The sequence below is a fragment of the Oncorhynchus clarkii genome, chromosome 16 (assembly GCF_045791955.1).
Source record: "Oncorhynchus clarkii lewisi isolate Uvic-CL-2024 chromosome 16, UVic_Ocla_1.0, whole genome shotgun sequence".
Lineage (NCBI taxonomy): Eukaryota > Metazoa > Chordata > Actinopteri > Salmoniformes > Salmonidae > Oncorhynchus > Oncorhynchus clarkii.
Genome location: NC_092162.1, coordinates 24,394,955 through 24,539,133, shown reverse-complemented (window position 1 = coordinate 24,539,133; position 144,179 = coordinate 24,394,955). Strand labels below are relative to the sequence as shown.

The following is a 144,179-nucleotide window of genomic DNA, read 5'->3' as shown; positions in this document are numbered from 1 at the left end:
GGGGGAGTAATTTGCTGATGTCAACGTTGTGAACAGAGTGCCCCATGGTGGCACTGGGGTTATGGTATGGGCATGCATAAGCTACGGTCTACGACCACAATTGCATTTTATCTATGGCAATTTGAATGCAGAGATACCTTGACGAGATCCTGAGGCCCATCGTCGTGCCATTCCTCTGCCATCATCTCATGTTTCAGCATGGTAATACACGGCCCCATGTCCCAAGGATCTGTACACAATTCCTGGAAGCTGAAAATGTCCCAGTTCTTCCATGGCCTGCATACTCACCAGAAAAGTCACTAATTGAGCATGTTTGGGATGCTCTGGATCTACGTGTACACCAGTGTTCCATTTCCCGCCAATATCCAGCAACTTCGCACAGCCATTGAAGAGGAGTTGGGAAACATTCCATAATCAAGCCTGATCAACTCCATGTGAAGGAGAGGTGTCATGCTGCAAGAGTCAAATGGTGGTCATACCAGATATTGGCTGGTTTACTGATCCACGCCCTTACCTTTACCTGTGACCAACGGATACATATCTGTATTCCCAGCACAAGAGGTTGGTGGCACCTAAATTGGGAAGGATAGGCTCGTGGTAATGGCTGGAGCTGAATGGTATCAAATACAGCAAACACACGGTTTCCATGTTTGATGCCATTCCATTCACTCAGTTCCAGACATTTATGAACTGTCCTCCCCTCAGCAGCCTGGAATCCATTGTTTAGGGTCTAATGAAATTCCAATTGATTGATTTCCTTATATGAACTGTAACTCAGTAAAGTTGTTAATTGTTGTATGTTGCATTTATTTTGGTTCAGTATACATGTTCCAAATGACATTTTATATATTCATACGATTTAAGGGGGCACTTTTGTCACGACAACAAGGTGAAGGTGCTCTCTACTCAAATGGCACAACAGAATCATTCAGATTGACCAAAACACAGCATATGGCAACCACATTGTATAACTGAGGGATGTCTCCTTTCTTATCTGGAAAAGGACAAAGTAGTTAAAGGAGAAATCGATGTTGCTGCAGATTTTACTTTTCGTAGCAGGTTAGGAGACTTAGGTTAAGAGTTAGGGTTAGCTAAAATAAAACGAAATCCCTTCTAGCCATCACCCCTTATCATACAGTAGGCCTAGATTACATGGTTGCATTCAAGACCAGGTTGTTTTTATTGCTCTGTTGTCAGTGTCAGCAAAGTAGGTCTAGTTTATTGTCGTATTCAAAAAAGATTGTCATTTAAAGTGTAGAAAAATTTCATGAAATATTTATCAAAGGGCACAATTTTCCAGTGCAACGGAAAGAAACATCTGATATAGGCTTATGCCACTATACGCTCATTTAATAGCCTAAATTATGACTATCCAATCTACTCATCACAGTAGGAATAGTAGGCTTACCTTAATCTGCAAATGCGAGGATACATGCATGCAATCCTTTGTTATAAAAGGTGCATTTTTATGGTGAACAAAAATAGCTTCCCCAAAACGATAAACTCGCACAGCGCACCGCCTATGTAAGAGATACAGGCTAATAGCTAGACTACAAGCTATGTCACTCCTATCTCCTTGGTTGGTCGTATAAACGCTATTAAAATGGTTGTCCTACCCAGGTTTCTCTACCTCTTCCAATGTCTACCCAATTTCATACCACAAAGCTATTTTAAGAAACTGGATTCAATAGTAACTCCATTTTTATGGGATAACAAGGCAGCCAGAATTTCAAAGAAGCATTTATGCAAGTACAAAATAGAGGGGGGCTTTGGCCTTCCTCACTTTAAACTGTATTATTGGGCTGCTAATCTGAACATTGTGTCTTTCTGGAGGGAAAGTTTACCTGCGATGAGACAGAAGGATATGCCTTCATGGCTTTTGATTGAGCAGGCCTCCTTTCAACGTTCCTCACTCCCTGCACTTGTTAATAGCCCATCATATGTGAAAAAATCCACTTATGACTCTAACCCAGTCATTTGTCATACGCTTAGGATCTGGAAACAGATTAGGTATTTTCTTAACATACCCACTGTATACATTGACAGCCCGATTTGCCTGAATCATGCTTTCTACCCCGCATTGGATGATGTGGTGTTTTCACAGTGGAGGGAGAAGGGGCTCACAACAATTGGTAATCTATACATAGATGGTCAGTTAGCTTCATTTCAACAATTACAGGGAAAGTTCAACATGCCAACAACACATTTTTTCAGATACCTCCAAATCAGGAATTTCGTAAGGACACATCCCACAGTATGGCATGAAGCCAAATAGTCCTACATTAGATAGCTTGATCCTTGTCAAACCCCATTCAAAAGGGTCGGTCTCTAGACTGTATGATGTGCTACAAGCCCACATAGAGGTATCCACAGACACCATTAAAAGGGCTTGGGAACAAGAACTAGGGTCAGAAATATCAGATGAGGACTGGGTAGAAGCTCTCAGGAATATAAACCACAGTTCAGTGAATGCCAGACACAACCTTGTACAGTTTAAGGTGATACACAGGTTACATTACTCAAAAGTAAAACTGCATCAAATATTCCCGGACACCTCACCACTGTGTGAGAGGTGGCAGGATGAGGGGACGGACACCTCACCACTGTGTGAGAGGTGGCAGGATGAGGGGACGGACACCTCACCACTGTGTGAGAGGTGCAAGCAGGATGAGGGGACGGACACCTCACCACTGTGTGAGAGGTGCAAGCAGGATGAGGGGACGGACACCTCACCACTGTGTGAGAGGTGCAAGCAGGATGAGGGGACGGACACCTCACCACTGTGTGAGAGGTGCAAGCAGGATGAGGGGACGGACACCTCACCACTGTGTGAGAGGTGCAAGCAGGATGAGGGGACGGACACCTCACCACTGTGTGAGAGGTGCAAGCAGGATGAGGGGACGGACACCTCACCACTGTGTGAGAGGTGCAAGCAGGATGAGGGGACGGACACCTCACCACTGTGTGAGAGGTGCAAGCAGGATGAGGGGACGGACACCTCACCACTGTGTGAGAGGTGCAAGCAGGATGAGGGGACGTTGACCCACTTATTCTGGACATGTCCTAAGTTACATGTTTACTGGGCTCTCATTTTTGATTACTTATCTAGAGCCTTTGATAGAGTTCTAGCCCCAGACCCATTGACCGCTCTGTTTGGTACAGTTGATGGGAATAACCACGAAGGGAAAGCTGTCTCTCTTTGTACTCTATTAGCCAAAAGGCTCATATTGTAATTTTGGAAACTGGAGACTGGAAACTACCTACCTTTGAAATGTGGTTACGGGATTTAGGGAATGTAATACATATGGAAAAGGATTTAGGGAATGTAATACATATGGAAAAGGATTTAGGGAATGTAATACATATGGAAAAGATTCGATACAATACCTCCAATAGAAGTCCAATGTTTTACAAAATATGGCAGCCGATACTGGATAAATGGTCTAGTCCCACTTCATAACTGGGTTGACGATCTGCTGCTACTCTGTGCTGTACTCCACTCAATATTTATTTTTGGCTTAACTACACTGCTTGTAATGACTATATGCTGTCCTGTTATACATGTACCACCTAATAGGATTTTGTTTTATTTTGTGTATGTGTGAGTTAAGTTTTGTTTTGTCCTCTAAATTGGCCATCCCATTCAACAGTACAATGAATGTCATTGTTAGTATTGCTGTCTTTTTTATTCATTTTTTTATTGTAAAATAATAAACATATTATAAAAAATAAATAAAATCTATGTCACACCCTGATCTGTTTCACCTGTCCTTGTGCTTGTCTCCACCCCCCTCCAGGTGTTGCCCATTGTCCCCATTATCCCCAGTGTAATAATACCTGTGTTTTCTGTCTGTCTGTGCCAGTTCGTTTTGTTTGCCAGCGGTTTTCTCCTAGCTCCTGATTTTTTTATTTTTTTTGCCCAGTCTCTGTTTTTCCTCATCCTCCAGGTTCTGACACTTGCCTGTCTTGACTCTGAGCCCATCTGCCTGACCATTCTGTCTGCCCTTGACCTCGAGCCTGCCTGCTGCCCTGTACAGTTTTGGACTCTGACCTGGTTGTGAACTCTTGCCTGTCCCTGACCAACCTTTGCCTACCCCTTGGAAAATAATAAATATCAGAGCTCAAACCATCTGCCTCCTGTATCTGGGTCTTGCCTTGTGTCATTTTAAGCCATCTAGCTATCTAATGTTGGCCAACTTAGTCTTGTTAACACCTGGTTTGCATAACAGATGAAAGAAACAAAAAATCTATCATATTTACCAGTGGATTCAGGTCTTGACGGGCAAACTCTTTTTTTTTCACAGTTCTTGAGTCTTATCTCCTTGGTGTTTCATAATTGTGGGTAATCTGTAAATCCGTTATCTTTCCTGCCTTGTTAGAGCAGCCAAACACTGCACAGAAATTGACCGTCGTGATGAATTAACTAGTTTGAAATCACTGTTATCATGCAGCTTGGGGAAGCCACACAGCAGTTGTACAAAGAATTGATGCAGTGGTATTCCAACATAGCTGCCAGGAGGAGTCATACGCAGTGGCGATTTTAGCATGTACGTTTTGGTGGGGCAAACACCCCCTCCAATTATTTTTGTTTAGATGCATGCCAGCAAAGCCACTACACAACACTAAACAATATATTAATTGCACTATAACGGTGAAAAGCGGTGCCCACAAACTGTTAGGGCCGACATAAATCTGTCCCAAGAGCAGAGCTTTCTTTCCAGCACAATGTAGTGAATCCTTACCACTGCTACACCTGGCTATCAGCGGAGCCTTGTCTGGCAGTGAAACAATTCATTCAGCCTCGTTGAATTACTTTTTAAAAACATAGCTGATATGGCTGACCATATCTCCCTGGCATGTTACATAATTTATGCAGCAGCAGATAAGACATTTTTGGACTCCCCTTAATGTGTGCGGTGGTCCTTTGTTGGCAAATGTTGTCATTAAAGAAAAACATGTACAATTCCGAGTTGGATGATTGATGGTTCAAAACTAATTTTCCCAGTCTGACTTCCCAGTTGCAATGTTTGCGGTTAGCCACTGCCACCGATTCCTTACAATCAACTCATTGTTGAATTTGCGATTTTCAACGTGTTGTGGAATGTTTATGTCCAACGGCCAATGAGCACCGATACGTTTTATCTATAATTTATCTTTATATGACAAGGATTTAAAATGATTTGCCAGTAGACTTGATTCATGATGATGACTGCTAGCTAAGATTGTGAAATGATGATGTTGACATGATCAGTCCAGTCAAAGCTATTGTAGATATAACGTGATTTGACGTCATTTTATCTGTGGCCAATGACTTTGAGCCTTCTTGGATGGGCACTTCTAATGTAACTAATGTAACTATGGCCCCAAAAGGCTCACATTCTTGATGCCTACCTTTACTAAAGGCGGGTGACATAGGGTCCCGATGAGTGACAGAACACTGAGCCAATCACGATGCAATGCTCCTATTTTCTGCTGGCCTGCCCCACCACAGAAAGTACTGAGCTAGGCTGAAAAACCTGAGCTAGGCTGAAACACCTGCGTTTTGGAAGTGCCTGTTTGTATGCGGCTTTATTAACTAAATTAAAAAATTGTTTTTACATTGTTTGCAGACTGCTATATGATACGTATTAATGCCAAAATATATAGATACTGTATATATACATACACAGTTGAAGTCAGAAGTTTACATACACCTTAGCCAAATACATTTAAACTCAGTTTTTCACAATTCCTGACATTTAATCCTAGTAAAATGTCCCTGTTTTAGGTCAGTTAGGATCGCCACTTCATTTTAAGAATGTGAAATGTCAGAATAATAGTAGAGAGAATGATTTATTTCATATTTTATTTCTTTCATCACATTCCCAGTGGTCAGAAGTTTACCTACACTCAATTAGTATTTGGTAGCATTGCCTTTAAATTGTTTAACTTGGGTCAAACGTTTTGGGGAGCCTTCCACAAGTTTCCCATAATAGGTTGGGTGAATTTTGGCCCATTCCTCCTGACAGAGCATGTGTAACTGAGTCAGGTTTGTAGGCCTCCTTGCTCGCACACACTTTTTCAGTTCTGCCCACAAATGTTCTATATTCTGTGTTCTATATTCTGATGGCTTTGCGATGGCCACTCCAATACCTTGACTTTGTTGTCTTTAAGCCATTTTGCCACAACTTTGGAAATATGCTTGGGGTCATTGTCCATTTGGAAGACCCATTTGCGACCAAGCTTTAACTTCCTGACTGATGTCTTGAGATGTTGCTTCAATATATCCGCGTAATTTTTCTTCCTCGTGTAACCAATGTGAAATGGCTAGCTAGTTAGCGGTAGTGCGCGCTAATAGCGTTTCAATCGGTGACGTCACTCGGTCTGAGACCTTGAAGTAGTGGTTCTCCTTGCTCTGTTTTTGTGGAGCGATGTGTAACGATGCTTTGTGGGAGACTGTTGTCGGTGTGTGCAGAGGGTCCCTGGTTCGAGCCCAGGTATGGATCGAGGGGACGGACTAAAGTTAAACTGTTACACTCATCTATTTTGTGAAGTGCACCAGACCCTCCTGCAGACCCTCCCCACAACATGATGCTGCCACCCCTGTGCTTCATGGTTGGGATGGTGTTTTTCAGCTTGCAAGCCTCCCCCTTTTCCTCCAAACATAACAATGGTCATTATGGCCAAATAGTTCTATTTTTGTTTCATCAGACAAGAGGACATTTCTCCAAAAAGTATGATCTTTGTCCCCGTGTGCAGTTGCAAACCGTAGTCTGGCTTTTTTTTATGCCGGTTTTGGAGCAGTGCCTTGTTCCTTGCTGAGTGGCCTTTCAGGTTATGTCCATATAGGACTCGTTTTACTGTGGATATAGATACTTTTGTACCTGTTTCCTCCAGCATCTTCACAAGGTCCTTTGCTGTTGTTCTGGGATTGATTTGCATTTTACGCACCAAAGTACGTTAAGTTCTAGGAGACAGAACGTGGCTCCTGCCTGAGCGGTATGACGGCTGAGGGGTCCCATGGTGTTTATACTTGCGTACTATTGTTTGTGCAGATGAACGTGGTACCTTCAGGCATTTTGAAATTGCTCTCAAGAATGAACCAGACTTGTGGAGGTCTACAATTGTTTTTCTGAGGTCTTGGCTGATTTCGTTTGATTTTCCCATGATTTCAAGCAAAGAGGCACTGAGTTTGAAGGTAGGCCTTGAAATACATCCACAGGTATACCTCCAATTGACTCAAATCAATTTGCCTATCATAAGCTTCTAAAGCCATGACATAGTTTTCTGGAATTTTCCAAGCTGTTTAAAGGCACAGTCAACTTAGTGTACGTAAACTTCTGACCCACTGGAATTGTGAATAAGTGAAATAATTTGTCTGTAAACTTTTGTTGGAAAAAATGACTTTTGTCATGCACGAAGTAGATTTCCTAACCAACTTGCCCAAAACTATAGTTTGTTAACAAGAAATGTGTGGAGTGTTTGAAAAACAAGTTTTAATGACTCCAACCTAAGTGTATGTAAACTTCCCACTTCAACTGTATATACATTATTTGTTGTATTTTTTTATTTTGCAAAAAATTGGGGTCTCTGCCCCACCTGCCCTGAATGACAGGTTGCCACTGGTCATACGTCAATTGGCAAATCTCTATAATGTTCCATGTCGCTCCTGGTCTCTTTTCCGTATCGAGACAGTGGACATTATTAGCATCTGAAAAGCTTTGAATGTTGTTTTGTATGACATGTAACATAATGAGTAACAAACGTTCCTGTCCATGACACAGCTAATTGTTTTTTGCATAACTATTAAAAGGCAGGTTGCCTATTTTGAATGCACTGGGTGAGGTAGAGGCTGATACGGGGGCAGGTGTCCCGGTTAGAGCACAAGGATAGGGAGATAGACTTGAGGTTCTGTTTTAGAGAGTTGCAGCTCCCAATTATTTTATTCTTTCAATTATCCATTTCCAGAAGTGTGTCTGCTTAAAATAAACATGTAAACAAAACGTTTGCATTAAGATATTTTAGATCAAACATTATTCTTCGTCATACATATTTCATCATATAATCTAAATGATTTCCTACACATTTACTAAATATATTCATCTCAATCTCATCCAATATTACTGTCCATACGCAGCAACATCAAAACATTCTACCGGTAATAAACCAGTTTGTCTAAATATGCATCTTCACAAATGAAAAAGCGAGTAAAATTCACTTTTGGGTAATGTGATGCACAGTGGGAACACTATGAGGACCTGACCCCCCTTTCACTGGTGGATAAGGTGGAGTTGGCTTGCATGCCACAGGAAGCAACCTTCTCCAGGAGCCAGGTTGAACTCAGGTGAGAGTGTGAGATGACTGTTTGGAGACAGCGATGTGGCCTTGGGAGTCCTGGGTAAGGAGATAAGCTACTGCCCCATAGTCTCTCTCTGATGAGTCACAGAAAGTGTGCAGTTCACATTCTACCATCTGATTGTTTGCCCTTGGGGGCACATAGGATTGGGGCATGGTTATGTTGGAGAGGTCTGAGAGCTCACGTTCCCATGTCTTCCATCTGGCAGGGTCATCCCAGCCCCTCTTGCTGCACCAGAGGTCCTGTACAAAAACGTTGCCCGGGTTGTGAAAGGGAGGATGTAGCCTAAGGGATCATATCGGCTGGCCAACACTCTAAATTACCTTCAGGGTAGGTTTCTCTTCTCTATGGACAGGTCAATGTTTATAACCGAGGGTGTCTGACTGACACCCTCGATGGAAGACTGGGAGAGCCATAACTCACTGCTCTCTGACCTCACTTTTGGAGGAAGGTGTTCCACAACAGAGGTTATGTTACTGCCCCATTGACTGACCTCAACCCCCCCTTCATGGGTAGTGTGATGCATATACTCTAAACATTAGCGGTTCAACAAGGGTTCTTCTAAGATCCTCAAAGTTCTTTGAAGAACTTTAAGGTTCTCAGCACTGAAAATTGCACACAAAAGGTCTCTGCTGGGAGTTTACCTCATATTTAGATTTTTTTATTCTGATTTGCCGCTAAAATCATAATAAACATTGACAACTAAAATATTGTGTTATTGTTATTGTTCATGTGTATTATTATTATTATTAATAATAAGAATAATAGGAGGGGGGGGGAGGGGGTAGTTAAAAATGTACCCCAAAAGGTTCTCCAAAATGTCCTTTGAGGATCCATTTAAAGGGGTCTTCGAAGAACTTATAGGGGTTCTCCCACAGTGTCAATTTGAAGCACCCCTAAAAGATACTTCAGGAACCTTTTTTTGTATTAATATTTTTTTAGAGCGAAGACACATTTTTACTGGCTGTTAAAATGCAAGGTCCTTTTTCTTTCTTCCTTTTTGTCGGAATATAACAGGATATGATACGTTTCTCTGCCGACAGGCAGTGTGCATGTAATGGACATAAAGAACTGGTCTGCGATATTTATAGAAGGTATTTTTTTCTCTTAAAATTGTATAATTTAAAAAAAAAACTATTTGATCCAATGAACTGAGCAGGCTGGGCTGACATGCTTATGGCCTTTACTAGGACTTTCCTAATATGAGCATACATCTATAATATTATGCCTTTATTATTTTTTTATAATATGATGTATTATTATTATTTTATTTTTAAGACTGTTTTCCATGTTATTTGTTTAGTTCTCTCTTAAAAAGAACCCTCATAGACATGCAATAGACCTATGGGGCTTTGAATGTGTGCGTGAAGGGTGGCAGTATTGAATGATGTTATCTGCCTATATTTCTCTCTGGCCTACACCAATTGGCGGCCAAAGGTTTGCCTTAGGACGCAAAAGTGTGTCATGAGTCAGGGAGATGGTCATAGTGATAACAGACCTAGATATGGGGGGAGGTTTTGGTGGGTGGAATATTAGGACAATTGGAGGTCTACCTAGTTGCAGCTACAGCATGCTTAACAGTGCAAATATAGTGGTACAGCCATATGGACACAATCATCATGGTGCTTTTTGATGTTAAGGTTACAAAACATTGGTTGTGGTAAGTATAATTGAAACTTGGGTATCATTATGGTAAGTGGGGAAATAAGTGTAGCAAGTTATAATTGTAATGGCTTAGCAGATCATAAAAAAATAAAATCATTTTTTGCCTGGCTAAAAGAGAAAGAGTACAAATCTATTGTTTACAGGAAACTCACTCTACAACTATAAATTAGGTTCTATGGAAAAAGGACTGGGAAGGAGAAATATATTTTTGTCATGGTCAATGAAACTCAAAAGGGGGGATTATATTAATTAACAACAATTTTGATCCGATTGTGCAAACTGTGCAAACAGATCCTCAAGGAAGATGGATCATTTTAAATATGCTACTGGACCAAAAACAGATCTGGCTAATTCATCTATATGGGCCAAATAATGATGATCCACACTTTTCGGAAATATATATATAGGAAATTGAATCAAAGCCTACTGGATGACAATTTGTTAACTAATACAAAATAATTCATAATTTCCTTTTTTATGCACAACATAGGCACATCAGATCCCCTTGTATGGGTCACTTTGAAATGTACTTTTAGAGGCCATTCAATACAATACTCATCATTAAAACAAAAGCATTATAGGTCAAAAGAGATTGGACTAATAAAGGAAATAGAGGAAATAACAGCGCAGGTAGATGGTAATGGAAACAGTACTAGAGAGGCACAAAATAAGTCAGAGGAAAAACTAAAATAATTTGAGGAACTTATTCAAGAACAATCACGTTATTTTATTTATATCAAGCGAATTGGATGGAAAATTGTGAAAAATGCACATTTATCTTGAATCTTCATCATAGAAGTGCTATCGGCCTCCCGAGTGGCACAGAAGTCTTAGGCACTGAATCACTACAGCCTGGTGTTCGATACCAAATTATATTTTGAAAGAGGAAGCAAAATGTTTTAAGCAGTATTCAGACCCCTTCATCTTTTCCATATTTTGTTAAGTTACAGCCATTTTTGCTCATCAATCTACTCACAATAGCCCTATAAGGACAAAGGAAAAATGGTTATTGGACATTTTTGCAAATGTATAAAAATAAGTAAAAAAATATCACATTTACATAAGTATTCAGACCCTTTACTCAGTGTTTTGTTTAAGCATCTTTGGCAGCAATTACTGCCTCGAGTCTTCTTGGGTATTATGCTACAAGCTTGGCACACCTATATTTGGGGAGTTTCTCCCATTCTTCTCTGCAAATCCTCTTAAGCTCTTTCAGGTTGGATGGGGAGGGTCGCTGCAAAGCTATTTTCAGGTCTCTCCATAGATGTTCAATGGGGTTCAATTCCGGGCTCTGGCTGGGCCATTCAAGGATTTTCAGAGACTTGTCCTGAAGCTTCTCCTGCTTTGTCTTGGCTGTGTGCTTTGGATCGTTTTCCTGTTGGAAGGTGAACCTTCGGCCCAGTCGGAGGTCCTGAGCGCTCTGGAGCAGGTTATCATCAAAGATTTCTCTGTACTTTGCTCCATTCATCTTTCCCTCGATCCTGACTACTCTCCCAGTCTCTGCCGCTGAAAAACATCTCCACAGCATGATGCTGCCACCCCCATGCTTCACCGTATGGATGGTGCCAGGTTTCCTCCAAACGTGACGCTTGGCATTCAAGCAAAAGTGTTAATCTTGGTTTCATCAGACCAGAGAATCTTGTTTTTATCATGGTCGGAGAGTCATTTAGGTGCCTTTTGGCAAACCCCAAGTGGGCTGTCATGTGACTGATCATGAACCTGTTACTCACCAACTGACTACTCACTGGCAGAGGACAATGACACAATGAAAGGTTGTGGTACCCTGGCTGCTCCTGTAAGCCCCTCCTCCAACTGTTGAAGAGAGCCATGAGCTCTATTGTTGTTGGGGGGGGGGGGGGGGGGGGGGGGCCAGGCTCAACCCTTTGTTGTTGCTCTGGGTCAGGTTCACCACTTTTCTGTTGGTTCCTCCAAATCCCCTCCAGATCCCTTTCAGCTTGCCGTAGCAGTCTTTCTTGCCGTTTGGCTATGGTTTTGCGTGCTTCAAAGACTTCGTGTTTGAGCATCCATGAGCCTACAGTTCTCGTCAGCTTGAGTGCCCGCTATGATTTGGCATTTGACCTACTTTAAGGAGCTTCATACATTTCTTGAGAGAAGCAGCTTGTGAGTCACTCAGGGCCTCTGACGGGACTCCACTCCATCCACTCCCACAGCTCAGAGATGAATGATATGACGAGTGGCCCTCATTGAATGAGATGATTTAGTGGACCTGAGAGATTCAACAGAACGTCGCTCTGATCCCCCAGTTTGCCTCCTCTGTGAGGTGTCTTCCAGAGGCGGATGAAATGGCGGGCCTTCATGTGTTGGGGACTCCATAGGCTCCGAGGAAGAGGGATGGATTGTTTACAAATAGCTGCTGTGGTTGTGTGGATAATCTCTTCTGAGATTGGGTTATGTGGGGGAAAAGCTAATTGTCTCTCAAATGGACTGGGGGCTGTTTCCCCCCCTGTGGCTCTTTCCACCCAAAACAGGCTCCTCTGGATGTGCACTTGCTGCACCCACATGTGCCGGGCCCGACTATGGCAGAGTCAGGCTGAGGTTCCCCACTGAGGTTGGAGTAATTGAGGTTCGTATCCATGCGAACACCTGTATCCCACGCCACGTTCGGCCAAAGGACCATTTGTTATGGCAGGTTGCCTATTTTGTACTGTGTGAAGGTAGGAGCTGGTACAGGAGTCCCAGTTAGAGTACAAGGACAGGGAGAGAGACTCGAGGATGCATTCTAGAGAGTTGCAGCTCCCGTTTGTTTTATCATTTTAATGATCCATTTCCATAAGTGTGTGTGTGCAAAGAAAAACAGTAAACAAAACATTTGCATTCACACATATTATTCCTCGTCATGCATATTTCATCATATAACCTAAATTATTTCCTAAACATTTACAAAATATATTAATTAATTAATTAATATTAATTAATTAATTAATTTAATTCTACAACTAATAAACAACAGTGCATCTAAATGAGCATCTATACACATGAAAAAGCAAATAAAACGTAAACAAAATTTGGGTTTCGGTACTGTGATGCACAGACAACAGAAATAAAAGGCTAAATGCAGGAGAGTTCTTCACAACTGCATGGGTTGTTCGGCACTGAACTAAAAGACTAAAGGAACTTCGGTATTTAACAAGGGAAAGTGGTTGCAGGTACACTCAGAGCACAGAGATGTGTAGAGATCTTTAGTGCCCAAAAGCCTGAATAACACGGGGTACCGCCATTTGTGGACTGATATGTAGTGATCTCTAAACATATCTATGGCTCAGAGGTGCCTGAAATTAAAGGGACCATTAACTAAAAAGTGCAATTAAAGGAACAGTTAACCATAAAGTGTCTGAATCATGAGAGCCTTTTCAACAATAACACGGGACATGCAGTAATGGGCAGGCATAAGCCCACTTCAAGACACTTCACTACACTGCACTTGTCTAAGCCCAATCATAACGTTAGCTAGATGAAGTAAAACATTTGTAACAGGTGAAATACAGTATATTGTTTGAATTCTAAGTTTAGCTACTAAGATAAGATGCACATTTCTTAACGGAAGATGACTTATCTGGTTACAGTGATGCTGAGAAAAGCCGATAGCGGGAGCCGTGAATAGCAAAGCTTAACTTTCCTTAACTTTCGTTTATTCTTATCGTGACGGATGCAATAAATATTTTCTCCGGGGGGTTATACTAAGTTAAATATAATTGTTTTAAGAATTAAAGGATGATTTTGCTATTTGATTTTGAATTTTAAGACCACTTGAAGTATAAAAAAAATATATAAAAAAAAATTTGATGGACATTTTTGTTTCGCCTTGCTATTGGCACATACAAACGCATAGAGCAACAGATAGTCCCCTCAAACATTATCCAAAGGAAGTTTGTCCTGAAGTGTATATCCTATACAGTTGAAGTTGGAAATTTACATAAACTTAGGTTGGAGTCATTAAAATTCATTTTTCAACCACTCCACAAATGTCTTGTTAACAAACTATAGTTTTTTTTCCAACAATTGTTTACAGACAGATTATTTCACTGTATCACAATTCCAGTGGGTCAGAAGTTGCCATACACTAAGTTGACTGTGCCTTTAAACATTTTAGAAAATTCCAGAAAATAATGTCATGGCTTTAAAAGCTTCTGATAGGCTAATTGACATCATTTGAGTCAATTGGAGGTGTACCTGTGGATGTATTTCAAGGCCTACCTTCAAACTCAGTGACCCTTTGCTTGACATCACTGGAAAATCAAAAGAAATCAGCCAAGACCTGAGAAAAAAAATTGTAGACCTCCACAAGTCTGGTTGATCCTTGGGAGCAATTTCCAAATGTGTCATGAACGTTATAATAACTGGACCAAAGCGCAGCGTGATCTGGGTTCCACATCCTTTTATTTCTAAGTGAAACTCACAGCAAAACCAAAACAATACATCTCAAAACGAACCGTGAAGCTAATAATAGTGCTTACAGGCAACTATCCATAGTCAAGATCCCACAAAGCACAAGGGGAAATCGCTACCTAAATATGATCCCCAATCAGAGACAACGATAAACGGCTGCCTTTGATTGGGAACCATACCAGGCCAACATAGATATATAATTCACCTAGATAAACCACCCTAGTCACTGTCACTATAATAAACAGTGACTAGGGTGAATAAACAGCTCTCTATGGTCAGGGCGTGACAAAATTCCTGAAGGTACCACGTTCATCTGTACAAACAATAGTGCGCAAGTATAAACACCATGGGACCACGCAGCCATCATACCGCTCGGGAAGGAGACACGTTCTGTCTCCTAGAGATGAATGTACTTTGGTGCGAAAAGTGCAAATCAATCCCAGAACAACAGCAGAGGACCTTGTGAAGATGCTGGAGGAAACAGATACAAAAGTATCTATCTATATCCACAGTAAAATTAGTCCTATATAGACATAACCTGAAAGGCCTCCCAGCAAGGAGGAAGCCACTGCTCCAAAACCGCCATAAAAAAATTCAGACTACGTTTTGCAACTGCACATGTGGACAAAGATCGTACTTTTTGGAGAAATGTCCTCTGGTCTGATGAAACAAACATAGAACTGTTTGGCCATAATGACCATCGTTATGTTTGGAAGAAAAAGGGGGAAGTTTGCAAGCCAAAGAACACCATCCCACCGTGAAGCACGGGGTGGCAGCATCATGTTGTGGGGGTGCATTGCTGCAGGAGGGACTGGTGCACTTCACAAAATAGATGGCGTCATGAGGATGGGAAATGATGTGGATATATTGAATAAACATTTCAAGACATCAGTTAAATCTTGGTTGTAAATGGTTCTTCCCAAATGGACAATCTCCCCAAGCATATTTCCAAAGTTGTGGCAAATTGCTTAAGGACAACACAGTCAAGGTATTGGAGTGGCCATCACAAAGCCCTGACCTCAATCCTATAGAACATTTGTGGGCAGAACTGAAAAAGCGTGTGGGAGCAAGGAGGCCTACAAACCTGACTCAGTTACACATGCTCTGTCAGGAGGAATGGGCCAAAATTCACCCAACTTATTGTGGGAACCTTGTGGAAGGCTACCCAAAACGTTTGACCCAAGTTAAACAATTTAAAGGCAATGCTACCAAATACTAATTGAGTATATATAAACTTCTGACCCGCTGGGAATGGGATGTAAGAAGTAAAAGCTGAAATAAATAATTTTCCTTGCTATTATTCTGACATTTCACATTTTTTAAATGAAGTGGTGATCCTAACTGACCTAAGACAGGGAATTTTTACTCGGATTAAATGTCAGGAATCGTGAAAAACTGAGTTTAAATGTATTTGGCTAAGGTTTATGTAAACTTCCGACTTCAACTGTATCTGAGAGATATACGAAAGATCAGGAAACATTTGTTATAATTTTCTACATGTATTTAACACCTTATTTTTGGCACTTAAACAGTCTCCATATATACAGTGTTCAGACATGGACTTTTTCCACATTTTGTTACGTTACAGCCTTATTCTGAAATTGATTAAAAACAATAAATAAATTGCGTCGATCTACACACAATACCCCATAATGACAAAGCGTAAACAGGTTTTTAGAAATGTTTACAAATTTATTGTGACACACCCCATGTATAAAAACCCTATCTCTTGCTTAAACTGACAGGGATTGTTTTGTATTGTTATTCGATTTCCTTGGGGGGCGCGGACATCAACTCTAGAAACTAAACAATATAGACCTAACCCATCTTTTCTAAGTACAGTGCCTTGCGAAAGTATTCGGCCCCCTTGAACTTTGCGACCTTTTGCCACATTTCAGGCTTCAAACATAAAGATATAAAACTGTATTTTTTTGTGAAGAATCAACAACAAGTGGGACACAATCATGAAGTGGAACGACATTTATTGGATATTTCAAACTTTTTTAACAAATCAAAAACTGAAAAATTGGGCGTGCAAAATTATTCAGCCCCTTTACTTTCAGTGCAGCAAACTCTCTCCAGAAGTTCAGCGAGGATCTCTGAATGATCCAATGTTGACCTAAATTACTAATGATGATAAATACAATCCACCTGTGTGTAATCAAGTCTCTATATAAATGCACCTGCACTGTGATAGTCTCAGGGGTCCGTTAAAAGCGCAGAGAGCATCATGAAGAACAAGGAACACACCAGGCAGGTCCGAGATACTGTTGTGAAGAAGTTTAAAGCCGGATTTGGATACAAAAAGATTTCCCAAGCTTTAAACATCCCAAGGAGCACTGTGCAAGCGATAATATTGAAATGGAAGGAGTATCAGACCACTGCAAATCTACCAAGACCTGGCCGTCCCTCTAAACTTTCAGCTCATACAAGGAGAAGACTGATCAGAGATGCAGCCAAGAGGCCCATGATCACTCTGGATGAACTGCAGAGATCTACAGCTGAGGTGGGAGACTCTGTCCATAGGACAACAATCAGTCGTATATTGCACAAATCTGGCCTTTATGGAAGAGTGGCAAGAAGAAAGCCATTTCTTAAAGATATCCATAAAAAGTGTTGTTTAAAGTTTGCCACAAGCCACCTGGGAGACACACCAAACATGTGGAAGAAGGTGCTCTGGTCAGATGAAACCAAAAGTGAACTTTTTGGCAACAATGCAAAACGTTATGTTTGGCGTAAAAGCAACACAGCTGAACACACCATCCCCACTGTCAAACATGGTGGTGGCAGCATCATGGTTTGGGCCTGCTTTTCTTCAGCAGGGACAGGGAAGATGGTTAGAATTGATGGGAAGATGGATGGAGCCAAATACAGGACCATTCTGGAAGAAAACCTGATGGAGTCTGCAAAAGACCTGAGACTGGGACGGAGATTTGTCTTCCAACAAGACAATGATCCAAAACATAAAGCAAAATCTACAATGGAATGGTTCAAAAATAAACATATCCAGGTGTTAGAATGGCCAAGTCAAAGTCCAGACCTGAATCCAATCGAGAATCTGTGGAAAGAACTGAAAACTGCTGTTCACAAATGCTCTCCATCCAACCTCACTGAGCTCGAGCTGTTTTGCAAGGAGGAATGGGAAAAAATGTCAGTCTCTCGATGTGCAAAACTGATAGAGACATACCCCAAGCGATTTACAGCTGTAATCGCAGCAAAAGGTGGCGCTACAAAGTATTAACTTAAGGGGGCTGAATAATTTTGCACTGCCAATTTTTCAGTTTTTGATTTGTTAAAAAAGTTTGAAATATCTAATAAATGTCGTTCCACTTCATGATTGTGTCCCACTTGTTGTTGATTCTTCACAGAAAAATACAGTTTTATATCTTTATGTTTGAAGCCTGAAATGTGGCAAAAGGTCGCAAAGTTCAAGGGGGCCGAATACTTTCGCAAGGCACTGTATGTTAACTTGAACCTGTTCGCAGTCCACATCTGTTCAAAGTAATTGCATGGCTTCTATATTGAAATAATACATAGCATTCGCACTGATATAGGGGCTAGGCCTACTGAGTTTTAGACACATCTAATCTTTCCAAAGTAACTGGACAAAGATCCAATATAAAGAAAAGGGGAGAATGTCCACTCACCCTTATACTGCTCCCAGATATAATGCTTTATATACACACTGAACAAAAATATAAATGCAACATGCAACAATTTCAAAGATTTTACTGAGTTACAGTTCATATAAAGAAATCAGTGAATTGAATTAAATTCCTTCGGCCCTAATCTATGGATTTCACATGACTGGGAATACAGATATGCATCTGTTGGTCACAGATACCTTTAAAAATGTTTTAGGGGCGTGGATCAGAAAATCAGTCAGTATCTGGTGTGACCACCATTTGCCTCATGCAGCGCGACACATCTCCTTCGCATAGAGTGTTATCCCACTCCTCTTCAATGATTGTGCGGAGTTGCTGGATATTGGCGGGCACTGAAACACGCTGTTGTACACGTCGATCCAGAGCATCCCAAACATGCTCAATGGGTGACATGTCTGGTGAGTATGCAGGTCATGGAAGAACTGGGCCATTTTCAGCGTCCAGGAATTGTGTACAGATCCTTGCGACATGGGACCCTGCATTATCATGCTGAAACATGAGGTGATGGCGGAGGATGAATGGCACGACAATGGGCCTCAGGATCTCGTCATGGTATCTCTGTGCATTCAAATTGCCATAGATAAAATGCAATTGTGGTCGTTGTCTGTAGCTTATGCCTGACCATGCCATATCCCCACCGGCATCATGGGGCACTCTGTTCAATGTTGACAACTTCAAATCACTCGCCCACACGACGCCATACACACTGTCTGCCATCTGCACGGTACAGTTGAAACCGGGATTCATCTGTGAAGAGCACACTACTCCAGTGTGCCCAACGAATTTGGTTACGAGGACGACGAGCCAAAATGTTTCATTTGTGCAAACCCACAGTTTCATCAGCTGTCCGGGTGGCTGGTCTCAGACGATCCTGCAGGTGAAGAAGCCGGATGTGGGGGTCCTGGGCTGGCGTGGTTACATGTGGTCTGCGGTTGCCAAAAAAAAAAAAAAAAAAAACATTGGATGCAAATTATGGTAGAGAAATTAACATTCAATTCTCTGGTGAACATTCCTGCAGTCAGCATGCCAATTGCACGCTCCCTCAAAGATCTGTGGCGTTACGTTGTGTGACAAAAGTGCACATTTTAGATTGAGCTTTTATTGTCCCCAGCACAAGGTTCACCTTGTGTAATGATCATGGTGATCATGGTGTTTAATCAGCTTCTTGATATTCCAGACCTATCAGGTGGATGGATTATCTTGTCAAATGAGATAATTGTGAACAAAATTTGAGAGAAATAAGCTTTTTTTGCATATGGAAGATTTCTGGGAACTTTTATTTCAGCTCATGAAACATGGGACCAAAACATGACATGTTGAGTTTATATTTCTGTTTGTATACAGTACATATTGGAACCATCTTGCAGATCACATTCACACTTCTTACCATAAGACTAGGACAGTGAATCGTTCTAATAAGTTTGTTTTTAATAAAATTAAACAAAAAAAACAAGCAATCTGTTAGTTTTTTGTCAACAACAATAAATACATGTCAAATGTAATAATATCATAAAATCGCCAGGGTAAAAAAAAGACACGAGGCATTGCTGTTGAACCAGCTTTTGTTATAGTAGGCCGAAGGTAAGTAAGGGTAACCTACGTGGGCTTGGGTTGATTTTCTTTTAACAGAAAAACAAACTACTGTTACAGGAAATAACTTCTAAATATGAGGTTTGCCGGTATTCACCGAGGTTCTTATCTCTTGTTTCATGATAGGTATGGACACGTAGTCTACATCACGGAAGGGGGTTTTACGCATGTCCAAAGCATGGCTAAAAACAATGTAGGCCTGCCTACAATACATAGATAAAAAAGGGAACGTCAGCTCACTGTTTTGCTCCTCTCAAACTTTAGATTTGAACAAAGCTTAAGATTAAAGATGAAGATTTCTTTCCAAGCGGCCTCACAAGCCAAACACTTTGTCAACGGTCTTGACTAGCCTACTTGATTACATTGAGCAGGGTGAAAGGAAAACAGCCTTCATAAAGAGGAGGGAAGTGATGCTTGGTTTTTAATATGTTTATAAATATGAAGTATACAGGCACCAAAAGCATACCTTGTTCCATGTGCATCTGAGCAAAATCGTACGGATGTTAAACTGGTAAATTGCCGAGCTTGGCATTAGGGTTGTAAAATGCCATGTGCGCCAGTTTTTATGTGCGTTTGACACTATCACCACCTTAAAATAGAGCCCTCAGTGTCAGAAATATGCAAAAATAGAGAAAATTAGGAAGTGAGCAAATACTCTTTCACGGCACTGTTTATCAGTGCATTGGAACAACCTAACCATTACGAAACGTATATATTAGATCAAATAAGTCTCACGTAGCAAATTAGCAATAAAACATTTTGTAGCCCAAATTCAACATGTTGTCATTCACCTCCATTAAAAAAAATCCTCATTTTGCAGGGCTTATTATCGTGGACCTATTTTTTTGTAAAACCTCTCGCTTTGCCTATTTCTCTCTGGCCTCGGCTTATAACTGTGTACTAAAACCTTGAATGACTGTATAGGCCATGCCATGACTGACCATGTGCTTGAAAAATGCTAATTTATTTGAGCGACTCAAGGATTTTATCAAAACCAACCACAAGTTTTATTGAAACATTTTCAAACAGTACTGATGTCAAACAAAACATGTTTTTTTTCATATGCTAAACTTAATGAAAGTAAATTTCTCCAAAACAATGTAACCAGGTTTTTCCAAAGTGGTTCATGGCAATAATGATCATTAGAATCACTAAAATATATCTGTTATATTGAAGTCCATGTGGCTATAGTATTGTACATATACTGAAACTCAACGGTTGTTCACCAACCAAGACATTTTAGAAAACACAAGATATCTTCTCAAAACAGAACAAAATTAAAACACAGCCATTATAAAGTTGAACTGTACATTGGTTTGCAGTAATGAAGGCTAGTGTGTCTGTACCATTCCCTGACTTTACACGCAATGTGTATTCAGCTCTTTTCTCTCAGATGGAGTTTTTCCAACATCCATCCTCTCTGATTATACATACAGTGCCTTCGGAAAGTATTCAGACCCCTTGACTTTTTCCACATTTTGCTACGATACAGCCTTATTCTAAAATATATATATATTTTAAAGATTCCTCAGCAATCTACACACAATACCCCATAATAACAAAAAGAAAAAACGTATTTAGAAATGTTTGCAAATGTAACAAAAACAAAAACAGAAATACCTTATTTACTTAAGAATTCAGACCCTTTGCTATGAGACTCGAAATTGAGCTCAGCTGCATCCTGATTCCATTGATCATCCTTGAGATGTTTCTACAATTTGATTGGGGGCTTTGAGACAGGATTGTATTGAGGCAACGATCTGGGGAAGGGTACCAACAACATTTCTGCTGCATTGAAGATCGCCTAGAACACAGTGGCCTCTATCATTCATAAATGGAAGAAGTTTGGAACCACCAAGACTCTTCCAAGAGCTGGCCGCCCGGCCAAACTGAGCAATTGGGGGAGAAGGGCCTTGGTCAGGGAGGTGACCAAGAACCCGTTGGTCACTGACAAAGCTCAAGAGTTCCTCTGTGGAGATTCTTTCAGAAGGACAACCATCTTTGCAGCACTCCAACAATCAGACCTTTATGGTAGAGTGGCCAGACAGAAGCCACTCCTGAGTAAAAAAACACATGACAGCCCGCATGGAGTTTGCCAAAAGGCACCTAAAGACTCTCAGACCATGAGAAACAAGATTCTCTGGCCTGATGAAACCAAGACTGAACTCTTTGGCCTGAATGCCAAGCGTCAAGTTTGGAGGAAACCTGGCACCATCCCTACGGGGTAGAATGTTGGTGGCAGCATCATTCTGTGGAGATGTTTTTCAGTGGCAGGGACTCGGAGACTAGTCAGGATCGAGGGGAAGATGGACGGAGAAAAGTACTGAGAGATCTTTGATGAAAACCTGCTTCAGAGAGCTCAGGACCTCCAACTGGGACGATGGACCACCTTCCAACAGGACAATGACCCTAAGCACACAGCCAAGGCAACCCAGGAGTCTCTGAATGTCCTTGAGTGAACCAGTCTGAGCCCGGAGTTGAACTCGATTGAAAATCTCTGGAAAGACCTGAAAATAGCTGTGCAGCAATGTTTCCCATCCAACCTGACAGAGCTTGAGAGGATCTCAATAAACACTACCGGTCAAAAGTTTAAGAACACCTACTCATTCAAGGGTTTTTCTTTATTTTTTAAATATTGTACATTGTAGAATAATAGTGAAGACATCAAAACTATGAAATAACACATATAGAATCATGTAGTAACCAAAAAGTGTTAACAAATCAAAATATATTTTATATTTGAAATTCTTCAAAGTAACCACCCTTGATGACAGCTTTGCACACTCTTGGCATTCTCTCAACCAGCTTCACCTGGAATGCTTTTCCAACAGTCCTGAAGGAGTTCCCACATATGCTGAGCACTTGTTGGCTGCTTTTCCTTCACTCTGTGGTCCGATTCATCCCAAACCATCTCAATTTGGTTGAGGTAGGGGGATTGTGCAGGCCAGGCCATCGAATGCAGCACTCCATCACTCTCACATGCGGAGATCATCCGTTCACCTACAAAACCATGGCTGTTGGAACCAAAAATTCCAATTTGGACTCCAGACCAAAGGACAATTTGCCACCGGTTGCTCGTGTTTTTTGGCCCAAGCAAGTCTCTTCGGTGTCCTTTAGTAGTGGTTTCTTTGCAGTAATTTGACCATGAAGGCCTGATTCACACAGTCTTCTCTGAACAGTTGATGTTGAGATGTGTCTGTTACTTGAACTCTGAAATATTTATTTGGGCTGTGATTTCTGAGGCTGGTAACTCAGATGAATTTTTCCTCTGCAGCAGAGTTAATTCTGGGTCTTCCATTCCTGTGTCGGTTCTTATGAGATCCAGTTTCATCATAGCGCTTGATGGTTTATGCGACTGCACTTGAAGAAACTTTCCAATTTTGTGAAATTTTCCAGATTGACTGACCTTCATGTCTTAAAGTAATGATGGACTGTCGTTTCTCATCGCTGATTTGAGCTGTTCTTGTCATAATATGGACTTGGTCTTTTATCAAATAGGGCCATCTTCTGTATACCCCCCCCCTACCTTGTCACAGCACAACTGATTGTCTCAAACACATTAAGAAGGAAAAAATTCCACATGTACTTCATGATTCCATATGTGCTATTTCATAGTTTTGATGTCTTCACTATTATTTTTGACCGGTAGTGTAGGTGTGCCAGGATGGTAGAATAACACCCAAGAAGACTCACGGCTGTAATCGCTGCCAAAGGTGCCTCAACCAAGTACTGAGTAAAGGGTCTGAATACTTATGTCAATGTGATTTTTCAGTTTATTATTTTTGATAAATTAGATTTTTTTTATTTTTTTTATGTTTATGCTTTGTGTAGATTGATGAGGGAAAAAACAATTAAATCAATTTTTAGAGTCAGGCTGTAACGTAACAAAATGTGGAAAAAGCCAAAGTGTCTGAATACTTTCCGAAGGCACTGTAGGCCCTCCTTCCTTGAAGTTATCGCTGATCTGATATGATATGATTGGTGAAATCAATGTAGTGGACTTCTTGCTCACCTATCAAATAATGTTAGATTTGTGCTTACCTCAAGGAAGGGAAGGAGGAAGAATGTATTATTAGAGTATTCGAACAGGGCCATAGACAGCTGCTGCATGTTGGACAGGCGAAGAGCGAGAGACACAGACAAAACAGACAAAGTACTGTTCTCTACAAGCAGTTACACATTGTCCACCATAGTACGAATAAGGGACATTTTGCATTTCTGTCCCCTCTAGTTCCTTTTTTAATCCCCAAAATGGCGCTCACTCTCTTGTCCAACGTTGCCCCGGAAGTCCAGCCTAGTTAGCAGCACTGTTCGGCCTCAATGAAGCCCTCCTTATCGTGACCCCCAAGCTCCACCTCAGCATAGGTGGAGTGACAGCTCTGGTTGTGGAACTTCATAGATGGCCAGTAGTTATTGGTGTGTCGCTGTGAACGACAGACATTTGACCCAACCAGGATTAGTCAAGTCCATGAGTACAGTACAGCCCTAGACCAAGGTTGTGTTCAGTAGGGAACAACCATTTTGAAACGGGGAGGTTCTACCTGAACGTGTCCAATAAAAACAGCAGATTTTTGTTTCCGGCCCCAGTGTGCCGTACTGAACACCACCCAGCACATCTGGCCCTCAAGGGCCGAAATCCTGCTACCTATCATTTCTTTGTGGCATTTAATGAATCTTTTCATGCAGTTGATCATAGCTTAAATTGAGTCATGCATCCCTGCTCTAGACATTTATATATAATAACAGAGCATTCAAGTGGAATTTATCTAATTCTGTAAGGGCCTGCTCTCAGTCTCACCTGCATGAGGTAGAATGGAGGAGCAACAGTGGGGTGTGTGTTGATATAGTAGACAGCCAAAAGGGTCAAGGCTACCAGCAGAATGAGGGCTGCCACCACACCTGCAATAATCGCAGTGTGCTCTGTCCGTTCCTGGTGCGGAGGACCCGTTTGCAAGTCTGAGAGAAAAGGAAAGTGAGGTAATGCCAATGATTCTAAATCATTGGAATGACTGTGAATAAGAATTGCTAATGTCAAATGAAATTAGCACTAGTCTACCCTGCTAAGCTTGATAAAATGGCTAATGGAGAAGGCAAGGTGCCCACGACAGGATACATACAGTACAGACAAACAGTTAGCCAGCTTCACTTGCACATTAGCGACAGTTATAGGACAGAAACACATCACAAAGACAGAAAAACAAAAGACTTACAGTACAACACTATGAACTCCAGCAGCATTCCAGTTTGCCTGGAATTTTGGTGATAATAAGGGCTTGGAAGTGCCAGGATATTGTCTTTCAGGAGGTAGCACACTGTCTGTATGTTTTATTCATAGTTGCATCAGGATCTTTTTTTTCTACACTTTTTTACTCAGTTCATCCTCTCAGTGATTCAGTCTAGTCTATGGTCAGTGCTTCCGGGTAAGGATAACATTACTCACAACCAGGCAGCCTCACTGACCTATGCAAAACACCCACGTAGCCAACCAACTACAAGCCAACTCACCACCACCATTGTAGCGAATGAAAAGTTTGGTGTCATCTGTGGACAAAAAGAGAGTATTGTTGTACAGACACATGAGATGGGAAGAGACAGACGGACATAGAGAAACAAAGAGACAGACTGACAGACAGAACCTAGACAACAGAATGCAAGCGCAGAAAGCATGGATTGGCATCTCACTATATTTATCAATCTTTCGAGGTTGGATTTGGGTTGCAGCTACATAGCAAAACTTGAAATGTCTCCTTATAATTATACTATGGTGTCTTTAAAAACATAGGGAGAAAAACTTTTAAATCTGGAAATTGTTAAATGTCTCGAACCTGGCAACATTGATTTCCTATGTCGACATTGGACTGGACCATTTATTTGGGTTGGACCATACTATCTTTAATAAGCTAATCGGGGTGTGCTGATTTGGTATGTGAATGGCCAGCAACCCTGGGCACCACTATAACTCAGACCCAGCAGACGGGTGGTTCTTCCGGCCCCCAACTCACCCTCGGTGACGGGGATATCTGAGAGCACTGCGGGGGAGGGCGTGGGCTCTGGGGCTGAGTGGTTGAAGGACCCCATGGAACCCTCAGGGCCACCCTGAGTGTAGTCCTCACAAGTGCCCTCTTTTGCCTGAAAGAAAGTTACAAAATAATATTGCCGGGAGAGGGGGAGTAACGGTTGTTCGATGTAATTTGTCGATGTAATTTCTGATTTTTCGGCCCAACGATCTAATACCATCTCACCTCTTCAGGACAGTTGTAGTCGAGCCACTCCTGTCTGTGACGATCAATTCCATCGGAGCATCTGAAATACAAGTGGAGAGGACCGTGAGAGAGGACAATTATGCAGTATAATTCACAAATACTACACGAATAAACAATTTTTACGTCTCATGTTAGTCCTTCTTACATGACATTAAGTCTAACACTCACATGTATCCATACACATGCAAGATTATGCAAACTCGCGCGCGCACACACACACACACACACACACACACACACACACACACACACACACACACACACACACACACACACACACACACACCTCACCTTTGCAGTGTGTTGCACCAACCACAGCCATTTGTCAGGTTGGATATGAGACAGAGTTCACAAGTGGTGTGTTGGAGACATGCTGGAAAAATAAGTCAAATGATCCACTACAACTTTTACAGGCTTGTATTCAGTGGGGGGAAAGCGTGAAACTGCCATCATGATGTCACAAGTTTGGCTGAGTAGGGGTCTGTGAGCACAATGCATACTTACTGGGCAATGGTGTGAATTCAAAGGCAGAGTGATTGTTGATCTTAGTGGTGTCAATCTCTACTCTATGGTACTCATAGATGGTCCGCCGTCTTGCATCTATAGAGAGGAAATCAAGTAGAAGTCGGGCCAGTATTCTTGACCTTGTGACATTCACACACACAAATAATATGACGGTACATCTAAAACTGGTCTGGGTACAGTAGGGAGGGAAAGATATTGGATGGCAGGTGTGAGTGTAGTCTTGTTGTGACTGACCTGAGGACTGTGGAGAGGGGAGGAGGGCCATGAATGCGTCAGACAGGCCCACCTTCACTGGGTGTTCAGTGGAGTTGATCTTCTCTACTGGCAAAGGAACCTAAAGGAGTAGGAGAAGGAGGGAATCAAAGACTGGAGAGTTGGCTTTTGCGTTTTTACACACAAGTTGACTTTGAGAGACTGGTTGAGATATTCCCATTTTGAGCTAGGGTGCGCCTACAGTGATCAATAACATGTTCGAAAATCCTAACCTGTTGCTGTGAGTGTTCCACATCTCCGAGTGAGTATTATTTTATATCTATAAAATGAGGCCAGCTATCTATGGCTGCAGCTAGCTTTTCTGCCACACTGTGCCCATCTCTTTCAGTGTTTGGATAAGAGGATAACTTAAACAAGGCCATACACATTTTATTAACGGTTTAACAGACTTCATATTTTTTTTAAGTGAGGTGAGCAAGCGAGAAAACAAAATACAAAATAAAGTTGAACCCATTGTACAAAATACTAAACAACCTCAGTACAACACCTAGTGTTCACGCCAAGCGACCTCACAAAAACATTGTATAACAGTCACAGAGACCAGGGTTTGAGTCCCAGTGAGTACCCCTGCATTGGTGTCAGGTGTTGGATAGCACCGTTGAAAGCATGGCTGAATCTCAAACCGAACACTTAGCTATTAAGCCCTTCTTTGAGTGGCCACTAGCTAATGTGTTCTCTCGAGTCTGCAAGTGTTTTGGCCAAAATGAACATTGAGACGATGCGCACTCAACGTCCCGACTGCCACTCATCAATATTCCAAAATTCCGAAATCCATTCATGAGCATTCTCCCGCGACCTGTCTTGTAGCATATATACAGTATACAGTACCTTACAAAAGTATTCAGACCCCTTGGATTTCGTCACATTTTATTGTGTTACAACGTTGGATTTAAATTGATGTAATTGTCTTTTTTTGTCAACAATCTACTTAAAATACTCTGTAATGTCAAAGTTAAAGATGTTTTGTCATTGCATAAGTATTCAGTAAAATGTTTCTTAACGAATCGCATAATAAGTTAGATAATAGGGGTTGACATGATTTTTGAATGACTAACCCTTCTTCTGTCCCCCATACATACAACATCTGTAAGGTCCCTCAGTCACGTATTGCATTTAAAGCTCAGATTCAACTACAAAGACCAGGGAACTTTTCGGAAGCCTCAAATAAGTGATTGGTAGACGGGTAACAATAACAAATCAGACATTGAATATACCTTTAAGCATACAGTGGGGAGAACAAGTATTTGATACACTGACGATTTTGCAGGTTTTCCTACACTTCAACTGTGAGAGATGGAATCTAAAACAAAACACATCACATTGTATGATTTTTTTAATTAATTTGCATTTTATTGTATGACATAAGTATTTGATACATCAGAAAAGCAGAACTTAATATTTGGTACAGAAACCTTTGTTTGCAATTACAGAGATCATACGTTTCCTGTAGTTTTTGACCAGGTTTGCACACACTGCAGCAGGGATTTTGGCCCACTCCTCCATACAGACCTTCTCCAGATCCTTCAAGTTTCGGGGCCGTCACTGGGCAATACGGACTTTCAGCTCCCTCCAAAGATTTTCTATTGGGTTCAGGTCTGGAGACTGGCTAGGCCACTCCAGGACCTTGAGATGCTTCTTACGGAGCCACTCCTTAGTTGCCCTGGCTGTGTGTTTCGGGTCGTTGTCATGCTGGAAGACCCATCTTCAATGCTCTTACTGAGGGAAGGAGGTTGTTGGCCAAGATCTTGCGATACATGGCCCCATCCATCCTCCCCTCAATACGGCGCAGTCGTTCTGTCCCCTTTGCAGAAAAGCATCCCCAAAGAATGATGTTTCCACCTCCATGCATCACTGTTGGGATGGTGTTCTTGGGGTTGTACTCATCCTTCTTCTTCCTCCAAACACGGCGAATGGAGTTTAGACCAAAAAGCTCTATTTTTGTCTCATCAGACCACATGACCTTCTCCCATTCCTCCTCTGGATCATCCAGATGATCATTGGCAAACTTCAGACGGGCCTGGACATGCGCTGGCTTGAGCAGGGGGACCTTGCGTGCGCTGCAGGATTTTAATCCATGACGGTGTAGTGTGTTACTAATGGTTTTCTTTGAGACTGTGGTCCCAGCTCTCTTCAGGTCATTGACCAGGTCCGGCCATGTAGTTCTGGGCTGATCCCTGACCTTCCTCATGATCATTGATGCCCCACGAGGTGAGATCTTGCATGGAGCCCCAGACTGAGGTTGATTGACCGTCATCTTGAACTTCTTCCATTTTCTAATAATTGCGCCAACAGTTGTTGCCTTCTCACCAAGCTGCTTGCCTATTGTCCTGTAGCCCATCCCAGCCTTGTGCAGGTCTACAATTTTATCCCTGATGTCCTTACACAGCTCTCTGGTCTTGGCCATTGAGGAGAGGTTGGAGTCTGTTTGATTGAGTATGTGGACAGGTGTCTTTTATACAGGTAACGAGTTCAAACAGGTGCAGTTAATACAGGTAATGAGTGGAGAACAGGAGGGCTTCTTAAAGAAAAACTAACAGGTCTTTTAGATTCTGTCTCTCACAGTTGAAGTGTACCTATGACACCAATTACAGACCTCTACATGCTTTGTAAGTAGCAAAACCTGCAAAATCGGCAGTGTATCAAATACTTATGCTGTGGATTATGTATTAATCCACCCAGACACATCAAAGATACAGTCGTCCTTCTGATCTGAGCTGCAGGACAGGAATGAAACTGCTCAGGAATGTTACCATGAGGCCAATGTTGATTTGAAAACCTTTACAGAGTTCGATGGCTGTGATGAGAGGATAGATCAACAACATTGTAGTGACTCCATGATAATGACTTAAATGACAGAGTAAAAATAAGAATACAAATATTCTAAAACATGCGGCGTGGATGCCCCTCAAACTCAACTCTGGACCTGCTTTTTTTCATTACATTTCCCCCTCTAATCAGGGACTGATTTAAACCAGGAACACCAGGTGTGTGCAATTAGTTATCTGGTAGAACAGAAACCAGCTGGTAGAACAGAAACCGTCTCTGGACCTCTTAGGGTAAAAGTTGAATACCCCTGGTGTTTGCAACAAGACAGTAAAGTAATACTGCAAAAAAAAAAAAAAATGCAAAGCCTTATGTTTGAGGCAAATCCCAACACTCTACATCACGGAGTAACTGCCTACATATTTTCAAGCATGGTGTTGGCTGCATCATGGTATAGGTATGCTTGACATTGGCAAATACTGGGGTGTTTTTTCAGGATAAAAACCAACAGGATGGAGCTATGCAAAAGCAGAATCCTAGTGGAAAAGATGCTTCAGTCAAATAAAATAATAATGCACAAACAAAATAAAATCGTATTTGTCACGTGCTTCATAAACAACAGGTGTCGACTAACAGTGAAATACTTACTTACGGGCCCTTCCCAACAATGCAGAGAGAAAGAAAATAGATCAATAATAGAAAAGTTAAACAATAATAATAAAAGTAATAATAAATACACGAGGAACGATAACTTGGATATATATTTACGAGGTACACGCCCTGAGTCGGAGTGCAGGGGTACGAGGTAAATGAGGTAGATATGTACATCAGCGAGCTCCAAAAGGTATTGAGACAGTGACACGTTTTTTTTCCCTCTGCACTCCAGTACTTTGGATTTGAAATTATACACTTCTAAAATGATACAATACATTATTTACCATTTCTTTTGGGAACAAAATCATGTGAAACCCAACCAAAACATACAGCAAATGGATCCAACAAGTTTGTAGAGTCACAAGCTTGATGTAATCACTGCGTGCTATGAATATGAGACCAAATACCAAACTTTGACTACTTTACTACACATATAAATTAATTCCTCCCAATACTTTTGGTCCCCTAAAATGGAGACACTATGTACAGAAAGTGCTGTAATTTCTAAAGGATTCATTCGATATGAATGAAAATACAGACAAAATAAATCTAACCGTCTGCCCTTTAACCTCGGTCATTGTATCAAAGTGCTGGAGTACAGAGCGGAAACAAAACGTGTCACTGTTCGAATACTTTTGGCGCTCACTGTAACTAGGGATAAAGTGACAGATAATAAACAGTAGCAGCAGATTGTGTCAAAAATTGACAGATAATAAACGGTCAATGCAGATTGTACGGGTAACTATTTGGTTAACTATGTAACTAACTGGCTTGGGGATAGAAGCTGTTAAGGGTCCTGTTGGTTCCAGACTTGGTGCATCGGTACCACTTGCCTGCGGTAACCCTCTATGACTTGGGTGGCTGGAGTCTTTGACAATTTTTTAGGGCCTTCATCTGACACCACCTAGTACAGAGTTCCTGGATGGCCCTCCTACCCTCTGTTACACCTTGCAGTTGGATGCCAAGCAGTTGCTATACCAAGCGGTGATGCAGCCAGTGATGCAGCCAGATGCTTTCAATGGTGCATCTGTATAACTTTTTGAGGATCTGAGAGCCCATGCCAAATATTTTCAGCCTCCTGAGGAGGACGAGGCATTGTCGTGCCCTCTTCATGACTGTGTTGGTGTGTGGGAACCATGATAGATCCTTAGTGATGTGGACACAGAGGAACTTGAAGCTGTCGACCAGCTCCACTAGAGCCCGATCGATGTGGATCGGGGCGTGCTCGGCCCTCTGTTTCCTGTAGTCCACGATCAGCTTCTTTGTCTTGCTGACATTGAGGGAGAGGTTGTTGTCCTGACACCACACTGGCAGGTCTCTGACCTCTCATCTTTGTCGGTCATCAGGCCAACCACCGTCGTGTCGTCGGTGAACTTCATGATGCCGTTGGAGTCGTGCACGGCCACGCAGTCATGGGGGAACAGGGAGTACAGCAGGGGACTAAGTACGCACCCCTGAGGGGCCCAAGTACGCACCCCTGAGGAGCCCCTGTGTTGAGGGTCAGTGTGACGGATGTGTTGTTGCCTACCCTCACCACTTGGGGATGGCCGGTCAGGAAGTTTTATTTTTATTTAACCTTTATTTAACTAGGCAAGTCAGTTAAGAACACATTCTTACTTACAATGGCGGCCTACTAAAAGTACAGGAAACAGTTGCAGAGGGAGTTGTTCAGTCCCAGGGTCCTTAGTTTGGTGACAAGCTGGCACTATGGTGTTGAATTCTGAACTATAGTCAATGAACAGCATTCTCAGATAGGTGTTCCCCTTGCGCAGTTGAGAAAGGGCAGTGTGGAGTGCAATAGAGATTGTGGCATCTGTGGATCTTTTGGGGAGGTATACGAATTGTAATGGGTCATGGGTGTCTGGGATTATGGTGTTAACGTAAGCCATGACCAGCCTTTCAAAGCATTTCATGGCTACAGGTGTGAGTGCTATGGGGAGATAGTCATTTAGACAGGTTACCATGGCGTTCTTGGGCCCAGGGACTATGGTGGTCTGCTTGAAACATGTAGGTATTACAGACGGGGTCAGGAAGAGCTTGAAAAGCCACTTGCCTGCTGGTCAGTGCATGCTCTGAGTACGCATCCTGGTAATCCGTCTGGCCCTGTGGCTTTGTGAATGTTAACCTGTTTAAAGGTCTTACGTCGGCTGCGGAGAGCACTGGTAGAAGAATTCACCTTTCATCTTGACAATATTTTTCAATACAAGGACAAATCTACACGAATTGCTTACGAAGAAGACAGGGAATGTTCCTGAGTGACCAAGTTACAGATCTGCTTGACAATATAAGACTTGAAAATGGCTGTCCAGCCATGATCCCCAACATCTTGACAGAGCTTGAAGAATGAAAATAATAATGAGCTAATATTACACAATCCAGGTGTGTAAAGTTCTTAGAGACTTAACCAAGAAGATCCACAACTGAAAACACCTCCAAAGGAGTTTCTAACATGTATTGACTCAAGGAGCTGAATCTTATGCAACAACTATATTTTAGTTATTTAATTTCTATTAATTTTTTTTTTTAAAGATACTCTTCCACTGACATTACATAGTATTATCTGTAAATTGTTGACAAAAAAAATACAATTAAATCAATTTTTATCCTACTTTGTAACACAAAATGTGAAGAAATCCAAGGGGTATGAATACTTTTGCAAGGCACTATACATTATAAATTATACATTATACATTATAAAGGACAGGGAGAAAGTTGTAAAAGCAAAACAACATCTCTACCTCTGCCAAAAAATATCTGTAGCTCGAATCATTTGGTCACTTGTCAGTACACTTATAAAAAAAGTACATATGTACAACAACTAGTAATATCTATACCACAATGAAGTTGTGAACATACAAGGCATTCTATATTATACTACAACATCAGTTTCACTGAATGTGGATATGTGTTGGTTGAATGTTTCAGGCAGGTTCCAGAATGTTCTTCAGCTGGTGAACCTCTTTTTGTGTTGGGTAATGGCAGCTGGTTTAGCAGGCTTAGGCGATGTTTTTCACCACCCACGGCTTCGACCTCTCGCAGAAGATATAAATGTACTGTCAGTCTCCTGGAAAGACATGAAGACTAATCATGAGGATGTGTAACCATACAATAAACTAGGTTCATTTGTAAACAAAAATGGGAACAGTAGACGGGGGGGGGGGATTGGGTGTTTTGTTACACATTTTGTTACACATACCCGGGGATGGGAAATGGGATGTCAGCAAAGTCAGAAAAGTTTGAGTTGGCTTGACTTGTACACAGTCTTGTTGTGTATTGTTGTGTATGAGCACCTACAGTTGTGCTGTTGAGTAGACAAGAACTGCCAACGATAGAGTGAATAGGCTTGAAAAGTATACTAATAGCCCCTCTCCCCAATGAACTGACTGCAAGGGTGTGAAAAGTTTGAGGAGCACTGTAAACAGTTTAGTGTATTGGTGATTTAAATACCTTTGGCTGTCCTGGCTTGTTTCGAAGTCAGATGACCTTGAGCTTGACCTTATTCCAGGCTGAAAGCTTTCATCCAATGGGTCTACAAGCTCTGCACAACTAAAGCTAGGGTCAAGACCATCATCATCATCATCAGCAGCAGCAGCAGGATTAGTCTGTAGGACACACAGTAGTCAGTGATTAGCCAACATTTTACTACTTTATCCTCATCAATACAAATTCAATAGATGATGCATATTAACCTTCACACACAATACCCACCCTCAACAGTATATTGATTTGCTCATCATGGAGCCATGGAAAGATTTAATAGATTTTAGTAAGATTTTAGAAGGTGATTTACACTAATTGCTGGTGCTGAGCTTAATGTTGATGCCGCTGCAGATGTTGATGGGATCAGACTTTAAATGGAACCCATAACGTTAGTCATATTCGCCTCTGTGGAAGTTAGTTAGCTGGCTAGCTAACGTAAGCTAACAAAGCTAAGGTTAGCTTGCAAAGCTACAAATCACACCATCAGATAGTCAAGCCAGTGTATTTTGAATGCTAGCTAGCTATTTTTTGGTTTAGGTAAACAAACGTAGTTAGCTAGCTAGTTAGCTAGGTAAACATTAGCTACGTTACCTCAGCTTGACTTATTTTCTTCTGTGCTGATGTTGGCTGACCGGAGGCCTTCCTCTTTGAAGTGATGGGGAAAGTCGATGGAATAGCATCACTTTTCAACGACATATGCAACCCCATCGGTTGAGACTTCAGTTCCGTTTTGAAATCCTCTTGTTGAAAGTGCTGGCTACAAACACAGACATTTAGATTTTTCTCACAACAATTGGATACACCTCCTCAGGGCAGTACTATGTCCTGAAATCACTATGAATTCTGGATATTGTGGTTGGCTTACAACCAGGAAAATTAGCTGGCCCGTTTCTACCAGTGATATGCAGCAACTTCATCTTAAGGTAGCTAGGTGAGACAACCACATATCACAGTCATGGTAAGTACAATTTTTCCTCAATTCATTCAAGTGCAAGAGACTGTTGCGTTTAGCCAGCATTGTGTCTGTAGTGGTCTATAGTGAGGAACTATGGTGGAGAATTATAACGGCCCTCAGAGAAGGCCCAAGGATTGATAAAGTAATTTTACCCCCTTTTTCTCGTGATATCCAATTGGTAGTTACGATCTTGTCTCATAGCTGCAACTCCCCAACTGGCTCGGGAGAGGTGAAGGTTGAGTCATGCGTTTTCCGAAAACATGACCCAACAAGCCATGCTGCTTCTTAACACCTGCTTGCTTAACCCAGAAACGAGCAACACCAATGTGTTGGAGGAAACACCATTCAACTGACGACTGAAGTAAGCAGGCGCCCGGCCCACCACAAGGAGTCGCAGGAAAGGAAAGCCCCCCGGCCAAATCCTCCCTAACCCGTCTGTGTGCCCTATGGGACTCCCGGTCACGGCCAGTTGTGACACCGCCTGAGATCGAACCCCAGTCTGTAGTGATGTCTCAGCACTGCGATGCAGTGCCTTAGACCACTGCGCCACTCGGGAGGCCCTTCAATGGTATTTGTTTTGGTGGTCTCTTGGAAGATAAATCTAGCTATCTAGATGAGCAATTGGCTAGGCCTTCAGAAACTAGACAGAAGCCCTCTGCCATTTAATTGCATTAGAGCAGAATTGTGGAGTGGCAATGGAATCAACCAATCATGAGACAGCTTATAGGGAGGAGGTCAGAGACCTGAGCATGCGGTGTAAGGACAACACCCTCTCCTTCAACGTGATCAAGACAAAGGAGATGATTGTGGACTACAGGAAAAGGAGAAACAAGCACACCCCCATTCTCATTGACAGGGCTGTAGTGGAGCGGGTTCTTGGCGTCAATCACCAACAAACTAACATGGTCCAAGCACACCAAGACAGTCATGAAAAGGGCATGACAAAACCTATTACCCCTCTGGAGACTGAAAAGATTTGGCATGGGTCCTCAGATCCTCAAAAGGTTTTACAGCTGCACCATCGAGAGCATCCTGACGGGTTGCATCACTGCCTGGTATGGCAACTGCTCAGCCTCCGACCACAAGGCACTGCAGAGGGTAGTGCGTACGGCCCAGTACATCACCAGGGCCAAGCTTCCTGACATCCAGGACCACTATACCAGGCGGTGTCAGAGGAAGGCCCTAAAAATTTCAAAGACTCCAGCCACCCTAGTCATACACTGTTCTCTCTGCTACCACAGGGCAAGCGGAACCAGAGCGTCAAGCCCAGGTCCAAGAGGCTTCTACCCCCAAGCCATAAGACTCTTGAACATCTAATCAAATGGCTGCCCAGACTATTTGCATTGCCCCCCCCCCCCCCCCCCCCCCCCCCTATTACGCTGCTGCTACTCTGTGTTATTGTCTATGCATAGTCACTTTAATAACTCTAATACCTACATGTACATATTACCTCAATTACCTCGACACCGGTGCCCCTGCACATTGACTCTGTACCGTTACACCCTGTATATAGTCCCTCTATTGTTATTTTACTGCTGCTCTTTAATAATTTGTTATTCTTATCTCTTACTTTTTTAATGGATTTTCTAAAAACTGCATTGTTGGTTAAGGGCTTGTAAGTAAGCATTTCACTGTAAGGTCTACACACCTGTTGTATTCGGCGCAAGTGACATTTTTTGTTGTTGATTTGATCACATTTTGACTTGCATTGCGTGGGAACATTTTTCCCATTTACATTTCTTCAATTGAATTTCTTCTCGAAGGCCTAGAGGCACATCACTACTAAGAGCACGAGCCTATAGTGTACCATAGTATGAGTCATAATACCCATAAAACCTAGCGGTCAAACATGGAAATGGTTCTAATAGTTTTTTCCACCATTCATTTTTTCATAGGGGATTAGGTGATTAATGGTATCAGGTGTGTTAGCTGGGGCTGGGGCAAAACTGTGACTCCAATCAGGCCCTCGAGGACTGGAATTGCCCACCCCTGAGCTAGCTCATGGTTAGCTAGTTAGCAACATAAGCCTGAATAGAATAGCCTGAATATAATAAATTGTCTAACAATTTAAAATGCATGCGAAATTAATAAAAACTAGTTTAACTTTCTTTAGGTTTTATAAACCAGCGGTCTAGATTTCTAGTTGACTAGCTAGCTATCTTAGTGGGTGAAACTAAGCATTCTTGATAATGTTTACGTCTGTGGGTGAGGGGTGGGTAGCCCTTTTCAATTACTACTTGACATGTAGCTTAGCTGTATTAATTTGTTGTGTATTTTTGAGAGGTTTCAGAGATGGATTGATTAGCATCCTCTGTTGAATCAACAGTGTGCTTACTTTACTGTGGGAAGACATTGATCTGTTTGCTGTTTCCCTCTGGACAGCAGATCGTTGGTATATCTTGACGGCAAAGGTATGTAATCTTATTTAGTCCTACATGCTATGGTGGGTTTTAAATTAATTGGTATTCACATGTTTGTTTTTGAGGTAGAATTACTGTCATGTTATTGATGCCAAATTGCAAACCTTATTTGCACTTTCTTTATTCCAGAACCAATTGATTATTTAAGTCAGGTGTCAGAGCTGAGCTCAGACCAGGTTTGCAAAATTCTGAGAACCTTAAAGAAATTCCCCGGTTTTCCTGAAATCCCGGTTTAGGATTCACGGAATCAGAAGGGTATGAGCAGGAAATCTGCAATCCTCCAACCAGGATTTCTAGAAAACCAGGGAATTTATTGAATGTTCACGGAATTTTGCAAACCTGGTCTGAGCTCAGCTCTGACACCTGACTTAAATAATCAAATAACAAATCACAGCGATAGGCTATATGATTTGTAATAATGTATGAGCTGGGCTGTAACAAAAGCTTATGTACACTCCTGCCATTCAGATCTGGAGCTGTCCACCGTTTAACTCATTATTCTGTACTATGGGTACAATTAATTTAGAATTATGGTATTGCTATATAAACAGGGTTGGGGAGTAACAGATTACAAAAAATGCTAACTGTAATCCGTTATGTTACCAGTAAAAATATTGTGATCAGATTTCATATACTTTTGAAAAACTAGATTATTACTTTGAGGATTACTTTTAAATTCAGAAAGAATGTTTGTGAGTTAAAACACTTTGCCACTTTGTTTTCTCAATGATATTCAAATCCGCATTGAAGAAAAGGTGCAAGTTTACGTTTGTTCCACCTGAGCGAGTCTGACCACAACTCAGAGACCACTATCGCATTACAAGGGGCAAACTACCTGCACTCCAGGACATCTACAGCACCTGATGTCACCAAGAAGAAGGCCAAGAAGAAGGCCAAGAAGGCCAAGAAGAAGGCCAAGGAGGCCAAGAAGAACATCAAGGACAACAACCACCTGTGCCACTGCCTGTTCACCCCGCTATCATTCCGAAGGTGAGGCCAGTACAGGTGCATCAAAGCTGGGACCGAGAGCCTGAAAAACAACATTTATCTCAAAGCCATCAGACTGTTAAATAGCCATCTCTAGCATCGTAGAGGCTGCTGCCCTATATATGTACTGTACTGCACATAGACTTGAAATCACTGGACACTTTAATAATGGAACACTAGTCACTTTAATAATGTTTACACATGTTGCATTACTCATCTCATATGTATATACTGTATTCTATTCTATTCTACTGTATTTTAGTCTATGCCGCGCCGACATTGCTCGTCCAAATATTTATATGTTCTTAAATCTTAAATCGATTCCTTTTAGATGTGTGTATTGTTGTGAAATTGTTCGATACTAATGGTTAGATAATACTGCACTGTTGGAGCTAAAAACCCAAGCATTTTGCTACACACGCAACAACATCATGCTAAACATGCGTATGCGACCAATGAAATTTGATTTGATTTTATGATGACAAATGTATTTGATGGATCGCGGAAAAAAAACAGGAATAGGCTTTTGTAGGCTACAGTCCAAGCTATGTCTTCCAATAGTGCGACTGCTGTCGGCATCCAAAGATTATGTAACTTGAATAAAGGCTTGGCGGTAAGGATGACAGCAGTGGTGTAGTCTACGGCGATATGGATATCATTTAGCTATTTGCGCCTTACGGATTGTGGTTGTTCACAAATCTCAATAAGAATTTGAGCCCAATAATGGTTGAATTCAAGATGTTTAATATCATAGTAACCCAGTATTTGTAACGTATTTGTAACGTTCACAGAAGGTTCTTGAAATGTACTGACTGTCACGTCACTTAGGCAATATTCTTCATAACATTCCCAATGAGTCCAGTGAATGTCAGATCACTTTTGGGATATTCAAAGAACATTTAGGAATGTTCCTTTGAGAGCCCTGGTGTGTCTACAAACAACATTGCAGTTGTGTTACTGAAAAGTACTTTCAAATATTTATTGTGCAGTATGTCCCTTTGTGACCTATAGGTCACATTTTCTTTCTGAGCACAAGGGGACATTAGAATTCTTATTTAATTTTTTTTTTTTTTAAGTCTAGGCAAGTTCTAAAATTACTTAACAATATGTTGATTTTGGTGACCTTCACAACATTCCCAGTTAGTCCTTTCAATTTTATAAATGTCAGGTCAATGTTGGGATTTAACAATTCAGAGCGTTTGGTATAGAGCCATGCATAGTTACATCTAAAGTTGCAGTTAGAATTATAGATTGACAATGTTCCATAATGTCTGTATGTCAAGTGGGGGTACATCTGACTACATATGGATATAGTTACGTTTTCAGTAAGTACTTTGGAGGTTATGAATGTCAGGACACTTTGGTATGCAATGTTCCCGAAAAGTTCCTCCAATGTACAGAATGTCAGACTACTTTGTGAATATCCAAAGAACATTTTGGAATGTTTATTTGAGAGGTGTAACGTGTCTATAAACAACGTTGCAATCGTGTTACTAAAGAAACATTTAAAAATGTTTACTTAAAACTCCCTCGCTATCTAATATCTTTCCACGAACATGTCATCATGTTAATAGAGTTTATAACATAAAGATACCATAAGAATAATAAATAGATATTCTGGAATATATACACTTAAAAGTAAATACAGTGTATATCATAATATATATACTAAAACAATGCTAAAATCAAAGAAACAAATCAAGTAAAATGTTGCTAGGGCTGTCCTTTAGCTATTCCCTAAAGAAGACATGCAGGAAAAGTCAGGAATGTAAGTCTCAACATTAACTTGAATGTGGCACAATGCAGCTTTGCTTTCATGTCTGGGACCAGATTGCTAATTGCCATGGATGACAGCCTGCATGGAGCCTGGATAGGGTTGCTTGTGGATCCATGTGAAGTTGTTCGGTGTGTAACGGAGTAACCCTGTGTGTGAATAAACTTGCGGCCGAGCGAGGATAAATACCTGACTGCTCCACAGTAGTCTTGTGGCAGCAGTGACTCTGGGGAAGAGCTGGTCTATCTATACCCAAATATGACTGCCAAAGGAAAGAGGGCCTTTAGTGTAGGATAAAGTAGGAGCAGCAGTGGAGGGAGATAAGATACAGTATGTCAAAGAGTGGGTATGAGGAAGCAAGGAGCCTGGAGGAAGTCTCATGGAAGTGGGGCCACAGTGCATCAAGTCCCATATCCAGGAAGTTAGTGAGGTTCAATGCAGTCTACCCAACCTGTTCAGTTGGAGTCTCTAGCATGCCTGTTATGCTCCAGATGACGATTGCTGAAGCACATGTTGAGATGTAAACCCAAAGCCTTTGGGAGTGGGTTGGCGGCATAACCAGGTTTTCAAGACTATTGCAGATGCAATAAGTACAGGCAAGCATATTGTGAAGGAATGCCTTTTGTGCCTTTGAAGCAGAGTACCAGAACTGTTTAAACAATTGATAACCAAGCCTGTTTCCCTGTGTGTAACCCATTTGGTTTGTTTTGTATGCTGTGTTGTTGAAGAACGACGTGCCCTCGATGTCATTTTCCTTGCACACAGGGCCTAGCTTTCTTGACACAAATGGCTCTCGGCTTCATGATGTAACCCATGCTGAAATCATCATTCTGATCCAAGTGCCCTAATCAGCCATGTTCCATCAATGTCTATACAGATCAGATATACTTGGACTCAACACCGTGGACTGTGTACCCATCGTCTCCATTACTTCATGTTTGTATGCTTACATTATTTGCATATCTTGTAATAAATCTAGATTCAACCTTTCCGCATTTTCCTAGTGAAGACGATTTTACTTGATCATGGCCCAATGCTGAGCAAATCACAGTTGTTAGAGAGCAGCAAGGTACAAAATCAAACTCATCAATATGGAAATAACTGGCTGGAGGTTCGTTGGCCAATGCTGTTGAACAGGTCATTCAAGGCAACAGAGGTTATTCAGAGAGGATATCTACCCTGAGCTTTGAATATCACTCCATGACAGAGATCCCAAGATATTGGAGCTAGCATACTTGTGTTTGGAGTAAAGGAAGTGAATCCAGCTCTTCCCCTCTGCAATTATTTTTCTCCGTAATTTTACCGATTTAATAAATGTATGGAAATCCAATGTAATTTTGACCTCGGCATAGGCCTATGGAAGAGGGAACGATACCTGATTTTTTTTTTTTTAATCATATTAATTTATGAAAACAGCCTATAACAATAATAATATATTTTTTTAAATCAGTAGTGGCATAGTTTGCGTTTTTTGTGTGCTATAAATCCTGTTAAAACCATGTTTAGTGTGTTTTCAATAATGTTCAGCCAAAAGGATGTTATGTATACTAGAAGGGGGGTTTACACCGATACCCGTATGTTGGTAATATGTAAATACTTTATTAAACTATGTGTAAAATAAAAGTGGGTGTGGCTACTAAAGATTCTGAGGCTGGCGCCAGAATAAAAGCAGCTACGCTACAAATTGCTGAAAGTGAAACAACACAGCTGAACAGCCAAGACGCCCTCGACTCCGACTGACCCAACACAGTTCCCCTCTGTCACGCCCTGGTCTTAGTATTCTGTGTTTTCTTTACTATGTTGGTTAGGCCAGGGTGTGACATGGGTGATTTATGTGTCTTGTTTTGTCTAGGGGTTTTGTAGTCTATGGGGTTGTGTTCAGTTGAGTGTTCTAGGTAAGTTTATCGTTGCCTGGAGTGGTTCTCAATCAGAGGCAGGTGTTTATCGTTGTCTCTGATTGGGAACCATATTTAGGCAGCCATATTATTTAGGTATCTTGTGGGTGATTGTTCCTGTCTGTATAGTGTTCTCGTTTTCATCTTTCATTAAAGATGTTTATAAATAACCACGCTGCATTTTCGTCCTCCTCTCCTTCCCAGGAAGAAAACCGTTACAGAATCACCCACCACAACAGGACCAAGCGGCGTGGTAACGGGCAGCAGCAACAGCGGCCAAAGACACAGGACTCTTGGACATGGGAGGAAATCCTCGACGGGAGAGGACCCTGGGCTAAGCCAGGGGAGTGTAGCCGCCCCAAGGTGCAGCAGGAGAAGCGGCAGCAGGAGCAGCGCAAAGAGGAATGGACATGGGATGATGTGTTGGACGAATTAGGGTTGCTACACATGGGAGGAGATTTCTGGCGGGAAAGGATCGCCTTCCATGGGAACAAGTGGAGGCAGCTAGGAGAGCAGAGGCAGCCGGAGAGAGGAGCCGGCGATACGAGGGAACACGGCTGGCAAGGACGCCCGAGAGTCAGCCCCAAACATTTCTTGGGGGGGAGGCACACAGGGAGTATGGCGAAGCCAGGTAGGAGAACGTCGCCAACTTCCTGTGCTTACTGGGGGGGCGAGAGAGACTGTGCAGGCACCGTGTTATGCTGTGGAGCGCACGGTGTCCCCAGTGCGGGTGCATAGCCCGGTGCGGTACATACCAGCTCCTCATATCGGCCGGGCTAGAGTGGGCATCGAGCCAGGTGTCATGAAGCCGGCTCTATGCATCTGGTCTCCAGTGCGTCTCCTTGGGCCGGCGTACATGGCACCAGCCTTACGCATGGTGTCCCCGGTTCGCCTGCACAGCCCAGTGCGGGCTATTCCACCTTGCCACACTGGCCGGGCGACCGGGAGCATTCAACCAGGTAAGGTTGGGCAGGATCGGTGCTCAAGAGCTCCAGTGCGCCTGCACGGTCCGGTCTATCCAGTACCACCTCCACGCATCAGCCCTCCGGTGGCAGCTCCCTGCACTCGCCCTGAGGTGCGTGTCCTCGGCCCAGTACCACCAGTGCCGGCACCACGCACCAGGCCTACAGTGCGCCTCGCCTGTCCAGCACTGCCAGAGCCTTCCTCCTCTCCAGCGCAGCCGGAGTCTCCCACCTGTCCGGCGCTGCCTGAGCTGCCCGTCTGCCCAGCGCCACCTGAGCTGCTAGAGTCTTCCGTCTGTCCAGAGCTGCCAGTCTCCCGTCTGTCATGAGCCGCCAGAGTCTCCCGTCTGTCATGAGCCGCCAGAGTCTCCCGTCTGTCATGAGCCGCCAGAGTCTCCCGTCTGTCATGAGCCGCCAGAGTCTCCCGTCAGCCAGGATCTTCCAGAGCCGCCAGTCAGCCAGGATCTTCCAGAGCCGCCAGTCAGCCAGGATCCACCAGAGCCGCCATTCAGCCAGGATCTGCCAGAGCCGTCAACCTGCCTGAGCTACCCCTCAGTCTTGAGCTACCCCTCAGTCTTGAGCTACCCCTCAGTCCCGAGCTACCCCTCAGTCCCGAGCTACCCCTCAGTCCGGAGCTGCCCCTCAGTCCAGTGGGGCCCTTTGTTAAGGTTACTAGGCCAAGGTCGGCGCGAGGGTTGCCACTCAAGGGACGCTAAGTAAGCGGACTAAGACTGTGTTGGAGTGGGGTCCACGTCCCGCGCCAGAGCCGCCACTGTGGACAGACGCCCACCCAGACCCTCCCCTATGGGTTTAGGTGTGCGGCCGGGAGTTCGCACCTTTGGGGGAGGGGGAGTACTGTCACGCCCTGGTCTTAGTATTCTGTGTTTTCTTTACTATGTTGGTTAGGCCAGGGTGTGACATGGGTGATTTATGTGTCTTGTTTTGTCTAGGGGTTTTGTAGTCTATGGGGTTGTGTTCAGTTGAGTGTTCTAGGTAAGTCTATGGTTGCCTGGAGTGGTTCTCAATCAGAGGCAGGTGTTATTCGTTGTCTCTGATTGGGAACCATATTTAGGCAGCCATATTCTTTAGGTATCTTGTGGGTGATTGTTCCTGTCTCTGTGTTTTGCACCAGTTAGGACTGTTTCGGTTTTTCCACGTTTTCTTATTTTGTATAGTGTTCTCGTTTTCATCTTTCATTAAAGATTTTTATAAATAACCACGCTGCATTTTGGTCCTCTCCTTCCCAGAAAGAAAACCGTTACACCCTCCTGGAAGTTTTTATGAAAGGTAAGTTATCCAGGGTGTACCATTTAAACCTTACAAGTAAGTTAATGTACTCCCAGCTCCCAAGATAAAGACAGTTTGATGTCAGGCTATCTAACTAGCGAGGGAGCTTGCCAGCTAAACTCAGAAAAAAAGATAATTAGTAAAAATCTAAATAACTTCACAGATCTTCATCGTAAAGGGTTTAAAAACTGTGTCCCATGCTTGTTCAATGAACCATAAACAGTTAATGAACATAAACCTGAGAAACGGTCGTTAAGACACTAACAGCTTACAGACGGTAGGCAATTAAGGTCACAGTCATGAACACTTAGGACACTAAAGAGGCCTTTCTACTGATTCTGAAAAACACCAAAGGAAAGATGCCCAGGGTCCCTGCTCATCTGTGTAAATCTGCCTTAGGTATGCTGCAAGGAGGCATGAAGACGGCAGATAAATTGCAATGTCTGTACTGTAAGGCGCCTAAGACAGCGCTACAGGGAGACAGGATGGACAGCTGATCGTCCTCGCAGTGGCAGACCACGTGTAATAACACCTGCACAGGATCGGTACATCCAAACATCACACCTGCTGGACAGGTACAGGATGGCAACAACAACTGCTCGAGTTACACCAGGAACGCTCAATCCCTCCATCAGTGCTCAGACTGTCCGCAATAGGCTGAGAGAGGGTTTGTAGGCCTGTTGAAAGGCAGGTCCTCACCAGACATCACCGGCAACACCGTTGCTTATGGGCACAAACCCACCGTCGCTGGACCAGACAGGACTGGCAAAAAGTGCTCTTCACTGACAAGTCGTGATTTTGCCTCACCATGGGGGATGGTCGGATTTGCATTTTTCGCCAAAGGAATGAGCGTTACACCGAGACCTGTATTCTGGAGCAGGATCAATTTGGAGTAGGAGGATCAGTCATGGTCTGGGGCGGTGTGTCACAGCATCATCGGACTGAGCTTGTTGTCATTGCAGGCAATCTCAACGCTGTGCGTTACAGGGAAGACATCCTCCTCCCTCATGTGGTACCCTTCCTGCAGGCTCATCCTGACATGACCCTCCAGCATGACAATGCCACCAGCCATACTGCTCGTTTTGTGCGTTATTTCCTACAAGACAGGAATGTCAGTGTTCTGCCATGGCCAGCGAAGAGCATATTTTAGAGCATATCATTAACAGCTAACCAACCTAGCTGTACAGTTACCATCGAAAACAGACTGGTATGGTCGCATTCATTTGTGGTAAGTAACGTTAGTTACTTTGTGTCGGTTACTCGTTGGCAAGCTAGTTAAACTGAAAAAGACTCCAGTCAGTGCCTTTTCCCGCTCGTGATCTACGGACTTTCAATAGCACATGTAAAGAAACTAGCTCTCCACCACCAGTTAGCTTGTTAACAAAATGCAAACTAATGTAACAGTGTGTGCTTGTGTCTTCCCAGTGTTTAAATAGACTGCCTTATTAAGAGCGGGTGAATATGGTTGGACCTTGTTATGACGTTGAATTGTGCGTTTGTGTAATGTGTTGTCAGAGGTGACGTTACCTGTTGTGGAACAATTTCTTTAGAGGAAATACTTTTGTCTTTATTAGAAAATGATTTCCTGATATATTTAATGACTCACGTTTATTTATTTATAACTCTGCCTCTGCCTTTGGGTAAGTTGTCTTGTTTAAGAACAACTGGTTTCTGATCAGAAGGAAACAGACGCAAGGACAGTAACCAGGGCATATCACTGAATTACACCAATCCACTGTCATGTAAACAATCTGTTCGATCCCTTCGCTCTGTATGTAAATATTCTGTTCCGCCTGTTCCTTTGATTTGTGAACTAAGAGGCAACTTTTTCTCTGGGGAATCATATATACCGTTCCATTCCAGAATGCTCCATATACTTATTTAAAAAAAACTGACTTCAACCTGATGGTTTTTATGTTTGCGCAACTTATTCACTCACGAGGGCTTTGAATAGATATAATGCAGTCATTTAACTTGGTAGCCGTGATCAAATAGATATTGGAACTAAATTTGCTGATTTCCACTCAGTCCGTGTGAAATTTGTTGGCTTGTGTTTCAGGAAGGTGACTGAGGGTATAAAATAAGAAAAAGCTATTGTGAGTAAGATGTCTTGCACAGCTGTGTTATACTGCGTAATCACAGCCTGTGTCATAGGGTTCAGTAATCGTGTTCTTAGGTCCTGACGAACAACATTGACAAGTGTTCTTGGTCTATTACCAGCATAAGCACATCAAAAAATATCATACAAGCTATGGCTTGATACATACATTTTAACTAAAGGGCTGTCTAAATTTGCACAATCCAGATTATGAAAAGTGCAATTTATCCATTCTATAACACCAACATTATTCAAACGCCTTGCAGTGTCACGATTTCCTGAGAAGCTGTAGAAGCTCTTTCCTCATTTAAGTTATGATTCAATATTATGATTCTGATATTATGGATAACGTCTTGCGTAGTAGAGATTAATGTTTTTCCTATTTCTTTACTTATGTTCTGAAGATTGAAAATGTCTTCAAAAAAGGAAAACCTATGTGTTGTCTAACTGGTTATTCATTTTCAATGGACAAGTAAGGCAGTCCCATTTCATATTGTACTGTCTGTGTAGAGCCATTGTTATATCATTGTTTATCACTTAAGAAAAAAAGGGTGAAGAAGGAAGACAGTGACAATGAAAGTGGATCTAGTCTCATCAGCCAGTCTGACGTGAAGAGTGAAGATAACAGTCCTACTGAAACTGAGAGTAAAATTGAGTAATATAGTGACTTTGAGGCTGTAGGTGGTACTCCTCCAAGACTGCCAACACACGCTGAAGAAGAGTCAGATGGCGAGCTTGAGGCAGTAGGTGGTACTCCTACAAGACTGCCAACACACGCTGACGAAGAGTCAGATAGTGACGTTGAGGCAGTAGGTGGTACTCCTCCAAGACTGCCAACACACGCTGACGAAGAGTCAGATGGCGAGCTTGAGGCAGTAGGTGGTACTCCTCCAAGACTGCCAACACACGCTGACGAAGAGTCAGATGGCGAGCTTGAGGCAGTAGATGGTACTCCTCCAAGACTGCCAACACACGCTGACGAAAAGTCAGATAGTGACGTTGAGGCAGTAGGTGGTACTCCTCCAAGACTGCCAACACACGCTGACGAAGAGTCAGATGGCGAGCTTGAGGCAGTAGGTGGTACTCCTCCAAGACTGCCAACACACGCTGACGAAGAGTCAGATGGCGAGCTTGAGGCAGTAGGTGGTACTCCTCCAAGACTGCCAACACACGCTGACGAAGAGTCAGATGGCGAGCTTGAGGCAGTAGGTGGTACTCCTCCAAGACTGCCAACACACCCTGACGAAGAGTCAGATGGCGAGCTTGAGGCAGTAGATGGTACTCCTCCAAGACTGCCAACACACGCTGACGAAGAGTCAGATGGCGAGCTTGAGGCAGTAGATGGTACTCCTCCAAGACTGCCAACACACGCTGACGAAGAGTCAGATGGCGAGCTTGAGGCAGTAGAAGGTACTCCTCCAAGACTGCCAACACACGCTGACGAAGGGTCAGATGGCGAGCTTGAGACAGTAGGTGGTACTCCTCCAAGACTGCCAACACACGCTGACGAAGAGTCAGATGGCGAGCTTGAGGCAGTAGGTGGTACTCCTCCAAGACTGCCAACACACGCTGACGAAGAGTCAGATGGCGAGCTTGAGGCAGTAGATGGTACTCCTCCAAGATTGCCAACACACGCTGACGAAGAGTCAGATGGCGAGCTTGAGGCAGTAGATGGTACTCCTCCAAGACTGCCAACACACGCTGACGAAGAGTCAGATAGTGACGTTGAGGCAGTAGGTGGTACTCCTCCAAGACTGCCAACACACGCTGACGAAGAGTCAGATGGCGAGCTTGAGGCAGTAGATGGTACTCCTCCAAGACTGCCAACACACGCTGACGAAGAGTCAGATGGCGAGCTTGAGGCAGTAGGTGGTACTCCTCCAAGACTGCCAACACACGCTGACGAAGAGTCAGATGGCGAGCTTGAGGCAGTAGGTGGTACTCCTCCAAGACTGCCAACACACGCTGACGAAGAGTCAGATGGCGAGCTTGAGGCAGTAGGTGGTACTCCTCCAAGACTGCCAACACACCCTGACGAAGAGTCAGATGGCGAGCTTGAGGCAGTAGGTGGTACTCCTCCAAGACTGCCAACACACGCTGACGAAGAGTCAGATGGCGAGCTTGAGGCAGTAGATGGTACTCCTCCAAGACTGCCAACACACGCTGACGAAGAGTCAGATGGCGAGCTTGAGGCAGTAGGTGGTACTCCTCCAAGACTGCCAACACACGCTAACGAAGAGTCAGATGGCGAGCTTGAGGCAGTAGGTGGTACTCCTCCAAGACTGCCAACACACGCTGACGAAGAGTCAGATGGCGAGCTTGAGGCAGTAGGTGGTACTCCTCCAAGACTGCCAACACACGCTGACGAAGAGTCAGATGGCGAGCTTGAGGCAGTAGGTGGTACTCCTCCAAGACTGCCAACACACGTGACGAAGAGTCAGATGGCGAGCTTGAGGCAGTAGATGGTACTCCTCCAAGACTGCCAACAAACGCTGACGAAGAGTCAGATGGCGAGCTTGAGGCAGTAGGTGGTACTCCTCCAAGACTGCCAACACACGCTGACGAAGAGTCAGATGGCGAGCTTGAGGCAGTAGATGGTACTCCTACAAGACTGCCAACACACGCTGACGAAGAGTCAGATGGCGAGCTTGAGGCAGTAGGTGGTACTCCTACAAGACTGCCAACACACGCTGACGAAGAGTCAGATAGTGACGTTGAGGCAGTAGGTGGTACTCCTCCAAGACTGCCAACACACGCTGACGAAGAGTCAGATGGCAAGCTTGAGGCAGTAGATGGTACTCCTCCAAGACTGCCAACACACGCTGACGAAGAGTCAGATAGTGACGTTGAGGCAGTAGGTGGTACTCCTCCAAGACTGCCAACACACGCTGACGAAGAGTCAGATGGCGAGCTTGAGGCAGTAGATGGTACTCCTCCAAGACTGCCAACACACGCTGACGAAGAGTCAGATGGCGAGCTTGAGGCAGTAGATGGTACTCCTCCAAGACTGCCAACACACGCTGACGAAGAGTCAGATGGCGAGCTTGAGGCAGTAGGTGGTACTCCTCCAAGACTGCCAACACACGCTGACGAAGAGTCAGATGGCGAGCTTGAGGCAGTAGGTGGTACTCCTCCAAGACTGCCAACACACGCTGACGAAGAGTCAGATAGTGACGTTGAGGCAGTAGGTGGTACTCCTCCAAGACTGCCAACACACGCTGACGAAGAGTCAGATGGCAAGCTTGAGGCAGTAGATGGTACTCCTCCAAGACTGCCAACACACGCTGACGAAGAGTCAGATAGTGACGTTGAGGCAGTAGGTGGTACTCCTCCAAGACTGCCAACACACGCTGACGAAGAGTCAGATGGCGAGCTTGAGGCAGTAGATGGTACTCCTCCAAGACTGCCAACACACGCTGACGAAGAGTCAGATGGCGAGCTTGAGGCAGTAGATGGTACTCCTCCAAGACTGCCAACACACGCTGACGAAGAGTCAGATGGCGAGCTTGAGGCAGTAGGTGGTACTCCTCCAAGACTGCCAACACACGCTGACGAAGAGTCAGATGGCGAGCTTGAGGCAGTAGGTGGTACTCCTCCAAGACTGCCAACACACGCTGACGAAGAGTCAGATGGCGAGCTTGAGGCAGTAGGTGGTACTCCTCCAAGACTGCCAACACACGCTGACGAAGAGTCAGATGGCGAGCTTGAGGCAGTAGGTGGTACTCCTCCAAGACTGCCAACACACGCTGACGAAGAGTCAGATGGCGAGCTTGAGGCAGTAGGTGGTACTCCTCCAAGACTGCCAACACACGCTGACGAATAGTCAGATGGCGAGCTTGAGGCAGTAGATGGTACTCCTCCAAGACTGCCAACAAACGCTGACGAAGAGTCAGATGGCGAGCTTGAGGCAGTAGGTGGTACTCCTCCAAGACTGCCAACACACGCTGACGAAGAGTCAGATAGTGACGTTGAGGCAGTAGATGGTACTCCTCCAAGACTGCCAACACACGCTGACGAAGAGTCAGATGGCGAGCTTGAGGCAGTAGGTGGTACTCCTCCAAGACTGCCAACACACGCTGACGAAGAGTCAGATGGCGAGCTTGAGGCAGTAGGTGGTACTCCTCCAAGACTGCCAACACACGCTGACGAAGAGTCAGATGGCGAGCTTGAGGCAGTAGGTGGTACTCCTCCAAGACTGCCAACACACGCTGACGAATAGTCAGATGGCGAGCTTGAGGCAGTAGGTGGTACTCCTCCAAGACTGCCAACAAACGCTGACGAAGAGTCAGATGGCGAGCTTGAGGCAGTAGGTGGTACTCCTCCAAGACTGCCAACACACGCTGACGAAGAGTCAGATAGTGACGTTGAGGCAGTAGATGGTACTCCTACAAGACTGCCAACACACGCTGACGAAGAGTCAGATGGCGAGCTTGAGGCAGTAGGTGGTACTCCTACAAGACTGCCAACACACGCTGACGAAGAGTCAGATAGTGACGTTGAGGCAGTAGGTGGTACTCCTCCAAGACTGCCAACACACGCTGACGAAGAGTCAGATGGCAAGCTTGAGGCAGTAGATGGTACTCCTCCAAGACTGCCAACACACGCTGACGAAGAGTCAGATAGTGACGTTGAGGCAGTAGGTGGTACTCCTCCAAGACTGCCAACACACGCTGACGAAGAGTCAGATGGCGAGCTTGAGGCAGTAGATGGTACTCCTCCAAGACTGCCAACACACGATGACGAAGAGTCAGATGGCGAGCTTGAGGCAGTAGGTGGTACTCCTCCAAGACTGCCAACACACGCTGACGAAGAGTCAGATGGCGAGCTTGAGGCAGTAGGTGGTACTCCTCCAAGACTGCCAACACACGCTGACGAAGAGTCAGATGGCGAGCTTGAGGCAGTAGGTGGTACTCCTCCAAGACTGCCAACACACGCTGACGAAGAGTCAGATGGCGAGCTTGAGGCAGTAGGTGGTACTCCTCCAAGACTGCCAACACACGCTGACGAAGAGTCAGATGGCGAGCTTGAGGCAGTAGATGGTACTCCTCCACGACTGCCAACACACGCTGACGAAGAGTCAGATGGCGAGCTTGAGGCAGTAGGTGGTACTCCTCCAAGACTGCCAACACACGCTGACGAAGAGTCAGATGGCGAGCTTGAGGCAGTAGATGGTACTCCTCCAAGACTGCCAACACACGCTGACGAAGAGTCAGATGGCGAGCTTGAGGCAGTAGGTGGTACTCTTCCAAGACTGCCAACACACGCTGACGAAGAGTCAGATGGCGAGCTTGAGGCAGTAGGTGGTACTCTTCCAAGACTGCCAACACACGCTGACGAAGAGTCAGATTGTGAGCTTGAGGCAGTAGGTGGTACTCGTCCAAGACTGCCTTCACACAGTGACATAGATTTAGAGACTGAAACCAATGATGGTTGTGCAATTCAGGAGACAACTGACTCTGACAAAGAATATTTTTCAACATCATCAATCTTCAGATAGTACCTGGCATCCTGGATAAGTAATTTCCAAGTGAAACACAATGCTGTTGATGCACTTCTGAAGATGCTGCAGTCTGATGGTCACCCAGCTTTGCCTTCCACTGACTGTTGAAGTCAAGTTTGATGTGGAGTTAGTCAGATTTAGAGTTAAGTATCACCACCCACAGTGTTTCCTCTGTCCCTTGCAATGGCATCATCGAAACCAAGCTCCCTGGAATTCTTCCATGACACTTTTCTGGAGCTGAAAGAGTTGGTGCAGACTGGCTTGAAGTGGGGAGACAAAACACTGCAGGTGAAAGTTTGTTCTGTAACATGTGATGCACCTGCAAAAGCCAAGGTAAAATGCATAAAGATGTATTCTGGATACTATGGCTGTGACAGGTGCAAATACTTATTTTCCACCATAATTTGCAAATAAATTCATTAAAAATCCTACAATGTGATTTTCTGGATATTTTTTCTCATTTTGTCTGTCATAGTTGAAGTGTACCTATGATGAAAATTACAGGCCTCTCTCATCTTTTTAAGTTGGAGAACTTGCACAATTGGTGGCTGACTAAATACTTTTTTGCCCCACTGTATATATATATATATATATATATATATATATATATATATATATATATATATATATATATATATATATATATTAGGGGGCATATCAGATTTAATATTGCAGATAGCTTGTGGCTTCTATCAATGTAATTGTCTGCATCATTTCCAATGACCCATGTGTATTTTTTGCATATATATATATATATATTTTATCGGTCAAAAGTTTTCAAACGCCTACTCATTCAAGAGGTTTTCTTTACTTTTACTATGTTCTACATTGTAGAAGAATAGTGAAGACATCAAAACTATGAAATAACACATATGGAATCAGGTAGTGACCAAAAAAGTGTTAAACAAATCAAAATATATTTTATATTTGAGATTCTTCAAATAGCCACCCTTTGCCTTGATAGGTGTAGGTGTTCTAAAAATGTTGACCGGTAGTGTATTTAAAAATATGTATTCATATTTTCCTTGATTATTTCCTCTAACCATATCACCCCTCCCCTAATTGGTAGGAAACTAATGGACAACAACACTTAGGCCTCTACATAATATATACATTTTATGGACACAGTATATTTTACATGAATTATTTGTTGTTTGTTTTTAGTCCCATCCTTTAGCTACTTTAGTAATGATGATGTCCATCTCTCTTCCACTTTGAGCCATGAGAGATGGACATGCATGTCATTAATGTTAGCTCTCCGTGTAATTTTAATGGCCAGCAGTGCTGTCCTGTTCTGAGCAAACTGCAATTTTTCCAAGTCCCTCTTTGTGGCACCTGACCACGCGACTGAACAGTAGTCCAGGTGCAACAAAACTAGGGCCTGTAGGACCTGCCTTGTTGATAGTGTTGCAAAGAATGCAGAGCAGCGCTTTATGGACATACTTCTCCCCATCTTAGCTACTGTTGTATCAATACGTTTTGACCATAACAGTTTACAATATAGGGTAACTCCAAGCAGTTTACTCACCTCAACTTGCTCAATTTCCACATGATTCATTATGAGATGTAGTTTAGGGTTTAGTGAATGATTTGTCCCAAATACAATGCTTTTAGTTTTGAAAATATTTAGGACTAACTTATTCCTTGCTACCCATTCTGAAACTAACTGCTAATTGTTAATTGTTGCAGTCATTTCAGTCGCTGTAGTAGCTGACTTGTATAGTGTTGAGTCATCCTCATACATATACACACTGGCCTTACTCAAAGCCAGTGGCATGTCGTTAGTAAAGATTGAAAAAAGCAAGGGGCCTAAACAGCTACCCTGGGGAATTCCTGCTTCTACCTGGATGTATGTTTGAGAGACTTCCATTAAAGAACACCCTCTGTGTTCTGTTAGACAAGTAACTCTTTATCCACATTATAGCAGGGGGTGTAAAGCCATAACACATCAGTTTTTACTGCAGCAGACAATGATCGATAATGTCAAAATCTGCACTGAAGTCCACACGGAACCCAAACCAGCTGCGCGCGTAAATATTTTTTTTCCCTCCACACCAAACGCAATCATGACACAGAGGTTAAAATATCAAAACAAACTCTGAACCAATTACATTAATTTGGGGACAGGTCGAAAATTTGTTCTGGGATATAAGCATTGAGTTGAAATGAACAAGGTCCTCTACTCCGACAATTTATCCAAACATAAAACGGTCAACCGAATCGTTTCTAGTCATCTCTCCTCCTTCCAGGCGTTTTCTTCTTTGAACTTATATGGTGATTGGCATCTAAACTTTCATAGTATTACCACGATGACCGACAACACAGTTCGTCTTTCAATCACCCATTGGGTATAACCAATGACGAGATGGTACGTGGGTACCTGCTTCTATAAACCAATGAGGAGATGGGAGAGGCAGGACTTGTAGCGCGATCTGCGTCAGAAATAGAACTGAATTCTATTTTAGCCCTTGGCAATGCAGACGCTCGTTGGTGCGCGTGAGTAGTGTGGTTGCAATAATTGAATAACAGATTCGTACATTTATTTTGCAACGCTCGCGCATGCGATGCGAGCGGTGTTGTCAGGGTATAATAACAGGACAGCTCCAACAATAATTGTATCATCTATTTCTCTCAGCCAATCATCAGTTATTTGTGTAAGGCTGTGCTTGTTAAGTGTCCTTCTGTGTGCAGAAAGTTTGTCAATTTGTTAACTGTGAAATAGCATTGTATCTGGTCCAACACAATTTTTTCCATAAGTCTACTAAGGGTTGGTAACAGGCTGATTGTTCGGCTATTTGAGCCAGTAAAGGGGGCTTTACTATTCTTGGGTAGCGGAATGACTAGCTTCCCTCCAGGCCTGAAGGCACACTCTCTAGTAGGCCGAAATTGAAGATGTGGCAAATAGGAGTGGCAATATTGTCCACTATTATCCTCAGTAATTTTCCATCTAGATTGTCAGACGCCGGTGGCTTGTCATTGTTGATAGACAGCAATAATTTTTTCACCTCTTCCACACTGACTTTACGGAATTCAAAAGTACAATTATTGTCTTTCATAAATTGGTCAGATATACTTGGATGTTTAGTGTCAGCATTTGTTGCTGGCATGTCATCCCTAAGTTTGTTTATCTTGCCAATGAAAAAGTAATTAAAGTAGATATCAGTGTGTTTTGTGATAAATGAGCCATCGGTTTCAATGAATGATGGAGCCGAGTTGGCTTTTTCCCCAAAATATTTAAGGTGCTCCAAAGCTTTTTACTATTTTTTAAAATATAATTGATCTTTGTTTCATAGTGTAGTTTCTCTTTCTTTAGCTTAGTCACGTGATTTCTAATGTTGCAGTGCGTTTGCCATTCAGTTGGGCTGCCAGACTTATTTGCCATACCTTTTGCCTCATCCCTCTCAACCATACAATTTTTCAATTTATCATCAATCCAAGGGGATCGAACAGGTTTTACTGTCATTTTCTTAATGGGTGTGTGCTTATTAGTAACTGGAATAAGCAATTTCATAAATGTGTCAAGTGCAGAGTCTGGTTGCTCCTCATTACACACCAAAGACCAACAAATATTCTTTACATCATCAACATATGAATCACTGCAAAACTCAGTGTATGACCTCTTATACACTCTATTAGGCCCAGCATTTGGAACTTTGGTTTTCCTAGATATGGCTATTATATTGTGATCACTACATCCTATGGATTTGGATACTGTTTTAAAGCAACTTTCTGAAGCAATAGTAAAGATGTGATCAATACATGTTGATGATTTCATTCATGTGCTGTTTGTAAATAACCTGGTAGGTTGACTGACAACCTGAACCAGGTTGCAGGCACTGGTTACAGTTTGACATTTTTTCTTGAGTGGGCAGTTTGTTGAGAGCCAGTCAATATTTAAATCACCCAGAAAATATACTTCTCTGTTGATATCACATACATTATCAAGCATTTAACTAATAACATTATCAAGGTACCTCCGGATCCAATCTTGAACGGGAAGCCCCCAAGGAAGAAGGCGCTGGAACCTCTGGATCCATGGTGGGAAAGCTGTTTCTGGTCCGGGCTCAACATCTCCAAGGAGACCCCTGTTGCCAAAGGATGCTTTATTTTGCTTCCATGGCAAGTGATGTATCTCCATGGCTGTTTGGTTGGGTCGAGAACGGCTCCGTTATCCCGGAAAGGGGGAGACCCCTTTGGGGATGGAACCATGTTGAGCACCGGCTAGTCGGCTGTGGAGAGCCGACACGGCGGCGACATTCCACCAGATCAGAGCGGCATCCGGCTACTGGGGGGGGGGGGGGGGGAGTAGACGGGCGTGGATTCCCCAGTAGCTTGTGTAGGTTTGCTACTTGCTTGCTAAGAGTAGCCACTTCGCTCCTGTAGTCCTCCACAAGCAAGCAGTTGCTACATTGAAAGTCAGCGCGGTCCACACTGTCCCGGAACAAAACAAAGTAGACACAGCACCTGGAGCGCTGGAAACGTTCAATAGCGGCCTCCATTTGAGACTGCTGAGCCAGCTAGGTGGGCTTCCGTGTCTCTCCCCCTCTGCGGAATCTGGAGGGATCCCGGGGCAGACATCAGCGCTTACAGCAACTAAGCCCAACAGAGCCGCAGGTCGTAACATGATTTTGTGACATACCACAACAATATCATATGATATTGTCGTAACAAGATTTTGTGACGTACATATGTCACAAAAATGTCATATGATATTATTGTGGTATGTCACAAAATCATGTTACGACCACATATATCAATATTCATTTTATATACTGTATCTATATTTTTCCAAGTCTTGCTAAGTGGATGGGTCTCTACAGTAGGCGTAAATGGTACAGCCAAATGGTTACTTGCATAGTAGCAATATCAGAAATAGATAGTGTCAATATAAATAAAATATACAGTATGTACAAGTGTCCACCACATAAATATATGGTGCATGCATCTGTTTATGTACTGTACATGTGCACCTCACTAAGGTTGCATGGCCTTAACTTATGTATGGGATACTATGTGATAAGTGCGTGTGTAACAGTATATAAAGTATGCTAATGTACTGGCGTGAAGGCATTTGGGCAGTGGTGTAAAGTACTTCAGTAAAAATTAAATATTATATACCATTTTGTAGCTCTGAGTCTGTATTTGTATCTAATGTAAAAAGACCATTTAAAAACAAATTAAATTGTTGCCAGCAGCACAGTCGCAGTCACCAACACTCTGGATAACATAAAAACAGCCTAACCAGCTCTGCTAGAGCAAGTAAAATGGTCAGAGTTAGCTGTTATCTCATGTGTGTCTGGAAGTAGCTAACAAGCTAGCCAAAGTTAGCTAGTTAGCTTGGGTGCTTGACTACCGTTGTTAGGTCAGAACGCTTGGATCAACCTACTTTTTGACCAGAGCGTACAGTGTAAGCTCGGAGAGCGAAACACTCTGAATTCATGAATGGCCAATCTGACAAAGCTCTGAGTTCATGGATGCCCAGAGCACACTCTGGCACTCCAGATTAAACCAGCCTTAAGTCTTGAACTCTTTGGTTGCTTAGTACATAGCCTGACATGTGAATCCTTAAAAAGACTGTTGGGTCTAAAGCTTAAAATGGAGATGATGCTGAGTGGGTGTAGACAAAGAGCTCTCCATTAGGTACCAAAACATTCAAGGGCCATTTTCTCAAAAGTGATGTTACAAATGTATCAACTTTCAAAGCACAATTACTTTCCCATAATTCCTCAACTGTAGTGTATGATATACCATTTTCTAGCTCTGAGTCTCTGCTTTTATATAATTTCAAATTTTGCTATATAAGAACAAATCGAGCCGGTCGGTCACATATAGAACCATTATTGCATGGAACTCTGTTCCATCTCATATTGCTCAAATGAACAGTAAACCTGGTTTTAAAAAAACAGATAAAGCCACACCTCACGGTACAATGCTTCTCCCCTATTTGACCTAGATGGTTTGTATGTATGTATTGATATGTAGGCCGTGTGTGCGCCTTAGTTTTTTATGTAGTTCTGTCCTTGAGCTGTTCTTGTCTACAATTAACTAATAATATGCGTAATAATGTAGGCAGTTCATATGAAGGATTGTTACCTATAACCAGGACTGGCATTACAAAAATTACATTTTAAGGCAAGAAATTATTATTTTGGGAAGCAGTTATTGTGATTAATCCTATACTGTCCCTACCATCATTACCCCATAGCAACAGATGTTGGATACATATGCAAACTCTCCCAACCCTTCCCCCACAAACTCAGATGTTCAACAGTTGTTCCATCCCTGAGCCCAACTCAAGAGAAGACTATATACAATTGAGCAAGAATGGGGGAGATTTGATTAACCAATGTCAAGTCCTAGCTGATGGAGCTCAGATACAACCCTTTCCCCTGAAACACACACGCTGGTCCCCCATTGTGACCATTTCCCCAAGCAACTCTGAGCAGTCAGACCTTTGATTGTTTTGTCCTGTCAAGGCCACAATAATTTGCCCCGTCTCTGATTGTTCGAGTGTGATTCCCTCCCCATGGGTTACTGCAGCTAGTGTTGCCAGCACTGACATTACCTGGGTGGGGATACTGCACCGGAATTCCCGCCAGCTAGGTACAAGATCATCAAGGTTCTTATTAGCAGCTGTGAGAAATTCCTTGTATATTATGCTCACCCACCCGGGGGTTTTGGCTTTGTTGGACCAATCCTGCCAGGCAGGCTCAGACTAGAGGGGGCGGTGCTACTTTAGTGGGTCTATGACCATGTTAATCTGTCTGTCTTGGCTGTGTATAGGCTACTTGCAGTAGGCCAATAAAATATAAGGACTTCTCCTTAGTGTGAGGGTCTCTCAGGTGGGTGTCTTGGGTGTAGGGTTGGGGCCATTCCATCATGATAGGACAATATATAAATAAACTACATTTGTAATTTATCTTAAAATGTATATCCCATATCTGCACAACATTGAAAACTCTGGGCTCGGGCATTTGCCCTTTTTTTTCCACCTGTGTAATGCTGTCTTGCTTATTCTGGGGTTTAGACTGAATGCATTCTGAACCCCAGAGCCATGCTTAGCTGCGTTTAGGCATGGCTTCCTTTTTTAGTGTTTCTCTAGTATTTTTTTTTTTGTGTTTACCTAGTATTTTATATTAAACCTACATTACGCATCCAGTTGTTTCTCCATTTGTAACTCAGCCATCAAATATCACAATATGCTGTATTACATATTATTATTTTAATTTTGTTACATACTGTACCCCCCCAACCCTAGGATAGACAAACATACCAACCAAACATTAACAGAAAAAAAAGTTTAAAAAATCCTCACATTTTCAATCATAAAATAAATAAAAAGTATAATATGCAGTCGCAGATAATTATTACTATAGCCAATATTCACATAAAAAACTAGTGAATATACAGATTTCAGATTTCAATGCTTCTCCAATATCCCCGGTTTGCAAAAACTCACAAAACAGTTCCCAAATATCATGAAACTCTGGGGCTTTCTTTTTCACTATATAAGTAAAATTTTGAAGAGCCAGGCTTGACGTTAATTATTTTAACCAATGGCCAAGTGAGGGGGAACTGACATACTTACAGTGTAGAGCAATTTAACCTCTAGCTTGTAATAGACAGGTCTCTCCTATGTAAAGAGATATTCTCTGGGTAAAGATTTAGGATGCAAAGTTTAGGGATTAGTGGTATTTGGGTATTGCGGTAATCTCAGAGATACACCGCAGTACTCAGCACATTCCCACAGGCAATGATACAAGGTGGCTAAATGTGTGTTACATTTAACACACAGGTCTGGGATATTAGGCTCAAATTTATGGAGCTTAAGAGGGGTGATACATGTTCTCATTATCAAATTGTATTGCAACAATCTCAGGTGTGTGTTTGTCTGTATCTGAGCTCTAGAGCATATCATACCCCAGTCCTCTGCTGAAATAGTATCAGAGTTGTCTTTACGAGTAGCTACCATTTTCCCATATAATGACGTAATTTTACCTCTCCCACAGCACACATTAACAGAGAGCATTTCTAAAGTGGTCAAAGGAGGTTGTAGGGTAGATTGTTTTAGACTGGAAAATAAAGCTTCTCAATTGTAAATATCTGAAAAAAAGCTTTTGTGGTAAGTTAAATCTTCCCTTTAGTTATTTAAACGGCATGAGCCCTTTTTCATTGTGAAAGTCCATTACTTTAAATACCTTTTCTGGCCTATTCTTTAAACACCAAGTCATTTTTACCAGGTGTGAAATTGTCATTGTCTCAAATTGGTGTAAAACTGGATAATACAGGGAATTCACCCAGATATTGCTGTACTTTGTGCCATATAGTTAAGGTATTTTTAAAAGAAAGAGTCCTGGACTGGCCGGACATCCTTGTCTCGTGCCCCAAAAAAGTTTAAAAGGTTATGAAATCAAGTTGTTAATGGCAACTTATATAATATCTTAATCCATTTACAGAAGTAGTTTCCAAACCCAAATCTGTTAACCTAACTTCAAATAATAATTCAGACTTCTCTGCATCAAGTGAGAGTATGGCAGTATCAGGGGACCCTTCACATGGTTGCCTAGTGGTTAGAGCGTTGGACTAGTAACCGAAAGGTTGCAAGTTCAAATCCCCGAGCTGACAAGGTACAAATCTGTCATTCTGCTCCTGAACAGGCAGTTAATCCACTGTTCCTAGGCTGTCATTGAAAATAAGAATTTGTTCTTAACTGACTTGCCTAGTTAAATAAAGGTAAAATAAAAAAAAACACATGTGCATTATGTTTAGTACTCTCCTCACATTGTCATTTTCACGAAGCCATTTTGGTCTTTGTGTATTAGATACAAGAGCACTCTATCCAATCTCCTGGCCAAAGCTTTAGTAATCATTTTTGAGTTCAGAAGAGAAATCGGTCTGTAACTTTCACATTTTGTTGGGGATTTATCAGGCTTCCGAATAAGAGTGATTAAAGCATTCCTTAGAGGGGGGGGGGGGGGGGGGGGACAACAATCTTCAGCATATATATCAAAAAGTAGACCTAGAAGTTTGTCCTTAAATATGTCATAAATATCTATTGGGAGCCCATCTGGACCTATTGCTTTACCTCCCTTCATATTGAAAATGGCATCAGATATTTCAACACCATCCAATTCCTTTTCCAGATCCAATTTTATGTCTTCTGAAATAGAGGGAAAATCAAGACTGATGTCTGAGTAGTTAAGTTCTCAGGAGAGTTTTCAAGTGAGTTGTAGTAGGAAGCAAATGTTTGGTTTATTTCTACAAGATCCATTGATAATTGTCCTTGTAAATTATGAATTGCATTAATGGATCTGTCTGAATTCAACTGCTTAATGAGCCAGGCCAGCAATTTACCAGGTTTTTCACCTTGATCACAGAAGGCCTCGTTAAGCTGTTTGCAGCCTTTGAGGTGGAATGTTCTTCACACTGAGCTTTAAGACCAAATAATTTATTGTTTACTTCTACTGAGTTGTCCAAAAAAGCTTCCCTCTCAAATCTTCTGATTTTGCTGTCCATCCTTCTCATTTTCAGATTTACTGATTTGAAACTGGTAAAACGTATCATTTAACCCCTAACATATGCATTAAAAGCCTCCCATCTGGTACTTGCTGACGTTTGGTCAGTGTTCAATGTAAAATAAACATCTATTTGCACTCCAACGTAATGTAAGACGTCTGGGTCTTGTAACCATCTGGGATGCAAACAACATCGAGAGGATCCTTTTACTAGTTTTGTATCCCTATAGAATAATGACACAGGGGAATGGTCACTCAGAACAATACTATCATATCCACTTCCTGCTACAGTGGGAAGCAATGAGCAAGAAACTAAGAAGTAGTCAATACGAGAATATGATTTAAATGTCGACAAGTAACATGAATACTCCCTTTTACTCGGGTTCTGAGTCCTCCAAGGTTCACATAGATTGAAGTCCTTAATGAAATGCTGTAATTTCTTTCTACTCTGCGAGTGGGAAGTGTCTAAACCAGAGGAGCGATCTAGATTAGGATCAAGAGTGCAAGGAAAATCCCCTGCCATTAGGACTTTACCAGGACGGGATGCTATCAATAGAATTAAATTCACAAAGAATTTGGGATTATCATCATCAAATCACATTTGTCACATGCACCGAATACAACCTTACTGTGAAATGCTTACTTACAAGCCCTTAAACAATGCAGTTCAAGAAATAGAGAATATTTGCTAAATAAAACGTTACACAATAAAATAATATTAACGAGGCTATATACAGGGGGTACTGGTACCAAGTCAATGTGCGGGAGAACAGGTTAGTCGAGGTAATTTGTACATGTAGGTTGGGGTAAAGTGACTATGCGTAGATAATAAACAGCGAGTAGCAGCAGTGTAAAAACAAAAGGGGTGGGGTTGGAGTGCCAATGTATATACTCCGGGTGGCCATTTGATTAATTGTTCAGCAGTCTTATGGCTTAGGGGTAGAAGCTGTTAAGGAGCCTTTTGGACCTAGACTTGGTGCTCCGGTACCGCTTGCCATGCGGTAGCAGAGAGAACAGTCTATGACTTGCGTGACAAGAGTCTAACAATTTTGGGGGCCTTCCTCTGGATGGCAGGAAGCTTGGCCCCAGTGATGTCCTGGGCTGTATGCTCTACCCTCTGTAGCGCCTTACAGTTGGATGCCAAGCAGTTGACATACCAGGCGGTGATGCAACCCATCTTTATGTTCTCAATGGTGCAGCTGTAAAACGTTTTGAGGATCGGGGGACCCATGCCAAATATTTTCAGTCTCCTGAGGGGGAAAAGTAATTGCCGTGCCCTCTTCACAACTTTTCTTAGTGTGTTTGAACCATGATAGTTTGCTTGTGATGTGGACACCAAGGAACTTGAAACTCTCGACCCACTCCACTAAATCCCTGTCGATGTGAATGGGGCCGTGATCGGTCCTGGTAATCCGTCTGGCTTTGGCTATGGAGTGCGTGATCATACAGTCGTCCGGAACAGCTGGAGCTCTAATGCATGCCTTGAAACAAGCATAAAAGGCATTTAGCCCGTCTGGTAGGCTCATGTCACTGGGCAGCTCAAGGCTGGGTTTCCCTTTGTAGTCCGTAATAGTTTGCAAGCCCTGCCACTTCCGATGAGCATCAGAGCCGGTGTAGTAGGATTCAATCTTAGTCCAGTTTTTACACTTTGCCTGTTTGATTGTTCGTCTGAGGGCATAGCAGGATTTCTTATAAGCATCCGGATTAGTGTCCCGCTCCTTGAAAGCGGCAGCTCTAGCCTTTAGCTTGGTGCGGATGTTGCCTGTAATTCATGGCTTCCGGTTGGGTCACTGTGGGGACAACATCGTTGAGGCACTTATTGATGAAGCCGGTGACTGAGCTGGTATACTCCTCAATGCCATTTGATGAGTCCCGAAACATATTCCAGTCTGTGCTAGAAAAACAGTCTTGTAGCGTAGCATCCGTGTCATCTGACCACTTCCATATTGAGTGAGTCACTGGTACTTCCTGCTTTACTTTTTGCTTGTAAGCAGGAATCAGGAGGAAATAATTATGGTCAGATTTGCCAAATGGAGGGCGATGGAGAGCTTTGACTGTGTGTGGAGTAAATGTGGTCTAGATTTTTTTTTGTCTCTGGTTGCACGTGACATGCTGGTAGAAATGAGGTAAAACGGATTTAAGTTTGCCTGCATTAAAGTCCCCGGCCACTAGGACCACCGCATCTGGATGAGCATTTTCTTGTTTGCTTGTGGCCTTACACAGCTTGTTGAGTGCAGTCTTAGTGCCAGCATCGGTTTGTGGTGGTAAATATATGGCTACAAAAAATATCGCTGAAAACTCACTTGGTAGATAGTGTGGCCTACTGTTTATCATGAGGTACTCTACATCAGCCGAGCAATACCTCGACACTTCCGGAATATTAGACATCGCGCACCAGCTGTTATTGACAAATAGACACACAACATCATCCCTCGTCTCACTGGATGTAGCAATCCTGTCCTGCCGATGCACAGAAAACCCAGCCAACTGTATATTATCTGTTTCGTCTTTCAGCCACGACTCTGTGAAACATAAGATAGTCTCGAACGGAGCTCATCCAGTTTATTCTCCAGTGATTTCTCATTGGGCAATAGAACATACAGTAGAGGCGGGTTACCCGCTCACCGCCGAATTCTCACTAGGCACCCCGATCTCCGCCCCCTGTACCTCTGTCTTTTCTTCACGCGAACAACGAGGATTTGGGACTGGTCTCAGAGAAACAGTATATCCTTCGCGTCAGACTCATTAAAGAATAAATCTTTGTCCAGTTTGAGGTGAGTATTTGCTGTTCTGATACCCTATGGGACTCCCAATCACGGCCAGATGTGATACAGCCAGGATTCAAACGAGGGCGTCTGTAGTGATGCCTCAAGCACTGAGATGCAGTGCCACTCAGGAGCCTCAATTGTGTGTCTCGGTTAGGGTGAACATGGTATACCATGATAAGTTTATAAACTCAAAAAAACTATTAAAGATCCGAAATGAACAGGCTACGTGAAAAAAATAGGTACCATTGAATATGTGCTACGTTAACCAAAGACCCTTTGCACATGAGGTCCGGCTTGCACGTGAGTCTCAATTATTTTAGTCCAAGGATATGATCGAAACTTAAGTCTTCATATAAAGTAGTCCCGATGCTTCTCGGTCGTGCAGGATGAATGAATAAGGTTCCGCTGTGTTAAGGCTTGCACACTGGCTAAATAAGGTTACCGTAGTCGTTTTGAGTCTGTTGACATGGAGCTAAACATACTCGCCGGCATTTTACAGTGTTTTATGTTATCCAATGGAAGAGAATTATCAACATAACAAAAATAAACATGACGTCAAACGTTCAAAGGACAGCTATCTAGCCTGAAATACAGAAGAAACTGAGCTAACTGATGAGCACATACAGGCTACAAATAATATAAGGACATTTTGAGTGGGCTAGCTCGCCTATTATTCACTTAACTGTTATGCTAGCTACAGTACTACAGTAGCAGCTAATAAATTAGCTAATGTTAGTTAGCTTGCCAACAGTCACATAATCCAAGGTGGTTTAATTCTCCATAGTCCAGAGTGGTGGTAAACTTCAAAGTGGCAACATGTTGTATGCCACAGATGAACACCTTGGCTTGAGAGGGATATTCAAACTCGTGTGACCATCCATTGTAAGTCAGAGGTAGTTTAGCTGGGAAGGCTATTCCATAGGCAATGTTGAGGGACCTGAGCTAGCGTGAACCCCTTCATAACCTTTTTCTTTTTCGGTGCAGGTCCACGGATAGGTCAGGGAATAACATGATTTCATGGTACCCATCATATTGCCCTTGGCCCTGGCTTGAGAAACTTCATGATAAGGACTCGAGTAGAGGGTGGTTTCTCGCGCCAGAAGGAGCCAGAAGCCTATGGTCTCTTTCAATGTGCAGGGGGTCTGGAAAGGCATCCGGTCCCAAAGCTATCTCCCGAGAAATGCAACTGCATCACCATTTTCTACTTTTTCGAGTACATTTAACCAGTCTCAAATTAGACCTCCTGTGGTTGTTCTCGAGCGAGCTTGGTTTTGAAATAAGGTCTGCCATCTGTTTTTCAAACTTTTTGCTCGTTGTTTTGACAGTGACGACAGTATCTTCCACCATGCTAATGCGTTGCTCTGCTTCGTCCAAGTGTGTGAAGTGGGCTTGAAGGTCACGTTTAACCTCACTAATCCCTGTTAGGACACCTTTGAGTTTGGTGGAAAAGTCTGCCCTCATGGCAGGCATTGCTTCCAAAACCCCTTGGTTCTGGTTCTGGTTTAGGTCGTCGACATCATTGGTTGCCATGTCGGACTCGTGGTGTGAGCAGCTAGCTGAGCTTGCAGGGCTAACTAGGTTAGTAGAGCTGGCTTTCCTGGCCTAGCCTTGACCAAGTTGTCGATAAAATATGTTCTTCTTGTTTTAGGAGGACTATGTAAGTTTACCCCCTCCTTTTTCGAACATTCTGTTAAAAATCGCGCAACTTTTCAGCGTCCTGCTACTCATGCCAGGAATATAGTATATGCATATGATTAGTATGTGTGGATAGAAAACACTCTGAAGTTTCTAAAACTGGTTAAATCACGGCTGTGACTATAACAGATCGTGTGTTTCATCGAAAAGCGCAAGAAAAACTGCTCTCTGAAAGCTAAAAATAATTTCCATGCGTCACTTTCATGGGTTGTTAAAAGGGCACAAAATTAATTATGGACCTGCATGCAATTCCTACAGATTCCACACGATGTCGCCATTGTCGTCATTTTCCAGGGACTTTTTTGTTGGTAAATCCAACTAACTGGATTCAATTTCTTCCGGTCTCCGCCAGGATGTTGTGAGGTGCACATTTTCAGCCATTGATTTGAAGACGAGGAGCTATTGAATATACATCGTCCTGTAATCATTTTGATAGATTATACACGTTTACTAATACCTAAAGTTGGATTACAAAAGTATTTCGAAGTGTTTTGTGAAAGTTTATCGTCGACTTTTTTAATTTAAAAAAATGACGCTGCGTTTTAAAACAATGTTTTAATTACACAGCTTCCATAGAAAGCTATTTTGGGTATATATGGACCGATTTAAACGAAAAAAAGACCCAATAGTGATGTTTATGGGGCATATAGGAGTGCCAAGAAAGAAGCTCGTCAAAGGTAATTAATGTTTTATATTTTATTTCTGCGTTTTGTGTAGTGCCGGCTACGCTAAATCTTTGTTTACGTCGCATTCAGGCATTTTGGGGTGTTGCATGCTATCAGATAATAGCTTCTCATGCTTTCGCCGAAAAGCATTTTAAAAATCTGACTTGTTGGCTAGGTTCACAACGAGTGTAGCTTTAATTCAATACCCTGCATGTGCATTTTGATGAACGTTTGAGTTTTAACGAGTACATTTAGTATTTAGCGTAGCGCATTTGCATTTCCAGGTGTCTACTTGAGACATCTGCGTCTCAAGTAGGAGCAAGAAGTTAAGTCGATTCATAATGGATGTAGATACACTTGAAATTGTCCAAGAAAATTGTTGTTCGTGTTATGAGGATTTAAAATAAGAGATTAAAATAATTTAAAAGAAGTTTGCTGAAGTTGGTAGGAGCAGTAAAAACAAGTCCGCTCAGTTCAACGCCATAACCACGCAGCCTGTTTTACATTTTGTGTTATTTGTGCTGGTCTAATTCCTAAAATAGAAGAGCAGAAGAGTCTGTGCCATCTCAGGTAGTAATAATAGTTGGTGCTATTGGTTGGTGCTCTAAGATGTCACAGGTTTGTGGCATTGATTAATTAATAAATAATGTAATATTTACTTCGAGTAAGATGTTTATATGGTATGTCATGTATAAAAGGCATGTGTATGCATTGTTTACTATTTTGATTTATTTATAACAATGTAATTGATGGAGTGCAGGTGTTTCATATGATTGATGGGTGACTAGGTGTCTTCTTGTCAAATAAATATGCTTATTCATGATTCATGATTATGGATACATTCTGCAATGAGTTAATCTGGTTTTTAATCAGATACAGAACATGTCAACAAGTTAGTTCTGAATTGCTTTATTCCGCAGAGCATTCTGACACCATGAATTGAAATGCATTTATATTTTTGTTCAGTGTAACATGTAAAGTGTTGGTCCCATGTTTCATGAGCTGAAAAAAATGAAATGTACCATACCATTTTCTCAAATTTTGTGCACAAATTTGTTTTAACCCCTGTTAGTGAGCATTTTCCTTTGCCAAGATAATCCATCCACCTGACAGGTGTGGCATATCAAGAAGCTGATTAAACAGTATAATCCCTACATATGTGCATCTTGTGCTGGGGAAAATTAAAGGCCACTTTAAAATGTGCAGTTTTGTCACACAACACAATGCCACAGATGTCTAAAGTTTTGAGGGAGCGTCCAATTGGCATGCTTACTGCAGGAACGTCCACCAGAGCGGTTGCCAGAGAATGTAATGTTAATTTGTCTACCATAGGCTGCCTGCAACATCGTTTTTCTAGAATTTGGCAGCACGTCCAACTGGCCTCACAACCGCAGACCACGTGAGCCCAGGACCTCCACATCTGGCTTCTTCACCTGAGGGATTGTGTGAGGGGGAGGGGTAATAAAGCCCTATTGTGCGGGGGAAAATCATTCTGATTAACTGGGCCTGGCTGCCAAGTGGGTGGGCCTATGCCTTCCAAGGCCCACCCATGGCTGCACTCCTGCCCATTCATGTGAAATCCAATTATTTCAATAGACTTATTTCCTTATATGAACTCAGTAAAAACGTTGAAATCGTTGCATTTTGCATTGATATTTTTGTTCATATTGATTTAAACTCATTCATATCGTTGGCCCAAATTACAAGAGATTAAATATAGACCTCCACCAGCTGAAGGAGAAGAGGATCAGGTAAAAAAAGAGTATGTTGATATTATAGCCTAGTATTCATGGTACATTGTAAATATCGGTCTGCTACTAGGATAGTATTCTGTAAAAGACAAGAGCAAATGCATAAATAAGACAACAAATATTACTTAAATAAAATATGGAACAGTAAATGAAAATGTTCAATAAATATTTTGTTTTGGATCAAGGTACAGTGGGGCAAAAAAGTATTTAGTCAGCCACCAATTGTGCAAGTTCTCCCACTTAAAAAGATGAGAGAGGCCTGTAATTTTCATCATAGTTACACTTCAACTATGACAGACAAAATGAGAGATCCAGAAAAATCACATCCAGAAAAAAAAAAAAAAAAAATCCAGAAAATCACATTGTAGGATTTTTAATGAATTTATTTGCAAATTATGTTGGAAAATAAGTATTTTGTCACCTACAAACAAGCAAGATTTCTGGCTCTCACAGACCTGTAACTTCTTCTTTAAGAGGCTCCTCTGTCCTCCACTCGTTACCTGTATTAATGGCACCTGATTGAACTTGTTATCAGTATAAAATACACCTGTCCACAACCTCAAACAGTCACACTCCAAACTCCACTATGGCCAAGACCAAAGAGCTGTCAAAGGACACCAGAAACAAAATTGTAGATGCACCAGGCTGGGAAGACTGAATCTGCAATAGGTAAGCAGCTTGGTTTGAAGAAATCAACTGTGGAAGAAATTATTAGGAAATGGAAGACATACAAGACCACTGATAATCTCCCTCGATCTGGGGCTCCACGCAAGATCTCACCACGTGGGGTCAAAATGATCACAAGAACGGTGAGCAAAAATCCCAGAACCACACGGGGGGACCTAGTGAATGACCTGCAGAGAGCTGGGACCAAAGTAACAAAGCCTACCATCAGTAACACACTACTCCGCCAGGGACTCAAATCCTGCAGTGCCAGACGTGTCCCCCTGCTTAAGCCAGTACATGTCCAGGCCCTTCTGAAGTTTGCTAGAGAGCATTTGGATGATCCAGAAGAAGATTGGGAGAATGTCATATGGTCAGATGAAACCAAAATATAACTTTTTGGTAAAAACTCAACTCGTTGTGTTTGGAGGACAAAGAATGCTTAGTTGCATCCAAAGAACACCATACCTACTGTGAAGCATGGGGGTGGAAACAACATGCTTTGGGGCGGTTTTTCTGCAAAGGGACCAGGACGACTGATCCGTGTAAAGGAAAGAATGAATGGGGCCATGTATCGTGAGATTTTGAGTGAAAACCTCCTTCCATCAGCAAGGGCATTGAAGATGAAACGTGGCTGGGTCTTTCAGCATGACAATGACCCCAAACACATCTTCCGGGCAACGAAGGACTTGCTTCGTAAGAAGCATTTCAAAGTCCTGGAGTGGCCTAGCCAGTCTCCAGATCTCAACCCCATAGAAAATCTTTGGAGGGAGTTGAAAGTCTGTGTTGCCCAGCAACAGCCCCAAAACATCACTGCTCTAGAGGAGATCTGCATGGAGGAATGGGCCAAAATACCAGCAACAGTGTGTGAAAACCTTGTGAAGACTTACAGAAAACATTTGACCTCTGTCATTGCCAACAAAGGGTATATAACAAAGTATCGAGATAAACTTTTGTTATTGACCAAATACTTATTTTCCACCATAATTTGCAAATAATTTCATAAAAAATCCTACAATGTGATTTTCTGGATTTTTTTTTCTGTCATAGTTGAAGTGTACCTATGATGAAAATGACAGGCCTCTCTCATCTTTTTAAGTGGGAGAACTTGCACAATTGGTGACTGACTAAATACTTTTTGCCCCACTGTAGCTAATAGCTAGCTGACAGCCAGGAAAACATGCAAAATCAGCTGTCTATCAAATACTTGTTCTCCCCACTGTAGTAACCACAAAAGTATAAAACAAATCAAAATATATTTTATATTTGAGATTCTTCAAAGTAGCCACCCTTTGCCTTGATGACAGCTTTGCACACTCTTGGCATTCTCTCAACCAGCTTCATAAGGTCACCTGGAATGCATATCAATTAACAGGGGTGCCTTGTTAAAAGTTAATTTGAGGAATTTATTTCCTTAATGCGTTTGAGCCAATCAGTTATGTTGTGACAAGGTAGGGGTGGTATACAGAAGATATTTGTTAAAATACCAAATCCATATTATGGCAAGAACAGCTCTAATAAGCAAAGAGAAACGACAGTCCATCATTACTTCAAAACATGAAGGGCAGTCAATGCAGAAAATTTCAAGAACTTTGAAAGTGCAAGTCGCAAAAACCATCAAGTGCTTTGATGAAACTGTCTCTCCCGAGGACTGTCACAGAAAAGGAAGACCCAGATTTACCTCTGCTGCAGAGGATAAGTTCATTAGAGTAACCAGCCTCAGAAATTGCAGCCCAAATAAATGTTTCAGAGTTCAAGTCACAGACACATCTCAACGTCAACTGTTCAGAGGAGACGATGTTAATCAGGCCTTCATGGTCGAATTCATGCAAAGAAATCACTACTAAAGGACACCAATAAGAAGTAGAGACTTGCTTGGACCAAGAAACACAAGCAATAGACATTATCCCAGTGGAAATCTGTCTTTTAAGTCTGATGAGTCCAAATTTGAGATTTTTGGTCCCAACCGCTGTCTTTGTGAGATGCAGAGTAGGTGAATGGATGAGGCATGGAAGAGGATGTGTGGGGGTGCTTTGCTGGTGACACTGTCTGTGATTTATTTAGAAATCAAGGCACACATAACCAGCATGGCTACCACAGCATTCTGCAGCGATACGCTATCCCATCTGAATTGCACTTAGTGGGACTATCATTTTTTTTTCAACAGGACAATGACCCAACACACCTCCAAGCTGTATTGGGGCTATTTGACCAAGAAGGAGAGTGATGGAGTGCTGCATCAGATGACGTGGTCTCCACAATCACCTGACCTCAACCCAATTAAGATGAGTTGGACCGCAGAGTGAAGGAAAAGCAGCCAACAAGTGCTCAGCATATGTGGGAACTCCTTTAAGACGGTTGGAAAAGCATTCCAGGTGAAGCTGGCTGAGAGAATGCCAAGAGAGGGTGGCGACTTTGAAGAATCTAAAATACATTTTGATTTGTTTAACACTTTTCTGGTTACTACATGATTTCATATGTGTTATTTCATAGTTTGGATGTCTTCACTACTATTCTACAATGTAGAAAATAGTAAAAATAAAGAAAAACCCTTGAATGAGTAGGTGTTTTAAAACTTTTGACCGGTCGTGTATATGGATTATATACAGTGCCTTGCGAAAGTATTCGGCCCCCTTGAACTTTGCGACCTTTTGCCACATTTCAGGCTTCAAACATAAAGATATAAAACTGTATTTTTTTGTGAAGAATCAACAACAAGTGGGACACAATCATGAAGTGGAACGACATTTATTGGATATTTCAAACTGTTTTAACAAATCAAAAACTGAAAAATTGGGCGTGCAAAATTATTCAGCCCCCTTAAGTTAATACTTTGTAGCGCCACCTTTTGCTGCGATTACAGCTGTAAGTCGCTTGGGGTATGTCTCTATCAGTTTTGCACATCGAGAGACTGAATTTTTTTCCCATTCCTCCTTGCAAAACAGCTCGAGCTCAGTGAGGTTGGATGGAGAGCATTTGTGAACAGCAGTTTTCAGTTCTTTCCACAGATTCTCGATTGGATTCAGGTCTGGACTTTGACTTGGCCATTCTAACACCTGGATATGTTTATTTTTGAACCATTCCATTGTAGATTTTGCTTTATGTTTTGGATCATTGTCTTGTTGGAAGACAAATCTCCGTCCCAGTCTCAGTCTTTTGCAGACTCCATCAGGTTTTCCTCCAGAATGGTCCTGTATTTGGCTCCATCCATCTTCCCATCAATTTTAACCATCTTCCCTGTCCCTGCTGAAGAAAAGCAGGCCCAAACCATGATGCTGCCACCACCATGTTTGACAGTGGGTATGGTGTGTTCAGCTGTGTTGCTTTTACGCCAAACATAACGTTTTGCATTGTTGCCAAAAAGTTCAATTTTGGTTTCATCTGACCAGAGCACCTTCTTCCACATGTTTGGTGTGTCTCCCAGGTGGCTTGTGGCAAACTTTAAACGACACTTTTTATGGATATCTTTAAGAAATGGCTTTCTTCTTGCCACTCTTCCATAAAGGCCAGATTTGTGCAATATACGACTGATTGTTGTCCTATGGACAGAGTCTCCCACCTCAGCTGTAGATCTCTGCAGTTCATCCAGAGTGATCATGGGCCTCTTGGCTGCATCTCTGATCAGTCTTCTCCTTGTATGAGCTGAAAGTTTAGAGGGACGGCCAGGTCTTGGTAGATTTGCAGTGGTCTGATACCCCTTCCATTTCAATATTATCGCGTGCACAGTGCTCCTTGGGATGTTTAAAGCTTGGGAAATCTTTTTGTATCCAAATCCGGCTTTAAACTTCTTCACAACAGTATCTCGGACCTGCCTGGTGTGTTCCTTGTTCTTCATGATGCTCTCTGCGCTTTTGACGGACCTCTGAGACTATCACAGTGCAGGTGCATTTATACGGAGACTTGATTACACACAGGTGGATTGTATTTATCATCATTAGTCATTTAGGTCAACATTGGATCATTCAGAGATCCTCACTGAACTTCTGGAGAGAGTTTGCTGCACTGAAAGTAAAGGGGCTGAATAATTTTGCACGCCCAATTTTTCAGTTTTTGATTTGTTAAAAAAGTTTGAAATATCCAATAAATGTGTCCCACTTGTTGTTGATTCTTCACAAAAAAATACAGTTTTATATCTTTATGTTTGAAGCCTGAAATGTGGCAAAAGGTCGCAAAGTTCAAGGTTGGCCGAATACTTTCGCAAGGCACTGTATAAAGCCAGGCACATTTAACAGTTAGACTATTGATTACAGACCTAATTAAGATGGGTTCTTTCAAGTATTCATTTCTGTATTTCACTTCTGGGGATATGCCCCGAGTGTAATCCTCAAAAGCGTTTATTACACTACGCCAGTCATGATTGGCTGGATGTCGAGACTTGTGCATCAGGGAAGGGTGTCCCTCCTACCCTATAAAAGGTAGTCTCTGAGTCATTCAAACATCTCTTCCAGCTTTTTATCAGAAAGCTTACCCCAATGCGACTGCATTTTCCAGAACTAGCTAAACTGTCCACAGATGTGAGCTTACAACTCGCTGCCAGGTGTTATTCTATTTTCCTTAACCATAGTTAGAGGAAAATTATTGGAAGGAGGAACGGGTACAGCTGTGCCACGGTTAACTTGTTCACGACCAAGTTAGCCTTTTCCAAACAGTGACTAGTCGTAGCTAGCTTTTCTGGTTTACTTTGAGGAGAAAAGGTTATACTAGCTACAGCAAGCTATCTTTTCTAAACTGTTGTTTCAGAAACTGTATCCGGCCGTCACACCGAGTGGCACCATTGGAGATAACCCACTAATCACTAGCTAACGGACTAGCCTACCACGCTAGTTTTTTCAGACAGCTAAAAAGGTAGCATCCAAGCTATGGCGACAAACACATCTCCCACCCCAAATGAAGAGAAGCTCCCAGTACTAATCTGCTCCTGTGGAAACAAGATATCGGCCAAAGACACCCACTCGGTGTGCTCCACTTGCCTTGGGCTGCAACATGCCCAGGAAGCCTTAGCCTCCCCTGGCTCCTGTCCACACGGTGCCCTCTTCACTGTGAAGAGCCAGCCACTGTGAAGAGCACGCCAAGCTATCCTGAGTCAACAAGAACCTAACATGGGGGCCAGCGCCCCCGGTGACTCACCAGAGGAAATGGATATCCCCACGGGGAATCGTGGTAAGACGGCTAGCGCTAGCTGGGGCGACCAGCTCGACGCCATTGCCCCACTGTCGGAGGACTTCAGCAACAACCTCGTGGCCTGTTTTGCCACATACCTCAATCTTCGTCTGCTTAAAGCCTTTGTACAGGTGTCAGGAAGAGCGATGGTGCTCATGATATCCCAGGAGAGGGCTCAATGGCTCAACCTATACACGGTGTCTGATAGTGAGAAGCTCATGATCCTGGATGCTCCAAAAAACCTTTCGGTCCCTCTGTTGAGATGATGCAGATAATACACTCTGGCTCAGGGGGAATCAGCGTGTGTACTCCAGGAGGATATCGCATTGCTAATAGTGAAAAGGGCAATAAGAATTGTTCCTCCCGAGTAAAACCACTGCAGTTTTTACTATTGATATTTCCTGGTTCCAAAAAAGGGGGGCGGTATTTGCCCGATCCTAGATCTACATGCTCTGAACAGGCACATGAGAAAGTACACGTTCCGAATGTTGACACACACTGCTTTGCTACGTTCTCTGCGCCCAGGCAATTGGTTCGTATCTGTCGACCTGAAGGACGCTTACATCTACATCTCAATACACCCTCCTCACAGGAAATTGCTTTTCAAGGCCCAGTAATCTACAAATTTCTCGTTCTCCCTTTCGGCCTCTCACGGTCACCTCAAGTTTTTACGAAGTGTACCGAGGCAGCCATCGCCTCACTCAGAGAAAGGGGCATTCGGCTGATGATGTACATAGACGATTAGCTGCTGTGTGCGCAATCGAGACAAGAGGTCTTAGTACACAGTCAGCTACTATTGGAACACCTGAGATTTCTAGGTTTCAGAATAAACACAGTAAAGTTCACACAGTTCTGATTTCCACGCTCATTCAAAGCTCACCTTTCAGTGGAACGTATAAGAACATTGCAAGATTGCCTAGCACTGTTTCACAGAGGGAACCTGGTCTCTTTCAAAGCATGCCTGAGACTGCTTTAGTAGTCATCCCATTAGGACTTTTGAATATGAGAGGCTTTCAACGCTGGGTCTCTTCTCAAGGTCTGAGCCCAATACGTCACAGACATCTCCATAGGCTGCATGGTAGTACTGCACTCCTGGAGACACCGGAAGTTTCTGTCACAGGGTGCCCAGATGGGCACTGTTTTATCCAGAAAAGTACTCACAACGGACGCATCTCTCTCGGGTTGGGGTGAAACTCACGAGGGCAGAAAAGTGTGGGGACCCCATCACCGTTCTACTCACATAAACTGCCTGGAACTCCTTGCAGTGTCCCTAACATTAAAGACATTGCTCCATTTCTGGAGGGTTGTCATGTTCTAGTCAGAACTGTTGTGGCTTACATAAACAGACAAGGGGGACTGCAATCCCCTCACTTATACACACTGGCACACAGACTGATTATGTGGAGCAGTGTGCATCTCCAGTCACTGAGAGCTACACATATACCGGGAGTACTGAATCTGGGGGCAGATTTACTTTCCAGTGTTCAAGTTGAACCCTTCACTTGGCCCGTGAATGGTTTAACTTGAACTCTGCCGGGCTTTCCCAAAATGTAATTTGCTAGAGCCTCATCCACCAGGTCCCTAAGGCTTTACAATGACGGTGAAAACTTGGAGAAATGTTGGGGTTAGGGGGGTTAAAATATTTTAAGAAGTCACAGCGTGCCCAGAGGGACATGTCAAAATGCTGAATTTTGGAAAGTCTTTATTCATATGAAAAAGTCATATTTATTGAATTGTTCATGTGGTCACAATTTCTACATAAAATATCAAAGGGATGCTAAAGGAACTCATTTCTGGGAAGGTGCTTTTACTGTTCGCAATTCACAAATTATTATTTTGATTCCCATGTTTTAATTCACTGCGATTGAACCGAACCCCAACTATTATAATGGCAGAGCAAATCATTGGATTCGTCAAAATATATGAAGTAGATCATCCGTTTAACAGTAAAAAAAAACACCTATTATAGTATATTGTATTAGAAAACTCACCTCTCTGTAGTTGAACGCGATTGTTCCATTGTTATGGAGAGCAGCCTGGAAGGTGAAGGTTCCCTCTGCCTCGCGCCCCTGAAGCCGCACCTTGTCCCATTGCACCACAAACACCTCACCTAGCACAGAGCAAGGGTCAGAGGTCAACATTAAAGGTCACGTAAGGGCTCCCTAAAGGCACCCACAAAAATAAAATCAGCTAAAACCCTAATGAAGACAATTTAGTGTAGGTAAAATAAATTATTACACCGGAGCAACTAAAGTGTGCTACTTTTCCTTTTCTTTTCTTAACCCCACACATACACTGCCGCTCCCACTCCCACTCCCACCCACACACAAATATAGACATATGCACATACCAACACACTCACCATTGTCCATGTACCGCACTGTTGAGTTTTTTGAAAAACTGGGGTCAAAGTTGGCCATGAGGGGGGCGATGTACTGTGTGGCTGTCAGCATGCGATGCGTGATCTCCCCCGTGAAGATGAACCCTTCGAAAGATCAAAAGTTCAAACATCAGAGGCACTGGGAGAAAGTCTTAACTTTCTACATTGTTGTGTCTGGCACCCCAACAAGATGATACAGAAAAACAGGAAAACAGGACCCAAAAGTTCAAACGTCAAGAGACTGGAAGAAGCACGCCTGCACGAAAGTCTTACATCATTCTACATTGTTATGTCTGGCACCCCAATGAGATGATAAACAAACCAACAGGACCCGGGGAAGTGATATACGGCCATTTCCTTTTACCACAGAAACCCAGCCATTCTTTACTCTGAAGGGCAGGCGAGGAATCGGAAACGTTATTGGGACTTTATTGTTCAGACGAGAGTTTAGAAAGGACACTTTGGGGACTTTAAAGGCTCAGAGCAGTCACAAATATGATTTTACCTGTGTTTTAAATACAGTGCCTTCAGTAAGTATTCATACCCCTTGACTTTTCAAAATGTTGTGTTACAGCCTGAATTTAAACAGATTCAATTGAGATGTGTCACTGGCCTACACACAATACCCCATACTGCCAAAGTGGAATTATGTTTTTAGAAAATGTACACCTTAATAAAAAATGACGAGCTGAAATGTCTTGAGTCAGTAAGTATTCAACCACGTTATGGAAAGCCTAAATACAGTGCCTTGCGAAAGTATTCGGCCCCCTGGAACTTTGCGACCTTTTGCCACATTTCAGGCTTCAAACATAAAGATATAAAACTGTATTTTTTTGTGAAGAATCAACAACAAGTGGGACACAATCATGAAGTGGAACAACATTTATTGGATATAAACTTTTTTAACAAATCAAAAACTGAAAAATTGGGCGTGCAAAATTATTCAGCCCCCTTAAGTTAATACTTTGTAGCGCCACCTTTTGCTGCGATTACAGCTGTAAGTCGCTTGGGGTATGTCTCTATCAGTTTTGCACATCAAGAGTGAAATTTTTGAACAGCAGTTTTCAGTTCTTTCCACAGATTCTCGATTGGATTCAGGTCTGGACTTTGACTTGGCCATTCTAACACCTGGATATGTTTATTTTTGAACCATTCCATTGTAGATTTTACTTTATGTTTTGGACCATTGTCTTGTTGGAAGACAAATCTCCGTCCCAGTCTCAGGTCTTTTGCAGACTCCATCAGGTTTTCTTCCAGAATGGTCCTGTATTTGGCTCCATCCATCTTCCCATCAATTTTAACCATCTTCCCTGTCCCTGCTGAAGAAAAGCAGGCCCAAACCATGATGCTGCCACCACCATGTTTGACAGTGGGGATGGTGTGTTCAGGGTTATGCGCTGTGTTGCTTTTACGCCAAACATAACGTTTTGCATTGTTGCCAAAAAGTTCAATTTTGGTTTCATCTGACCAGAGCACCTTCTTCCACATGTTTGGTGTGTCTCCCAGGTGGCTTGTGGCAAACTTTAAACTACACTTTGTATGGATATCTTTAAGAAATGGCTTTCTTCTTGCCACTCTTCCATAAAGGCCAGATTTGTGCAATATACGACTGATTGTTGTCCTATGGACAGAATCTCCCACCTCAGCTGTAGATCTCTGCAGTTCATCCAGAGTGATCATGGGCCTCTTGGCTGCATCTCTGATCAGTCTTCTCCTTGTATGAGCTGAAAGTTTAGAGGGACGGCCAGGTCTTGGTAGATTTTCAGTGGTCTGATACTCCTTCCATTTCAATATTATCGCTTGCACAGTGCTCCTTGGGATGTTTAAAGCTTGGGAAATCTTTTTGTATCCAAATCCGGCTTTAAACTTCTTCACAACAGTATCTCGGACCTGCCTGGTGTGTTCCTTGTTCTTCATGATGCTCTCTGCGCTTTTAACGGACCTCTGAGACTATCACAGTGCAGGTGCATTTATACGGAGACTTGATTACACACAGGTGGATTGTATTTATCATCATTAGTCATTTAGGTCAACATTGGATCATTCAGAGATCCTCACTGAACTTCTGGAGAGAGTTTGCTGCACTAAAAGTCAAGTAAAGGGGCTGAATAATTTTGCACGCCCAATTTTTCAGTTTTTGATTTGTTAAAACAGTTTGAAATATCCAATAAATGTCGTTCCACTTCATGATTGTGTCCCACTTGTTGTTGATTCTTCACAAAAAAATACAGTTTTATATCTTTATGTTTGAAGCCTGAAATGTGGCAAAAGGTCGCAAAGTCTTAACAAGTCACATAATAAGTTTCATGGATTCAGTCATCTCTGTACCCCACACACACAGTTATCTGTAAGGTCCCTCAGTCGAGCAGTGAATTTCAAACTCAGATTCAACCACAAAGACCAGGGAGGTTTTCCAGTGCCTCGCAAAGAAGGGCACCTATTGGTAGATGGGTAAAACAAAGTAAACATTGAATATCCCTTTGAGCATGGTGAAGTTATTAATTACACTTTGAATGGTGTATCAATAAACCCAGTCACTACAAATATACAGGCGTCCTTCCAAACTCAGTTGCCAGAGAGGAAGGTAACCCTTCTGGGATTTCACCATGAGGCCAATGAGTTTAATGACTATAATAGGAGAAAACTGAGTATGAATCAACAACAATGTCACTCCCCAATACTAATCTAAATGACAGAAGCTTGTATAGAATAAAAATATTCCAAAACAAAAATCATGTTTGCAATGAGACATGGCAAAGAAATTTACTTCATGTCCTGGATGAAAAGCGTTATGTTTGGGGCAAATCCAACACAACACATCAAATCTAATTTATTTATAAAGCCCTTCTTACATCAGCTGAGTACATCACATCACTGAGTACCACTCTTCATATTTTCAAGCATGGTGGCTGCATCATGTTATGGCTATGCTTGTCATCGGACTAGGGAGTTTCTAGGTTAAAAAGAAACAGAATAAAGCAAAGCATGGGTAAAATACTAGAGGAAGACATGGTTCAGTCTGCTTTCCAACAGACAGTGGGAAACAAATTCACCATTCAGCAGGTTAATAGCCTAAAACACAAGGCCAAATATATACTGGAGTTGCTTATCAAGTCGACATTGAATGTTCCTGAGTGGCCTAGTTACAGTTTTGACTTAAATTGGCCTTAAAAATGTTCAAATATTGTACAACCCAGGTGTGAAAAGTTCTTAGACTAAGCTAGAAAGACTTTAATAGCTGCCAAAGGTGACTCTAACATGTATTGACTCATGGGGTTGAATATGTATGTAATCAAGAAACAGTTGAAGTCGGAAGTTTACATACACCTTAGCCAAATACATTTAAACTCATTTTTTATATAATTCCAGACATTTAATCCTAAAAAAAATCCCTGTCTTAGGTCAGCTAGGATCACCACATTATTTTAAGAATGTGAAACGTCAGAATAATAGAAGAGAGAATGATTTATTTCAGCTTTTATTTCTTTCATCACATTCCCAGCAGTTCAGAAGTTTACATAAACTCAATTAGTATTTGGTAGCATTACCTTTAAAATTGTTTAACTTGGGTCAATCCTTTTGGGTAGCCTTCCACAAGCTTCCCACAATAAGTTGGGTGAATTTTGGCCCATTCCCTCTGACAGAGCTGGTGTAACTGAGTCAGGTTTGTAAGCCTCCTTGATTGCAAATGCTTTTTCAGTTCTGCCCACAAATGTTCTATAGGATTGAGGTCAGGGCTTTGTGATGGCCACTCCAAAACATTGACTTTGTTGTCCTTAAGACATTTTGCCACAACTTTGGAAGTATGCTTGGGGTCATTGTCCATTTGCGACCAAGCTTTAATTTCCTGATTGATGTCTTGAGATGTTGCTTCAATATGTCCACATCATTTTCCTTTCCTCATGATTCTATCTATTTTGTGATGTGCACAAAATAGCAGCAAAGCACCCCCACAACATGATGCTGCCACCGCCGTACTTCACGGTTGGGATGGTGTTCTTCTGCTTGCAAGCCTCCCCCTTTTTCCTCCAAACATAACAATGGTCATTATGGCCAAACAGTTCTATTTATATTTCATCAGAAAAGAAGAAACAAGTACGATCTTTGTCCCCATGTGCAGTTGCAAACCGTAGCCTGGCTTTTTTATGGCAGTTTTGGAGCAGTGGCTTCTTTCATGCTGAGCGGCCTTTCAGGTTATGTCGATATAGGACTCGTTTTACTGTGGATATAGATACTTTTGTACCTGTTTCCTCCAGCATCTCCACAAGGTCCTTTGCTGTTGTTCTGGGATTGACTTGCACTTTTCGCACCAAAGTACGTTCGTCTCTAGAAGACAGAATGTGTTTCCTTCCTGAGCGGTATGACGGCTGCGTGGTCCCATGCTGTTTATACTTGCATACTATTGTTTGTACAGATGAACGTGGTACCTTCAGCCATTTGGAAATTGCTCCCAAGGATGAACCAGACTTGTATAGGTCTGAGGTCTGTTCTTGGCTGATTTATTTTGATTTTCCCATGATGTCAAGCAAAGAGGCACTGAGTTTGATGGTAAGCCTTGAAATTCATCCACAGGTACACCTCCAATTGACTCAAATTATGTCAATTAGCCTATCAGAAACTTCTAAAGCCATGACATCCTTTTCTGGAATTTTCCAAGCTGTTTAAAGGCACAGTTAACTTAGTGTATTGTAAACTTCTGACCCACTGGAATTGTGATACAGTGAATTTTAATTGAAATAATCTGTCTGTAAACAATTGTTGGAAAATTACCTGTGTCATGTACAAAGTATGTCCTAACAAACTTGCCAAAACTATAGTTTGTTAACAAGAAATGTGTGGAATGGTTGAAAAATTATTTTTAATGACTCCAACCTAAGATCTTCCTTGATCTTGCTACCTGACCAAACTGAGCAATCGGGGGAGAAGGGCCTTGGTCAGGGAGGTGACCAAGAACCCAATGATCACAATGACAGAGCTCCAAAGTTCCTCTGTGGAGATGGGAGAACCTTCCAGAAGGACAACCATCTCTGCAGCACTCCAATGATCAGGCCTTTATGGTAGAGTTGGCCAGACAGAAGCCACTCATCATGAAAAAGCACAACAGCCCGCTTGGAGTTTGCCAAAAGGCACCTAAAGACTCTGACCATGACAAACAAGATTTTCTGGTCTGATGAAACCAATATTGAACTATTTGGCCTGAATACCAAGCGTCAAGTCTGGAGGAAACCTAGCACCATCCCTACGGTGAAGCATGGTGGTGACAGCATCATGCCGTGGGGATGTTTTTCAGCTGCAGGGACTGGGCGGCAAGTCAGGATCGAGGGAAAGATGAACAGAGCAATATATAGAGAGATCCTTGACGAAAACCTGCTCCAGAGCACTCAGGACCTCAGACTGGGGCGAAGGGTCACCTTTCAACAGGACAATGACCCTCAGCACATAGCCAAGATAACACAGGAGTGGTTTCGGGACAATGTCCTTGAGTGGTCCAGCCAGAGCCCGAACTTGAACCCAATCGAACATCTCTGGAGAGACCTGAAAATACAGTAGGGAGAACAAGTATTTGACACACTGCCGATTTTGCAGGTTTTCCTACTTACAAAGCATGTAGAGGTCTGTAATTTTTATCCTAGGTACACTTCAACTGTGAGACACGGAATCTAAAACAAAAATTCAGAAAATCACATTGTATGATTTTAAAGTAATTAATTTGCATTTTATTGCATGACATAAGGTTTTGATCACCTACCAACCAGTAAGAATTCTGGTTCTCACAGACCTGTTTTCTTTAAGAAGCCCTCCTGTTCTCCACTCATTACCTGTATTAACTGCACCTGTTTGAACTCGTTACCTGTATAAAAGACACCTGTCCACACACTCAATCAAACAGACTACAACCGCTCCACAATGGCCAAGACCAGAGAGCTGTGTAAGGACATAAGGGTTCAATTGTAGACCTGCATGAGGCTGGGATGGGCTACAGCACAATAGGCAAGCAGCTTGGTGAGAAGGCAACAACTGTTGGCGCAATTATTAGAAAATGGAAGAAGTTCAAGATGACGGTCAATCACCCTCAGTCTGGGGTTCCATGCAAGATCTCACCTTATGGGGCATCAATGATCATGAGGAAGGTGAGGGATCAGCCCAGAACTACACGGCAGGACCTGGTCAATGACCTGAAGAGAGCTGGGACCACAGTCTCAAAGAAAACCATTAGTAACACACTACGCCGTCATGGATTAAAATCCTGCAGCGCACGCAAGGTCCCCCTGCTCAAGCCAGCGCATGTCCAGGCCCGTCTGAAGTTTGCCAATGACCATCTGGATGATTCAGAGGAGGAATGGGAGAAGGTCATGTGATCTGATGAGGCAAAAATAGAGCTTTTTGGTCTAAACTCCACTCGCCATGTTTGGAGGAAGAAGAAGGATCAGTACAACCCCAAGAACACCATCCCAACCTTGAAGCATGGAGGTGGAAACCTCATTCTTTGGGGATGCTTTTCTACAAAGGGGACAGGACGACTGCACCGTATTGAGGGGAGGATGGACGGGGCCATTTATCGCGCGATCTTGGCCAACAACCTCCTTCCCTCAGTAAAAGCATTGAAGATTGGTCGTGGCTGGGTCTTCCAGCATGACAACGACCCAAAACACACAGCCAGGGCAACTAAGGAGTGGCTCCGTAAGAAGCATCTCAAGGTCCTGGAGTGGCCTAGCCAGTCTCCAGACCTGAACCCAATAGAAAATCTTTGGAGGGAGCTGAAAGTCCGTATTGCCCAGCGACAGCCCCAAAACCTGAAGGGTCTGGAGAAGGTCTGTATGGAGGAGTGGGCCAAAATCCCTGCTGCAGTGTGTGCAAAACGTATGATCTCTGTAATTGCAAACAAAGGTTTCTGTACCAAATTTTAAGTTCTGCTTTTCTGATGTATCAAATACTTACGTCATGCAATAAAATGCTAATTAATTACTTAAAAATCATACAATGTGATTTTCTGGATTTTTTTCTGTCTCTCACAGTTGAAGTGTACCTATGATAAAAATTACAGACCTCTACATGCTTTGTAAGTAGGAAAACCTGCAAAATCGGCAGTGTATCATATACTTGTTCTCCCCACTCTAGCTGTTGCAGCGACGCTCCCCATCCAACCTGGCAGCGCTTGAGAGGATTTGCAGAGAAGAACGGGAGAAACTCTCCAAATACAGGTGTGCCTAACTTGTAGCGTCATACCTAAGAAGACTTTTCTTCAACAATGTACTGAGTAAAGGGTCTGAAAGCGTATGTAAATACAATGATTAAGTTGTTTATTTTTAATACATTTGCAAAAATATCTAAAAAACAGTTTTGCTTATTATGGGGTATTGTATGGTACAGTATATTGATGAGGAAAAAAACAATTGAATCAATTTTAGGATTAAGGCAAGCGTTCTGAATACTTTCCGAATGCTCTGTACCAATTGTCAAGGTTTTGTTTTTTATTTAAAAAAGGAATAGATGCTAATTTTCAAATTCATGACCTTTTAGATGTATATTCATGATTTTAACTGTATGTGAATTGTGAAGTTTTTAGCTTATTTGAGTAGAAGCTATATATAAGAAAAGCTGGATGTGTTTTTTATCTGAAAGCAATCAGATATAGACGTTCATTGTCTTTGTATTATTTACTAAACTAAGGCAAATATGGCTGATATTTTGATGTAAGTGTAGTCCGACAAACAGCACCAGTCAAATGTTCGGACACACCTACTCATTCAAGGGTTTTAATGTAATTTTACTTTTGTAAAATAAACTCAGCAAAAAAAAAGAAACGGCCCTTTTTCAGGACCCTGTCTTTCAAAGATAATTTGTAAAAATCCAAATAACTTCACAGATCTTCAACATAAAGGGTTTAAACCCTGTTTCCCATGCTTGTTCAATGAACCATAAACAATTAATGAACATGCACCTGTGGAACGGTCATTAAGACCCTAACAGCTTACAGACGGTAGGCAATTAAGGTCACAGTTATGAAAACCTAGGACACTAAAGAGGCCTTTCTACTGACTCTGAAAAACACAAAAAGAAAGATGCCCAGGGTCCCTGCTCATCATTGTGAACGTGCCTTAGGCATGCTGCAAGGAGGCATGGGGACTGTATATGTGGCCAGGGCAATAAATTGCAATGTCCGTATTGTGAGACGCCTAAGACAGTGCTACAGGGAGACAGGACGGACAGCTGATTGTCCTCGCAGTGGCAGACCAAGTGTAACAACACCTGCACAGGATCGGTACATCTGAACATCACACCTGCGGGACAGGTACAGGATGGCAACAACAACTGTTGTAAGGCAGGTCCTCACCAGACATCACCGGCAACAACGTCGCCTATGGGCACAAACCCACCGTCGCTGGATCAGATAGGACTGGCAAAAAGTGCTCTTCACTGACGAGTCACGGTTTTGTATCACCATGAGGGATGGTCGGAATCGCGTTTATCGTCGAAGGAATGAACGTTACACCGAGGCCTTTACTCTGGATCCGGATCGATTTGGAGGTGGTCCGTCCTGGTCTGTGGCGGTGTGTCACAGCATCATTGGACTGAGCTTGTTGTCATTGCAGGCAATCACAACGCTGTGCATTACAGGGAAGACATCCTCCCGCATGTGGTACCCTTCCTGCAGGCTCATCCTGACAAGACCCTATAGCATGACAATGCACCAGCCATACTGCTCGTTCTGTGCGTGATTTCCTGCAAGACAGGAATGTCAGTGTTCTGTCATGGCTAGTGAAGAGCCCGGATCTCAATCCCATTGAGCACGTCTGGGATCGGAAGGTGAGGGCTAGGGCCATTCCCCCCATGTCCGGGAACTTGCAGGTGCCTTGGTGGAAGAGTGGGGTAACATCTCATAGCAAGAACTGGCAAATCTGGTGCAGTCCACGAGGAGGAGATGCACTGCAGTACTTAATGAAGCTGGTGGCCACACCAGATACTGACTGTTGCTTTTGATTTTGACCCCCCCTTTGTTCAGGGACATATTATTCAATTTATGTTTGTCACATGTCTGTGGAACTTGTTCAGTTTATCTCTGTTTTTGAATCTTATGTTCATACAAATATTTACACATGTTAAGTTTGCTGAAAATAAACACAGTTGACAGTGAGAGGACGTTTCTTTTTTTGCTGAGTTTACATTGTAGAAGAATAGTGAAGACATCAAAACTATGAAATAACACACATGGAATCATCTGGTAACCAAAAAAGTGTTCTTTTTTTCTCTCAACCTTCTTCACCTGGATTGCTTTTCCAATAGTCTTTAAGGAGTTCCCACATAAAAAATTTAAAAAAAGTATTTGTCAGGGTTTGTAATTAATTTATTTGCAAATTATGGTGGAAAATAAGTATTTGATCAATAACAGAAGTTTATCTCAATACTTTGTTATATACCCTTTGTTGGCAATGACAGAGGTCAAACGTTTTCTGTAAGTCTTCACAAGGTTTTCACACACTGTTGCTGGTATTTTGGCCCATTCCTCCATGCAGATCTCCTCTATAGCAGTGATGTTTGGGGCTGTTGCTGGGCAACACGGACTTTCAACTCCCTCCAAAGATTTTCTATGGGGTTGAGATCTGGAGACTGGCTAGGCCAATCCAGGACCTTGAAATGCTTCTTACGAAGCCACTCCTTCGTTGCCCAGGCGGTGTGTTTGGGATCATTGCCATGCTGAAAGACCCAGCCACGTTTCATCTCCAATGCCCTTGCTGATGGAAGGAGGTTTTCACTCAAAATCTCACGATACATGGCCCCATTCATTCTTTCCTTTACACGGATCAGTCATCCTGTTCCCTTTGCAGAAAAACAGTCCCAAAGCATGATTTTTCCACCCCCATGCTTCACAGTAGGTATGGTGTTCTTTGGATCCAACTCAGCATTATTTGTCCTCCAAACACAACGAGTTGAGTTTTTACCAAAAAGTTATATTTTGGTTTCATCTGAACATATGACATTCTCCCAATCTTCTTCTGCATCATCCAAATGCTCTCTCGCAAACTTCAGACGGGCCTGGACATGTACTGGCTTAAGCAGGGGGACACATCTGGCACTGCAGGATTTGAGTCCCTTGCGGCGTAGTGTGTTACTAATGGTAGGCTTTGTTACTTTGGTCCCAGCTCTCTGCAGGTCATTCACTAGGTCCCCCCGTGTGGTTCTGGGATTTTTGCTCACCGCTCTTGTGATCATTTTGACCCCATGGGGTGAGATCTTGCGTGGAGCCCCAGATCGAGGGAGATTATCAGTGGTCTTGTATTGCTTCCATTTCCTAATAATTGCTCCCACAGTTGATTTCTTCAAACCAAGCTGCTTACCTATTGCAGATTCAGTCTTCCCAGCCTGGTGCAAGTCTACAATTTTGTTTCTGGTGTCCTTTGACAGCTCTTTGGTCTTGGCCATAGTGGAGTTTGGAGTGTGACTGTTTGAGGTTGTGGACAGGTGTCTTTTATACTGATAACAAGTTCAAACAGGTGCCATTAATACAGGTAACGAGTGGAGGACAGAGGAGCCTCTTAAAGAAGAAGTTACAGGTCTGTGAGAGCCAGAAATCTTGCTTGTTTGTAGGTGACCAAATACTTATTTTCCACCATAATTTGCAAATAATTTCATAAAAAATCCTACAATGTGATTTTCTGGATTTTTTTCTTCTCATTTTGTCTGTCATAGTTGAAGTGTACCTATGATGAAAATTACAGGCCTCTCTCATCTTTTTAAGTGGGAGAACTTGCACAATTGGTGGCTGACTAAATAACTTTTTGCCCCACTGTATGCTGAGCACTTGTTGGCTTCTTTTCCATCACTTTGCGGTCCAACTCATCCCAAACCATCTCAATTGGGTTGAGGTCGGGTGATTGTGGAGGCCAGAACATCTGAAGCTGGTTGAGAGAATGCCAAGAGTGTGCAAAGCTGTCATCAAGGCAAAGGGTGGCTATTTTGAAGAATATTAAATATAATTTGATTTGTTTAACACTTTTTTTGTTTACTACATGATTCCATATGTGTTATTTCATAGTTTTGATGTTTTCAATGTTATTCTACAATGTAAAACTAAAGAAAAACCCTTGAATGAGTAGGTGTGTCAACTTTTGACTGGTACTGTATGTTTCTAACTTTGGAATATGGCCAACTTTTGCAGCTGTAGCATCTTTTGGACAGTAATATCAAATCTAATTTTATTGGTCACATACACATGATTAGCAGATGTTTTTCTGAGTGTAGCGAAATGCTTGTGCTTCTAGTTCTGACAGTGCAGCAATATCTAACAATTCCACAACAACTACCTAATAGACACAAATATAAGTAAAGGAATGGAATAAGAATACATACATATAAATATATGGATGAGCATTGACAGACAAGATGCAATAAATGGTATAAAATACAGCATATACATATGAGTTGATTAATGCAAGATATGTGAACATTATTAAAGTGACGAGTGATCCATTTAGTGGCCAATGATTTCAAGTCTGTATGAGACATCAGCCTCTCTGTGTTAGTGATTGCTGTTTAACAGTCGGATGGCCTTGATATAGAAGCTGTTTTTCAGTCTCTCGGACCCAGCTTCGATGCACATGTACTGACCTCACCTCCTGGATGGTAGCGGGGTGAACAGGTAGTGGCTCGGATGGTTGTTGTCCTTGATGATCTTTTTGGCCTTCCTGTGACATCGGGTTTTGTAGGTGTCCTGGTGGGCAGTTAGTTTGCACCTGGTGATGCGTTGTGTAGACCACACCACCCTCTGGAGAGCCTTGCAGTTGTGAGAGGTGCAGTTGCTGTACCAGGAGGTGATACAGCCCAACAGGATGCTCTCAATTGTACATCTGTCAAAGTTTGTGAGGGTTTTAGGTGACAAGCTACATTTCTTCAGCCGCCTTCTTTACCGCACTGTCTGTGTGGGTGGACCATTTCAGTTTGTCTGTGATGTGTACGCCGAGGAACTTAAAACTTTCCACCTTTTCCACTGCTTTCCCGTCGATGTGGATATTGGGGTGCTCCCCCTGCTGTTTCCTGAAGTCCACTATCATCTCCTTTGTTTTGTTGACATTGAGTGAGAAGTTGTTTTCCTGACATCACACTCTGAGTGCCCTCACCTTCTCCCTGTAGGCTGTCTCGTAGTTGTTGGTAATCAAGCCTACTACTCTTGTGTCATCTGCAAACTTGATTGAGTTGGAGGCTTGCATGGCCACGCAGTCATGGGTGAACAGGGAGTACAGGAGGGGGCTGAGCACACACCCTTGTGGGGCCCCAGTGTTGAGGATCAACGAAGTGGAGATGTTGTTGACCCATGCTGATCTATAGTCAATGAACAGCGTTCTTACATAGGTATTCCTCTTGTCCAGATGGGATAGGGCAGTGTGCAGTGTGATGGCAATTGCAGCATCTGTGGACCTAAATTTGGGCGGTAAGCAAATTGAAGTGGGTCGAGGGTTACTGGTAAGGTGGAGGTGTTCCTTGACTAGTATCTCAAAGCACTTCATGATAACAGAAGTGAGTGGTACGATGCAATAGTCATTTAGTTCAGTTACCTTTGCCTCCTTAGGTACAGGAACATCTTGAAGCATGTGGGGACAGCAGACTGGGATAGTGAGAGATTGAATATGTCCGTAAACACACCAGCCAGCTGGTCTGCGCATGCTCTGAGGACGTGCCTAGGGATGCCGTCTGGGCCGGCATCCATCCGAGGGTTAACATGTTTAAATGTCTTACTCTTGTCAGCCACGGAGAAGGAGAGTCCACAGTCCTTGGTAGCGGGCCATGTTGGTGGCATTGTATTATTCTCAAAACGGGCAAAAAAGGTGTTTTGTTTGTCTGGAAGCAAGGCATCGGTGTCCGTGTTATGGCTGGTTTTCCTTTTGTAGTCCGTAATTGTCTGTAGACCCTGCCACATATGTCTCGTGTCTGAGCCGTTGAATTGTGACTCCACTTTGTCTCTATACTGACATTTCGCTTGTTTGATTGCCTTGCGGAGGGAATAACTACACTGTATTCAGCCATATTCCCTTTCCCTTTATAGTCACCTTTCCATGGTTAAATGCGACGGTTCGCGCTTTCAGGTTTGTGCGAATGCCGCCATCTATCCACAGTTTCTTGTTAGGGTAGGTTTTAATTGTCACGGTAGGTGCAACATCTCTTATACACTCCTATGTACAGTACGATGTCAAAAGTAGCATGTTGTTCTGTACAGTGGCTTGCATAGTGACAAATAAAACAATAAGACAGTTTTACCTCAAAAGCCTTTCATTCCAAGAATATAGAAATTATTGAAATTGTCAAATATATCGAAAACCCTCTCATAGTTTCAGAGGAGGAACTGCAGAATGTGAATGAATTAGTAATGGTGCCATAAATCACACATCCCTGTAATTCGGAGGCTTTGGGTCTGTAGCGGCTAACTCAATGGTTAACATTTTCAATCTTAATATTTCATTATGAAAAGCGATTTAGAATTCCATTTATCTGGAACCTACTCTGGAAATGGGATAAGCAGAGCGCTAATAGCTTCTCTTGCTTAAAGTGTACCTTGTAGGAAACAAAACAATTGGGGCCCAATTTTAAGGGTTTAAGAATATATCTGTGTGGCAACAGTCTAGTTTTTCAATACATAATAATGTGATACTGTTGGATGTGTTCGCATAGAAGCATTTACCGCATAGTGAAGAGACGGCTAGTTTGGACAGTTTTAGTAATATAAATTCAGTTTACCTCCTGTTGCTATGGTGATTTGTCTCAGGTAGTGTCCATAGAAGGGGAAGTCAAAGGAGAGAGCCACACGCTAGGAAGAGCATATATCATATCAGACAGCATGTCAGTCATGATGGCAATGTCATGGTGTCCAAAGACTGCATGCAGGCCTATGTACAGTATTGTTTCTGTGCTCTTGTGTACGTCTCATTCTCCCACCAACTCTAACCACTTTCCATCTGTATGTGTATAAGGTGTGTGTGTGTGCGCATGCGTGCATGTCTCACCGCTGCCTGCCGGTGTGTGTTGGACAGGATGCCGTGCACTCTGACTTTGCTCTGTTGCACAGCATTTAGGTCTACCCAGAGTTCCTCCATCCGTCTGTCTCCTGGCCCGTAACTCCTCCACCTGTAGTACCTCTGAGAGTCCTCCTGAGAGAGAGGGCGCTGATTAGCACAGAAAGCTTTTCCAGAGTTTCAATGAATTCACTGGTCAGTCGCCCAAGGTCTTGATTGACTTTGACTACATCACCATAATGCATTTATTACACATCTATAAGCATTTCATCAATGTGATAACATGTTCCAACTGCATTATTAAAAGTTTAATGAAATATATCCATAGCATATGTATGTACTCATGTTATGCAAAGCTCATATTTAGGTATCTTAAAAACTTCTTACGGCCAGGGCTTTTCTGGAGAGCCCTGAAAAAATCTTTGCAGTGACGCTCCCCATTCAACCTGACAGAGCTTGAGAAGATCTGCAGAGAATGGGAGAAGCTCCACAAATGCAGGTGTGCCAAGTTTGTAGCGTCATAATGCTGTTATCGCTTCCAAAGGTGCTTCAAAGTACTGAGTAATGCTTAAGTAAATGTAATATTTCTGGGTTCAAAAAAATACTTCTACATTTCTAAAAACCTGTGTTTTCTTTGTCATTATGGGGTAATGTGTGTAGATGATGAAAAAAACAAATACATTTTAAACTAAGTGTGTAACTTAACAAAATGTGGAAAAAGTCAAGTGGTTTGAATAGATTCCGAAGGCACTGTATATTGTCCTGTATAAAACAGGATAAAATTAAGACACAAAAATCAGTTGCTTTCGTTTTGACAGCAGAGGAATGGTTAAAGATCAGTGCGACATCACATCCGGGTGACAAAACCAGCATTCTGAGCTATTTTTGTTATTTTAAAGGGCAACTGCACTTCCTGATTTGGCCTTGTTTTTGATTTGATTCATTAACTTCTTAGGGATAGGGGGCAGTATTCTTCCTGTTTTTTCTTGACCCTTTATCTGTGGGTCGGCTCCACCTTCTGAGGGTTCCCCTTGCTTCTGGGACTTGGTGGTCGGCCATTTTGTGATCTGTAGTTATGACAGGGGTGGCCATTTTAGTGATCGGGCAGAGCCCGTTTATTAGTTCTGCTCTCACATATCTGCCATTTATCACTCGACCCCCTTCTTTGCCACACATCTCTCCCCCTAGATCCGACCCCCTAGGTCGGGCTACTGCAGCAAAATATGCGTGCATGCGGGATAACCCATCCACGTTTCCCATTTCCTTCCCCGCTCTGTGTTTCAAGTCAAAATGAAACGGTTGGAGACTCAAAAACCACCGCATCACCCGAGCGTTCTTCTCTTTAGCCCTATGCATCCAGGTGAGTGGGGCATGGTCACTGATGAGGGTGAAGTGGCGGCCCAGCAGGTAGTATTTCAGGCTTTCTAGAGCCCACTTTACTGCCAGCGCCTCTTTCTCAATGACTGAGTAGTTGGTTTCCCGTGGTTCCAGCTTCCTGCTTAAAAACAGGATGGGGTGTTCCACCCCTTCTACCTCTTGGGATAGCACTGCTCCCAAGCCGACCTCTGAGGCATCCGTCTGAACCACAAACTCTCTCTCAAAGTTGGGTTCCACCAGCACTGGATTACAGCAGAGAGCCTCCTGTAATGTCCTAAATGCTTTGGTGGCCCTTTCATCCCACTTGACCATGTTTGGCCCTCTGGCTCTAGTCATGTCGGTAAGTGGGACGGCCACTGTGGCATAACTTGGGATGAACTTCCGGTAGTAACCAGTCAGCCCTAGGAAGGCTCGAACCTGCTTCTTATTTACTGGTTTCGGCCATTATCTAATTGCCTTCACCTTCTTACGTTGGGGTTTGATTAACCCTCTTCCCACAGTGTACCCCAGATACTCTGTTTCCTCTAACCCCACATAACACTTGGCAGGGTTTGCCGTGAGCCCTGCCTTTCTAAGGGCGTCTAACACTGCCTGTACCCGGGGTAAGTGGGATTCCCAATCTGGGCTGTAGATCCCCATGTCATCTAAATAAGCTGCGGCATATGCTTTGTGCGGTTTTAGGACTTTGTCCATGACCCGTTGAAAGCTGGCTGGGGCCCCGTGTAAGCCGAATGCCATGACGGTGTATTGAAACAAACCGTCAGGTGTTGCAAAGGCTGTCTTTTCTTTGGCCCTGGGGGTCAGAGGAATTTGCCAGTACCCTTTTGACAGATCAAGGGTCGTAATGTACCGAGCATTACCAATTTTCTCCAGTAGTTCATCTACTCGGGGCATCGGGTAGGCATCAAACTTGGAGATTTCAGTTACCTTCCGAAAGTCGTTACAGAACCGCAAAGACCCATCGGGCGTGGAGACCATCACAATTGGGCTAGACCACTCACTATGTGACTCTTCGATCACTCCAGCTGTCAACATTTTCTCCGTCTCTGCTCTAATCGCGGCCTGTCGAGCCTCGGGTACCCGATATGGCCTTATGCTCACTTTTCTCCCTGGTAGGGAAACGATATCATGAGCCGTAACCTCAGTTCGGCCAGGTACCTCTGAAAACACATCTCTCTTTTTCTGGATCAGAGTCTTTACTTCCTGTACTTGTGCTGGGGACAGAGTGGGTGAAATATTTACTTTGGCTGTCTCCTGAGTGTGTGTGGGGTATGTGACCATTAGTGTTTCTCTCTCTCTCCATGCTTTTAACAGGTTTATGTGATAAATCTGTTCCTGGGGCCGTCGACCTGGCTGTCGGATCCGATAATTGACTTCTCCTATTCTCTCCAGTACTTCATATGGTCCTTTCCATGTGGCTAGTAGTTTATACTCTACCGTGGGGATCAGCACTAACACCTTATCTCCCGGTTGAAATTCCCTCAGGGTAGCCTGCCGGTTATAAGTGTGCCGCTGGTGCTCCTGTGCTTGTCTCATGTGCTCTCTGACGATGGGCATGACTGTGGCTATCCTGTCTTGCATTGCCGTGACGTTCTCTATGACACTAGTATACGGGGTGGATTGGTGCTCCCAGGTTTCCCGGGCGATGTCTAAGATTCCCCGGGGATGCCTCCCATATACCAGCTCAAAGGGAGAAAACCCCAGCGAGGCTTGAGGAACCTCTCTAATGGCAAACATCAGATACGGCAACATGCAATCCCAGTTTTCCCCATCCTTATCGATTACCTTCCTGAGCATTGACTTCAGGGTTCGGTTGAATCTCTCAACCAGCCCGTCCGTCTGAGGATGGTAAACCGATGCCCTCAACTGTTTCACCTGTCACAGTTTACAAAGGTCCGCTATAAGGCGGGACATATGTATATATACATACATACCGCACATCACACTGATCTACATACATATATAATTATATCATTGTTAGTATTGGATAGAAAACACAAGTTTCTAAAACTGTTAAAATAATGTCTGTGAGTATAACATAACTGATATGGCAGGCGAAAACCCGAGGAGAATCCATCCGGAATTTTTTTTATTTTGAGGTGACCACCCATTGAAATGCCTGTCTTCCACTAGATGTCAACAGTCTTTAGAAAGGGTTTCAGGCTTGTTCTTGGAAAAATTAGCTAGAATTTGTAGTTTTTCAAGGTGGCTCTGATTTTGACTGTAGTGTTGTGGCGCACATGGATGAGCGCGCACTTTGTTATTTATCTCCGGTATTGAACATACAATTCTCCGTCTTAAATTTTGTAGTTTATTTAAATATTAGGGGATTGATTAGAAACGTTGTTTGACTTGTTTGGACAAAGTTTATTGGTAACTTTTGGGATTCATTTGTATACATTTTGAACGAGTGGAAAAGGTGGAGTACTGAATCAAGCACGCCAACTAAACTGACTTTTTTGGAATATAAAGAAGAACTTTATTGAACAAAACAACCATTTGTTATGTAGCTGGGACCCTTGCGATTGGAAACAGAGGAAGATCTTCAAAGGTAAGTGATTTATTTTATTGCTATTTCTGACTTTTGTGATGCCTCTGCTGGTTTGGGAAAGTTTGTAATGCTTTTGTAAGCGGGTCGCTGTCCTCAGATAATCACACAGTGTGCTTTCGCCAAAAAGCCTTTTTGAAATCTGACAAAGCTAAATGTATGACACTTGTATTTTCACTTGTATTTTCATGATTGTTTAATATTACGATTTTTGTATTTTGAATTTCGCGCTCTGCAATTTCACTGGATGTTGGCGAGGTGAGTCACTAGCACCCCACCTAGCCCAAAGAGGTTTTAAAGACATTTTCCAATACTTTGGCAACTTTCGGCTGGATGTGTGAGTGTGTAGTTCATACATGCATAATCTATGTGCAGAATTACTGTCTCATCTCAATTAGCTACGAAATCCCTAGTTTGAAAGTGACTTTCCTTGAAGCTGTGCTGCGCCATTTTCCCTACATTTCCCCCCACGTGGGGGGGAAAACATGTGTACACGCCTAGACAATAGTGACCCATCCACATAGCTAGATGTGGCTGGGGGGTGGTTATAGCATTTCTTTCAATTTAGACAAGTGTGTCTGGTAGGGGTGCGCCGACATATCTATATTCGTATCCGTAAATTGACAGTTGAATCGGATTATACTCTTGATCGGGGAAAAAACAAGTGCTTTAATATGCCTAAATAGATGCTGGCAAAACACCTTCCTGCATGTTCTCACTGCAAAAAAAAGCTGCAGATTAAGAGCAGTGTGCGGAGGGGTGGGTTTGTATGTGTGTCTGTCCTCAATTTGCAGCAGGCAGCCAAGTTTGCTGTCACTCAGTCAGAATGCGCATTAGCGTTTAATCTTTCCCAAACCCTTGCCCCACTTGTTAGATATTATGCACATTGATAACAAATGTCCTCGCCATGTTGATTTATCATAGTAACAGGCAGCAGCAATCTAAATGATCAGATCGAAAACATGTGAGGAAAAGTGTTTGGATGAAATTATGAAGCGAGTGGGCGGAGAAATACAGCTTCACTCTATCCAATCAGAACAGCAAGTTCAACGTACAGCCCGCCCTTCTCTTTAGACAGACAAACTAGCCAGTTGAGTTATTTAGACCACGCATATGAGTGACTCAAAGACAATATAGTTTGATTTAAAAACTCTCACAAGTAAGAAACATGCTTGCTGGCACCCCAAAAAACATATTTTTTCTGATCATAGATAATTACAAAAAAATACTCTGATCATAATTGTATCCAGAAAATTGTATCCAGAAAATTGCCCATATCCGTTACGATACTCGTTTGTCGGACTACTCGGCACACCCCTAGTGTCTGGATACGCATCACCTAATAATGATAAAATATTTATACTATATTTTTATCTGGACACTTTATATTTTTAATAGTGCTGCTATGCAAATATACAAGTAACTATTTCACTGTATCGTTTACACCTTCTGCATCCTGTGCACGTGACATAAAATGATTTTATTTGATATAGTGTGTTTACTAGAGACGTTAATGTGAAGAACAACATAACCTGCACCAAAGTCAGATTAGAATATAGGCCAAGGATTAGATAAAGTGTATTTTTACCTGGAGTTTCTCCTTATTGTAGGCTACTACTTTCAGTCTTGAAATCTTTGGTTCTTTACTACACTACCTCACTCACTCTGTTTAGCACATGCGAATCCTTAAAGAGATGGGTGGGTTTAAGACTTAAGAGGGTGTGAACGATGCGCAATAGTTGTAAACAAAGAAGAGCTCTCCAGTAGGTGTACCAAAACATTCAAGGGCCATTTGCTCAAAAGTGGGGTTACAAGTTCAACTTTCAATGCAGAATGACTTTCCTATTGTTCCTCAACTACAGTGTATGATATACAATTTTGTAGTTCTGAGTCTCTACTTTTATCTAATGTAAAAAGAAAAACACAATTCAATTATTTTGCTGCATAAGACTGAATCGAAGCAGTCGGTCACATATTGTCCCGTGTACATTGTGTAATTTACAGATGGTCCCTAGCTAGCCCCATAGGGATATCCAAAGTAACCCAAATTTATCACAGGCATTATAATCGGGTCATGTGCAACTGCACTCTGCATTGATGATTCCTTGTGTGCTGCCAACCATGGGCGTGTGGGCAGGATTGAAACAAACCCAACCTCCATTTACGTTGTGATGCAGTCAAGCATTTCGCAACACCCGCAATAACATCTGCTAAACACGTGTATGTGACCAATAAATTTGATTACCACAAGTCTCACAAAATTCAGTTTTGGACGAGCCTGACTATGACCAAAATTAAACTATTCACAATTTGTCAATTTTGACTGTATAATAAATGTTTGACTCATATACACTGAGCATACCAAATATTAGGAACACCTTCCTAATATTTAGTGGCAAGTGACATCAATAAGGGACCATAGCTTTCACCTGCACCGTCTGTCATGCAAAGAGCAGGTGTTCTTAATGTTTTGAGTGCTCAGTGTATATGCTTTTATCCGAAGCGACTTAGTCATTCATGCATACATGCATACACCCACACGTATGGGTGTTCCTGGGTATCAAGTCCATTACCCTGGCATTACAAGTGCCATGCTCTACCAACTGAGCTACAAAGTACCACATAGGCTTTGAATATGAATCTTTGTCAAATCTACTCAAGAAAAGTCTAACTGAAAAATATCAACAGTAGGATTCTTCGGTGATGTCCTCAGCAATTATTTTCTGTGCTAGCTTCATCTGGAAAATTTAAATAGAATGTTCATATTTCCTTTAAAGGCACAATGCAGCCATTTTTAGACCAACATCAAATCATTACTGGGTAACAATTAAGTACCTTACAGTAATAGATTTCCATTAACTGGGCACAAATAGCTTTTTAGCAAAAAACTTTGTCAAGCAAGGACTGTCTGAGAATGATCTGGGGGGAGGGGGGAAACTAAAAACGGTCTCTTATTGGAGTGGTTTGGAACTGTGTTATTGGTCTATTAACCAATTTACCATATGGTGATGTCACCATGGAAAGCTGAAATTCCCTCGCATGCAAACCTGCGGATTAGAAGGTCCTGTGTAGATTGTATTTTTAACCAGCAACTGTCAGAAAATAACACTGATTTAACACTGATTTAACACTGATAACAGATTTTTTTCAAAATGTTAGTTTTAGCAGTTGTACAATATGATAGAAAAACACAGGAAATTGTTTTTATTTTGACTGTACTGGGCCTTTAATATTGTGTTGTGTCTGTATACTTTTTGATAAGTGAGGCATGTTTATAAATGCTTTATAAATACTTTAATGGGAAAATAGAATTGACAGTACATTGACTGCATAGAAATCATACATAGACCTTTAATGTTGGTGTTATAGATCAGTGGCAAACTGCACAGATAATTAACCATGAAATGCTTAGTTATAAATGCTTAATGAATGGGAAAATAGATAAGCTTTACTTTGACTGCATATAATTAATAAATAGACCCTTTATGTGTGCATTATAGACCAGTATGCTCAACCTAATAGGGATGTGGAGGAGGGCTGTTTAATGAGTTGCGAAAGAGCCTTGACCCTCAACTACACGATTTTGATCTGTAAAATTTACCCTGAGGATTCAACACTGTGGGGATCTTCATGTACCATTGACCTCATTGAGAAGAAAAAGACCATACTTTAAGTCACGGGCCTATACCGGCCGGTGCGGGAAATGGGGCTAGTACTGGCTATATAGCAGCATCATTTTCAAAATGTGGTTTGGCCTTTAGGCATATTCACTAACACTGGTATGGCACATTTTAGAGAACAGCCATAATGATCACACTACGCTGTCGTTGTAATGATGTGTCTATTAAGATGCCTAAATGTGAGCTTTTGCATAGCATCTTATGAATGCGCTATTGATATGCTATGGATATATTTCATTAACCTTTAATGTGGTTAGGACCTGTTATAACACGTTCATGAAATACTTATAGATGTGTAATGAAGGTGTTATGGCTATGTAGTCAAATTAAATCATTACCCTTGATTCAATCTAGAGCAGGAGGCTATTCCATTGTATTCTTAATATGTATGGTTGTGGAAGATGGTAGTCCTTATGATGGTAAGATGATAGCTATGATGCTAATTAGTAATAGAGGTTGAAGTTAACTTTTGTGCATAGTGACACCAGGGGTCCTTTCCATGTACTGTATTTTCATTTACACCAGGTGGGGGAGCTGTATACATACTCTAATGATCTCAGTGCTTTGGCATTGTAAGCCTCTCTATCTATTTAACGGATCTCAGAACTCGATCACATTATTAATGTGTGCCTTGCTTCAAGGTGACAGAGAGCAATGGTGCTGGGGTTTAGGTGTGGGCTGGGAAAGTGGAGCAGTTAAATGCAGTGTTCTCAATGACGATCTGGCTGCTCCACATACAGCGAGTGACCCACTTTCTCTCCTTCCCCGAGACCCAACACAAGGCACTGTTTCTGGGGGAATCTCCGGGTCTGAGAGGAGGGCAGATCCCCAGACTTTGCCCAGGGCTGAAACACCTAAGCTGCATTGAGATTGGTCAACGAGAGCTGCCGCGGTGAGAAGTTAGTTAGAGGGTCTTGTGTGATACCAGACGACACACACGCTAAGTTGACAGGACAAGGCCAGGATCTGTTGTCAATTTGTAGTGCCGAGAAAAGCTAATCACAATTTATTTGGCAGAAATTATACTTATGTGGTAGTAAGAGCAAGATGATACACTGGTCCCCACCACACAAACTAATCCAACAAATACATTTAAACACACATTTATTAAGTATTCCAATTCAAAATCCTATTTCCCTAACCTCAAACCCCTAACCCTAAAACTAAACGTAACCTTAACTCCTAAACCCTAATTCTAACTCTAAACCTAACCCCAAAGCCTAAAATAGCCTTTTTCCTTGTGGGGACCGACAAAATGTCCCCACTTTTCCGAATTGTCCTTGTTTTAATATCCTTGTGAAGACTTCTGGTACCCACAAGGATAGTAAAACCAAACCACAAACACACAAAAACCCATCTATGGAAAACTCGCTCGCAAACTACCATACACCTGTTATTAATATCCCAATAGCAGTCACCCCTGATAAAGGGTCATAGCTTCAGCCAACGTGTTCCCATCAATTGGCCTCATCTGCTGGGGTCACACACTGCTGCCCATTATCAAAGTGCTTAGCCATGCATTGAGATGTGGTTATTAGCGGTGACTAATGAAGATGTGGCTAATCACCTACAACCAGCTGTGTCACAGAGAGGGCCTAGGCTTTAGCTCACAGGGCTAAGAGTGTTATGTGGTGTGCAGGAGACGCAGTCGGTCACATGAGACTGATCCTGAGCAAACGTGATGTGGGTGCTAGGATGGCAACTAACAAGATGCTGAGCAGAGGGGAAAATAACAATATTGCTATCGATATCATCACAGATGCCTGTTAGTTAGACCTTACCACTACAAGAGTTATACTGAACATAACTCATTCAATTTCTCACCACCACATGGGTCATGTTGTCGGGCAGGGTATCAATGTCCAGTCCTCCCCCCAGTGCGTTGCGTACCGCTCGGTTCTGACCATGTTTGATGGAGGGCTGCTGGTCTTGGTAGATCCTGCCCATCTCAGACGAGCCCCCATCTATCCGCAGTGACGTATCATCTACAAACATGAAAGATGACATAACAGTCAAGATAACATGGTCATTCGATAGAAACAGCAATATCACATCTCATGCAAACTATGAGAACACCACAACAAGAAATACATAAGTGATTAAAAACAAACAGAAAAGCTATACTCAGGGGCGAGATGCACCCCAAAAATCTGAGGGGGAACTAAATACGTGAGAATGTACCCCCCCCAGGCAAAAATGTATATTCTTATGCCACTAGTACCCTAACCCGTAATCCATATTGTAAAAAAAAAAAGATCATATTTATGACCAACGGAACAAGCAATGATCTACTTACAGTGCATTTGGGAAGTATTCTGACACCTTTACTTTTTCCACATTTTGTTAGGTTGTAGCCTTGTTCTAAAATGTATTCAATTGTTCCCCCTTCATCAATCTACACACAATACCCCATAATGACAAAGCAGTAATGGGTTTTTCAAAATTTTTACACAAATATTCAGACCCTTTACTCAGTACTTTGTTGAAGCACCTTTGGCAGCGGTTACAGCCTCGAGTCTTCTTGAGTATGACGCTACAAGCTTGGCACACCTGTATTTGGGGAGTTTCTCCCATTCTTCTCTGCAGATCAGGTTGGATGGGGAGCGTCGCAGCACAGCTATTTTCTGGTCTCTCCAGAGATGGTCGATTGTGTTCAAGTACGGGCTCTGGTTGGGCCGCTCAAGTACATTCAGAGACTTGTCCCGAAGTCACTCCTGTATTGTCTTGGCTGTGTGCTTAGGGTCATTGTCCTGTTGGAAGGTGAACATTCACCCCAGTCTGAGGTCCTGAGCGCTCTGGTGCAGGTTTTCATCAAGGATCTCTCTGTACCTTGCTCCGTTCATCTTTGTCTCGATCCTGACTAGTCTCCCAGTCCCTGCTGCAGAAAAACATTCCCACAGCATGATGCTGCTGCCACCACCATAGGGATGGTGCCAGGTTTCCTCCAGACGTGACACTTGGCATTCAGGCCAAAGAGTTCAATCTTGGTTTCATCAGACCAGAGAATCTTGTACTTTAGGTGCCTTTTGGCAAACTCCAAGGGGGCTGTCATTTGCCTTTTACTGAGGAGTTGCTTCCATCTGGCCACTCTACCTAATTGGTGGAGTGCTGCAGAGATGGGAGAACCTTCCTGAAGGACAACCATTTCATGGTGACCTCCCTGAGCAAAGGCCCTTCTCCCCCGATTGCTCAGTTTGTTCGGGCGGCCAGCTCTAGGAAGAGTCTTGGTGGTCCCAAACTTCTTCCATTTAAGAATGATGGAGGCCACTGTGTTCTTGGGGACCTTTAATGCTGCAGAAATGTTTTTGTACCCTTCCCCAGACTCTTCGACCTAATGGCTTGGTTTTTGCTCTGGTCTGCACTGTCAACTGTGGAACCTTATATACCGTAGACAGGTGTGTTGTAGAAACATTGAGGATGATCAAAGGAAACAGGATGCACCGGAGCTCAATTTCGAGTCTCATAGCAAAGGTTCTGAATACTTATGTGAATAAGATATGTTTGTTTTTGATACATTTTCAAAAATTTATAAAAGCCTGTTTTCGCTTTGTCATTACGGGGTATTGTGTGTAGATTGCTGAGGAAATAGTTTTATTGAATTCATTTTAGAATAAGGCTGTAACATAAAATGTGGGGAAAAGTAAAGGGGTCTGAATTCTTTCCGAAGGCACTGTAAGCCTTCCTCTTAACTTCATTGATAGCCTGAAATGGCATTGGGAACCTGTCTGGGCTAGCTAAAGCCAACTTCATAAAACTGCTAGGTGGCTGGTATTTTATTTAGAATTTTTAAACGGAACAGATCTGAGGTGGCATGTGCCCGTGCCCCGCATGGGGGTGACACATCTGTTTATACTTGTAAAACAATGCCTTCTGAACATCACCCGATGTCCTGAGCCTTAAATCTTACTGCCTTATTTGGCACCTAGTGTTTCACCAGTGACTTGGATTGGTCCGTGGGTTGTGGAGGTATTACCTTTGAGGTTGACTGCTTAACACAGACGTGTGAAAAAGATTGATGGAGTTGTGATGCATTAGGTGGGAAAGATACTCATCAAACCACAAGTCACAACTATGTGCGCCTCATAAGGAATACAGTCAATGAACAGAAACATGGGGATGGAAGTTTTTAACATTCACAATTAAGATTCCCAGCAGGAAAATCAATAACTCTAAACTATCTCTGGGAGACCACCAGGACACCTTTGCAGAGACAACTCAACACGACACATCTGGACAGACAGTAACACTTCCGTGTGTGTTTGCTTTATGATGAGCCTTATAACTGAAATTGATTCAACAGCAAATCAGCATATGAATCATATACAATTGGCGGGAAGAAGATAGTGACCATTGACATACGCATTACAGCAAGTTCGTGTGACTTAATATCTTGGGATTTTCTAGGTTGTAGACCCAAATAATCAACTGGGTTAGCACTCTCTGGCTTTAGCATCACGCCACATGTGGAAAAAGTTATCCCCTGCCACATTATGAGCAAAACTTTCAGGCTGAATGAAACTTTCAGGTTGAATAAAAAGTACTTTTGTAAGGACCGTGCAAGTGGTCAATAGTTTCGTAAACGTTCTGTAATTGAGCCAAAGTATAATTAAGGAAAAACAATTAGTCTGTAGAAACAAATAGTGTTCTGACAATGCCAGGACATTTAATCCATAGTACAGACATTCAAATCATTTAAAAGGGTAACTGTAGTGCCTCTTTTCGCCCTGTCTGCCCCCTTTTCCATTTGAAAAATGCTTGAAAACTGGGAGCATTATGTTGAGTGTGTCATCTCTACAAAAGGTGAGTTCGTTCAACAAACCTACCACCTGGTATCAATTTCAGTTGAACGATTTGATTTTACATTCCAAAATGTTATGGCGAGGCCACAAATAGCACATTTTTGAATGGATTACTGTATGGATATAGCAACAATATTCAAACTGAAAATGGCTTTGCTATCTCTACTACATGCAATGGAAAGTCACTGCAGTTTAGACCCGAAGCAGACACAATCGCCACACTCTACCTCCTCGATGGCTAATTCACACTCCAGTCAGAGACGGAAGAGGAAGCGAGACATCCCTCATCTCTTCTAGTTACATTACAGTCAATGAACTAAGCAGACCAGACTGCTAATGCATTGGTATCTATCTCTGAGCTGTTTCCTAAAAACCATTGTTACGAAAGTTGCACTTTGAAAACTCGCATTATTTACCGACTGCTAAGTGCTTAGATGCTTCTTTGCTCTTCCGCATCAGTTTATACACAGACATAAACGTCTCCACTAAACATAAACGTCTTGATTCTGGCTCTCTGTGACCGCCAATAACTTCAGAACAAAGTTGACTACAAAGACAAAGTTGCCAATGTCTGCAATTGTTTCAAACAAGCAAAGGCAAAAAAAAAAATATTTCAGAGGAAAACTGCGACGACTGCATTAAAAGATAACAGTATACAGTATAGGCTACAAAGGCCTATATATTTCAACCATGACTATGAATACAACCGCTCTAGGAGCTGATCCGTCATCAGTATTGTGGAATAATTCTAATGGTAGGGTAAGATTTGAATGGAGAAAGCTGATATGAGAGCAGCACTGCTTTTCTTTCCATCCTATTGACACATGCTCCAACCACGCACTTGAACGTTCTCAACACGCGGTGTTTTGGGAAACGCATGTGAAATCTTCGGCAGCTGTAGAAAGATGCATTATTAAAACCCTGGTAAGCTTAAGTGTCCATCGCTACCGGGAAACCGTGCCCAGGAAGTTACCAAAGTCAACATCTTCAGTCCAACATTGGCTGTTTGGCCAATTATATTATAACTGTAGAAAGGCCGTAAACAGGATTTGAGTTTGTGTGAGGTCCGAAGGGGGGGGGGGGGGGGGGGGGATATTTTTGAAAGTTGAAGCTGATTTACTGCATTTCTATACAATTACAAAACTTTAAAAATGCTATTTGAAGAACTTCAAAAACATGCAAAAATGACCCCGGCTGCTGTAGGCTCATTCACCTCAGGTCGATCTACAAACACAGCCTATTAGCGATACAATTGTAATGTTATAGCCTTGAAAAGGGGGAAATATGAACAATGTATCACACTGATACGTAGCATCAGCGACAAAACAAAAATGTATTGCATTTTCAGAACTGTATTGCTTGCATTTTTATGGCATTTGAATGTAGGCCTAGGTCTATAGAGAAGACAGGCCATGTGGAGATGTTTATATTGAAACGCATCTTCTGTTCGATAAGATTAGTGTTCTGAGCTTTGAGCATCACTAGGAGCAATATTTAGATGTGGACCCCTAATTGATTTTCTTTGTGTACAAAATATGTATTTTGATGATTTTATTTTTCTCAAATTAAGAGTAATTACAGGAAAGAAAGAAAAGAAAACACCCTTGAGGGGTATCGTGACATCACAGCATCTCTGAGTCCACCTATCAGTTCTGTTTCAGGGGGAGGGGTTAAAAGTAGGAAATTAAGAATGAATTGCACCTAAACGTGGAAATTAAGACCAGGATTGATGTGTTTCACTAATTTAGCCTTGAACAACTGTTTTAACGGAGTTGTTTTTTGAGTCAAGTTACTCAATGGGGAAATAATCAGAGTTAACATTTGATGTGCAACGCTTTACGGTGAGCTTAGTGTTTCGAATGTTTTCTGCAGAGTTGTTTGATGGTCTTTTCATATTTCAAGTTCACACAGTCAGAAGAATTACAAAATACTTAATACCCGCATCTAACATATTTGGAATTTGTCCAATTCCTGTGTGTGCGTGGGTGGGTGCGTGGGTGTGTGTTTTTTTTTTCAGTGTCCGAGTATGTGCATGCGCATGTATGTGTGTGTTATGTCATCTGGTCAACACATCAGAGGGTTACGTTTTCATGTTAACTCTGGCCATTGCTTTGCTTGAGGAATTTATGTCCTATTTAACAGCTCCATCGTGACTTACTGTGTTGTGGACATTTTACTACGGCAAAACCACATTTACCAAGTAACTCGGTCAGTAGAAATGGTTATATAAACAGACTGTCATATGGAGAGGGAGGAGATAAACAGAAAGCCCAACACATTAGACAAACAATATAGTGGTAGTTCTTTGGGGACTTTGACAAATGCTCTTCAGAAACGACATTCTTAGTTGAGCTGGGTTATTAAACTGTGACATGGACGTTAATAAGCTTGAGTCAAGGTAGTAATATATTATTACAAAATACACAGAGGGTGAAGAGGGTAAGGGGGATACACGAGAAGCTTGGCTGGTTTGGTTGGATCTCTTTCTAGTGACGCTATGCCCTCACCAGGGAGGAAATAGCAGGAGTGATTCCAAACCAGGGAGGCAGAACGAGTGTCTCTCTCCCCCCCTCTCTCGCTCTCTCCTTAAAGGTATACAAAAACGATAATGTTAGGTTGTATATAGCCTCCACTTATGGTGTAGGAATGAAACTGATTATTTTGAAAAAACAACTGTCTCTCCCTCTTTCTACAGAACCATATGATGTGAGGTAGTATACCTAAATATAGTCCGTATTTATGGCGTTGGAATGTAAAGTTTAAACAAAATAATTTGTCGAGGGAGGTTGGCCAACACAGCCATTCCTGAGTGCAGAATGTGCATAGCCGACAACTATATTTATTGAGACCATTTTTGCGTCAAAGGATGTAACAAAAGACTAGCCTGGTCAAGCAGACTGACTGCTGCGCTCACATTGAAATGTTAATGTGAGCAGACAAAGAAAGATTACACCAGGCAAAATAACTGAAAAGAGGGAAACACATTTGGGAGGAGTAAGAGAGAGCGAGATATAGGATTTAATTGAAATCAAATTGAATTTATTTGGGTAGAAACATACAGCACGATGTCCATTGCATCCCCAGAGGATAGCACTTAAAAGTGTTCATTTTAATACTTTCACAAGAAAGGAATCTGTGTCAATGGAGTTCATGTGCACAGACCGAGTAGTCAAGCATTTGAACATTATGGCACATCTCTTTTCCATTTTACTGTCAAGCTTAATGTTGTAGGGTCTGAAGCGATCCATCCCTGTGGAACAGAAGGCTGGCTTGTATAGGTGGAGACGGGATGCTGGGAGGTCCCAGGATGGTTCCGTTTGTCATCGTAGTTCTGGATGATTAGCTTTGTGACAGGATGGCAGGGGTCTAGGATGATAGTACCTGGAGTCATCCATCCTGTCACTGTGACGTAGTATCCCTCGCACCCGAATTAGTCCCGAGGTGCTGCAGATCTAAGCAGAGTATGTGGATGAGAGCGATTCCTGGGCTTGTAGGCATGCCAAGTCTTCACTACAACGGTCTAGCTGAGCTTCTCTGAGTAGATCTAGCTTTGGATCAAGGTAGTCTGCTGCAGAGGGACTTGCGGTTAAGTGGTTGATAATGTGTTGTACTTGAGCAGCAGCATCTAGGAGCTCTTGATAGGATTTGTGTATGCTTACATCTTGAGCACAATTGTTGAACGTCACTGTACCACAGAAGAAGGATTTCTTGACCTCTGATTGATCTTCTGATGGCTCAGGAGTAGAGTCTTTGGGCGGTTGCTCTGGAGACTGGGGTAGAAGAGGGCCACGTTGCCATGTGCTTGGTTTAGAGAGCTCTGATAAAATATTTTCTCTAGTCAGATCATCAGCTGGGTTGTTTGCTGAATCAATGTATCGCTGGTCTTGGATTTTATTTTTTACTATTTTCTACAATGTATAATAATAACAGTGAAGACATCAAAACTATGAAATAACACATATGGAATCATGTAGTAACCAGAAAGTGTTAAACAAATTCAAAAATATGTTATATTCTTCAAACTAGCCACCATTTGCCTTGATGACAGCTTTGCACACAAGCTTGTAGTGTCATACACCAAGAAGACTCAAAGCTGTAATCGCTGCCATAGGTGCTTCAACAAAGTACTGAGTAAAGAACAGAATAAAATGTTATTGCCCATCCAGGATGGACATTTTTCTTTGGCATCACCTTCCATGAAAAGGATCACATACATTCACACATCATACACATTTAAACCAGTCAGTCCATCGTGTTGCATACACTAAACAGAGGGCATTGACACATTCACTCCCAAGCGACCGCTTTCCCAACTGGACTGGATAGATAAGTATGTATACTGATACAACAGCACAAGGAACGAATGAATGTTTGAACGCATCCTCAAGCACCGGCCAGAAGGAAGCCTCTCGAACGGAGGGTGTAGAGGGGACGCCAATGATAGCCGTTGCCTTCTTTTTTGGTTGCTTTGTGGAACAGACTTCTGAAATGTGCCTGTGGTCAACCAATCACTTTGCTGGCTGTGTTTGCTATTCTGGTGAGTTTGATTTTGCTCCTCACCATACAAGACTGTCATATTGAACGTGAGGATGCTCTCCACCAAGCTGCTGTACACCCTCTCCAGAACATCCTGGCTGATCCCAAACCCCTTCAATATCCCGATTGAAAAACAGGCGTTGGTTTTCTTTCTTCTTTTTTTGATCAGCTCCTTTGTCTTTTCCACTTGACGAGCACCATTCTTGAAGGTTGTTGGTCTGTTTAAAATAGCTGTCCCCATCTGACGTAGCATCTAAAAAAAATAATGTTTTTAAAAACCTACCAGAGCCATGTCATCCGTGTACTTGAGAAGGCTCACATTGTTTCCTTGGATCTTCATCTCATTAGTGTAGATGGAGAACAACAACGGTGAAAGGACACACCCATTTCCATGCATTTGGCCTGAAGGCGGTGTGAGGGCCACAGGTCGAAAGCCATTTGGTGATTTAGCATCTGCCTTCTTAGGCACTGGTACAATGGCCGACAGCTTCCAGGAGTTTGGCACTGTACAGGAGCTCAGCAGGAGTTGAAACAGTCGTGTGAAGACTCCCTTGAGCTGGTTGGCGCAGACCTTCAGTACTTTGCCCCATAGTTCGTCTGGGCCCGGTGCTTAATGTGACTTAATATGTGACAATCCTGAAGCCACCTTGTTCTCTGACAGGAGAGGATTTGGGGATGCGCTCATATTTGTTTCATTAGTCTTTTAAAATCGACGGTATCAAATCTTCCATAAAAACAGTTATGGTCGTTTACAAAATATGAACAGTCTGCTATGTTATTGTCCTCTCTTTTCCTTTCTCCTCCCACCCTTGCATTAAGCCCTTCCCATGCTTGTTTTGGATTGGCTGGACAGATCCACTGCTCCACTTTATCCTTGAAGTCCTTTTTTTAGCTTTCAACATTTTTGACCGGAATTCATTTCTCTTTACAGCATCAGTATCTCCTTTCAGGGATGCAAACTTCCTTTCATTGAGGCACATTTTCAAGTCATTGGAGACCCAGGGCTTGTTGTTGGGAAATACTGTATGTATGATATGATGCTGTCTGTCAACTCAACTCGTGGGGATCCCTGCACGATTCAAAGAGTACCTCCCAGTCTGTGACGTCAAAGCAATCCTTGAGCTCCTCCCTACTCTCCTCTGTCCATACCTGAATGGATTTCTCTACAGGTTTTTTTTCTTCGTTTCACCTGCTGGCTGTATCTCAGTAGGAGATGGATAACGTTATGTCTGATTTCCCGATGGGTGCTCTGCACACTGCCTTGTATGCATCCTCTGCGTTGCCATAACACTGGTCCAGGATACAAGTTGAGCGAGTTGGACAGGTGACATACTGTTGCAGAGTTGCGAAGTGCGAGGAGAGGTAGAGTGTATTAAAATCCCCCAAGCAAATACTGGCGGGTCAGTTGATCGTGAAAGCGCAGCATTGAAACCATCTGTAATCCTAGCAGCAGCTTCTTTATTGTTTGGTCCAGGCACTTAGACCAGAATAACGGTAATCTGTCCAAACTCACGTGGTAGATAGAATGGCCTGAATGATACAACTCGAATGATACAACAGGAATTTCAATCACATTACACTATTATCTACAAAAGATACATAGCCCCCAACCTATTGATTTGTGATGTCTTGATCTGCTCTAATAAGTGTATCCATCAATGTTCACATCAACATTGTCCTGCTTGAGGCACGTTTCTGTAAAGCAGATTGAATGAATCTTCAAATCTAGCCCTTTGCTGCCAACTCATCCAGTTTATTATTTAGTGACTGCACATTCAACAGGGTGATCACCGGGAGTTGTTCTTTTTATTGACAGATAGCCAGGGGCACACGCCAACACAATTTACAAACAAAGCATTTGTGTTTAGTGAGTCCGCCGGATCAGAGACAGTAGGGATGACCAGGGATGTTCTCTTGATAAGTGTATGAATTGGACCATTTTCCTGTCGAATATGTAACAAGTTATTTTGGGTGTCAGGGAAAATGTATGGAGTAAAAAGTACATTTTCTTTCAGAATGTAGTATAGTAAAAGTAGGCAAAAATATAAATAGTAAAGTACAGATACCCCCAAAAAACGACTTAAGTAAAAATAATTTAAAGTACTACTTAAGTACTTTATGCCACTGTATCCCATATAATCACATTGAATAACACATTCATAAATGGCAAACCAGAAAGTCAAGAAATGTATCATAAGGAACCAGGTTTTGAAGTATCTGTCCTATATACAGTATGAGAGATACTTTTGGTCATGTAGTGTATGTGGACACCTGCTCGTCGAACATCTCATTCCAAAATCATGGGGATTAATATGGAGTTGGTCCTCCCTTTGATGCTGTAGCAGCCTCCACTCTTCTGGGAAGGCTTTCCACTAGATGTTGGAACATTGCTGTGGGGACTTAATTCCATTCAACCACAAGATCATTAGTCAGGTCATGCACTGATGTTGGGCCATTACGCCTGGCTCGCAGTCGACATTCCAATTCATCCCAAAGGTGTTTGGTCAGGGCTCTGTGCTGGCCAGTCAAGTTCTTCCACACCAATCACGAAACCATTTCTGTATGGACCTTGCTTTGTGCACGGGGGCATTGTCATGCTGAAAGGGCCTTCCCCAAACTGTTGCCACAAAATTGGAAGCACAGAATCTTCTAGAATGTAATTGTATGCTGTAGCGTTAAACTGTATCTTCGCTGGAATTAAGGGGCCAAGCGCGAACCATGAGAAACATACTGTATATAACGGTCATGAATTTGTATTGTCCTTTTGTATGGTTCTTTTCTTAAACACCATTTTAAGATGTCTACATGATACTGCAACACATTTTCCCCAAGGGAACAATAAAGACAGTAAAGTAAAATGTCTGTTTATTAGGGGTGTGCCAAGTTCTAGGATATGGATAAATTAAAATTAAAAAAAATATATATATATATATTTTTTTTTTTACAAGGTGCCTTATTCCTATTATAAACTGGCTACCAACATAAATAGAACAGTAAAGAATAATTTTTGCATCATACCTGTGGTATATTGTCTGATATACCACAGTTTTCAGCCAATCAGCATTCAGGACCCAAACTACCCGACGCTATTTTGATGTCCATGAGGGAACGTTACAAATAGGTTCCTATTTGGTTCTGATAGAACGTCATCCTTGGTGACATTTCGTAACGGTCCCAAAGGAACGTTGTTCGTGGGACCTTTGTGTAGTTCCCTCTAAGTTACCAGGATGTCGCTGAGGACCATGTCAATACTTTTTTAGGATGTTCTCAGGACTCATTTTACTCGTCGTTAGGACATTGCGTGATTGAACATTCTATGGGGGACCTTAGTCTAGTTCCTGTAAGTTACCAGGATGTCACTGAGGACCATGTCAATACTTTTTTAGGACGTTCTCAGGACTCATTTTACTCGTCGTTAGGACATTGCGTGATTGTCCCAAGGGAACATTCTATGGGGGACCTTAGTCTAGTTCCTCTAAGTTACCAGGATGTCGCTGAATACCATGTTGGGACGTATTTAACACGCTCAGGACATTCATTTTAACAGTCTTCAGGACATTCATTGTGTGGTGGTCCTGTTCAGCTAAAATAATGTAAAAAAAACATTTTAAAGCAGTGGCAAGATGATTACATTTGACATGATCACTAAGTACTGCTTTTTCAATATGACCCCACCTGGGATTTTGGGTACTCTGATCTTTCTGTTGCGCCACAAAGAAAGTCTCTAGCATTCTCAGAAGTCCCCTACACATTCATTACTTATGATACACCTCTTAGAAAAAGATAGCCACCTGCTCTGCTATTTCAGTTAATCTGACTCTTCTCTAATCACATATTTAATGTATTTATTCAAGCAATGAGGGTTTTCTGTATAGTTGTATAATGTTGGTGGGGCATATCATTCTGTTTAGATGTTACTCCTGAAATCACTATGTTAAATTAAATCGATTCTCGTGTAGTTTTAACAACGTTCTGATTTACTTAAGTGCAAAGTAAATGGAATAAAGGTGAAATCAGTCATTGACACAGACACGGTGGTGTATCAGGATGATTGGACTGCTGTGAACCAAGTATAATAATGTTTATGACCAACAGAACAAGCATTGATCTACCTACAGTACGTTTGGGAAGTATTTAGACCCCTTGACTTTTTCCACATTTGGTTAGGTTATAGCCTTATTCTAAAATTGATTCAACCCCCCTCCCCCACCAATCTACACACAATACCTCATAATGACAAAGCAAATGGGTTTTTCAATTTCTACATAAGTATTCAGACCCTTTACTCAGTACTTTGTTGAAGCACCTTTGGCAGCGATTACAGCCTCGAGTCTTCTTGGGTATGATGCTAAGCTTGGCACACCTGTATTTGGGGAGTTTCTCCCATTCTTCTTTGCAGAGCCTCTCAAGCTCTGTCAGGTTGGATGGGGAGCGTTGCTGCACACCTATTTTCCGGTCTCTCCAGAGATGTTCGATCGGCTTCAAGTCCGGGCTCTGACTGGGCCACTCAAGGACATTCAGAGACTTGTCCCGAAGCCATTCCTGCGTTGTCTTTGCAGTGTGCTTAGAGTCGTTGTCCTGTTGGAAGGTGAACCTTTGCCGCAGTCTGAGGTCCTGAGCGCTCTGGAGCAGGTTTTTAAACAAGGATATTTCTGTACTTTACTCCTTTCATCTTTCCCTCAATCCTGACTAGTCTCCCAGTCCCTGCCGCTGAAAAACATCCCCACAGCATGATGCTACCACCCCCATGCTTCACCGTAGGGATGGTGCCAGGTTTCCTCCAGACGTGACGCTTGGCATTCAGGCCAAAGAGTTCAATCTTGGTTTCATCAGATCAGAGAATCTTGTTTCTCATGGTCTGAGTGTACTTTAGGTGCCTTTTGGCAAACTCCAAGGGGGCTGTCATTTGCCTTTTACTGAGGAGTGGCTTCAGTCTGGCCACTCTACCATTAAGGCCTGATTGGTGGAGAGCTGCAGAGATAGTTGTCCTTCTGGAAGGTTCTCACATCTCCAGAGAGGAACTCTGGAGCTCTGTCAGAGGGACCATCGGTTTCTTGTTCACCTCCCTGACCAAGGCACTTCTTCCCCGATTGCACAGTTTGGCCAGGTGGCCAGCTCTAGGAAGAGTCTTGGTGCTTCCAAACTTCTTCCATTTAAGAATGATGGAGGCCACTGAGTTCTTTGGGAACTTTAATGCTGCAGACATTTTTTTGTACCCTTCCCCAGATCTCTGCCTCAACACAATCCTGTCTTAGAGCTCTACGGACAATTCCTTCGACCTCATAGCTTGTTTTTTTCTCTGACAACGCACTGTCAACTGTGGGACCTTATATAGACAAGTGTGTGCCTTTCCAAATCATGTCCAATCAAGTTTTGTTTTGTTTTTTATACATTAGCAAAAATTTCTAAAAACCTGTTTTCGCTTTGTAATTATGGGGTATTTCTTTCTTTTTGGATTTTGTGCTTATTGCTAGGTGTTTTTACTGGACTGTTTGAGCTAGAAACACAAGCATTTCTCTGCACCTGCGATAACATCTGCAAATCTGTGTACGTGACCAATAAACTTTGATTTAAAGTATAGGGCGAGTGAATACCTTCAACTAAATCTGCGTCTGGCATAAATGCAGGTCAGCAGTAGCCAGCCATGCATTATTTATTAGCCTATTTCGTGGATAATTGAATAGGACTAAGTAAGTAAATCATGTGCATTTTCAGCTGTCGGGATTGTTTCTTAGCTTGGAACAACTTGTGAAGAGTAAAATAAACATACAGATGTGCTTGGATTGATAGTGCAGTCATACGCACTTGGGGTATAGGCTTACTGGCATTTAAAGCGCACTTCCGTTTTTTAGATCATGAGTAAATCCGATTATCACACCGAGTTTCGGGTGTGATAAAACAGATAGGATTACAAATGTAAGTATGACGAGATCGGCGCACCCCTATTGGTTTTTCTCCTCTTTGTGTTCCCCCTGTAGAAACCACAACTACGAATCCATATCCTCATCCAATCCTCATGTTATTTGGGTAAAGTATCTGTGTGTGCCTTTCCAAATCATGTCCAATCAATTGAATTTACCACAGCTGGTTCCCAATCAAGTTGTAGAAACATCTCAAGGGCAATCAGTGGAAACAGGATGCACCTGCGCTCAATTGAGTCTAATAGCGAAGGGTCTGAATACTTATGTAAATAAGGTATGTTTTTACTTGATACATTTAACATTTTAAAAATAAATGTTTACGGGTTTGTCATTATGGTGTATTGTGTGTAGATTTAGATACACAAAAAAAAAACTCACCAAGTTTAGAATAAGGCTGTAAGGTAACAAAATATAGAAGTCAAGTCGTCTGAATGCTTTCCAAATGCACTGTAACTTGCAAACTTTTTCCTCCTGGCAAATATACCGGCTGGCGCCCGCATTGCTTCTGTGGTTTTCTTTACTAATGACAACATTGGACATGTGTGCGTTCCTTTCAAAGTAAGTGCCTTATTACATTGTCATTATAGTTTCTGTATATCGTGTTGTCGTTTCTACTGTAGCACACTATGGAGCATAATGTATATTCTGTTTTAATCACATTTTCAAATAATGGTGACAAATCATGCATTTTGATTCTTGTATAGATTGTGTGTAAAATCATTTTTGGAAGGTTGTACTGTGCTAACGCTAAGCTAAATGCCAGCTATACATCGTGCCATGTTTGACATCATACAATGCTTTCTGGATGTCATAACAAAATTGATTGTTCACTCAACTTAGATTGTAACTATCGTTACTCAGGGTTGCCAGCTCAGACCCCCCCCCCTTTCCAGAAGGTTTTATTTATCTTACAAACTTTGTTTCCTGCCCCCCCCCCCTCCACCCCAATTTATTGATAAATCCTCCATCATAGTAACATTTACTGCATTTCCCCAGAACTGAAATTAACCCCCCTACAAATCATTTCAACCAAGTCTGGCAGCCCTGTTTAACTTTCACACTACGGTTAGGCAGTTAGGCTTGCATTTGCGATGATGATCTGAGGTGATAACATTATTTGCTTTGTCAAACTGTAAACAACTTGTCAAGTCATGTGCTCCAGTTCTTGTAAACACTAACAAGTAGATCGAAGACTTATAATATCCTTTAAAAATGCCCAAACTAAATTAATATTTTACAGGCAATGGGCGCAGCCATCTTTGACTTTGCAATTCACTGTAAGATGCAAATAAACAATCTGGGATGAAAGTTCGCTTGTTTAACAAACATGGCTGCCATCCAAGTTAGCTAAACTAACAGCAGCTGACGCGCATCTCTTTTCTAAACAATATTACATTTCTCCGTTGTGCTCACCAGAGATGTGGTACATTGTAAACAAGTCTAGCTGTTAGGTCGCTAACTTACATTTCGTTTTTTTGTCAGCGCAACCTGTTATTTAGGCTGGTTTATAGATTGAGTTCTGCTGTTGATGCGTTTCGTTCTGTTGCTACTGTTCCAGACATATTTGCAAAGGTACACTGCAGGGACCATTCAACAACGACCACAAACGTGCGCTCAGACGCAGAAAATGGTTCAAACATTCCAAACCCACGAAGCACTGTTTAAAACTAAATGGAGAACAGCTTCAGGACCATGCAGCACTGTTTGCACAGTTGAGGTTACAGGAACCATACACCCCTTCAAGGTCCAGTGCACAGCACTACTCCAACCCAGCCTCCAGCTATAACCCCTAAACCCGAGCAAACACCACCCGTACCACCAGCAGTGGGCTGCCATTCCTGAGTTGTGGCTTTTCCCTTAGCAAATCACTGCTGTCTCACCTGCAAAGTTTAGGCAGTTTCTGCAGAGGAAATACAAAACGGGAGATAAACAGAGCGTCAAGCGTGACTGACTGTGCCAAAACTATAGGTGAAGATTATAAAACGTCTAAAAGATAACAAAAAGGATATAACTACTGACAATAGGGACAATACGTGTACTTAGGTAATGACAGTAGCGTACAAACTGCAGCCATTGCAAGCATCTCTAAATTCAGCATGTTACATTCTCCAATGAATAAGGCACTCACTTGTTATTTTCCAGCAAAAAAAAAGAAGGAGAACATGCCACCCATGGCATCCCCATGAAAGTATTGTTAGTGTTCAGAAGGGGAGATGGTGGTTATATGGGATGGTGAGGAGTGAGAAAAGGCTTGGGAGTGGTGATTTGGGAGTGAGAACAGGTGTGGGAACAGGTGTAGTGGAACAAGGCGTGGCCTGCACCAATTTGGAGCAATTAGTGCAATCAGGTCATCGGAAGAGGAATGGTCTTCAATACAGTTCCGCCTCTGGGCAGCCGAAGAAGTTTGTACAAAGATGTTGATCATGTTGTTTATTACAGTAACTACAGACAAAAAAGTTTGTACAAAATGTTGATCATATCATTTGCAGTTACAACAGACAAAGCAGTTTTAAAGACATGGGGTGATGGAGAACAGGAAGGGAGGGGAAAACAGCAGCGGAGCGATGTAAATGGCTTTTTGCATAAAGTAGCATATGCACAGACGTTAAGGTTGTTTCGCTTTCAGGAAGAGGCGTGTTGAGCCTGGTTATGCAGCCACTCCCTTAATTAAAACACTTGTTTCCAATGTGGACCTCGATGTTGTCGAAAAGAAAGGATGTTGTCGAAAAGAGACAGCTAGAGTGAAAGAGAGAGAACATCAGAAAGAGAGAGAGATAAACCTACACAGGGGGGAGGTGGTTCTAATAAGGGGTTTTGTTTGATTTCACTGCAACAGCGGAAGAGGATCTATTTCTGACGCTTCACAATCAAAGCTGTTTAATTGGGTCGATTTGGCTGCATTTATCTCTGCTGAGAAGATGAGGGGCTGCATCCCAAATGGCACCCTATTCCCTATATAGGGCACCACTTTTGACCAGTCTAAAGTAGTGCACTATATAGGGAATAGGGTGCCATTTTGACCAGTAAAGGTAGTGCATTATATAGGGAATAGGGTGGCATTTTGACCAGTCAAAAGTAGTGCACTATATAGGGAAAAGGGTGCCATTTGGGATTTAGCTGAGGGGTGTCCGAGTACGGAGGGAGGACGAAGAGGAGGAGTGAGAGAGGGTGAGAGAGAGAGAGATAGAGGAAGATGGACAGTGACTCAAGGAATGGACAGTTGTCATAACACTGTTCTGCAAAACACACACACACACTGGGTCTTGCTCCATCAGTGTGTCTCCCTCAACGATCCAACAAATCTCAGCACATCTTAAAGGCAATCAATGGGATGACAGGCCTATATACTGCACAGTACATACATGTCTTACAATAGGTGCACCCCTCTACACCAGACCCATGCTAAATTAGTATCCATTTTCTTTCAAATACTTTCAGAGTTCGATTGAACCTGCCTGCGTGTCAGATGGGCAGGGTTTGCAGTTTGCACTTCTGGGACAATTCCATTGGTTCCATTGTACCAGGCAATCTCAATCAAGTGCATCATTTGAAACAAAACAAATACTGTTTGAACCCAGGTTTTCCTTTGGAACAGGACGGCACCATTGCTTTATGTGAGATAACATTACGACAAAGGGAGATGTGTCCGCCCTAGAACATCCCTCTGGAGTGCCTGCATTGCGGCACCAACCTTGCAAATCTGGTGGGTGTTTGAAACACATATAAGGAAAGAAGCCAATGTAGGGCAAGCATCATCAGCCACATATGTACAGTACAGATACATAGGCCTATATAATACACTGGTAAGAACACATCCCTAAAGCTTCCACACTGGGTAACATGCTCAGAAACGCATGCATGCACATACACACACACACATACACATACACACACACACAGAGAGAGAGATCAGTAGGCCTAGAGTCAATAAACCCACATCAAGTGAAGCTACTATTTACCACCTTATCGAGACAAAATAATTATCTCACTAAATTATGTAGGTTAATTAAGCGTCATAATCACTCATCATTAGCAGTTTTTGTATGGGACAATACACTGTCATCCATCTCCTGAGTCTCTCAAATGGAACTATTGACTATCGTTATTTTCTTTCCCCCATTCTCTGTCAGCATATCATCCATCCACAGTTATCTCACAAGCCTCAGCATTATCATGGGCCAATACGGCCATACTCCATGCTGAATGCACTGAAGTTCAAGCTGTCTAAGTTCAGTTTCATCCAACAAAATGAGTGACAATGAAGGTAATCCATACTGCCCCTTTTCTTATAGCTGCATATAACTTATGTACTTTCTTTTGCAGGGAAGTTAATGGTCTTGGTACTTTAAGCTTTTTCCAATACATTAATGAACAATAAATTACTTCTGCTGACTTAACAGATGGCGCTCATACTGTTGGGTAAAGACTCCAAACGTAGGAGATTACGCATTTCTTAATTAAGAACGCCTTTGCTACGCACTTCTCAGTAGTTGGTATTCAGACTTACCTTATGAAGGTGTGAAAAGGGCTTTGCATGCATGGTTCCCTTGCGCACGCTGAATAAATGTAATTCATCCCTCCCACTTGCTGGCCAACATATTTTCTCATGGGGTTTTCATTCAACAGGGTTTTCAGTACATTTATCTTTAAGCCATCCCTTTAAATATGGTGAACCTTTAAGTTAGAAATTTGTCAACAGATTCAATAGAATATATTGACAGAATGGGTTCAGAATATTAGGGATCAATGAAAGAACGCCACCTCAATATATGCATATTCGTCTCTGTTTCAGCAACAATTGGTAGATTTAATAATACTCTGGTCTTTTAGATTATTTAGGGTTAGGAAAGTATTTGTGAATCATAAAAAAGGGTTTGGAGAGCCTTTACGAACAAAACAAAAAAAATCATGCCACATTTACAGTTGAAGTCGAAATACATTTAAACTCACTTTTTCACAATTCCTGACATTTAATCCTAGTAAAAATGTCCTCTCTTAGGTCAGTTAGGATCACCACTTTATTTTAAGAATGTGAAATGTCAGAATAATAGTAGAGAGAATTATACAGTGCCTTGCGAAAGTATTCGGCCCCCTTGAACTTTGCGACCTTTAGCCACATTTCAGGCTTCAAACATAAAGATAGAAAACTGTATTTTTTTGTGAAGAATCAACAACAAGTGGGACACAATCATGAAGTGGAACGACATTTATTGGATATTTCAAACATTTTTAACAAATCAAAAACTGAAAAATTGGGCGTGCAAAATTATTCAGCCCCTTTACTTTACTTTTAGTGCAGCAAATTCTCTCCAGAAGTTCAGTGAGGATCTCTGAATGATCCAATGTTGACCTAAATGACTAATGATGATAAATACAATCCACCTGTGTGTAATCAAGTCTCCGTATAAATGCACCTGCACTGTGATAGTCTCAGAGGTCCGTTAAAAGCGCAGAGAGCATCATGAAGAACAAGGAACACACCAGGCAGGTCCGAGATACTGTTGTGAGGAAGTTTAAAGCCGGATTTGGGTACAAAAATATTTCCCAAGCTTTAAACATCCCAAGGAGCACTGTGCAAGTGATAATATTGAAATGGAAGGAGTATCAGACCACTGCAAATCTACCAAGACCTGGCCGTCCCTCTAAACTTTCAGCTCATACAAGGAGAAGATTGATCAGAGATGCAGCCAAGAGGCCCATGATCACTCTGGATGAACTGCAGAGATCTACAGCTGAGGTGGGAGACTCTGTCCATAGGACAACAATCAGTCGTATATTGCACAAATCTGGCCTTTATGGAAGAGTGGCAAGAAGAAAGCCATTTCTTAAAGATATCCATAAAAAGTGTCGTTTAAAGTTTGCCACAAGCCACCTGGGAGACACACCAAACATGTGGAAGAAGGTGCTCTGGTCAGATGAAACCAAAATTGAACTTTTTGGCAACAATGCAAAACGTTATGTTTGGCGTAAAAGCAACACAGCTGAACACACCATCCCCACTGTCAAACATGGTGGTGGCAGCATCATGGTTTGGGCCTGCTTTTCTTCAGCAGGGACAGGGAAGATGGTTAAAATTGATGGGAAGATGGATGGAGCCAAATACAGGACCATTCTGGAAGAAAACCTGATGGAGTCTGCAAAAGACCTGAGACTGGGACGGAGATTTGTCTTCCAACAAGACAATGATCCAAAACATAAAGCAAAATCTACAATGGAATGGTTCAAAAATAAACATATCCAGGTGTTAGAATGGCCAAGTCAAAGTCCAGACCTGAATCCAATCGAGAATCTGTGGAAAGAACTGAAAACTGCTGTTCACAAATGCTCTCCATCCAACCTCACTGAGCTCGAGCTGTTTTGCAAGGAGGAATGGGAAAAAAATTCAGTCTCTCGATGTGCAAAACTGATAGAGACATACCCCAAGCGACTTACAGCTGTAATCGCAGCAAAAGGTGGCGCTACAAAGTATTAACTTAAGGGGGCTGAATAATTTTGCACGCCCAATTTTTCAGTTTTTGATTTGTTAAAAAAGTTTGAAATATCCAATAAATGTTGTTCCACTTCATGATTGTGTCCCACTTGTTGTTGATTCTTCACAAAAAAAATACAGTTTTCTATCTTTATGTTTGAAGCCTGAAATGTGGCAAAAGGTCGCAAAGTTCAAGGGGGCCGAATACTTTCGCAAGGCACTGTACGTTCATCTCTAGGACCTCTGACCGGATCTCTGACCGGTATGGCGGCTGCGTGGTCCCATGGTGTTTATACTTGCATACTATTGTTTGTACAGATGAACGTGGTACCTTCAGGCGTTTGGAAATTGCTCCCAAGGATGAACCAGACCTGTGGAGGTCTACAATTTTTTTTATCTGAGGTCTTGGCTGATTTCTTTTGATTTTCCCATGATGTCAAGCAAAGAGGCACTGAGTTTGAAGGTAGGTCTTGAAATACATCCACAGGTACACCTCCAGTTCACTCAAATGATGTAAATTAGCATATCAGAAACGTCTAAAGCCATGCCATAATTTTCTGGAATTTTCCAAGCTGTTTAAAGGCACAGTCAACTTAGTGTATGTAAACTTCTGACCCACTGAAATTGTGATACAGTGAAATAATCTGTCTGTTAACAATTGTTTGAAAAATTACTTGTGTCATGCACAAAGTAGATTTCTTAACCGACTTGCCAAAACTATAGTTTGTTAACAAGAAATCTGTGGAGTGGTTGAACAACCTAAGTGTACGTAAACCTCCGAAATCAACTGTAGTTCTTCAACCCATGGTACTGTTGAAAGATTAGTGTACATAGACTTATAATAGGAAGAATAGTGTACTATAGTGTAGGCTATCTCCTTATCTCATCTATAACTTATCTTATCTATAACTTGCACTACCCATGGAACTGTGTGATGCCAAATATTGCACCATGCTTTGCGTTCAAACTGTTACGGACTGGTCTTTTAAACATATTATTAGCTGCTACTAATGATCCTCAGCAACAACCACATGGCCGTGACAGCATCTACAGAGGAAACAAATGAAGGTAAACTAAACAATGTAATTCAATGGAATAATAATGCAGGCTATACCAACTGAAGGGTTGTTATTAGACCTACTGACAGCCAATACTGATAGTGGCTAATGTTTAACATGATAGAAATAGGAAACAGAGAAAGTCGGAGTAGTCTATAATTAAGACATTTGACAGCGCCGATCTCTCCAAGTTAAAAGGCTGTACAATTTAAATTCTGCATAATGGCACAGCATTTAATAAACTTTACTGTGGGAAAGTTGATATGTTGATATGTTTCAGTTTGCTGCCATATGACTGGTTTCACATTTGTCTCCAGCGATTATAAGGTCAAATAGATCTAAAACAAGTGTAATTTATATTTACAATTCCTTTATCCAAATTGATTACTCATTTACCTAGCTATGCATAGAGAATAGTGTTATTTCTATCAGAAAAAAAGAAGTAGATGCTTTTTCCACTTGGAACCGGTAGGTTTGCTGGACGTTATTCCTTGTTTCCTCACGTGTACAGGCGGTGGAATTATTAGGGAATTAAGTCATGCGAACAACAACTTACAGACGCACACAAATAATGACTACGTCTCCTCTGCCCAGACACGCATGCTCAAACCCCTGTGGACAGACAAAGAAAGGGAGAACGGCCAGAGTTTAAGTCAGTAAAATCACTTTTAACAAAAGGAGATGGCTATCTTTGAGGTGGAGCAAAATGTTTCTTGGGGACTGCTAATCATTATAATCACTGTGGCCTTGTGACTGAAACAAATATGGCTTCTGTTCATGCAAGTTACACTCATACGAAAAAAAAACACATCATTTCACGTGAAATTCCACGTGAAGTGTTCCAAAAACACGTTTTCACATTCAAGTGAAAGGTCATAGGGGTGTGGGATAAAAAGGTGTTTATGTTGCACATATAGAGAAGAGCTTTTCTCTGAAAATGGAAATATGATTAATATGATTTTTAAATCGTGTTTTAATTCTATCTAAATCTGTTTCATTGCTCCCATCTCTCACTGCAGCTACGGATGCACATACAATATGTGCCCCTGGCCCTGACATCACATGCTAAAATTTGTGTTTTCACATGTGCTCATACAGTGTCGGATTTAGGCATCGGCGACATGGCCACCCACCCAGGGCGGCATCTTACCGGGGGCGGCGTGGGGCACCCGCACAAAAAAATGAAAATAATAATATTCCGAATGGTGACATTTGCGTGATCGGTTTTCTATCGCTCATTTGCACGTCACGTCAATGACATCATGTCACCGTGTGGGACTGTGGGTCAATTAACCTTGTCGGAGTGGGTGGGGGGGGGGGGGGGGGGGTAGTGGGAGCGGGGGAATCTATCAAATAGCACACCTCTAACTTTGTACAGTGCTAATTCAATTAGTAATGCAATTTAGTTTGTGTGTCTCTTGTTTGAAGTGCAACAGTGTAGTAATCAGGTTCTCTTCTTTATAAGTGTGTTATTCTATTTGTGTATTTTTTGATATAGGATTTGTGCAATTTAGTTGTATTTGTGTGTTTTTTGTTAGCAATAGGGTAATAGCGTAATAATTCAATTCTCTTTTTTATTTGTATTTATATACTACAATTTCTTTCCATTTGTTTTTGTTACTTCATTTTGATATTTATGAGTTATTTTTGCATATATATTGATATAGTTTTAAATGATTATGATTATGATTACTATGATTATTTATTTGTGTTGTTCCAAATGTCTGAATAAAAATGACAGTTATTGCAGAATGGTGCTTTCTTTTGTGGGGCCACACAAGCTGGGCGCCATACAAGCTAGAACCGCCACTGTGCTTATATGTTAAGTGTAGTTTCATGTTATCACGTTACAATTGTCACATTTATTTCACGAGATGTTTTCACATCTGCTTACCTGTTGTTATGTGTGTTGTTTCATGTCATCACGTTAAAATTTGACATCCCCATGTTGTCACGTTTAGATCCAGATCCAGACTCATTGCAGAGAATAAGCTAACGTCTGTGGGGGCGTGGCGTAGTGTTTGGAGTTTGGGTAGCCAGGCAACAGAAATTGCTTCTCCAATATAAATCCTTGATCACATTTGTAAGCGATGTCATGGGGATGTTAGCTAGCTAAGCTCATGAGTAGAAACACGTCAGCGGGTCTAATGGTCATGTTGTACTGAACTGCACATTTCCAGGCATCCAAATCAAAGGCAATCCTTTGACACAAATTAAAACATGTCAAGTTGACACTTTCACAAAGTTGGAGTAATACCATGTTCATCTATTTAAAGGAATAATCCACAAAAACCTATATTTTTATTTATTTGGGGGTATTATTACTCTGCATGTCAGCAATTAACTTCTCAAAATATAGGACTTTCAAAAAACTGAATGTCAATAGTCACATTTTTTTTAACTAGGCATGTCAGTTCAGAACAAATTCTCATTTTCAACGACAGCCTAGGAAAAGTGGGTTAACTGCCTGTTCATGGGCAGAATGACAGATTTGTAACCTTGTCAGCTCAGGGATTTGAACTTCCAACCTTTCTGTTATTCGTCCAATGCTCTAACCACTAGGCTACCCTGCCGCCCCATCACATCATCAAAATATAGTTGTTTTTTATCCACAAAATGAACAACTATAAGGATTAATTTTTCACTTCTCTCATTGACTTTCCAAATCCCAAAACCTAGTCTGTCGAGTCTGCTTTGCGAGGCATTCCTGGAAGTATCGGTCTTTTGGGGCTTCTGGGTTTCAAAACTCTGTGGCCAAACCCACATTGAGTGGGGCCTGTAATAGTTTATAGGGGGCAATAGAGTTAATATGAGTTGGATTCACTGCTGTCTTACAAAGGGCTTTATTAACACCACTATATTTTTATTGACTGTTCTTCAATCAGGGGTGAGTTTCCCAGACACTTTGTAGCACAGAGATCATCTTAAAGGGATAGATTCCCCGTTTTTTTTGTCCCAATCTTAATCATTTCCTTGCCCCGAGTGAAGTTTTTTGACGATTTGTCACAGCAGTCCATTTAAGTACTTTCTAGGCAATGGACCAACAATGGTCTTAGTGCTACGAATGTTTCAGGAAAATCACCCCAGGTTAAGTGACCTAATTCACACAAATTACCTCAGGGAGAATTGTGTTCACATGTAGTCATTCTACAATGGTAAACGCACATGTTACATTCTTCCCTTTCCAAAATATATGAAATCCTCATGCCATCATTATATAACATTTACAACCACCGATGTGCCCACAGAGAGTGACAAACGTCTTGAGTGTGTTCCAGGTTGCCTATATTTGCCAGAGGCTGCAGACAAGAGATTGAGCTTCAGATCCATATGGTCATACAGTCAAAAGATGACGATAACAGCAAAATGGCTGTTCAACCACAATTGGTGTGTTTCCTCGTTGTTCGTTTCAAAAATGCTCTGGCTGTACTTGGTCTGCACACGATCGGGTTGTGCTCGGTACGCACATGCTTAGACAGTTCATGCCGAAGCTGCAAATGCTCAGTTTAGGCTCGTTAAATGAGTGCTAGATAAACATATTTCCTTTTCTTAACTCCTTTCACTCATCTGCAATAACTGGACGAATGAAAGTTCACCAATGTCCACTTCGATTTGAGTCCTTCATTTTTAACACAAAGTCATAGCTGATCTTTGAGAACCTTTTGAGCGCTCTTCTGACCCCTCCCAGGTGTCTATTACGTCATTTTTTATTTTATTCTCAATCCCGAGACACCTAACTGACCTTTCAAAGCACTTCAAGCTAGTCTCCATCAGAACCAACTATGTGATTCGAGGGCTCTAATGTTCCTTTATCCTGTAGTCTCACCATCATCTGATTTGTGGATGTTCCTTTAACATTAGGCCAGTTCTTCCATCATGGACCTGGGTATACCTACATGGCGGGCAGGCTTATGTTCCAGCCGAGCATTAGCACCCCTGCATCGATAACACCCCTCGATAACAATATCTAAATCATGTGTGTGATGGAACTAGAAGGCTGTACATCCAGTGGTTCTCCACGACCAGGATCGAGGAACACTTCATGAGGCATGACAACCTCCTCATCCAAGGGGAAAGCACTGTTCTCTTGCCAGGCTCTGCTGTTGCGATATGGGGCCCCTGTGGTGGGCATATGGGGCTGGGGTCTGTCTCTTCTCACTGGGGGCCCAGAGGGGCCTCTCTGGGCTGGGCTCTTCACTGCAGAGCTGGGCCCCTGATCAGAGGGAGGGGGACCACAGGAGAGGGCAGTGAATCTAGAGCAGCACTGATTGTAGGAGGAGGAGCGGTGGAAGAACGGAGGCTGCTAAAAATACTGCATCTCCAAGGAGTACTGAAATACACACATGCACACGCACACACACACACACTCATAGGCAAACACTGTGACGTGGTTGAACAGACATAAAGGTGTTTGCACACACAGACACACACATACATACTTTCCCTCATGCAAATACACACACACGCACACACACACACACACACACACACACACACACACACACACACACACACACACATACACACACACACACACAAGCACACACATGCATGCATACACACACACACACACACACACACACACACACACACACTCATGACTGGTGATGATGACAAAGAGCGGGTAGAAAATCAAATCCATCACAGGGCCTTCAAGTGTTTCCTCTGACTCACAGAGATAAGTTTCGAAAGGACTGTTAGCCTTTTAGCATAGCTTGCACAGATGTTCAGAAGAGTAAGGCTTGGCCACATATACAAACTTTTGTCCATGAATCGAAAACAAATCTCTTTCACACACACACATTCTCTTTCTCTCTCTTTCTCTCTCTTACACACACACACACACACACACACACACACACACACACACACACACACACACACACACACACACACACACACACACACACACACACACACACACACACACACACACACACACACACACACACACACACACACACACACACACACACACACACTTTCACAGTATTTTGACAGTGGGAAGTTAGTTCTGGGACTATTTACCTCAGGTATGTAAGTGTATTGTGTGTGTGTGTGTGTGTGTGCTAGTGTTTGTTTGTGTGTGTGTGTTCATGTGATACAAGTTGAGATCTTACCTGTTCGCTCCTGCGCCCAAATTCTCCCAAACTGTGCCTGGGATAGACAGATCAACAGAACAGCACACAACCCCATGTCCACACAGTAGAGTGCGCTCCCTCCTTCCTCCTCTCTCCTTTTCCCCTTGCACGCTTACTTCTTCAAGGAAAGGGTGCCTACTCCTCCTCTCGCCCACCTTTCCTCTCTCTCCTTTCACTCTCACTCTTCCTTTTTGACTTAGAAGTGAAGGGTTCTTGCTTTTTTCTTTTTCTCACTCCTCTCTCTTTCTCTCTCACACTCGTGTCTTTGTTTCCTCCTTAGTCTAAGTCCTGGGATGTTGTAGCCATGGTAAAAGAAGAGTTGACAAACAGTACAAACAGCTGATGAGGTGTTGCAGGTTTTCTGCTCCTTTCCCCGTCTCTCGCTCTCCTCTCTTAGTTTTCGGCCACCCTCCCTCCTTTTTCTCACTCCCCGTGTCTCTCTCTTTCTCTCCCTCTCCTGAGCACTGCTCTGATTTAGACGCAGGGCTGAGACTACCCTACATAGAAATATTTATATATTTCTTCCACAGAAGCTGCCAGGCACGTGGCACCCTCCTGTGGACATCCGTCAAAAACAAAAACGAACTAGTCAAACAGTAGAACTGTGCGACAGGAACGTGTGTTGATCCAGTCTCTCAAATAATCAGTCATGTTTAAAATACACCAAAACATAAAAATAAGCTTCACTCAACACTTGCTATGGAGCAGTGACATCGGACATTGGATCCTTTATTGGTGTATTACGCCGCAACACTCATAACTGTGGACATTGGATGTCCATGTGGCTGAGAAAAAGTAGTGCCAACACCCATATTTAGACACCCCTACACTGTGCCTCTTCCCATCCCCATGGCGACTGGAAGGAGTAGGGTAATTGTGTTGTGCGTTGTTGGCACGCTGTTAAAATGAAGTGGAACAAGTCTGGTAAAATCCTGCACAGCTGTTGTGGATGATTAAATGTCAAAACTCCCACGGACTCTACAGCCGAGGAGAGCTGAGCAAAACACGTTCTCTTTCATTCTTTTAAAGACCGATGAGCACAAACGCACACAATGTGTACTGGCACAGGCGAAGACACACACACACACACACACACACAAAGAGGTTTAGTGCACACACACACAAAAATAGGTTTTGCGCACACACAGACCTACACTAAAACAGAGGTTTTAGTACACACACACACAGCCCCTTTTCAGGCTGACTCGTATGAGACTAACTGCAGACAGAAATGCTCATTAGATTGTCAGGAAATGTAGGGAGACTGTTGGAGGATGGTGGACGTCAGGGCTGAGAATGACACTCAGAGGGTTCAGCAGGTGAGCTGCAAAGGTAAGTTATCATCCTGTCATGTTTAACCTCAGTTTGCAAAATGATCCTATTGTTCTATCTTCATTTTGGGGGTGTTTCAATCCGTAAAGCTGAAGTTCAGCGCTATAGCGTGATTGACATTTGCAGCGACTGATTTCACTGTAAACGCTACAAATGTCGGCTCAATCGGAATATACCTTTAAATTACAATCGAGCTATAGCGCTGAACTTCCGCAATATGAATTGAATCGAGCCCTTGATAATAAACAACACTGTCTAAATAGCCGGCTGTAGACAGACAAAACAAAGTTGGTTTGCCTATTGTTGGGCGTCCAAGAAAAACGTATATCTCACTTTATGTGCATGTATGTCACTTGTGCTCCCTCTCCGGCTTCTAGGTCACCAGGCTGCTCGTTATGGCGCACACCTGTCACCATCGTTACGCGCAGTCGTCAGACTCACCTGGACTCCATCACTTCCTTGATTACCTGCCCTGTATATGTCAATGCCTTTGGTTCCTTCCCCAGGCGTCATTGTTTCCAATTTCTGTTTCATGTCTGTGCGTTGTTCGAGGTTCTTTCGTATGATGTTCCATTTATTTAATTAAAACACTCACTCCCTGAACTTGCTTCCCGACTCTCAGCGCACATCTTTACAATGTATGTGAATGTTATGTTTCCATGTTCTGTGAAAGTTTCATGACTCTATGACTAATATAATGAATTAAAAACTTTTAAAGATTTTCCAGGATGCAGACACTGTTTTTGTAAAAAGGCATGTGTTGATCTACAAAACACAATTCACACAGGCCCCGATTCCAACTTACATTTCATGGGAAACTTAACCACCTGGTAGGGCATATTTTTCAATATTTCCTCAAATGAAAAAAAACACAACAAAATCTTAGTCATTTAATTTTCCTAAATTATGTTTTAGAGGTCAACAACATTTTGCAATCTTGTCATTTCCCATTTTAACTTTTTTTTAATATATATTTTTTATTTCACCTTTATTTAATTAACCAGGTAGGCCAGTTGAGAACAAGTTGTCATTTACAACTGCGACCTGGCCAAGATAAAGCAAAGCAGTGTAACAAACAACAACACAGAGTTACACATGGGATAAACAAAAGTTCAGTCAATAACACAATAGATAAATCTATATACAGTGTGTGCAAATGGAGTAAGGAGGTAAGGCAATAAATAGGCCATAATAGTGAAGTAATTACAATTTACAAAATTAACACTGAAGTGATAGATGTGCAGATGAAGATGTGCAAGTAGAAATACTCGGGTGCAAAAGAGCAAAAAAGTAAATAAAAACAATATGGGGATGAGGTATGTAGTTGGGTGGGCTCTTTACAGATGGGCTATGTACAGCTGCAGCGATCGGTAAGCTGCTCAGATAGCTAATTCTTAAAGTTAGTGAGGGAGATATAACTTCAGCAATTGTCTAGGTTTATTCTAGGTTTTCTCACACGTAAAGGTGGTGGAATTATCAGGGAATTATGCTGTGTTCATAACCAAGTGGGAAGGTGATATTTATCATATATGACTGGGAAAAATTCACTTGAACGCCCCTCCAACTGGTAATTATTAGTGGGAGACTCGTCTATCATCCCTGAGCTCCGACTTCTCCCACATGCTGACCTCTGACGGCGCCTACTAAGGAAATTATCTCAACAACAGCATTTATGGGCAGTTAAATGCAACAAAAAACATTACATATAAAGGCAATCTATTAATATCGTTTTTGAACACTATAATTTGTTTACAAGAGTGATACTATAGCTGAACATTTAGTTTGGGGTTTACGCAGCTTGTTGGCCATTAGCCAATAAGCTTTTGTCAATGAGTTCAAAGCAAGTGAATGCATCCAACTGGTATTTACAACTTCACAACTGGTAATTACCACCTTCCTATTTGGTTATAAAGCAGCATTAAGCCAAAATCAGAATTCTCTTATCTGTAGACACACCTCTACCACACCTCCATTTCAGGGATATCAACCCCAAACGTGGACCAGGTTGGCACTTGCATTACCCCATGCTTTACTTCAAGGTCAGAATACTCACGGAGAAGAAAGGGCATAACAAAAGGAATTAAGTTCCATTTAAGAGCGCGTATCTCAATGATGAATTCCCCAGCGTTCAGTGTAGCACATACAGCGAGGGGATGAAAACTAGGGCATTTTTGGAATGAGATTCACTGCAGAAATGTTGACCTTTCAGACAACTCATCCCGAGTGAGACAATTTTGCTCTTCCTCTGTCCCAAGGTACAATCCATAAATCGAGCGCTTATGAGAAGCTAATAACAATCAAACTTGATGGCACTATAAATTGTAATCTATTATGGATATACTATTTGTGGAAAATATATTGGTAGAGATAAAATACGGTAAAAAATACACCTGAACGATAAAAAAAGGGGAAGGTCGGGACGGTTCTGGTGCGCGGGCCACCAGTTGCAGGCCCATCCCTATAACAAACTGTCCAGAGTTTCATGTTCATTACCTCTTTTGATTGATAGGCCTTGTCAGTCATGGTGTGTATCCATACGTTATTCCTCTTTGTCCTTTTTCCATGGCTGGAGACACTATGAAAAGAGTCTGCCACTGTGATGGACCTCTCCATTCCCCCAGGATGCATTGCTGTCATGCTGCTGGTCTAAATTATGGGCGTCCACCTCTGACAGGCAGAGAGAGAGAGAGAGAGAGAGAGAGAGAGAGAGAGAGAGAGAGAGAGAGAGAGAGAGAGAGAGAGAGAGAGAGAGAGAGAGAGAGAGAGAGAGAGAGAGAGAGAGAGAGAGAGAGAGAGAGAGAGAGAGAGAGAGAGAGAGAGAGAGAGTGAGTGAGAGACCTCTCCATAACAGGGCTTATCTGAAGGTTGAGGAGGCTGGGGTGTGCAGGGGCAAGGAGGTTGTTTGACAAGTCATGGATACAGCTTAATTGAAATAGAGCAGTGCTTCCCAAACTTTTTATAGTCCCGTACCCCTTCAAACATTCAACCCTCTAGCACCAGTTTCAGTGCACTCTCAAATGTTGTTTTTTGCCATCATTGTAAGCCTGCCACACACACACACTATACAATACATTTATTAAACATAAGAATGAGTGTGAGTTTTTGTCACAACTCGACTCATGGGAAGTGACAAAGAGCTCTTATAGGACCAGGGCACAAATAATAATATAATAATAATCTATAATTTTGCTCTTTATTTAGCCATCTTACATATAAAACCTTATTTGTTCATCAAAAAATGGTGAATAACTCACCACAGGTTAATGAGTAGGGTGTGTCTGAAAGGATGCACATCACTCTGCAATGTTTGTTTGTATTGGAGAGAATCTCAGTCTTAAATCATTTTACACACACAGTCTGCGCCTGTACTTAGTTTTCATGCTAGCGAGGGCCAAGAATCCACTCTCACATTGCTACGTGGTTGCAAAGGGCATCAGTGTCTTAACAGCGCGATTTTACCAATGCAAGAAACTCTGAACGCAGCCCTATCCAGAAATCTGGCAGTGGCTTCTGATTAAAATACATTTTCACAGGACCGCTTGTTGCAATTTCGATGAGGCTCTCTTGTTCACATATCGGTAAGTGGACTGGAGGCAGGGCATGAAAGGGATAACGAATCCAGTTGTTTGTGCGTTTCGGGAAAGTACCTGCGTAATTGTGCACCCAGCTCACTCAGGTGCTTCGCTATATCACATTTGACATTGTCCGTAAGCGTGAGTTCATTTGCACACAAAATAATCATACAATGATGGAAAGACCTGTGTGTTGTCCTTGTTAATGCAGACAGAGAAGAGCTCCAACTTCTTAATCATAGCCTCAATTTTGTCCAGCACAATTAATATAGCTGCGGAGAATCCCTGTAATCCTAGATTCAGATCATTCAGGCGAGAAAAAACATCACCCAGATAGGCCAGTCGTGTGAGAAACTCGTCATCATGCAAGCGGTCAGACAAGTGACAATTATGGTCAGTAAAGAAAACTTTAAGCTCATCTCTCAATTAAAAAAAAAAAACATGTCATACTTTGCCCCTTGATAACCAGCGCACTTCTGTATGTTGTAAAAGGGTTACATGGTTGCTGCCCATATCATTGCATAGTGCAGAAAATACATGAGAGTTCAGGGACCTTGCTTTAACAAAGTTAACCATTTTCACTATAGTGTCCAAAAAGAGCCTCTCTCTCGGTGGATGCTGCAGTGTACCCAAGTGGCGTCGGGAGCAACTGCTTGCACTCGCGTTACCACTCCACTATGTCTCCCAGTCATGGCTTTTGCGCCATCAATACAGATACCAACACATTTTGACCACCAAAGTCCATTTGATGTCACAAAGCTGTCCAGTACTTTAAAACTATCCTCTCTTGTTGTCCTGGTGTCCAGTGGTTTGCAGAAGAGGATGTCTTCCTTAATTGAACCCCCCCCCCATAAATGTAACGGGTGTATACGAGGAGCTGTGCCAGACCCGCCACGTCTGTTGACTCATCCAGCTGTAACGCATATAATTCACAGGCTTGTATGCGAAGCTGTAACTTTTTCAAAACATCTCCTGCCATGTCACTGATGCATCGTGAAACAGTGTTGTTTGATGAAGGCATTGTCTGTATAGTTTTTGGCCTTTTCCCCCAGCATTGTCCCAGCCATATCCGCGGCAGCAGGAAGAATGAAGTCCTCCACAATAATATGGGCTTGCCTGTCCTAGCTACTTGGTAGCTCACTATATAAGACTCTTCTAGACCCTTCTTATTAATGGTATCTGTTGCTGTTATACATGTCTTACTATTTGAAAGTTGTCCTTATTCTCACTGAAAAAACTCCCATGATTTATTTTTCAAATGGTCATGTTTAATTTCTAAATGTCTGCGCAAGAGTGAAGGTTTCCCGTGAGAGAGTAACGGTTCATGTGATTGGATGTTAATTATTTGACTAGGCTACCTGTATTTGACATTGTGTTGTTATTTCGCTGAACACTAGATGGTTTCATTTTATTTTTGGCAGTGCAACAAGGCTACTCAGGTGAGAAAAAAAACTCACCCAAATGTATAGCCCCGTTGGAAAATATAAATGTACTGTTTCAAAATGAAAAGATTAAAAAAATAAAAAAATAAAATTATTCTTTGGCGTACCCCCGACGGCAAGGGTACGCGTATCCCAGTTCGGGAATACCTGCAATAGAGGGTTGTACAATAGGGGATTTGGGCCGACAGTATGATATAATAGTGGTGACGGAGAGAAAGAGTAATGTGCTAGGATAAAATGGTGAGGGGGGATGGGTGGACATAACCTAAAACCTACATTGCGTTCATTGGGTTAGTGAAACACAGAAATGGGGGGATTTCACAAAGATATGAATAATTTTGTTTTCCCAGCTTTTAAGCAGATGCTCGCACAATGACTTCAGAGCATGGGGAAAAGTTATAGCCCCTTTTTATAGGTCTAACAAGACGATAAAAATGTTTTAACGATTTTGGGGTGAGTTTGGACAGCCTTGTGGTTCTTTTCCCCTCCGTCGTAGACTGTTTTCCCCCTTGGTGAGTTTTGTGAGCAGTGCTCTCAGGCCCAAATCCACATTACTTAGCCTGGCTATTTTGCCCGTTACTCACATCTGTATTAGTTTTACTAAAGCTAATATAATGATGACCCGTCTCCTTCGTGTGTCAGAAGTGGGATTTGAACCTACGACTCCTGAAGATAACGTAATGGTCTCTTTATCAATACAATTACCACTTGACATCTTTTACTACCTGATATAACCTGATATCCTGATATCCTTTATAGCTTAAGCCTTACACCATAGCATAGCATAAAATAGGACCAAGGGAATGTGATCGACACTGGTTTCTGCTCATTTGGATGCCCTTGTAATTTTCATATATTTGATTTGAGATAAAATGATAAAATGCAACGTTTTTTCAAATGTCCAAGTAAACAAACAAGCAATTCATAGCTTATTACTGTGTAATGAATATGTAATTCCATCTGGTCATTACTGTGCCGTAAAATATGTTACCGAAGAACAAAACCCGTTTTCTGTAACAAATTTTACGGTACAGTAATGACCAGATGTTACACAGTAATAAACTATGAATTACTTGTTTGTTTTTCATTGGAATTATTCAATAATGCTGCCTCTTCTGTGTATATGACGCTACTTTATGACTCGAGTCACTCTGGGCAGCAGCTAGCCTAGTGGTTAGAGTGTCGGACTTGTAACCTGAAATGGTTGCAAGATCGAATCCCTGAGCTGACAAGGTAAAAATCTGTCGTTCTGCCCCTGAACAAGGCTGTTCCACTGTTCCTAGGTCGTCATTGTAAATAAGATTTTTTTTCTTAACTGACTTGCCTAGTTAAATAAAGGCAAAATAAAAACTATGTGTAAAGATTGTTATGACGTCCAGAAAGAACTGCATTAATTAAGGCTAGGGTTGGGCTCAATTGGGAATTTTGGAATTGACTCCTATTCAACTCATGAGTTGAAATTTGAATTGGCCACACCCCACAGGATGTATAATTTGACTTTGAATTTGAGTGACAGGAAGTTGAATTTAATTCAGTGCAACTCAAAGAAATTCCACTCAGTCATAGAACATGAGAGTTTCGTTGAATCTGTCAGGTCACTATCAGAAACCAAAGAATGTAACACTTTTCTCTCAGAATAGCCAATTATATTTCCACCAACCATATCATTTGTTTGGCTTCTTTTTAAAGGCCTCAGAGTCAACTTGAGGGTTAAACTAATGCATTCTGAGAAATGTAGTATTTTCCCTATATTGAACTAAATTTAAGTGATTACTGCAATATAATAATGAGGAATACAGATTGTTTTCCTTGAGCATTCAATTTAAGAGTTTGTTCTGAAAATCAATTGTTTCAACAATAATTTATATGTATGCCCACAGTATAACATCATGATTGATGTTTTATGTACAATATGTGTATTTGTATAAACTACACCTAATATAGAATAGAAGAAGCATTTTAATTTCATTGAATGACAATTATATATCCTGTTTGCTACTTCAATTCAAATTCAAGAATGTAATTGGAATTTATGAGGCCCAACCCTGATACGTACTGTATCAGCGTGTATTCATGGCTGCTGTGTGTGTGTGCGTGCGTGTGTGTCTGTGTGTGCGACAGCAACATGGCTCCCCCAAATGACCTCATTCTTTCTAGGTGAGCAGTGGCCACGCTGACCCTTGCTCCAGATCCTCTCTTCATTTTTTCCCCTCTTTTTTCTCTCTCTCTTATACCTGGCACCAGATAGATAGGGCTGTTTCCCATTACAGCAGGAATCACACTCCTCTCCCTCGTTCCAATTGGAGACAGGTTCGAGAGAACGTGATTTAAGCAACACCAGAAATCCAATCTGAACATCTGACTACTTAGCAGAAAAAAAAGAGAACAACGATTAAAGAGAAAGAAAAAGAAAGGCGGAACAAGATTACGAAACAGTTCAATGTAGGTATGTAGTAAGGGTAAGAAGAGGTTGGAATTTGCTGAATGTGTGCCTCGCTGTGACATTGCAGCCTTTTTTCTTGTTAAGTCTTTCAGATCTGTGCTGCTGTGCAGATCCGTTTTTGCTAGGGGTGGGTGGGGGATATACATTTTAGATTTGTTTAATTAAAATTGGAAATGACAATAAAAAAATGTATCACCAAGAAATGTGATCACTCTAAATACTCCAACACCATTGCAATAGAAAATACAGAAGGTCGATCTGAAGAGGAGTTGAGAGAGTTGGCACAGCATTACTTAGAGCAGGGGTCTTATATTCAAGGCCCGGGAGCCACATAAGGCCTGCTAGATGCTTTCCTGTGGCCCCCAGATTGATATCAGAATCCTATTTCTCACGTGAAGGGACTTCTTGTGTGGTGATGGCTGATAAAAGATACAGGATGTCCAAACTGATACAAGATACAGGATGTTCAAACTGATACAAGATACAGGATGTCCAAACTGATACAAGATACAGGATGTCCAAACTGATACAAGATACAGGATGTCCAAACTGATACAAGATACAGGATTTACGTAATGGTCAACACAGATAGCACAACACACAGTACAGTAGCCTACACAATATAAAAGCAGTCCGTTCAAAAGTCAATTTGACCCTACGTGTTGCTTTGATAGATGTTGAAAATGAAAAAAGGTTGACAAGCAGGTTGACAAGCACTAATTGACAACACGACATCCCAATGCAGGTGTAGAAGCACGGTGGCTAGGAAAAACTCCCTAGAAAGGCCAAAACCTAGGAAGAAACCTAGAGAGGAACCAGGCTATGTGGGGTGGCCAGTCCTCTTCTGGCTGTGCCGGGTGGAGATTATAACAGAACATGGCCAAGATGTTCAAATGTTCATAAATGACCAGCATGGTCCAATAATAATAAGGCAGAACAGTTGAAACTGGAGCAGCAGCACGGCCAGGTGGACTGGGGACAGCAAGGAGTCATCATGTCAGGTACTCCTGAGGCATGGTCCTATGGCTCAGGTCCTCCGAGAGAGAGAAAGAAAGAGAGAAAGAGAGAATTAGAGAGAGCACACTTAAATTCACACAGGACACCGAATAGGACAGGAGAAGTACTCCAGATATAACAAACTGACCCTAGCCCCCGACACATAAACTACTGCAGCATAAATACTGGAGGCTGAGACAGGAGGGGTCAGGAGACACTGTGGCCCCATCCGAGGACACCCCCGGACAGGGCCAAACAGGAAGGATATAACCCCACCCACTTTGCCAAAGCACAGCCCCCACACCACTAGAGGAATATCTTCAACCACCAACTTACCATCCTGAGACAAGGCCGAGTATTGCCCAAAAAGATCTCCGCCACGGAACAACCCAAGGGGGAGCGCCAACCCAGACAGGAAGATCACATCAGTGACTCAACCCACTCAAGTGACGCACCCCTCCCAGGGACGGTATGAAAGAGCCCCAGTAAGCCAGTGACTCAGCCCCTGTAATAGGGTTAGAGGCAGAGAATCCCAGTGGAAAGAGGGGAACCGGCCAGGCAGAGACAGCAAGGGCGGTTCGTTGCTCCAGAGCCTTTCCGTTCACCTTCCCACTCCTGGGCCAGACTACACTCAATCATATGACCCACTGAAGAGATAAGTCTTCAGTAAAGACTTAAAGGTTGAGACCGAGTTTGCGTCTCTGACATGGGTAGGCAGACCATTCAATAAAAATGGAGCTCTATAGGAGAAAGCCCTGCCTGCAGCTGTTTGCTTAAAAATTCTAGGGACAATTAGGAGGCCTGCGTCTTGTGACCGTAGCGTACGTGTAGGTATGTATGGCAGGACCAAATCAGAGAGATAGGTAGGAGCAAGCCCATGGCATGCTTTGTAGGTTAGCAGTAAAACCTTGAAATCAGCCCTTGTCTTGACAGGAAGCCAGTGTAGGGAGGCTAGCACTGGAGTAATATGATCACATTTTTTGGTTCTAGTCAGGATTCTAGCAGCCGTATTTAGCACTAACTGAAGTTTATTTAGTGCTGTAGCCGGAAAGTAGAGCATTGGAGTAGTCTAACCTAGAAGTGACAAAAGCATGGATGAAATTTTCTGCATCATTTTTGGACAGAAAGTTTCTGATTTTTGCAATGTTACGTAGATGGAAAAAAGCTGTCCTTGAAATGGTCTTGATATGTTCTTCAAAAGAGAGATCAGGGTCCAGAGTAACGCTGAGGTCCTTCACAGTTTTATTTGAGACGACTGTACAACCATTAAGATTAATTGTCAGATTCAACAGAAGATCTCTTTGTTTCTTGGGACCTAGAGCAAGCATCCTAAGCATCTCTGTTTTGTCCGAGTTTAAAAGTAGAAAGTTTCAGCCATCCACTTCCTTATGTCTGAAACACATGCTTCTAGCGAGGGCAATTTTGGGGCTTCACCATGTTTCATTGAAATGTACAGCTGTGTGTCATCCGCATAGCAGTGAAAGTTAACATTTGGTTTTCGAATGACATCCCCAAGAGGTAAAACCTCTTTGTGAAGGGGTCCCTCAATCAATAAGTGAATTTCAAACACAGATTCAACCACAAAGAACAGGGAGGTTTTTCAATGCCTTGCAAAGAAGAGCACTGACTATTAAGTGTATAGAAAAAAGCAGTCGCTGAATATCCCTTTGAGCATCAATACACCCAGTCACTACAAAGATACAGGCGTCCTTCCTAACTCATTTGCCGAAGAAGAGGGAAGCTGTTCAGGGATTTCACCATGAGGCCAATGGTAATTTTAAAACAGTTACAGAGTTTAATGGTTGTGATATGAGAAAACGGAGGATGGACAACAACATTGTAGTTACTCCACAATACTAACCTAAATGGCAGAGTGAAAAGAATGAAGCCTGTTCAGAATAAAAATATTCCAAAACATGCATCCTGTTTGAAAGAAGGCACTTAAGTAATACAGAAAAAATGTGGCAAATAAATTTACTTTTTGTCACAAGTGTTGTGTTTGGGGAAAATCCAACACAACACATCACTGAGTACCCCTCTTCATATTGTCAAGCATGGTGGTGGCTGCATCATGTCATGGGTATCCTTGTCATTGTCAAGGACTATGGAGTTTTTAAAGATAATACAGCTACAAGCACAGGCAAAATCCTAGAAGAAAACCTAGTTCAGTCTGTTTTCCAACAGACACTGGGAGACAAATTCCCCTTTCAGCAGGACAATAACCTAAAACACAAGGCCAAACTACACTGGAGTTGCTTACTAACATGACATTGAATGTTCCTGTGTGGCCTACTTACAGTTTTGACTTAAATCGTCTTGAAAATCTATGGCAAAACGTGAAACTGGCTGTCTAGCAATGATCAACAAAAAACTTGATAGAGCTAGAAGAATTTTGAAAAGAATAATGGGCTAATATTGTACAATCCGGGTGCGCAAAACTCTTCACTGACGTGAATTCAACGTGAAATCAACAAAAAATGTCACCATGTCATTGAATTTAGTTAAGTTGAGACAAATCTCTTACTTTTTGCAAATCCAACCAATGTTATTTTTGTAAAAATGAATATAAATTGTGTCTGAGCATTAGTATTTACCTCAGTTCACCTTGATGTTAAAGTAATCTGATCATTTTAAAAAGATACAGTGCATTCAGAAAGTATTCAGACACCTAACTTTTTCCACATTGTGTTACATTACAGCCTTATTCTAAAATGGATAAAAAATAAATAAAACATCCTCATAAATCTACACACAATACCCATAATAACAAAGCTAAAACGTGTTTTTAGATTTTTTTGCAAATGTATTAAAAATAAAAACCAGAAATACCTTATTTACATAACTATTCAGACACTTTGCTCTGAGACTCAAAATTGAGCTCAGGTGCATCCTGTTTCCATTGATCATCCTTGAGATGTTTCTACAACTTGATTGGAGTCCACCTGTGGTAAATTCAATATATTGGACATGATTTGGACAGGCACACACTTGTCAATATAAGGTCCCACAGTTGACAGTGCATGTCAGAGCTAAAACCAAGCCATGAAGTCGAAGGACTTGTCTGTAGATCTCCTAGACAGGATTGTGTCGAGGCACAGATCTGGAGAAAGGTACAAAAAAATGTCTGCAGCATTGAAGGTTCCCAAGAACACAGAGGCCTCCATCGTTTTTAAATGGAAGAAGTTTGGAACCACTAAGACTCTTCCTAAAGCTGGCCGTCCGACCAAACTGAATACCTAAGTGCCTTGAATACTAAGTGCCTTGAGAATTGCCTTGGTCAGGGAGGTGACCAAGAACCCGATGGTCACTGTGACAGAGCTCCAGAGTTCCTCTGTGGAGTTGGGAGAACCTTCCAGAAGGACAACCATCTCTGCAGCACTCCACCAATCAGGCCTTTATGGTATAGTGGCCAGATGGAAGCCAGTCCTAAGTAAAAGGGCACATGACAGCCCGCTTGGAGTTTGCCAAAAGGCACCAAAAGACTCTCAGAGAAACAAGATTATATGCTCTGATAAAAACAAGATTTAACTATTTGGCCTGAATGCCAAGTGTCATGTTTGGAAGAATCCTGACACCATCCCAACAGTGAAGCATTGTGGTGGCAGCATCTTCTGGTGAGGATGTTTTTCAGCTGCAGGGACTGGGAGACTAGTCAGGATCGAGGGAAAGAGGAACGGAACAAAGTACAGAGAGATCCTTGATGAAAACGTGATACAGAGCGCTCAGGACCTCAGACTGGGGCAAAGGTTCACCTTCCAACAGAACAATGACCCTAAGCACACAGCAAAGACAACGCAGGATTGGCTTTGGGACAAGTCTCTGAATGTCCTTGAGTGGCCCAGCCAGAGCCTGGACTTGGAGAGACCTAAAAATAGCTTTGCAGTGATGCTACCCATCCAACCTGACAGAGCTTAAGACGATCTGCAGAGAAGAATGGGAGAAACTCCCCAAATACAGTGTGCCAAGCTTGTATACAGAGGGTACGGGGCAAGAGAAGACGAACAGCAGAGGGGCTAATGACCTTGGAGATGGGAAAGGGCCGATTAACCGGGGGGAAAGTTTGCGGGACTCCACCAGGAGGGGCAAATCCTGGGTGGACAGCCATACCTTATGCCCAAGACGATACCGGGGAGCCGGGGTCCGATGGCAGTCTGCTTGTCGTCGATACCTGAAGATGGTCTTGAGAAGGGCCGACCGGGCTCTCTACCAGGTACGACGACAGCGGTGGACAAACATCTGGGCCGAAGGTATGCGAACATCTTCCTCTTGCTCAGGGAAGAGCAGGGGCTGATAGCCCAGGGAAATATCAAAGGGCGAGAGACCCTTTGTAGAGCAAGGAAGGATGTTGCAGGTGTATTTGACCCACACTAGTTGCTGGCTCCAGGTGATGGGGTTGGTGGAGACCAGGCAGCAAAGAGTTGTTTCCAAGTCTTGGTTGGTTCACTCCAACTGGCCGTTGGACGGTCGTGAACTGGGGGTGGAAGTCGGAGGACAGGCTGGCCCGACGACCTAATGAGCGTTCAGAACGCCTTCCCTGAACTGGGACGAGAACTGAAGACCTCGGACGGAGACCATGTCCACCGGGAGTCCATGGATCCGAAAGACATGCTGCACCATCAGCTGGGCCGTCTCTTTGGCAGAGGGTAGCTTGGGGAGAGGAATGAAGTGGGCGGCTTTGGAAAACCGGTCCACTGCTGTCAGGATGGCGGTGTTGCCATCTGATGGGGGACGACTCGTGATGAAGTCCAGGGATATGTGAGACCAGGGATGGTGAGAGACAGGCATTAGTTGAAGACCAGCCGGAGCTTGCCAAGGAGTCTTGTCCTGCGCATAGACCGTGCAGGCGGTGATGAACGCGGAGACCATGGGCAGGCTGCGCTGACTTCAGACAATGGGTATGGCAGAACAGGGTTCAGTTCATAATGGCACCAACAGTACAGTCTATGATGGGATTGTGTAGCTGGAGCCAAGAGAATCCCAATACCACCGGAACCTGAGGAACCTTAATCAGCATAAATTGGATTGCCTCGCTGTGGTTCCCTGACACTCGTAGGGTAATGAAAGTGGTATTTTGAGTGACCTGGCCTATAGAGCTCCCGTCCAGCGCTCTAACATCCATGGGAATGGAGAGGGGCTGAGTGGGGATGCCCAGCTCGGACGCTAGGGTAGCATACAAAAAACTATCATTGGCCTCAGAGTCGATGAGTACCCGGAGAGATTTCGACTGGTTCCCCCACAGCAGGATGGCATGGAAAGGGGTTGGAGTAAGGGGAGAGTAAAAGTTCTCCATAAGGCCCACCAGAGTTCTCTCCCCATCTTGATGAGCCTGTTTTTTTAATGGGCAAGTAGCTATGAAATGTCCCTTAGCTCCACAATATAGACAGCTCTGGGTGTGGAATTTGCGTAAGCGCTCAGTCGGAGTCAATCTAGCCCTACCCATGTGCCTGGACTCCGAAGGAGGCGAGTTGGCAGTCCTCGTGATTCCCAAAAGAACTCGGGTTCACTTCCAGGTAGAAGCAGGAATTCCCCAGAGCACCCGTCTCGGCCCCTTACTTTTAAAATTATTTACTAACGACATGCTACTGGCTTTGAGTAAAGTGAGTGTGTCTACAGTATGTATGCAGATTACTCAACAGTATACACGTCAGCTACTATAGCGACTGAAATGACTGCAACACTTTACAAAAACGTGCAGTTAGTTTTAGAATTAGTGGCAAGGAATAAGTTAGTCCTAACTATTTCAAAAACTAAAAGCATTGTATTTGGGAAAAATCATTCACAAAACCCTAAACCACTAAATCTAGGATAAACAAGTTCCAAAGGCTGGGACTAATATAGTGTATAAGAGGTCTTACAAAGTTTTGTAGTGATTCCTATGTTGTTGATGTAAATAATATTTGTTGGTCCGTGGTGTGTAATGAGGCAAACAGACGTTGCACTTGACACATTTATGGAATTGCTTATCCCCGTTACTAATAAGCATGCACCCATTATGAAAATGACTGTAAAAACAGTTAAATTCTCGTGGCTTGATGAGGAATAGAAAAATGGTATGGTTGATAGGGATGAGGCAAAAGGAATGGCAAATAAGTCTGGCTGCATAGCCGATTGGCAAATGTACTGCAAATTATGAAATTACGTGACTAAACTGAATAATAATAAAAAATAAACTACACTATGAAACAAAGATAAATGACATAAAGAATGATAGTAAAAAGCTTTGGGTTCTAGGAAGAACCTTTAGACGATCAAAGGGTTCTAGGAAGAACCATTTGTAGAGGGTTCTATGCAAAAGGTTCTACATAGCACACAAAATGCACACTTAGGTTCAAATAGTATTTATTTCAGATGCATTGAGTGTTTGATTGAGCCTGCATTAAGTGCCAGATGGGTATTGTTTGCACTTTTGGGACTATTCCATTAGTTCCATTTCAGTAGGTTAGTTCAATCAAGCGCATAGAAAGTATTTTAAGAAAGCAAATCATATTTGAATCCAGGTCTGCCACTAAGTATAGCCTTCTGTGAATGCTTATGAATCGGCATCTGTGTAGAGAGCAGAAGGCCCAGACATGACTACAACACACCAGACAGTTTACCAGCACATCAGCCCAAGTCTATTTAGTGTTTACAAAGGAAACATGTTGCGCAGCTGAAGACAGTCTAGGGTGGTTAGCACATTTCTTCTGATTTGGTCTGAATCTTTGCTATGCTACTCATAGTCATGTCAGTAATATTTTCACCTGTTAATGGCTGAAGACTGTTGACAGCTTTATCGTCATACAGTCAGTTAGTATGGAACTCCTAGAAAGCTATCATTCTTACTGCCACCATCATCACATCATTTGGTGAATTCATTATTATCACAACCCCATAATTGTGTAAAACATTAGGTGCTTGACAGCAACTAAACTCATCATGTATTAACTAATGTCCATGAACTACATTTAGTACAATAAGCAAATGCACTACAGAAGGAATTCTGCCTTGGACATTAATGGTTTAACACAAATGTATTTAAAAAAAATACTTTCTGCCCATAATATCTGGAGAGAATATTGGATAGCCCTTGTTGATGTGAGTTATTCAGATTCACCAGCAAAGTATTTATATCCTAAGCCAAAACAGCTAAGCCCATTTGACTGTGTTCCCTGCTCTGCAACCAGCTGTTGGTGTTCGAGGACATTTGCAAGATGTTGTTAAACTGAGTCCTGCAACCTTTATTTTTTTTATTTTTTTTTATTTGTCACATACACATGGTTAGCAGATGTTAATGCGAGTGTAGCGAAATGCTTGCGCTTCTAGATCCGACAATGCATTAATAACCAACAAGTAATCTAACCTAACAATTACACAACTATTACCTTATACACACAAGTGTAAAGGGATGAAGAAGATGTACATAAAAATATATGAATGAGTGATGGTACAGAACGGCATAGGCAAGATGCAGTAGATGGTATAGAGTACAGTATATACATATGAGATAAGTAATGTAGGGTATGTAAACATAAAAGTGGCATTGTTTATTAAAGTGGCTAGTGATACATGTATTACATAAAGATGGCAAGATGCAGTAGATGGTATAGGGTACAGTATATACATATGAGATGAGTAATGTAGGGTATGTAAACATTATATTAAGTGGAATTGTTTAAAGTGGCTAGTGATACATTTTTCCATTATTATAGTGGCTGGAGTTGAGTCAGTGTGTTGGCAGCAGCCTCTCTGTGTTAGTGATGGCTGTTTAACAGTCTGATGGCCTTGAGATAGAAGCTGTTTTTCAGTCTCTCGGTCCCTGCTTTGATGCACCTGTACTGACCTCGCCTTCTGGATGATAGCGGGGTGAACAGGCAGTGGCTCGGGTGGTTGTTGTCCTTGATGATCTTTATGGCCTTCCTGTGACATCGGGTGGTGTAGGTGTCCTGGAGGGCAGGTAGTTTGCCCCCGGTGATGCGTTGTGCAGACCTCACTACCCTCTGGAGAGCCTCACAATTGTGGGTGGAGCAGTTGCTGTACCAGGCAGTGATACAGCCCGACAGGATGCTCTCGATTGTACATCTGTAAAAGTTTGTGAGTGCTTTTGGTGACAAGCCAAATTTCTTCAGCCTCCTGAGGTTGAAGAGGCGCTGCTGCGCCTTCTTCACCACGCTGTCAGTGTGGGTGGACCAATTCAGTTTGTCCGTGATGTGTACGCCGAGGAACTTAAAACTTACTACCCTCTCCACTACTGTCCCGTCGATGTGGATAGGGGGGTGCTCCCTCTGCTGTTTCCTGAAGTCCCCGATCATCTCCTTTGTTTTGTTGACGTTGAGTGTGAGGTTATTTTCCTGACACCACACTCTGTAGGCTGTCTCGTCGTTGTTAGTAATCTAGCCTACCACAGTAGTGTCGTCTGCAAACTTGATGATTGAGTTGAAGGTGTGCATGGCCACGCAATCGTGGGTGAACAGGGAGTACAGGAGAGAGCTCAGAACGCACCCTTGTGGGGCCCCAGTGCTGAGGATGAGCGGGGTGGAGATGTTGTTACCTACCCTCACCACCTGGTGGCGGCTCGTCCGGAAGTCCAGTACTCAGTTGCACAGGGCGGGGTCGGGACCCAGGGTCTCGAGCTTGATGATGAGTTTGGAGGGTACAATGGTGTTAAATGCTGAGCTGTAGTTTGATGAACAGCATTCTCACATAGGTATTCGTCTTGTCCAGATGGGTTAGGGCAGTGTGCAGTGTGGTTGCGCTTGCGTCGTCTGTGGACCTATTGGGGCGGTAAGCA

The 144,179-nt window shown here is 42.4% G+C and overlaps 1 protein-coding gene across 1 annotated transcript; it reads right to left on the bottom strand.

Moving 5' to 3' along the window:
• Nucleotides 1-23,457: 23,457 nt before the first annotated feature.
• LOC139367533 (plexin domain containing 1) lies at nt 23,458-126,093 on the bottom strand. Its single transcript, XM_071105778.1, has 13 exons — nt 125,607-126,093; nt 99,528-99,688; nt 90,090-90,233; nt 89,824-89,893; nt 76,078-76,200; nt 75,707-75,825; nt 26,685-26,784; nt 26,430-26,525; nt 26,217-26,298; nt 25,905-25,965; nt 25,665-25,791; nt 24,461-24,618; nt 23,458-24,086 (listed from the first exon to the last, which is right to left on the bottom strand). Exons 1-13 carry the CDS (start codon nt 125,680-125,682, stop codon nt 23,961-23,963), a joined length of 1,443 nt encoding a protein of 480 aa, XP_070961879.1. The 5' UTR covers nt 125,683-126,093; the 3' UTR covers nt 23,458-23,960.
• Nucleotides 126,094-144,179: the final 18,086 nt, after the last annotated feature.

What these genes read in the sequence shown, in the direction of transcription:
- LOC139367533 (XM_071105778.1), bottom strand. Translation starts at nt 125,682, where the DNA reads ATGGGGTTGTGTGCTGTTCTGTTGATCTGTCTATCCCAGGCACAGTTT. An exon ending in ACAACATGACCCATGTGGTG is followed by an intron (nt 90,234 to 99,527) that starts GTGAGAAATTGA and finishes CCTCTCTCTCAG; the next exon opens with GAGGACTCTCAGAGGTACTA. An exon ending in TCGCGTTCAACTACAGAGAG is followed by an intron (nt 26,785 to 75,706) that starts GTGAGTTTTCTA and finishes CTACTCCTTTAG; the next exon opens with GTTCCTTTGCCAGTAGAGAA.